Here is a 144179-nt window from a genome sequence, read left to right as displayed (position 1 = left end):
GCAACTGGAAAGCCTTGCTTGGTATGAAAGAAGCTAAATGGCAAATTTTAACAGACGCTACACGATTTCCAGGAATCAGTGACTATATTAGTATCAAGTCTTTTTTGATTTTGGCTTGAAGGAAGTTGAACGGTATTAAATATGTTTATTGTATTTTACTTTACTTTATTTAATTAACAACTAATTCATATCTAGCATCCATTTTTGGACGGTATTAATCAATTATTATTAATTGGTATAATAACTATGATTATTATTATTATTATCATTATTATCATCATTAATTATTATTTATTTTAATTATAATACAGTTACCAACAGTGTGATTGTAACAAGATTGTTTTTATTTGGTTTTTTATTTGTTCACTTGGTATTAATTGAACATTTAATTGTTTCCTTGGGGAGCTTCTGTCTTTAAATGTATGTTATTATTTATTGGCGCCAAAAAAAGGTTTTTAAATGGTTTGTTAACATGGTTTGGGGTTCTGAGGAAGTCTGGTTTATCAGATGAAAGCGCTTAACCCTGGTGTGTGACTTTGTCATTGGAACTTTTTGCCTATTTTCATTAAATCTTTACATCCCTGGACAAGCCGTGGATTCTTTGGATTGACTGTGTGCTGATTGGATTTGTGGTTAGTCTACACTACTTTGATTTTAGTCTGAGACAAATCACACACTATCTGTCTTGGAATGCATGTTGTCTGTGATGGAATGTCTGGTTGGAGTTGAGCATCAGCCTTGAGGACATAGGTCAGCAACTACATTTGCTGAAACTCTGTATTGCCATGCACAATCACCCTCCTGTAGTGACAGCACATTAAGTGCTCCAGAGGCTGGTGTGCTATCAAAACCAAGACATGGCAGGCCATGGCCTTGTGATCCTGGGTATTCTCCTGCAGCACATGTTCCCAGCAGACAGCAGTCACCTTCAGGTAGTAGCCCAGCATCTGACCTTGGGCATGGAGGTGCCAGTTCAACTCCTGGCAGAGCCATTTCTTATGTTTGGGGGCAGAGATGATGAACTGTCAGCTCTACCATACACGGTTCAAGGCTGTCCAACATACAGACATGTAGGGCTAGCACTGACTTTAGCTGTGTTCAAGCAGACACTCACATACCATTGTCACATTCAGGTCACCTACTGACACACATGCCACATGTACATTGTCCATCTTGCCTGCTTCCGCTCCTGACTCACACACACACTTGCCAACCTATTGGGTCAACCTAGGCCTCCTGCACCCCCACACAACACCCTGTGCAAGTGGTGATACCTATGCCACATCCCTGTCATCCTTCTCATGGATGCAGGGAAATAAAGCTATGTGTCTGAAGCACAGGGTGACTATCTACATTAATATGTATTTGTTACATCCATTGTTGCTTTTGACATGCTACTTGTAATGGTCAGTTACAGATATTATACACTGCCATTTAGAATGAGTACACTATAAGAATCTTTGTACGTTATGTTGGATGCTGTTATAATGGCTGTGTAGTCACACAATGAAAGGTGTCTCATGGAAATGTTTACATTTGACTTTCAGGATTATGTAGAAGACACCAATGGGTACACATCTACAATCAACCCATCAACGTCAGAGCACAGGACTGAATGTCAGCACAGAAGAAAAATGTCTTCAGAAAGGTAAAACAGTATAGGTTCATAGGTTCATATGTGTTTAATAGGCTAACAAACATAAGGGCTTTAAGCCTACCCATGCATCCCTAAGGTCTAACAAATTGTGATACCCTTGATAAGTGTAAGCAGAGTTTTGGGAGCTGAAATATCTACAAGCCAGTGTGTGGGTGATGAACCATGTACAGTTTCCCTGTGTCCATTAGATACATTGGTTCTAAACTAGGTATGACTGTCCTGTTCCCCATCCAATTGTGTAACTTGCACTTGATTTGTACTACGGTGGGACTATGCCTCACATGGATGGGGAGGGGTTACATACCTATCTATCAACATAGGACACAAAAGGATTGATTTAGTTATTGAAGAATACTACTTGGACCAGAGGATTACTAAGGACATTTTCGAATTTTTAAAGGTTGAATATCCTGTCCTGGCTACTATCTTTGGTATACCTAAAGTCCACAAAAGTGTTTCCCAGCCTCCTTTTAGACCTATTGTTTCTGGTAGTCGTTCCAAGTCTTACCCAATAGGAGTCATTATAGACAGATGGACTAAACCATTATACATAAAGGTCCCACACCTCATTAAGGACTCTTGGGCCTTTCTTGGTAAATTGACTTCAGACTTGTGGAGAAAAGGGTTAACGTTTATTACGACTGACGTAATTGACCTTTTTTCCTGTATACCGAGGGACACAGGTCGTGAATTTTTTAGCAATAGTCTTAGACAATACTCTGACTTCAATTGGGACCGAATTTCTCTTATTGTCGACATGATGGCCCTTGTATTGGATTACAACTTCATTCAATTCGAAGGGGAATACTTCAAACAAAAGACAGGCGTTGCGATGGGGGCCTCTTGTGCCCCCATCTTTGCCAATTTGGTCATGCTTGAGTGGGAAACAAAATTTTTTTTTTCTAGTCAATTTTTTTCTCATGTGGTGTACTACAACCGATATTTGGATGACATTTTCATTTTATGGAATGGCCCTATTAACACGATCCCCCTTTTTATTGACTACATAAACCAAACTACAGATTTTTTGAAATTTACATACCACTTTGATACAAATGGTATTTCCTATTTGGATCTTTTTATCAGTCACTCAGACAATGGGTTTATGTCCCGTATTTTTAGGAAAGAAACATTTTTTAATGACTACTTGGAATACAGTAGTAACCACCCTAGACATTTTTAAAAATGTTTTCAAGGGACAATGTATCAGGGCAGCCCGGATGTCCTCCCATAGAGACACCATGTGTAAGGAACTTGATTTCATCAAATCTATGCTCCTTGACAGAGGGTACCCCATCTCATTATTGGACGATGTTGTATCTTTTGTTAAAGGTGAATGGGGCCATAGATACCCCCCAGTTTTGGGTGTGGGTTCCCCTAGGATGAATATGGACGATTCCAGCACTATGAACAAGCAGAGAGTGTGTATTTTGACTTATTCACCACACATCCAACACATTAAGAACATTATTTGTGAGTATTGGAAGTTTTTTAATGTAGATCATGATTTAGAAGTCACTCTGGGTAAGACACCCACATTTGTGTTTAAGACTGGACCCAACCTCAAGAGTTTACTTGAGACGGGGAACAACACTAAACGCAAATATGGGGCGACAAGGAAATGTGGACATTGTAGGCAGTGTGATGCCGTTAGAGAAGATGATGTTATTAGGTTGGCAGATTTTAAGAAGACACATGTTAGGTTCAAGGCAGGGAATTGTAACACTACTAAAGTAGTTTACATTGCTACATGTTTGGCCTGCCCAGCACACTACATAGGGAAAACTGAGAGGCTTTTTAAAAAATGCATCTACGAACATCTTTATAAGATTAAAAAGAAAGATTCTAAGAATGCGCTTTACAGGCACATTTCTTCGTACTGTGAAACACACAGGTTCAAATTTGCTATTATTGACTCCGTAGAGTGTTCTCCTTTTGGGAGCAACTGGAAAGCCTTGCTTGGTATGAAAGAAGCTGAATGGCAAATTTTAACAGACGCTACACGACTTCCAGGAATCAATGACTATATTAGTATCAAGCCTTTTTTGATTTTGGCTTGAAGGAAGTTGAACGGTATTAAATATGTTTATTGTATTTTACTTTACTTTATTTAATTAACAACTAATTCATATCTAGCATCCATTTTTGGACGGTATTAATCAATTATTATTAATTGGTATAATAACTATTATTATTATCATTATTATCATCATTAATTATTATATATTTTCATTATAATACAGTTACCAACAGTGTGATTGTAACAAGATTGTTTTTATTTGTTTTTTTATTTGTTCACTTGGTATTAATTGAACATTTGTTTGTTTCCTTGGGGAGCTTGTTTCTTTAAATGTATGTTATTATTTTTTGGTGCCAAAATAGGTTTTTAAATGGTTTTGTTAACATGGTTCGGGGTTCTGAGGAAGTCTGGTTTATCAGATGAAAGCGCTTAACCCTGGTGTGTGAGTTTGTCGTTGGAACTTTTTGCCTATTTTCATTAAATCTTTACATCCCTGGACAAGCCATGGATTCTTTGGGTTGACTGTGTGCTGATTGGATTTGTGGTTGTTCTGCACTATTTTGATTTTAAGTTGTCGGACATTATGGACAGCCAACCCTGTAACCCATTGGCTTCATCGCGCAGGGATGAGATCTTTCACATTCGGGCTGAGATGTTGTCACTAAAGGACGAGGTATCTCGTCTCATTGGTATTGTTGAACGTGCTTTCGTTTCACCCAAAGGGTTTGTGCATGACGGCAACGTTGTTGTCACTTCAAAAATCTTGGGGAAGTCTCATGGTTTTATAGTTTCCAGTCATAACGTGATGGTTAACACATTAGCAGACACAAGTTCCAAAATTTACATTCCCAATGGTCAACAACAGAACGGGCGTAATGTTCCTACCCCTTGTCTTTACGTTTCTGAGGGTAATAGATCCAAGGACGAAGGTGGTAACAGTTCTTTTCATCACGCCAAATCCAACAAAGAGGATTTTACTTTTGATTTTAGTATGTTCCACCTTCGAGATGAGGTGGAACGTCTTGGTGCTCGACCTAGAAGTCCTATGGCTACTAAATGTTACTCAGGTACGTCTACTTTTCAAAACGCCAATAACAATGTTGTTCCACATGTTATTTCTGACCTAGGGGATTTATCCCACAATCTTGTTAAGAAACCTTCTGAGAATATTGGTTCTCTTGCAAATAATCGTTTTGATGGTAACAAGAAGACTAGGATTGACTGCTTAGTGAATTTTTTAGCCGATGATTTTGAATTTGGTAACAACAACAACCAACTTGACACTAACCAAGAGAGACAATCCAGTACCCTACTCAAAGGAAATATAAGAGACATTATTTTTGACATGGGGAGGAAGTTAATGACAATTAAAAGTATTAAGATAGATAATGCATATTTGACTAGATGTTTGACTTTAAAAATTGTTCCCAAAGGGTTGCGATTTTTCAAACTACCCTTGGGAGTTGAATATAGCGATTCTGTCAAGAGTCTTTTTAACAAAATGTTTGATGGGTTTGGTTTTGACTACATGAACCTGTTGGTCAAAATTAACAACGAAAAACTGGCTGTTTTAATCAAAGAAGTTGAGAATATGAACAATGACATTACTAGTAATGTTTCTTTTGGACAGTGGAGTGAGTTATATAATAGACAATTTATTTCAGCTGAGCAGAAAGCTAATAGCATTTTTTCCAGGAAATGTAGAAAAATATCGAGGGACGTAGATGTTTATCGAAACAACAGAGTGTATGTTTGGCCCTCAGACAGAAGAGAAAAGGGGGGGGAGGAAAGTGTCTCAAGGAGACAGGCAAACTGACTATGAGTCTAATTTTCAGGGAGGGAGGATTTTTCCTGCCCCCAAAAAACAAGAACAAACGTACAACAGGAGATGGTAACTAAGGACCCAGCTGATCAGGATTTATTCACAGGGGAGGTAGACCGTCCTCCAGGTCATTTGTTTGGTGGGACTTTAATCACATCCCCTTTAGAATTAGATGATTCAGGGGTTCAAAAAGTAGTTGACATTTCACACCAAGAAAGGGTCGACCACACCCACCATTATGGAAACAGTCCCGAAAAGGATACAATTATTTTTTCTCACCGTGGGTTTAATATTTACAACTACACAGATATATACATCACTGATGAAATGTTTCACTTATTTACTAAAGGGACTAAATTCATTCCCACGGTGCGTTTCAATTTAGTGGATGTCATCAAAGACGTTAAGTTGTTCTGTAGGCGGTTGAATTTAGCCCTGCAGTTTCAACAGACCACAGAGGACCAACACACTACCCCCAGTACTAAAATCATCAAAAGGAGCACTTTTATTCCAGTTTCCCACCCACAGGTGTCTCACTTTGAAAAAATGGTTTGTCAGGATATTTACAGTTTTAACAAAACTGTTAAAGGTAAGAACATGGAACGTTTTAATAATAACAATAAAAACAAAAATGCCGACAATTTAACTATCGACGAACGCAAATGTTTAGATTTTTTCATGTACAATAGAGACATTTGGGTAATGAAGCCCGACAAAGGGGGTGGGATAGTGTTGTTCAAAAGTGTCAACTACATCAATGCTATGACCAATATTATTCTACAATCCGGTAATTACGAATCGATATCTTTGAATGAAATCAACATAGGACACAAAAGGATTGATTTAGCTATTGAAGAATACTACTTGGACCAGAGGATTACTAAGGACATTTTTGAATTTTTAAAGGTTGAATATCCTGTCCTGGCTACTATCTTTAGTATACCTAAAGTCCACAAAAGTGTTTCTCAGCCTCCTTTTAGACCTATTGTTTCTGGTAGTCGTTCCAAGACTTACCCAATAGGGGTCATTATAGACAGATGGACTAAACCATTATACGTAAAGGTCCCACACCTCATTAAGGGCTCTTGGTCCTTTCTTGGTAAATTGACTTCAGACTTGTGGAGAAAAGGGTTAACGTTTATTACGATTGACGTAGTTGACGTTTTTTCCTGTATACCGAGGGATACAGGTCTTGAATTTTTTAGTAACAGTCTTAGACAATACTCTGACTTCAATTGGGACCGAATTTGTCTTATTGTCAACATGATGGCCCTTGTATTGGATTACAACTTCATTCAATTCGAAGGGGAATACTTCAAACAAAAGACAGGTGTAGTGATGGGTGCCTCTTGTGCCCCCATCTTCGCCAATTTGGTCATGCTTGAGTGGGAAACAAAATTTTTGTTTTCTAGTCAATTTTTTTCTCATGTGGTGTGCTACAACCGATATTCGTATGACATTTTCATTTTATGGAATCGCCCTATTAACACGATCCCCCTTTTTATTGACTACATAAACCAAACTACAGATTTTTTGAAATTTACATACCACTTTGATACAAATGGTATTTCCTATTTGGATCTTTTTTTTTTTTTTTTCCATAATAAATTTTTATTGAAATATATTTTCCAAAAACATTACAAAAATACAATAAACATCACACACATAATACACTATAACTACTACAAACCATTTATACAATATCTACATGAAATGCTTCCTATATTTAATATATTCCTAAAATCAGTATCATGCTAATATAATATTGAAGACCTTTTCCCATATTTTCGGGTTATTAATATTTTTGTTAGTTTGTTTCAGAAGTAATTTATGTGCTAGTATATGTTTTATAGCCACAAGCTTAAAATTATTCCATGATATCTTATGTGGTTCTAGCCAATTTGTGGCTATATAGAGTTTCATCAGCAAAAAAATATTCATACAAATAATAGTTTGCGATCTGGAAAGCTCTCTTGGAGGAATGTGTAGAATCATAAATTCCCATGACAGTGTAGAACTTTGATAACCCATATTTTGCAGTTGTACTTTAAGAGAGTTCCAAAGTTTATATACGCATTTACAACTCCAGAACATATGAAGAAGATCGCTGTTTGATCTGCACAGTATGGACAAATTGGAGAATTCCTAGGGTTAAATTTATGTAATCTAAGATGTGTGTAATATGCATTGTTCCAAATCATCAATTGCATGTACATCAGTTTTTGAAAAGAAACTGATTTCCTAGTTATATCAATTGCTTTTAATATCTGATTGTCTGTTACTGTTACTTTGTTTACCCAATACTCTGAAAGCAAAATTTTGTCCTGAAATTTCAAATCCTTAATTAATTTGTATGCAGTTGCTATAAATTTAGTGTCTTGCTGGATAGCTTGCCACAAATCCGGCTGCAGGTTTAAAGTTCCTAAAATAGCTCAAGGCAAGTTCTTTAACTTGTCTCATTATAACAATGTAACTTCTAGGTAGATTCATTTCCTGTCTAATTTGTAAAGCCGATAAGTCAAGTTTATTAAAAACATCAAATAGAGTCAGATTAACTATTAATGGGAATTTGCTGAGATCGATCAGCTGATTATTTAGTTTAAAATTAGGATTCCTGTGGAAAGGTTGAAGAACCATCATATATTGCAATAAATCTACGGACTCAAATAAAGTTTGCAAAGATAAGACACAGGTTATTATGTGGTCCATGACCCCATATTTTATCAGACTAATTTTGTCCATAAAGGGTAATGCTTTAGGATTTATTTTCCTATCCAAAATATGCTTATGGTTCAAGACCACCCAAGTTGGTATCCATTTTGTATTTGTTACATCATAATTAGCAATTCTTAAAATTTGATTAGCGTTTACAATCAAATAATATGCTTCAAAGTTTGGTAGATCAAGTCCCCCTCTTGTTTTAGGGGTCATTAATTTCTCATAAGATATTCTAGTTCTTTTTGGGTTCCAGATAAATTTAGCTAGATCTTTATGCATTTGTTTAAAAACTGTTTTTGAAATTGATAATTGGGCAGACCTAAATATGTATAACATTTGTGGTAGTATATTCATTTTCACTATTGATACGTTTGCTAATACCGGTAGTTTTAAATTCTTCCATCTGTCACAATCAGCTATTATGTGTTCCCGTACTCGTTTAACATTATTGTTATAAAAGTCCTTATTATCCGTAGAGAAGTTGATACCCCAATATATAATATTTTCTTTACATGTTAACTTCCCCATCAGGGCCATTAATGAAAAAGGCTTTGGGGTTCTTAACGGGAAGATATTTGTTTTCTGTAAGTTAATTTTATAATTAGAAACTACCGAAAATTCATTTATGAGCTTTAATATCTTTTCACTGTCTGAAATTGGGGTTGTACAATAAATAATAAGATCATCGGCGAATGCTGACATTAATATTTTATTCCTATAAATTATTGGTGCATTATGATACAAATTTTGCTTGATATATAAAAATAGGGGTTCTAGATATAGGTTAAACAATAAGGGGGACATGGGACAACCCTACCATTTTTAATCTGTATTCTGTTAGAATAAGTCCTATTGATGTATAGCGTAGTGTATGGATTACTATATAATATTTGTAGTATTTGAATGAATTCTTGGGGCAAGTTAAAATAGGGTAACACATCAAACAAAAACTTTATGTCTACTCTATCAAATGCTTTCTGGGCATCTATTATAAGAGCATAGATATTAAAGTTGTTTTGTTTAGCATACGTCATCATATTATGCAGTGTAAGTGTGTTATCGCTAGTTTGTCTAGTTGCCATAAATCCAGCTTGTTCCTTAGAAATTAGATATATCAAAACCTTTAGTCTCGATGCTATAATTGATGTTAAAATTTTCATATCCACATTCATTAGTGCTATTGGTCTGTAATTATCTGGGTTAAGGGGATCTGAATTGGTTTTATGTATGAAAATTGTTTTTGACGCATTGAGGTGGGGGTCACTAATTTTATTTTTAGTTATATAATTAAATACATGAGACAATTCTTTTCCCAAACTATCAGCAAACTCTTTGTAAAATTCAGCTGTAATACCATCAAGCCCTGGCTACTTATGTGCTTTCATATGTTGAATTGTATATACTATTTCTTTTTTAGAAATAGGTTTAATCAGGTCACTTTGCAGGCTCTCTTCTAATTCTGGAAAGTTAATTTTTTGCAGAAAACTTTTATTCTGGTTATGTAGAGACCTATCAGTTTGCCCCTCATACACCTTAGTATAGATTTTCCCAAAAACATCAACAATATCCTCAGTTTTAGAATATATTGTGTCGTTATACTGTATTTCCAAAATATATCCAGTTGTTTTTGATTGATTTATAATCCTTGCCAGTACTTTTGATGGTATTTGAACATTATTAGCATATTTCACTAAACACCTATGTTCTTGAAGTGTTAATTTATTATTATGAAGCAAAAAGAGATCCCTTTGAAGCTTCAACATTTCCTCCTCAGTTTGAGCGTTAAAATTCTGAATCAGCTCATTATCAAGTTGTTTTATTCTTATTTCTAGTTTTTGAATATCACTATTATGAATTTTCTTATAATATGAGGCTTTTGTATAAGAAATCCTCTAATTTGAGCTTTAGCTGTCGCCCATTCAATGTCAGGAGTATGTTTTTGGAGCTTCAAGCTATCTGTAAATTATTTCAAATATTTTATAATTCCGTCTGCTATCTCTTTTTTACTTAAAAGATTTGGGTTGAGTGACCAGTTATAACCCCTATGCCTTCTTGTGTCTTTTAAATCTTTAGAAAATTTTAACGAAATTTTTGAGTGATCTGATAGATGACGAGTATGTATAACCACCACTGGTTCTAAATTCATTAGTGCTTTAGATATCAAAAAGTAATCTATTCTAGCCCACATTTTGTGGCATGGTGAATAGAAGGTGTATTTATTTGCATTATTAATATCTTGTGAATAAGAAAAGGGGTCAAATAATTGAAAATCTTCCTTAAAATCATTTAATGCTATCCCGGCCTGCTTATTAAATGCTCTTTGTGGACAAGACCTATCCAACTTTGGATTTTGATAGGTATTCCAGTCCCCACCCACAACAAAATAATAACCATCATATTGTGTTAATATTGGATATAATGATGCTATGAAACTGTGTTGATCATTACATGGGGCATATATATTCAAAAGTAGGATAGGTTTATCAAATGCATTATCCGATAAAATCACATAACACCATCACCCATTTGGATCTACTTTGGAGTCTAAAATCCTATCTTTGTATTGGGTTTTGATAATTATAGCCACTCCGCACTGTTTGTCTTACCTTCTGATGTCACTAGCTCTCTAATCCAGTTCTTTTTCTAATATCATTCCATTGTTCATTCATCAAATGTGTTTCCTGTAGAAATACAAACAGTGCTTTGTCCTGTAATAATATGTGTAGCAACAGCTTTCTCTTCTTCAAGTTCTGGAGCCCTTTAACATTCCATGAGTTCAACTCCCACATTCGCAGGTCTTGGTATCAAATAACAATATAAGAGGGGAATTATCAAATTGACATGTATTGAATGTACACTATATCTAATCTGGAAGCATTTCCTACATCCCGTCCCTAACCAGTGCTTACCCACTTTACCCCTGGACCAGGATTTATATAGGTCTTGTATAAGAGAAAATATAAACAAGGTTAAACACACCAACACATTGAAAAACTTCAGGTAATAACATTTAAAACATTTCCTAAACTTACAACCTATATATTCTAGCATATCTACATCAAAGTCTAAACTACACATTCCCTACCGCTACTTAACTACAGCTTTGGTTTAACTATTAGTTAAACAAATCTCATTTCTAAGGTTATTACTGTGTAAAGGAAAGTTTTAGTAGATTGGGTACTTATTTTATCCTACCTTAAGTATCTGTTTTGTTGCAATCATTATGTACATAAACTTTTTACAGAAGAGAGGAGAGAGAGAGAAAAAAATGCATCCTACATTTTAAATCTGTACCCTACACAGTGCCTGCCACTCACTGCATATAGTAAAAAAAAACGATTTTGGTTCACACCTATAAAAGAAGAAAAAAATAGTAAAAGTACATGTTATTATGTGCTTTAAGTACATACTGTAATGTTATTTCGTTATAAAAAGAACATTAACATATTATTTTCAGTTCTCTTTGTCTTCTCAAGCCAGGAAACCATCAGAAATACTCACGACGGGGACCTCTTTCACAGCAGGACCACAGGAAGTGTTACATCCAAATCGACACTCTCAGTTGAAATCCAGGCATTTCCTGTTTACCACACAATGGAAATAGACCTTGGAGGTCATAAAAGTCTGGAAACCAGACAGCAGACCCTCAGATTAGCATAAACAAACAGTTGTATTGCTTTTTCAGAGGCCTGAACAGTTTAGTGAAGAAACAAAGGATTAGAAAAGCCTTGAGGTAAAATACATGCTGGATCTGACTACAGGAACATGCCAGTCTCAATGGAAGTTCTTTTCAGCCCTCTGATGCAGGTAGAACTTTAAAAGCTTTCAGAAACACTTCTTTTGCCTGATTTTTATTGGAAACAGAATATTTAGTGCTATCCACCATAAATGTAAGCATATTGGGGTATTTCATCTGGAATTTAATTTGTTTATCAATCAGAAATTTACAGTAAGCAGATAAAGACTGTCTAGCCTGCCTTACTTGTAATGGTAAATCTTGCGCCAGAAATATTTTAACATTTTTCCACATAACATAGCCAACATTTTTTTTTGCAGTAAACAGTATTTTGCTAACATCTTGAAAGTTCAATATCTTAACATATACAGGTCTAGGCATAGTAAAAGCTTGTACCTCTCTCAGCGCTCTGTGTGCCCTTTCTATTACAATCTGTTTCACCCCATCAGCATCATTTAACAGGATTTCAAATATTTGTGTTATGGCTGGTATTAGCTCTGCATACTGGATGTTTTCAGGGATTCCTCTTATAATAATATTATTTCTTCTAGACCTTGCTTCTAAATCAATAAGTTTATTTTGCAAGGCTTGTATATCCACATCACATACCTTTGATTTTTTCTCCAGCATGTCAATTTTGTCCTCTATTTCAGAAATTCTGGTCTCAGTTTTGTTCACTCTCTGAAGCAATTGATTGCATAAAACTCCAAATGTTTGTATTTGTGAAGTCAAGTCCTTTAGAGCTTCCTGTATAGGTAGTAAAGCGTGTTTGATATCCTCCATGTTTAGTGGCTTTTCAGTCCTGGATCTAGTTTCTGGTTTCTGTTGTTCCTGCTGTCTAGTAATCCTTTGTTTTTTTGCAGTTCCATCCTTTACTGGCGACTGTAGTTCTGACAACTTTGTCTTAGTAGTAGTTGTTTCCATGGTTCTTCCTTGTTGCAAGATTTTTCTTTCCCCAAGCAGAAAGGCAGAATAAAGAAAGCACATGGTCCTTTGTTTGTTTCTCTCTTCAGAGCAAAGTAATCACTTGTAATCCTGATGGATAAATACGTTTTTTCCCACTTTTTTAACTGATTTTAGATTAGGTAAGTATAAATGCAACTTTTTATCATCAATTTGATGTTTAAACCTCCTGATACCCACTCAGATCAGAGATTTTCCTCGGGTTAATTGAAGAGCTGCAGTTTAGCAGTGTTTACAGCATGGCAGCCATCTTTGAATAATTTCCTATTTGGATCTTTTTATCAGTCACTCAGACAATGGGTTTATGTCCCGTATTTTTAGGAAAGAAACATTTTCTAATGACTACTTGGAATACAGTAGTAACCACCCTAGACATATTTTTAAAAATTTTTTCAAGGGACAATGTATCAGGGCAGCCCGGATGTCCTCCCATAGAGACACCATGTGTAAGGAACTTGATTTCATCAAATCTATGTTCCTTGACAGAGGGTACCCCATCTCATTATTGGACGATGTTGTATCTTTTGTTAAAGGTGAATGGGGCCATAGATACCCCCCAGTTTTGGGTGTGGGTTCCCATAGGATGAATATGGACGATTCCAGCGCTATGAACAAACAGAAAGTGTGTATTTTGACTTATTCACCACACATCCAACACATTAAGAACATTATTTGTGAGCATTGGAAGTTTTTTAATGTAGATCATGATTTAGAAGTCACTCTGGGTAAGACACCCACGTTTGTGTTTAAGACTGGACCCAACCTCAAGAGTTTACTTGAGATGGGGAACAACACTAAATGCAAATATGGGGCAACAAGGAAATGTGGACGTTGTAGGCAGTGTGATGCCTTTAGAGAAGATGATGTTATTAGGTTGGCAGATTTTAAGAAGACACATGTGAGGTGCAAGGCAGGGAATTGTAACACTACTAAAGTAGTTTACATTGCTACATGTTTGGCCTGCCCAGCACACTACATAGGGAAAACTGAGAGGCTTTTTAAAAAACACATCTACGAACATCTATATAAGATTAAAAAGAAAGATTCTAAGAATGCGCTTTACAGGCATATTTCTTCGTACGGTGAAACACACAGGTTCAAATTTGCTATTATTGACACTGTAGCGTGTTCTCCTTTTGGGGGCAACTGGAAAGCCTTGCTTGGTATGAAAGAAGCTAAATGGCAAATTTTAACAGACGCTACACGATTTCCAGGAATCAGTGACTATATTAGTATCAAGCCTTTTTTGATTTTGGCTTGAAGGAAGTTGAACGGTATTAAATATGTTTATTGTATTTTACTTTACTTTATTTAATTAACAAATAATTCATATCTAGCATCCATTTTTGGACTGTATTAATCAATTATTATTAATTGGTATAATAACTATTATTATTATCATTATTATCATCATTAATTATTATATATTTTAATTATAATACAGTTACCAACAGTGTGATTGTAACAAGATTGTTTTTATTTGGTTTTTTATTTGTTCACTTGGTATTAATTGAACATTTGTTTGTTTCCTTGGGGAGCTTGTGTCTTTAAATGTATGTTATTATTTTTTGGCGCCAAAAAAGGTTTTTAAATGGTTTTGTTAACATGGTTCGGGGTTCTGAGGAAGTCTGGTTTATCAGATGAAAGCGCTTAACCCTGGTGTGTGACTTTGTCATTGGAACTTTTTGCCTATTTTCATTAAATCTTTACATCCCTGGACAAGCCATGGATTCTTTGGGTTGACTGTGTGCTGATTGGATTTGTGGTTCATCTACACTACTTTGATTTTAGTCTGAGACAAATCACACACTATCTGTCTTGGAATGCATGTTGTCTGTGATGGAATGTCTGGTTGGAGTTGAGCATCAGCCTTGTGGACATAGGTCAGCAACTACATTTGCTGAAACTCTGTATTGCCATGCACAATCACCCTCCTGTAGTGACAGTACATTAAGTACTCCAGAGGCTGGTGTGCTATCAAAACCAAGACATGGCAGGCCATGGCCTTGTGATCTTGGGTATTCTCCTGCAGCACATGTTCCCAGCAGACAGCAGTCACCTTCAGGTAGTAGCCCAGCATCTGACCTTGGGCATGGAGGTGCCAGTTCAACTCCTGGCAGAGCCAGTTCTCATGTTTGGGGGCAGAGATGATGAACTGTCAGCTCTACCATACACGGTTCAAGGCTGTCCAACATACAGACATGTAGGGCTAGCACTGACCTTAGCTGTGTTCAAGCAGACACTCACATACCATTGTCACATTCAGGTCACCTACTGACACACATGCCACATGTACATTGTCCATCTTGCCTGCTTCCGCTCCTGACTCACACACACATTTGCCAACCTATTGGGTCAACCTAGGCCTCCTGCACCCCCACACAACACCCTGTGCAAGTGGTGATACCTATGCCACATCCCTGTCATCCTTCTCATGGATGCAGGGAAATAAAACTATGTGTCTGATGCACAGGGTGACTATCTACATTAATATGTATTTGTTACATCCATTGTTGCTTTTGACATGCTACTTGTAATGGTCAGTTACAGATATTATACACTGCCATTTAGAATGAGTATACTATAAGAATCTTTGTACGTTATGTTGGATGCTGTTATAATGGCTGTGTAGTCACACAATGAAAGGTGTCTCATGGAAATGTTTACATTTGACTTTCAGGATTATGTAGGAGACACCAATGGGTACACATCTACAATCAACCCATCAACGTCAGAGCACAGGACTGAATGTCAGCACCGAAGAAAAACGTCTTCAGAAAGGTAAAACAGTATAGGTTCATAAGTTCATATGTGTTTAATAGGCTAACAAACACAAGGGCTTCTTTAAGCCTACCCATGCATCCCTAAGTTCTAACAAGTTGTGATACCCTTGATAAGTGTAAGCAGAGTTTTGGGAGCTGAAATATCTACAAGCCAGTGTGTGGGTGATGAACCATGTACAGTTTCCCTGTGTCCATTAGAGACATTGGTCCTAAACCAGGTATGACTGTCCTGTTCCCCATCCAATTGTGTAACTTGCACTTGATTTGTACTACGGTGGGACTATGCCTCACATGGATGGGGAGGGGTTACATACCTATCTCTCTAGCATGTCCTCATTATACCACAGGCAAGGTGAAGGTGTAGGTCTGTAGAGCAGGTAATTCTCATGCTAGTTCTTTTGTGGATATGCAAGAGGTACACAGTAGGATCTGACACCACCCTGTATGGAAGGCATATATCTCCCCTCCAAAGCATGCAGGAGATGGAATATACAGATAGGGCCCTGACACAGTCTGCATATGACATGTTACATGCACATTGTAGTGGTTATGTGTGGAACCTCTGTGGATGTAACAGTAGTCAGAGAGGCCTGATTAGTTACATACCAAAGGTGGCATTGCACTCAATGATAGGTCTGTTGAATGCTGACTACACTGGAACAATGACTTCCTTGGATTTACATGTCATACTTTTGTTTATAGGTTGCGCAACATAGAATGATTTCCCAAATATTACAGACGTGACAGTCAAAGGCTAGATCACTATCTATGTGTCCATAAGTCCCTGACTACTGGGGCAGCTGTTGGAGGTGTGCTGTCAACACAATAGTTACCAGGGGTGGATGACTTCCTAAAGAATAGTATTGCACATTTCTTGGCATTTAGTGTTAGTCCATGGCTCTGACAACAACTGTATGTCTGTCAGCCCCTCCTGGATAACATTTGTGTCAGTGTGGGATTCAATGACAGCTCCTAATTTACTATCAACATTAAATTTAGTCAGCCAGAGACCGCTGACAGTGGCCATGACTGCAGAGAACTAAACACCTAAGGAATGATTTGTGAGGGAGTCCACTGATGAGTGGCCTCACTGTACATGTGGACTCCCCAGTGATAACTTCCTGGATCCTGTTTGTTAGCTACTTGGCTATCCACTGGCTGACATACTAGTTTGCACGTAACCTCTTGAGTTTGTCAATAATGACTGATGCGCTTATAGTGTCAAATGCCTTGTCAGGCCATGGTAGGTGGTGTGAATCATTTGTTCCCTTATCCATTGCTTTGGTTACGTTCTTTGATAGGTCCACCAAGTAGGGTAGGCATGATCTTCCCTTGACAAAACCAAACTGGTTTTGGTCCAGTGTCTGTAGCTGTAGTACATCACTATTGATCATTACCATGATAAGTCTTTTCATGGCTTTACATATCACACTACTTAGACTTCTGGGTCTGTAGTCTCCAGGGTCTATAGATGGCCCACCTTTGTGCAGAAGGATGACTGTTGCTGTCCTCAATTCATGAAGCATGATAACTGTTTTGTGGCTACAGTGAAATACTATTTCCAGAAGCCCTAAAAGGTCATGTGTCATGCTATATATAAGGCATGCTGGGATATTGTGTGGGCCCATTGATGCAGTGTACTTGGTCTTAGAGAGAGTATTAAGGATGGTGATAGTAGGGGTACTTATACTTGATGGTATTTCCTGAGGGAAGGTTGAAGGGGAGAGAGGGGTAATGCTGAGGCCCAATTTATGAGCCAGGAGGTTTGCTATATCATCTGCCTCATTATAGGTGGTTCAATTTACAATAACATATGTAAACAATTGTGTCTTACATTTGCAATTGTGAACATAACTAAAGTATGCTTTGTGGTTGTCCTTGGCCTGGGAGACCCAACTTACATTAAATCTGGCTATGGTAGACTTCATTTCTCCTCTGATGTATTTATAGGTTCATAGGTTCATAGGTAGGTAATAGGCTATCGGCCCAAGGGCCTACATAAGTCTAGCCAGCAAGGTTCCATGGCTTATGCCACCCAAGAAAGTTATTTTCTTGTGCCACTGTTGAGCAGAGACAAAGAAGTGATCCCCAGGGTGTATTTCCTATTTCCCATCCACTCATCAAGATTTTTCATGAAGAGTGCTAATGAAGAACTTTGCTTGACATAGATGGGTAGCTTGTTCCAGAGTATAGGAAGTCTCTAGGACAGGAATCTATTCCAGTGTGTCCTGTTTATTGTGGTGACAAGGTTTAGGTCCCTAGATTGTGTAGCTCGGAGGGATTGGGATTTCTTTAGGTGTAGCATGTCCAACAGCTCTGGGTTTGACATAGCTTTATATGTTAGGCAGAGATCACCTCAGAGTAGCTGATATGCTACAGAGTAAAGCTGGAGTTTTTTGAGGCGGTCAGTGTAAGGCATTTGTTTGAGGCCAGTAATCCTCTTTATGAGGTGCTTCTTTGGCCTTTCCAGCTGCTGCAGATGTCTTGTGAAGTACATTCCAAAATGGGTGTTGTACTCTATAATGGGTCTAATGAGTGTCGAGTAGAGGGGAACAATGACCTCTATTTTTCCTGGATGAGAACCCTTTTATGATGAGGTGTGTCACGTAGAAGGACTTCCTAACTACTGTGGCGATGTGACTATCAAAGAAGAGACTACTGTCTACCTGGGTCCCAAGGTCTCTTATCATGCATTTGGTGTTAAGTAGATTGCTGCCTATGTGGTAGTTCATGGGTACAGAGTTTATACCAAAGGGGATGACACTACACTTTTTGGCATTGAGCTTGAGGCCATGGCTCTGACACCAGGCATCTGTTTCAGTGAGGCTCTTCTGTAGAATGTCCACATCATTTGGGAACTTGACTATGGCTCCTAGTTTGCAGTCATCTGCGAACTTCGTTAGCCAGAGGCCTTCTGTGTTAGCCTGTACTTCAGAGAAGTAGATACCAAACAGGAGAGTGCTTTTATCCTGCTGTGTGGTGCACCCCTATGTTTTGCCAAGAGTTACTTCCTTCTGTTATATAGCCTATTGACTCTTTCTGTGATTCCATCAGGGTGACTTGATTTTGAGATAGGTCTGCACTTCTCCCTGGTGGGTACAGCTGCCTCTATGCAGTTAGTAACATGCTTGTACAGGGTTTCTCAGAGCACATATGCAGAGGCCACAGTGTTCTCAGTGTTTATAGGGATTTGAGATTTGGACAGTGTATCACTTAATAGCTGGAGGTCAGCCTTACACTACTTCCTGAATATTCCATGTGTAGATGGTGGCCCATGTTTTATTTCTACTTCAAAAGAGAGCATTGTGTTTAGACCTTTCCATGGAAAACATTATTGTATGGGGTGTGCATGACTCTGCTATATTGCTGAGGCACACCAGACGGCAAGACAATTATTGAACTCAATCATTTGTTTGTATTGAGGCATCATCCTAGGTGAAGGTAAAATGCAGCTGAAGGCCAAAGGCATACCTGCCTGACACACATAGTCTAAGAGCTCAGTCATGTCTCTGCATACAGTCCAGAGAAGTACATTTCAAGTGGTACACACCAACAGGAACTATGACATAGCCATAACAATACCTGTTGTTGAGAGCATGTGTGACATGCTGTATCCTGGCACTTCACAGACAGCTCACCATGACCTTTCCCTTATCTAGCTTCGTGAGAGGGACATCAATGTGTCTCATGATGTAATCACCTATGACTAATATGTTTGATTTTGTGTTTTACCTTAAGGGTTTGACCAGTGAGGCAGTGGTGCATGAGCTATTATGTGTAGAATTATATGTAGCCTCCTTGTGTTTCTGTTTGTGAGGTATCTGCTGTTTAAGTATGTTTCTGGTAAGGACCTCTGTACATGTAGGTATGTGTGATGTGAGTTTGGGTGGAGTAAAAGGTGAGGTGTGCATGTTGTCAACCCACTTATTGTCATGTGTACTGACTAGTGTGTGAGTGAGAGCATGGATTCAGGGTTTTTAATATAGTCACATCTCTCACACATTGTGTTTGTGTGGTGTAGGACTAGACGGTTGGGGATGCTGTCCTCATCTCATCAACAGTCAGTGAGACTACCATTAGCAATAGGTTATTACTTGTGTATACGTCACAACAGACCATGGTTAGGCAGTGGCCTGATACTTAATTGTAAGATGTTATTACCTTTATGGTGTCATTCTAAGGTAAAACAGTAGCTGACAGTGTGGCATAACATGGTAGATTGAATAAGCTGCTTTGCCAGGCATGTGACACTTGCAAGAACCATAATCCTGCTATTAAGTAGGGTCACAATAGCATACTTATAAATGTGACAATTACAACTCCAGCAAAGTAAGGGCCATGTTACTACACCCTTGGGGTTCACAACCTCAAACGCACTCTCTGAAGGCACTCTTTGCAGTGAAGATGTTATGTCTGTGCATGCACAGAAAATGTGTTCAACCTTGCAGTCATTACTCTGTCCTTGCAAGTCTACAATGCCTGTCAAACAACCAGACAGCAAATGGATGTTGTATGAAATGATGTGGGAGCACAGTTTTGTGTTCTAGGAACATAAATGTACAGTATGGCATACCTAGGACATGTGGGAGGGACATAAACATTGCCTGAAGGCGGCCTCTGCAGTTAGCCTCTCATCCAGGTCATACAGATCACCGCCATTACACTGTTGAAGGGCAGGCTGCATGAATTCACCTTGGACATCTATATCATCGAACATCTAACATTACATTGTGATGCAACAGCTGTGCTTCTAATCACTATCAGGTCAGTCGCCTAGTCAAATTCTATGAGCCTTGGAAATGAAGGCATAAGACATGAAAAAGTCACATGATTGGTTTGGTTGCTAATCAAAGAATCTACCTGGAAAAGGCTACAACATGCCTACAGAACCTTACATCATCTGGGACAAGTGTGTGGATAAACAAGTAGGCAGTAGCCTATTTCTTATCTTGAGCTTGGTGCTAACATTTTGCCTCTGTTGAGATGAAAAGAATAGGAGCTTTGTATCCCAGAAGAGTGAGGCCATGGTGAGACCAGTAGTAGTAGTAGCCAGGCAGCAGCAATTCAGGTGACTCCCCTCTTTTCAGCATTCTTCACAAGGTAACTGTTTGTTTTCAGTAAGGACTGCTTGATTAGTGTCTAACTTCAGAATAACTGCATGAATACTCCATCCTTAACTTTACAGTATACATTTTAGTTTTCTATCCAGTGTTTGGCAATGCTCTGTACAGACTCAGACACCTTGGCTGACATTTTTCTTGGAAACCATGATGGAGTTAACTGCAATATTGAGTTGCACATGGGACAACCAGCATGCAGTGACAACCACTGTCCCCATAGTTGCAGAACAGATACTCATGGCATTGAGTGATATTCTCAATACAACTGTTTAATCAATTAAAAAGGATCTGTTGCCATGGATATGAGGTTTCCCACTGTAACCTTTACCACCTTGGTGGATATGAGCATCCTGAGGCAATGTAAAAGTTGGCTCATGTTTGCCAACAACCACTTCATTCTCAAACAAACTGATATGGTATGTGAGAGGTGCAAATACACAATGTCACTGGAGGCAAAGCTATCACATAATAGTAGTCCTAATGTCAGTAAGGTAGTCAGTGGTATACACGGTGCACCCATCACACAAAATTCAAAGCAGACATAAGCCAAGGCACTGACATGCAACCTTCATAAATCACAAAGACCTCATAGAGAAAGTCCAGATAACAAATACCTTCAGCAGCTCCATATGCACTCTGTAAAAACAACACACACATCAACTCCATGGCATACAGCTACATCTCATGGAGGACCAACCTAAAAGCCCATAAGGCAAGACAACACACAATCCAAATTCTAGTCATTGCAAACTTCATTATGAGATGCACTGATATCCCTCTCACCAAACTGAGTAAGGAGAAAGGCACGGTCACTTGCTTATCAGGGTCTGTGATCCACCACATTATGTACGCACTCATGTCATTAGACCGCAAGTAACAAAACCTCAACATGTCAGAGATACAAGTATATTAACAGCTTGGAATACATGCCCTCTTGCACACCAGCCAGTACATAATGAGTAGGTCATCACCATGCACAACTCACCTCTCACTTCACCCAAACCCACATCACACATACCTGCATATGTGGAGATCCTCACCAGAATCATACATGAACACCACAGACCTCCCAAACACAAATATAAGCATTCTACACATACTACGTCCACTGCAGAATGCAACACACATAATAGTTCTTGCTCCAGTCTCTCACTTGTCAAGCCCTTAAGGCAAAACAGTAAAACAAACATATTAGTCATATGGAATTCCATTGTGAGACACATGGATGTCCCTCTCACCAGGCTGGATAAGGAGGAGGTCATGGTCAGCTATGTGTTGGGTGACATAATCCACCATATCATACATGCATTCACATATCAAAAAGCAGGTATCATTGTGACTCTGTCATAGTCCATGTTGGTGTGAATGACTTGAGATGCACATCTCTGGACTATATGTAGAGATACATGACTTAACTGTTGGACTATGTGTCTCAGGCAGATATGCCCCTAGCCTTAAGCTGCATTTCACCTTCGCCTAGGATGATGCCTCAATACAAATGCAAAATGATTGACCTCAATAATTACCTCAGTTTCTGCTGTCATTCTAAGGTGATACAGTATCTGTCAGCCTGGGATGACATATTCAGCAGACCCCGACACTTCAGCAGGCATGGTCTTCATTTGTCACCTGTGGAATTTAGGCTACTGGTCAAGGCTCTTGCCACCACCTTTGTGACTTTTTAGGCAGTATCTCAAGGAAAAAATCCCAGATGAGAAAACTCCATATTACAGCAACCTCAAGCTTATGCTGCTAATTGCTACATATTTTAACTTGAAACTACACTCACTGGAAACAGTCCTCACCTTGCAAGACTTACACATTTGTACAGTCATAGTGACCTGGTTCATGGCTGTGGGGACCACACCAACAATATAGGACTCCATCTCCTTCCACATGTTCAGACCACAAACTGAAGGTGTGAAAATTTAAGGAAGCAGTGTTTCCATAGTCATTGCAGATGAATACACATCAAAATTGGTTACACAATAGGATTCCCTGGGGATAGTTCAAGTTACAGTTAACTCTTGGTAGGACACCAAGTCATTGCCATCTACATGACCCCCTCTGAGAATCAAGACAACCAGTCTGCCTATTTGGATCTACTTGAGCTTATCAATATATATCCAAACACCTTGGCTTTGAGTGAATTTAAATAGCCACCCATTGACTGGGTAAATTAGTTGTGGTATAACCCACTTGCCCAAAGATTACTAAACTTCCTTCACTCCACTGCACTCAGCCTGCTAGTTGTCACCCCCAAAAGGGGTCCCAACATCTTGGATCTGGTGCTTACCAACATGGATTGCCACTCTAGCTCCCCCGTTGTGAGGACTTCCCTAGTGAGATCTGACCATAAGTCGGTCACATGTGAACTAAATATCATATGCCCCCCCACCCAACCATCAAATAAACTAAAACACTTATCCAAATCACATAATTACTTCTTACAAGATCGTACCAATAGCTGTACTGCACCCCTCCCATATGGATCTGACAACTATGGTCAGGTCTGCACCAGTGTGTGTCATACAAACACCTGTTTAACTGCATTGACTAGGCTGTACCTGATAGGACTAAAACAAGCTCTGCAAGGGAGAGCAAACCTGCCTGGCAGACAATTGCCATTAACAGGCTTTAAAATAAGAGGAACAAATAGCTGTCTAACACTAAGAGAGAGTGTGTTCTAAACTGGAAACACACCCTACTCAGCTTAAAAAGGCCAATAAGAGTTCTTGTGAAGTCCTCACTAGCAAACTATTCAAATTAGCTTCCTCCTCAAAGGACAACTAAAAGGTGTTTAGTTACATCTGTCACATAAAAAGACAGGGCCAGATCTGTGCTGAAATGGTAGTTAATTATAACACATATAATGAGCCTGTGAACATAGCTCATCTGTCAGTTGACAGGTTCTGGGAATACCTCACCCACCTGTCCCCACCACAAATACTCCATGACATACATACCACCTGTCCCCTACCTTGTACATATAAAGAGCAAGTATTACATGCCCTTTCTAAGGCCAAATACACAGCATCTATGGGACCTGATAACATGCCAGGTTGTGTCCTACATGGCCTCCAACAGGAATTAGCAACACCATTGGGTACTCCTTTCAAACATAGTGTAAGCAGTGGCTTTGTCACAGATGAATGGAAACTGACCCCCATTATTCTCTTGCACAAAGGTGGTGGTTCCACTCTGGGAAATATAGACCTCTTAGCCTGACTAGCCTTATCTGCAAGGCCATGGAGTTAATCATCATGGACCTTATCAACAAGGATATAGGTAAGCTTTAAACAGTTGCCCCTATACTGTTTTGATTTGTCAAAGGAAATAATGGCTGTAAAACATTGTGGACTTCTTCGAGAAAGTCACCAAGGACATGGATGAGTGGAAATCTGTGCATACAGCCTACCCAGATGTAGCCAAGGTGTTTGACATTATCCCCACCCAAGCATCATTGACAATCTTACCCAGCTAAGTATCAACTCTTATATAATTTCATGGGTTGCTAACTGGTTCACTGATAGAGCCCATAGAGTAAAATTAGTGGAATCCACCTCCAACACCACACCTGTAACCAGTGTTGTTCCGCAAGGATCTGTCCTGACACCTCTACTGTTTGGAATGGAGTTCTCCAGAGTACAGGCTAAAATTAAAGGTCTGTGGCTGACAAAGTTTGCTGATGACTGCAAACTGGAAGCAGTCATATAATCTCCATATGATGACAGCATCCTACAAGAGGGTCTTACACACACACAAATGATTGATTCCAAACCCATAACCTTAACCTCAATGCAGCAAAACTGTATTAACATCCCTCAAAGTAAGTAAGATGTTCCTGCTATCTCACATATCAATTAAAAAAACCCTACATATGCACTCACTGGTGAAAGACCAGGTCACACAGGTTAACGGTAAAAATGGCATTCTGTATTGCTCATCTCAAGACCATTGCACCCAGAAGAATAAAAGTAGTTATAACCTCTCTGTCCTCTCTCCTCATCAGGCCAGTAATGGAATACAATGTCCCTTTTGGTCTGCTCCTTTGCAGAAACCTGCATCAATTGGAGAGACCACAAAGGTTACTCACAAGGATAATTCAAGGTTTTCAGTATCTGTCCTATGTGGATCACCTGGACTCACTGCCACTTTATTCTGTTTAATGCAAATTACTCAGAGGAGATCTATGCCTTGCATATAAGGCAATCTGTGACCAGGCTTTATTGGAAATGCTGCATATCTGCACATCAAACGGTACACAGGTTACTCACTCTATACATCTTAACCTGGTATGTGGCAGTAATACAACATGCTGGAGGGCCAGATTTGACTCCCAGAGGTTACCACTCCTTTGGAATTGACTCTTACTTCATGTCAAACAGAGTACTACATTGGTCCTCTTAAAAAGCAATCTGGACATTTGGATGTGTAACCGTACATCCACTACAGGGGTTCCACCTGTGTCTCTCTTGGACAGATGCAATTGTTGCTGATCCTGGAAATAAGGGTATAACTTGATTAGGCTTATATGACCCTATGGCTATTAGCCTAATAAGTTCCTATAATCCCATGATGTGACCCAGTCATAGTCCATGTAGGGGTACATGACGTGTGACAACATACCTCCCTAGACTATACTTACAGTTAGTATTTGAGCTCTCAGAAGATGTCTGTGCAGTCCTTAACATATGACTTTAAGTCTCAGAGAGCACAACAGCAGTGCAAGGTTAGTATGCCTTCCACACAGTTAGACCAGCTACTTCACAGGCAGGGACTAAAGGTGGAGGTGTCTCTATGTACATCAAAACTAAAGATACCTCAAGGCTGGTCAAACAGGACTGCGCACTTGAGCTGCATGTGGTTCAAATCACAATAGCCAAAATCTAATGCTACATCCATGCAAGCTGTAGGTCCCCCAGTGGCCCAGGAAACCAATATCATGTATTTAAACTTATTGGAAACACTAGCCATTGAACACAATACCATATGCATGTGTGACTTGCAGTATCCCACTATTAATTGAGAATCCTATATGACACTGAACATACAGGCACAGAGATTCCTGGAATTTGTAAACAGCAACTCCCTTGACCAGATAGCCAGCACACCAACCAGGGGAGCAACCATACTAAGTGTGTGCCCTCTGTCAACATTGTTTAAAACAAAAGGCAGAAACTGTTGTCCAAGGGTAAAAAGGTACAAATTCCCAATTGGAAAAACTCCCTCCTTAGCCTCAACAAGCAAATTAGGTCACTAGTGAAAACGTCCAAAGCCAATTATGAATCGAAACTAGCCTCTGAAACAAAGGCTAACCACAAAGCCTTTTTTAGTTTTGTCAGAAACCTCCAAGGAAAAGCCCAGGTTTGTTCTGAATTAGTTCTTAATGGTACCACTTACACTGATCCTGTTGACTTAGCCAACCTGATAGCAGATAGATTCAGTGCAATCTTCACCCCCTTGTACCCCCTCAAGGCCCATTCAACATCCCTGATACCTGCCCCGCACCTAACATCTCCATAAAGCATGTGTCAAAGGCCCTATCCAAGGCAAAGAACACAGCTTCAATGGCACCTAATAGTATCCCAGGCTGTATTCTGCAACATCTCCATCAAGAACTAGCCTCGCCATTGACCACCCTAATCAACCATAGCCTACGTACAGGCTTCATTCCAGCAGAGTGGAGAACTGCCATTATCATCCCTTTGCACAAATGTGGTGCCACTACTGACTCTGGTAACTATTGCCCCATTAGCTTGACAAGTCTGATCTGTAAAGCCATGGAGCATATTATTATGGACCTCATAAACAAGGACATAGGCAATCTCCAAGCACTTGACCCCCACCCAGTTCAGCTTCATCAAGAGCAGATCTTACCTGTTGAACCTGGTTGACTTTTTTGAGACTGTCACCAAGGCACTGGATGAGGGAAAGTCAGTACACACAGCTTACCTTGACTTGGTCAAAGCCTTTGACACAATCCCCTACTCAGCATCATTGAAAAGCTAACAGAACTTGGTGTACATCCCTATCTCATCAGGTGGCTGGCCAACTGGCTCATTTATAGGACCCACAAGGTCAAAATAGGTGCCACTACCTCCAATAGCAGACCTGTCACTAGTTGTGTCCCCCAGGGATCTGTCCTGGGACCCCTATTGTTTGGCATCTTCTTCTCAGAGGTCAAAGCAAAGACAAAAGGCCTGTGGCTGACCACGTTTGCAGATGACTGTAAGTTGGGTGCTGTCATTGACTCCCCAAATGATGTTAATATACTTCAAGAGGGTCTCGCAGCAACAAATGACTGGTGCCAAATTTATGGCCTTAAGTTAAATGCAAAAATAAATGTATTATCATACCATTCAGAAAAAACACGACCCCTACTGATTACCATATTAGCGGCAACCCCCTAAGCACACAACCTGTGGTGACAGACCTGGTTACACAAGTTGACAACAATCTCACATTTGACCATCATGTAGTGGTAGTGGTCAGAAAAAGCCTTTTACTTGGTTCATTTCATAAGTAATGGATTGCATCCAGAAGAAAGGAGATTATTACTCCTCCCTCATTAGGCCAATAATTGAGTACAATGCCTCGTTTGGTATGTACCTCTCCAAACACCTGCACCAACTGGAAGGCCACAGACATACCTCACAAAGAGAATCCATGGCCTCCAACACCTGCACTATGTGGAGAGGCTCAAATAACTATCACTCTACTCTGTATCATACAGATTGTTCAGAGGTCACCTGTGTCTCACCTACAAGGCAATCTCAGACTCTTCTCTACTAGAGATGCTCCATATCCGTAAGTCTAACTCCTCACGTAGTACCTGATCGAAAGGGTTAAATCTAATATGTGACATTATCAAAACCTACTGGAGAGGCAGGTTTGTCTCCCAGAGGCTGCCCCGTCTCTGGAATAGATTCTCCACACACGTCAAGTAAACTGCATTGATGACCCTCTTCAAGTGAAACCTTGATGAGTGGATAGGCAACAATAAATTTGTCCCAGGGGTTCCACATGTGTCCTTCATTGACAGGGGTGACAGGTGCTGATTGTGGTTTCTTTTCTGGGGATAAACTCTTGGCTAGGCTTGTAAGGGATCCATAGCCATTAGGCTTGTAATCTCACGTGATCGTATGATCTCTGGAGGCACTTCAGGAGCTGCTGACTGCTTGTAGGAGACCTGTTCAAGTCATTGACAACTACAGGAACCCCTCCATGAATCAGAACACCCACACTGCTTATTTGGATCTATTTGAGTCTATCAAAATACATCAAAACACCATGGTTATGGGTTACTATAACTGCCCACCAACTGGGTAGATTACTTGTGCTCAAACTCACTTGCCCAAAGGTTACTCAGCTTTGTTAACTCAAATGCCCTGGATCAGCTGGTTGACACCCCCACAAGGGGAGCCAACATAATGGATCAGTTGATCCAGTATGGGGGACCAATGTAGCACCACCACTGTAAGGTCTTCCCTGGTGAGATCTGACCACAAATTGGTCTTATTCAAAGTAAGTATCACACTTGACACCCCCCATAGCAGCAAATAAAGTAAAAGACTTTACAAAATCAGTATAAATAGCTTCGCTGCACCTCTCCCCTTCAGATGTAATTGGCAACTACGCTATACAAACACCTGTACAACTGCATTGAGTCATCTGTACCTGATAGGAGCAAAACAAGCTCCTAATGGAAGAGCAAACCTGCCTGATGGACAGCTGCCATTAATAGACTTTACAATAACAGGAAAACATTGCTGTCTAACAGTATGAAGGAGGGAGTCTCCTCAACTGGAAAAACTCCCTCTGTGGCTTAAACAAGCAAATTGGAGTTGTTGTGAAGTCCAACTACAAGGCATTCTATAGTTACATCTGTAACCTAAAAGGAAAGACCTACATTTATGTTGAATTGGTAGTGAATGATACCACATATACTGAGCCTGTAGACATAGCTAACCTGTTGGTTGACAGGTTCTGTGAAAACTTCACTCCCCTATACCCACCACACGTACCCCATGATATCCCTACATCCTGTCCCCTACCTTCTATCTCTAAAGAGCAAGTCTTAAATGGCCTCTCTAAGGACAAACACACAGCATCTATAGGATATGATAACATCCCAGGGTGCATGTGACATGGGCTCCAACATGGAGTAGTAACACCATTGTAAACACTTTGCAATCATAGTGTAACCACCAGCTTCATCCTAGCTGACTGGAAAGTAGCAACCACTATTCCCTTGCACAGAGGTGGTGCATCCACTGACCCTGGAAACTATAGACCTATTAGCCTGACTACCCATACCTGCAAGGCCATGGGGAAAATGAACATGGACCTTATCAACAAAGATATAGGCAATCTCCAGTTGGCTCTACAGAGCTTGGATTTGTCAAAGGGAGATCATACCTGTTAAAACTGGTGGACATGTTTTAGACAGTTCCCAAGGACCTGGATGAGTGAACACTTGTGCATACAGCCTACCTGGACGTAGCCAAGGAGTTTGACACTATCCCCCACTTGGCCATAATTGACAAACTCACCCTACTAGGCATCAACGTTTATATCATTAGAGGGGTCATTAACTGTCTCAGTGATAGAAGTCATATAGTCAAAACAGAGGAATCCACCTCCAATAGCAGAGCCGTAACTAGTGGTGTTCCACAGGGTTTAGTCATGCGTCCTGTACTGTTTGGAATCCATTTCTCCAAAGTACAAGCACAAAGTAAATGTCTGTGGCTGACAAGGCTTGCTGACACCTGCAAACTGGGGGCGGTCTTAGACTCCCAAATTATGTCCACATCCTACATGAGGGTCTTACATGAACAAATAATTGTTGACAAAGTCATGGCCTTAATATCAATGCAAATATATGTATTGTCATTTCTTTTGGTAAATGTGATTTTCCTGCTAAGTACCACATCAGTAGCAACACCTAATGCACATACTCAGGTGTGGGAGACCTGGGCACACAGGTTGACAGCTAATTTACAGTAACTTAGATCACCATGTCTCCACAGTAGTAAGAAAGACAGTCTATTCTTCTCTTGTCATAAGTTAGGGCATTGTCCCCAGAAAAAAAGAAGACATTATAACCTCCATGTATTCTTTCCTCATCAGACCAATATTTCAGTGCAAAGGCCATTTTGGTATGTACATATCCAAACACCCATGGCAATTGAAGAGACCACAAAGGTTCCTCACAAGGTAAATTCAGGTCTTTAGCATCTGTCCATGAGGATCTTCTGAAATCACTGTCACTTTAGTGTGTCATACAAACTACTCAGAGGTGATCCCTACCTTGCATACAAGGCAATCTCTGCCCCTGCTTTATTTCTAATGCTGCTTATCCATAAGCCAAATGGTACACAGGTTACTCACTTTAAAAACCTTAACCTGGTATGTGACATTAATAAAACCTGTTGGATGGTGAGATTTGTCTACAAGAGTTTAACATACCTTTGGAAAAGACTCCCACTTCATGTCAAACAGAGCACCTCATTGCCCCTCTTTAGCTGCAATCTTTGCAATTGGATAGGTGACCGTAATTTCATCCCAGGGGTTCCACCTGTGTCACTCTTGGACAGGGGCAATAGATGCTGATCATATAAATAAGGGTACAAAATTGGCTAGGATTGTAAGGGCACTAGGGTCATTAGCCTAGTAAATTCCAATGATCCTATGATCACATATGGTGATGTAAAATGCTCTAACATCCACACAACCCAACTTGACTGCAGTGAGAATAGTACCACTACCTATTTATGTTTACAGAACACTACACACACACACACACACACACACACACACACACACACACAGACACACAAACACACACACACACACACACACACACACACACACACACACACACACACACACACACACACACACACACACATATCACATTGTGTGGAGTGAAATTAGAAGCCTTACCTATCTAGTCTTGCACACTACACATCACAGTACTAAACATGCTCCATAGCTTATATCTGGCATTAACATGTCTTTAAGTACTTTTATGGTAGATGACATCAGCAAGCCTTATGGAGGACAACAATTTGGAAGCCTGCATCACCTGCTAGACCCAGTACAGTGCAAAACCCTGCCGGTTTATAAGTCCATGTGGGAGTCATATCTGTTTTTTAGGAAGCTGCACATACACACAAGAACACACCAAGTGGGCTAGAGTGGATTAGAACTACTAACTACATAGTCTTGCACACTTTAGATCAAAGTACTTAAGGCACATGCCACAGCTTAAGTTTGATATTAACATGGCTTTAGGTACTGTTATGATAGATGACATCAGCAGGCCTTGTAAAGACAAGTGTTTGGGGGCCTGTATCAACTGCAAGGGCCAAAAAGTGCAGAACCATTGCAGCTTGTAAGTCAGTGGGAGATTAACACTTGTTCTATAAGGTGATACACATACACACATTAACACACCAAGTGGGGGGGGTGGAGTGAGGTTAGAACCCTTACCTATCTAGTTTTACACACTACAGATCGCAGTATTTAACACATACATCATGGCTTAAGTCTGACATTAAAATTGCTTTAGGTAGTGTTATGGTAGATGACATCAGCAGGCTTTGTAGAGGACAAGAGTCTGGGGGCCTGTATCAACTGCAAGTGCCAAAAAGTGCAGAACCATGGCAGTTTATAAGTCAGTGAAGGATTTATACATGCTCTGTAGTGAGATGCACATACACACACAAACACACCAAGTTGGGTGGAGTTAGATTAAAATCTGTACCTATCTAATCTTACATACCACATATCACAGTATTTAGTGCACATGCCATGGCTCAAGTCTGCTTTGTAAATGACTGCAGGTGAAGTAATCCTACAGATTATATACAAGCCTCTGTGGTGAACAGCTTGTGAGGCCTACAGAGTCACAATGCTTCCTACTGTCATCTGCAGCTAGTAGCCTATCAGTCAGAAAACTGTTTTGTTGCCTATCTATGTGACAACAGTACCCATATTGGGCATATGTGTCTGTTTGCATTTGGATGGGCTAGCCTGTAGCAAACTAAATTAGCCCTGCCAATGAATATGCACACAACATAATACATTAAACAACTTGTTCAGTTGATGTATGTATGGTGAAATCCAGCAGACATAGGAGGCTGTAGTGAATGTGGGTGCCGTTGCTGCCATAGATACAAACATATGGCTTCAAAATATATGTACGTATGCATATACTATATTATACCATACATTTGTAAGGTTTCAACATGCTGTCTCTGGGAGACATGGTTTGAATCAACACTGTGCAGATGTCTGCAGGAAGTGTACAGGTTTGACTCATACTTATGTGTGTTTTGCTGTCAAATATGATATCATTTACACATGATGTTAGATAACACTGCCAGAACTCTAAACTTCAGATATCCCAATAGTCCTCCAATTGCAACATGTTAGTCTAAGCACTTCCACATTTTTGTAAGTGCATTTATTATCCGATGTTTAGCCCTTCATTTTGGTCCTTTCTCCAATGCAAAATTGAGTGAGGAGCAATGGATTTGCACTCAGCTTAGTTAAGTGCAGGGGCATGCGCAGTGGTGGCTTTTTTGGATTGTTTGCATGTTGCTGCATTAACGTGCAAATGCGAGGCATATTGCTTACATCACAGACTTAATGTTCCATAAAATGACTCCAGCCCACACCTAGCTGTACTCCAGGCTGGGATTATGATATGATTAGTAAAAATCAAAACTGGATCTACCTATATACACTGAGGTCCATAAATGAATCTACAGTTTCAATCACTGTATGTTAATATTCACTTTTCTATTTATGTCTTCCAAATTTCACATGCTTAATTTTCGATGTATTTCTCAGCGTAGTATACTCCTGTGCCCAAATGGGCACTTTATTCAAGTTATTTTGCAGACATGCCCCATCTGTAACACATGTGATCAGTATACCCAATGTCAAGTCATCTGCATACAGACTGTAGAACAACTCAGATGAAAAAGATAGGTGGAAAGACAAATCTAAAGAAGTCTGGCCTAGGACAGAGCTTTGTAGGACACCCTGACTGTAACCAAAAATTTTACTTGTGCAATTGCTGTATGATACTTGCCATGTCCTATATTTAAGTCATGCAGCTATCCATCTTATCAAGAGTGCATCAGTACCTAGTTGCTCTAATTTATTGATCAGTGTTTTGTGTGTGGCCCTGACAAATCTTTCTAAGTTACATGACAGCACAATTTTTCATTTATAGCTGCTATTATATTGTTATAGTGCATCATGTTACAGGTGGTACTAGATCTATTTTAAACATATGCATGCTGATTTATGGTTTCATGCCCCAACCTTTGCAACTCTGATAATAACTTATACAATATTATCTAAGATTTTTTAATTAGGTGGCACAGATGCAAATGTGTAATTAATATATGAGATAGATTAATACTAGCATAACACACACACAGTCCGTAAAAAAAAAAAAATAGTTACTACTACTTCACATGCAAAATATTCTGGACATCTCAGGATGATTAGAGCCCTGAACACCATCACACAAGCTACCTGCCTTAGTCCTTTGAACTACAGAAGGTGCTTAACAGGCAGGGTCATTCAGCACACCATCACCTGCATAAATAAGTACTTTGCGATTCTCAATTAAGTAACACATAAAATGTAAGTTCAAATTGTACATTACTATCCTGATGCTGTGTGACATACTAACTGTGTGAAATGCTTACTGCTGTCTTGAAGGTTGGGGGACAAAAGCCCATGTTCTGACAGGGCACACACTAGTCTGACTATCATTGAACCTCACTTTCTATTATATCCCTTGAATGATGTACTGGTAATCGTTTGCAGTAGGACTGCATGAATATTCCATGCAGGAGGTCTTCCAAATACAAATGGTGACATGTTAGTGGAATGGGTGTCTGTAGTCCCATGTAGATATAATTTCTGTCCAAATACCCAGCATAGCTCCCTGCATAAAATACTCGGTCCATAGCTACAATGGCATAACAAAATAATCCACTCTACTACTGTGTAGGTTATGGACTTACTTTGCAAGTACAGCAGTTGACACAACTGTAGTTCAGGGCTGACTCTATCTGATACAATTAGTACACAGCCAATACATGGATAGGTACAGGATGAGTGGGTTGCCTGGCATCAGTTTTAATTGCTGTATGTGAGTAGGAGTAAAGTGTTAGTCCCTAGGTCCCTAGGTTGCCAGTGAATGTGCTATTTGTCTCTTAGCCAAAGCCAGGGCATACTGAGCATGCCTATGCTTGCCTACATGGACATCAACAGGGAGTTCCTCCTCTGAGTTCTCCTGTGACTGTGGCTGTGGTGACCTCGGCACTGATGGGGGCAGTGTATCCCTTCCTTTTGCTGATCCTGGTGCTCCTGTACCCCACCAAAACACCTAAGCACCTGATATCCCACTCTAGAACCCTATCACTATCAACCTTTTTTAATATTCTCTTCAACTCTTGTCTGTTACCTTCCTGTTTCTCTCTCCCACCTACTTCATACTTCTAACTCATTCTTTTTTCTCTTATTTTGTACCTGTATGTCTATCCTCCTTTGCTTCTAGCCCCACACAACTATTTACCTATACTCTAGCTCATAACCCACATACTTCTGCATCCTTCTTTCCTGCTCACAACTGACTTCCGTTTACTTTGCCATATCTACTATCACATCATCACACTTTACCTCTTCTACTATCACTTTCTTCCACATATTGACCTCCCACATTACATTCATCCAATGTACTATCTTTTCTCTCTAGCAGACTAAGACATTTGTTTGTAGTTAATGTGCTTATAGTTAATGTGCATTATCTCTATTACACATATGCTTTTTACACTTGCTTTGTAAGCAAATTTTCTATGTATTAACATTGTTCTATTTGTATTTAATTGTCTCTTGTATGTAATATTGTGATGCTTTGCAATATTATGGAGCTTTTCTCCCCGGGCTTCCACAGAAAATGAGCTCTTCATAGGCCCAGTGGACTTTCCCGGTCAACAAATGCAATAAATAAATAAATAAATCTGTTTCTGCAGGATCAGATTGTGTGGCATAGCACATACTGTGAATAGCTGTGCACTTGTGGCTGGAGTATACTGCAGGGCTTCACCAGATATATCGAGGGACTGGAACTGTGACTTCAGAGGCCCAAACACACACTCTGTGATGTTTCTAGTTTGTAGGTACTGTTATGATAGATGACATCAGCAGGCCTTGTAAAGACAAGTGTTTGGGGGCCTGTATCAACTGTAAGGGCCAAAAAGTGCAGAACCATTGCAGCTTGTAAGTTAGTGGGAGATTAACACTTGTTCTATAAGGTGATACACATACACACATTAACAGACCAATGTGTCTCATTATAGCATTCTTCTGTGGGTATATGTGCATTTCGATGGTTGCCATCATCCACCATTCCAGGGTGTAGCCAGCATCCACCAGTAAATGACCATGTGGGATGTAACCCTTAGCAAACTTCCGGTTCAGCTGTGATGTGTGCCAGATATAGGAGTCATGGTAACTGCCAGAGTTGCCAGTACACACATTCATGATAATCCCCTGGGCATTGCACATGACTTGGCAGTTGATGGAGTGGTACCCCTTGTGGTTAACATAGATTCTACCCTGCTCACCAGATGGTGCCTTGATGTGTGCAGGAGTGCAATCCATGACACCCAGTACTTCTGGGTAGTGTGCTACATTGTAGAAGTGTTGCATATTGCTGGCCGTCAGTTCAGGGCCAAGTGAAAAGATATGTGGGAACATAGCATCCAGAAATTTGTGGAGTATCCTGGATGCAGATGTCTGTGTCACCCCCATCATGTCCCCAGCTGGTCTTTGAGAAGTACCTGTAGTTATTATCCTAAGGGCTACACATACCTCAGTTTCCACTGGGATGGGTTATGCTATGTTAGCTCTGACTTTCAGTTGAGGGCAGCAGAGCTCACTGAGTTCTTGTAGTATGTCCCTGTCCACCCTGTAGTGCTCTATAATCTCCAGCTCATGTAGCTCCTGGAAGGTTAACAAGGGCCTGAACACTCTTCTCCTTCTCAGTCTAGGCCTATTGTCAGCAGCATCAGCAGCACTGACTTCAGAATCTAGCACATACAGATGTAGAATAGCTGAAGCAGCCCCTAGCATTATTTCAGTTAAAATTTCCAAGTCTGTACTCCAATGGTTCAAAGTATTCAGTGAAAATCAGAATGTAGGGTGTATGCAAACATTCTACGGTTCTGCTATAGGGCCACCATGTGGGATTGGGTACTTATGATGCAGTTCACCTGCCTAGGATTTAATTGACATGATTTAAAGACCCTATTTTATTGTGCGACATAGCTTATACAAAAGTATATATTATTAATTGACTATATATGTTTTTAATTGATAAGATACCTACATCATCACTGTCACGTGGATATTCTGCTTGCATGAACATGCTAAGCTATGCAGCACTCCTCACAAACACATGTGCTGAGCACTAAAAAATCCTAAAAGTAACAGGACACACTCTCTGATGTCATCCACATCCATTGGGAATATCAACATCATGTAGGAGCCTTCATGAAGTGAATAGGCAGACATGGTTGCTCCATTTACCAGTTCAACAGATCCACTTTATTTGCTTACATAATCATGCTGACAGCCTGGAAACTACATGGTTCATAGTCATGTGAGCTGGGTAACAGCATGACTGCACCATTGTATGGAACCAATGCAAGGTCCTATAGTACATTTGTATAAAGTACATTATAAATGTTATTTTACTATTTTTTTTCTATTAAGCATGTTTGCGCAATGTGGTGCATAGAGAAAACATGCATCATTTATTTAAAAAAATACTATTAATTTTACGTAATCCCTTCCTCTGTCTCACACACCCACAATGTACATTTTCCACATATATCTTTGTGATCGTACATATTCAGGAGAGTTATGTCCATATTTGTGGACTTTTACATCCCCTTCTGTCCAAGTAGACACCTGCATGTGGAAAACTTCTGCATACACTATGAACACAGACACAAGGTCTACAGGGATGCCTTTCGCTTGTTGGATCACTCCTCCTGGCTAATTTGCATATGCAGAAATTTGCATTGGACAGAAGTTTCTCTGTTTGTCTGTGCTTGGGCACTGCTAAGCAATATTTACTGGATTTAAAAATGTTCGCGCTCATGTATGCATTGTGCTGTAATGTGTACATGAAAAAAAAATCTTGTAGGCTTTACTTAAATCCCCCCATAGTCTTTCTACTCTAATAGTTCTTTCATAACTTCTTTGCCATAAGGTGATAAAAGCATCTTCCAAAATGACAGCTCGAAAACCACTGACTGTGTAATCCATAGCATGCTTAAAATGCATTATTGGCATCCTGATTTCTAATGGCATACATCAACATCATCGGTCCCCTTTTTTGCTATTTTCTACATGGGGTCAGGGTATCATGTTAACTGTCACCAACTCTCTTGATTCAATGCCTGCCACATTCCTGCCTTCTTTGACACTCATGCCTGACTGTCGCAGATCTTCTTTCACACAATCCATCTACCTCTTTGCTGGATGTCCTCATTTCCTCTTAACTTCTTCCTGTCTGTCCCAAATCTTCTTCACCAGATTGCCTTCTGCTTTTCTGCACATGCCTACACCACAGTAATCTGTTCTCTTTAATCTTTTCTGCAATTGTAGCTACTTATGCTTGTGCTCTTATGTCCTCATTTCTTTGTCCCACAGAGTGCATCCTACCACATACATATACATACATATAAACATGCTAGTAAATTCTCTTAGATATATAGATGATCTACCTCTGTATAATGCATTACACAGTACACAGCAGGAAACATAAATCATACTTCTGGCTTTGCAAGTGAATATTTTAGTTATTCTGTATAATTTCTGCATAATTTCCCTTAACAATATGAGTTTCCCACCAATAAATATTGACAATGATTATAGTTGCCACAAATTTTAATTTCCCCCTTACTTATTACATCTCTCTTACCATCTTCTAATATGTCTTTAAAGGGTCTGCATCTTTTAAACACAAACCAAGGACTCACCCCCAGGATTTTTGCTGTACCAGGAAAACACCAATTGTTATTTATAACATTTTTATGTCAATGTATCAAGCCTGGCTAACTCGAATGTGTAAAAATCTGTTAACCAGTTTACTGTGTAATTTAATTTAATCCTGACTTGTGCTCAGGACTAACTTTAACCTGTGGAACTTGTTTAACTTGCTTACTTATGTAATCTCTGTAAATAATCTGTTTGTAATATGTAATGCTGGTATTATGTAATGCTGTATCTGCTTACCCTTGGAGCTTTTCTCCCCGGGCCTCCGCTGAAAATGGACATGCATCCAGTCGGACTATCCCGGTCAACAAATGTAAAATAAAATAAATAAATAAAATAACATTTTTAATATTTTCTGAGTCAATGGAGTTGACTAACTTCATGGATGAATATTTGTCTTCTGCAGAATCACTATGACTGCCAGTGGACCATTCATTATCTAAAATGCAGGGTTTATATTTGTCCTTTTTCCTATCAAAAACCTCTGTATGTTCAGTATATATAAGGTTCTTCTGTATTAATCTCCTGATCCTTAAAACTGACCTTTTACTATATTTCTCTTTACCCAAAGGGCTCTGCATACTGCTGTAGGATAGGTACCCATTATTGAATACAATTTCTCCATTTTTCGATAAAATAAATTTATAGTCCAAATGCTTATCAACCTGATTTAACACTGTAAAAAACTTATGAAGGTCTTTTTGACCCAGTCCAAACTATACAAATATAATCAATAAAGCAGTTATAAAATGTAATACCTGGCCTATAAGAACAATTAAAAATATTCTCTTATTCTCATACTGTCATGTATGAATAGGCATAATTGGGAGATGTAGCAACCCCCATAGGCTTTTGCCTAAAGATCTTACCTTTAATAGTCATAAAATTATATCACAGCATCTCACAGCACCACATCTAACACTTCTATTAGCAGAAGCAGATTCAACATGTGTAATTCACACTTCCTATACAGGTAATGAGATATCATTTTCAACCCCCTATCTTTAGGAATTATGGAAAATAATGACTTCACACCAACAGTTATCAAGAAGTCCAAGTTTATCACATTTTCACCTTTTGCATAAAGTCAAAGAAAACTTTGTTGCAGAAGTCAGTTTGCAGGACTGCTATATAAATGAACTTCTCAACATGTGACAACTATTGCTTCAGTCTTAGCCTCTTTACTTGAGACTATGTGCCTTAAGGGGAGTTGCAAATATCTTTATGCACCACTGAGAGCCCAAAAATACAGACAAAATGGTGATTTTTTTATGGTAAGATAAGCCCTCATGATTTCATCAATGAGACACTCGAGAACCCAATCTTTGACAAAGGTATTGATTTATTTAAATGTTCTCTTGACATTATACATGCTCACCTTGCCATAGACATCTTTATTGTTTGACATACTGATAATTTTGGCTAATTGTTCTTCCTTGGACAGATTATATTATTTATTGTTGGGAGGTGAAGAAAAAAGTTGTCTAATCTCTCTTTAAACATTCAAGAAAGCTTATAGCACTGGAACTAATGAGGGGCTGAAAACACTTAGTATTTTTAAAGACATGACTACTCCATCAGATGTGGTCTTACTTACCTTGCTGATGCCACCACAGTTTCAAATTCATTTTGTGGATGTGGTGCCTCAAAAACTCAACAGGTTTACCAGCTTGATTGTCTGTGATGGTACAAATGAGAAGCCCTCACACAAAAAAACTTGAGCACATGCTGAGAGAATGTGACTCCATAAATCTGTAATCCTGAAAGGCACCAGTGGATCAACAGCTAATGAGTGTTCCCCTGATCAACAAACACCTACCAAAGTGCTGGCCATTATCTTCTGCATTTGTAAGAAGGAGTATGGTAGTAGGCTAGAATGGTTATGGAAACATTTTAGTGGTGAATGGTAAATGAAGAGTGTGGGTTAAAGACTTACAAATCTTTCGCCATTTTGTGTGAAAATGGTTGGTGATATAAGTATTTATGACAATGATCTGGAAGTTTGCTTAAAAGCTCTTTACCTTCATTGAATGTTTTAAAATAAAAGAGAGGGAAGTTGAGCAGTAGGTCTAATGATGTGGAAGGGTGTGCAGCATTAAAGGGAAGTTGGGTGGACTCTGGTAGATTAGACACGTTAGATCTGATGGCTCTGAGAAGGTCTCTTGGCTATGTGTTCAGACTCCCAGGTAGAAATAGACATGCTAAAAGACAAAGGTGTGAGAGACAAAACAGAAGTTCAAGGTATTATGAAGAGGTGTCAGGAGTATATATAAAAACATATAAGAAGAAGATCCACATCACTGATACATGCAATGGTATATTCTCTGATCTAGGTGTTCTAGGCAGTTAAGTTAAAATGACTGTAGAAAGCTTTGTTAATAAAAAGGCTGCATGAAATAGTGGAATTCCAGCTGAGTTGCTTAAAACACTGCAAAATGATTCTGATACAGCTCTGTTTGGAATTTACTAGCAAATTTGGAAAACAAGATAGTGATCACTGCATTAGAAAAGGTCACGTTATATTCCAATCCCAAAAATGGCGATTCTAAAGAATGTTCAAATTATAAAGTGATTGCACTTGCTTCTTATGCTAGCAAAGTAATGTTCAAAATACTGCAAACTATATTCTCGCAATATATGAACTGAAAATTGAAAGATGCACAAGATGACTTAGGAAGGGCGACATACACTAGAGCTCAGATTGTCAACATCTGCTGGATAATGTAGAAAGCAAAAGAGTACCAAAAAGTAGCTATTTCTGCTTTGTTGACTACTCTAAAGCTTTTGACAATGTGGAGAATAATAAACTTTGGCAAGTGCTCAGAGAAACAGGAATATCAGGGTCACCTTATTTGCCTCCTCAGAAATTTGTATACAGAACAAGAAAAAACAGTTAGAACTGCATATGGAACAACTGACCTGGCTCAGGACTGAGAAAGGAGTAAGTTAAAACTGTATATTGGCATTCCGGTTATTCAGTTTATATGCTTAATATATCATGCAAAATTCAAGATATATGTTCAATATGTCATGCAAATTATGCAATAGTATTGTTTTAAAAAGAAAGTTCTGAACTTTGAAACAATACCATTACATAATCCTTACTCTATTATTTTTCCTCAGTTCTGCATTGATGCAGCTCAGTGGAGACAGCTTTGTGAAGTTCTGGACTCATGCATGCCCATGAACATGGATTTATAATTGTAATGCATAGTGTGAAAGTATTCTATGCTATTGTGAATATTATGGCTAAACTTTGTGCCCATCAACCATTTTTGGATATATGAGGTGATAGAAACACAAATCAAATATCTTTGTTATCATTTTAATAAAACCACCTTTATGTATATCAAAAACAGAAAATCACAGATGCATTCGCAATCCAGTCTTACTCAATAATAATACAACAATAGTATACATAGTCATTTTTAACTGGTACAACATAATCTTGTGTAAACTAAACATCATCCTATACCAAGACCTCAGAAATGTTTATCTTCTTGTCAGTGTTGTTTAATGCACTCTCTTCTAATCTAATATCAGTTTATTACATCATCAAACTCTTTAGTACCCTTCTCTTATAGGTTCATAGGTAGGTATTAGGCTATCAGCCCAAGGGTCTAAGTAAGCCTAGCCAACAAGGTTCCCTGGCTTACACCACCCAAGAAAGTTATTTTCCTGTGCCACTGTCAAGGAGAGACACAGAAGTGATCCCAGGGGTGTATTTCCTGTTTCCCATCCACTCATCAAGATTTTTCTTGAAGTGCTAATGAGGATCTTTGCTTGACATAGATGGGTAGCTTGTTCCAGAGTACAGGAAGTCTCTAGGACATGAATATATCCTTCCAGCATGTCCTGTTTATTGTGGTGACAAGGTTTAGGTCCCTAGAGCGTGTAGCTCAGAGGGCTTGGGATTTCTTTAGGTGTAGCATGTCCAACACCTCTGGGTTTAACATAGCTTTATATGTTAGGCAGAGATCTCCTTGGAGTAGGCAATATGCTACAGAGTAAAGCTGAAGTCTTTTGAGACGGTCAGTGTAGGGCATCTATTTGAGGCCAGTAATCCTCTTTGCGAGGCATGTCTGTGGCCATTCCAGCTGCTGCAGATGTCTTGTGAGGTACATTTCAAAAGGGGCATTGTACTCTATAATGGGTCTAATGAGTGCCGAGTAGAGGGGAACAATGACCTCTTTTTTCCTGGATGAGAACCCTTTTGTGATGAGGTGTGCCACATAGAAGGATTTCCTGACTACTGTGGTGATGTGATTATCAACGGAGAGACTACTGTCCACCTGGGTCCCAAGGTCTCTCATCACACATTCGGCATTAAGTAGACTGCCGTTTATGTGGTAGTTCATGGGTACAGAGTTTTTACCAAAGGGGATAACAATGCACTTTTTGGCATTGAGCTTGAAGCCATGCTTCTGACACCAGGCATCTGTCTCAGTCAGGCCCTTTTGGAGGATGTCCACATCATTTGGGGACTTGACTATGGCTTCTAGTTTGCAGTCATCTGTGAACTTCATTAGCCAGAGGCCTACTGTGTTAGCCTGTACTTCAGAGAAGTAGATACCAAACAGGAGAGGTCCCAGGACTGAACCCTGTGGTACTCCACTTGTCACTGGTTTGAAGTCAGACTTGGAGTCTGCAACTTTTACAGTGTGGGTTCTGTCAGTGAGCCAGTTGGCAACCCATCTTGTCATGTAGGGATTTATACCTAATTTAGTGAGTTTAGCTATAATTCCAGAATGGGGGGGGGGGCAGTGTTGAAAGCCTTGGCAAGCTCAAGATAGGCTGTGTGAACCACCTTACCCTTGTCTATGGCTTTGGTGACTTCCTCAAAGAAGTCAATCAGGGTCAGAAGGCATCATCTGCCTTTCACAAACCCAAACTGAGTGGGGTCCAGAGTTTGGAGGTTACCAATGTCTTTGTTTATGAGTTCTCTGATGATACATTCCATGGCCTTGCAGACCAGGCCCGTCAGGCTAATAGGGCGATAGATCCCAGGATCAGTGGTGGCTCTCCCTTTGTGAAGTTGGATAACTGTTGCTGTGGCTCATTCAGTGGGCACAAAGCCAACGTGAGACTATGATTGAACATGGTACTTAGGTTGGGAGCCAGTTCGTTCTGAAGTCCACGTAAAACACAGCCTGGGATGTTGTCCATTCCCATAGATGCTGTGTTTTTGGTTTTAGAAAGTGCAGCTTTTACCTGAATAGATGTAATTACAGGGACTCTGCATTCTTCCTGTATAGATATGGGCCCTTTAGGGGGTGAGAGGGGGGTAAAGTTAGCACTGAACCTATCTGCCAGGATGTTTGCAATATCAGTTGGTTTTGTAATTTTCATGTCTTTGTGCTGCAACTCAGAGCAGATCTGAGTGTTGCCATTGAGATTCTTGACATAGCTATAGAATGCTTTGTGGTTGTCCTTAGAATCAGTGGTGATTTTCTTTTCATAGCTAGCTTTGGAGGATCTTATAAGGGATCTCAGCCTTTTACTGAGGCTGACCAGGGAGATCCTCCACTCATGGGAGTCTCTTTTGCAACAGTTTCTTCCTCCTGTTGTAAAGTTTGTTTATGGCATGGGACCACCAGATTGGCTTCCTTTTTTTGGAGGATAGTGTCTTGGCTCTGTTTGGGATAGCATGATCCCTGCATTTGTGTAAGTACTTATAAAGTGCATTTGTGTAGGATTCAGCAGTCGTAACTATATTGTCCATCTGAATGGGTGTCATGAAGTTCGCCACTTCTGTCTTAAGAAGGATGAAATGGCTTTGGAGACATTTTTTACTGTGGTTTCCTTAATGGTGGGTAGGAGCAGGATGCTGATATCTAGGGTGATTAGTTTATGGTCAGATCTGACCAACGAGGAGTTGACTTCAGGTGTGGAACACCTGTCACTCATGTTGATAACGAATTTTCAAAAATAATATTGTTATATTTTCTATCTTTGACAGTTTTCTTTTATTAGTTTTCATTGTTTCTGTTTTCCATTTATATTTTTATAATGCAATAAAAAACTACTACAAAAATTGTATGTATTCTTTAATGGTTTTAGAATATATTGTCAGCAAATGAAACCTTTTAGTAGGGATACTCAGTGGAGGTAAAAAAATAATTCAGTATAAGCCTAAAAAAGCAACATTTTTTGCATACATGTGTAGCCTAATGCATTTTCATATTCTATATAACTGTTCTGTTTCAGCCTCTATTTAAATATCCATGTGACCATGGTAATCAAGGTGAACTTTTACCATAATTAACTTTGCATTAAAATTACTTTTCTTCATCTAAAAGAGAGTTTTTGATCAATTTCTGTTAACGGTCTCTTTCCTGTCAAGCATATAAAAATTGTCAAATATCACCTAGATGTAAATCACCAAGATCATCATAGTTTTCAAATAATTGTCAATGACCTATGCATTTGTAATTGAGGTTTGTCTATAATCTATAATCTTTGCAACTCTGTTTAAAAGACCTAATTTAGCTTTCCAAAAAATGAGTAGGTTTTAATTGATTTCTTTCCTCAGTGATTTATGAAATGGCTGATTGGCTAAACTTGCACAAATTAAAAGTAAAAATTTATGTACGTAACCGCTACTTTTACTATAAGCCAGAATATGACCCTACAGAAGAAGAAACACTCTAAAATGAATAATTACAGTATTCACCACATCAATTGGAAAGGAAACCACTCATCCCATTTTCTTACACAAAAATCCTCACTGGAAAACAACTACTTAATCATCAAATATGCACTTAATTAACACGTTTGGGTCCCCCATTGTTTATTTATTTGTCTTTGTTGACTAGGAAGAATCAGCTTAGATAAAATCCATTTTCAGTGGAGGCACAGGGAAAAAAGCTCCACATTTAAGTTACACATGATGTACATTTATAATTGCAGGGTAATGCATCTATAAATGAGCTTATTTACATGATTTTTGAATATGTTTGAAATGTTTTTTGCATAAACATGGCATTTTAATGCAAAAAGCAAGAGAGAAATTAATATAAATTGGCTAATTATTAAACAGAGAAATAACATACATTAACAATTAATGCATTCATAGCATGACAGCTATAAAATATCAAACAGGAGTGTTTTTGAGTTTAGTAATAATTTACAGACAGACAAGTAGAATGTACCCTAATAATTAGGACAGATAAATGTGAAGTCATGGAAATAAGTGGGAAGATAAATGGACAGAGGAAGAATTGTAGTTAGTGACAGAGTGTGAGAGAGGGAGGAAATGTAAGCGTTTAGGAAGTAAGTGCAGTGTGAGGAGGAGCAATAAGGTACAAAAACATTGGGAAGCAAAGTAGCTGTAAGAGTTGGAGAAAAGTAATCTCAGTAAAGCTAGTCAGGCGGGCAACAAGAACAGAGCCGTCTTTGGCATAGGTGCTTTTTAAGCAAAGTTTTAAAGTATTTACATTTTCTCTCAGTTTTAGCTGTGTGGGGATTTCCTTCCAGAGTTTTAACACATAAGGACAGTAGACAGACTCTCAAGCAGTGTTGAATGTCATTGATACATAGTAGAAGTTTATCACTAAAGCAAAGATCTCTAGTGTGTGACTAGTACAGTACAGTGTTGAGCGTTCTGTTTATCTGTCTACCTTCAAATTCCAAACACAGTTAACAATCCTGGAAATCATTGTATTCCAACAAAGTAACATTTCAGTTTTACTGTATCAATGCTAAGCTAATGAGTCTGCAGATGAAAAAAAGAAAAGATCCAAACGGCCACTCAACTTTATTTACTTATAAAAATCTGGTACCTTGGCCTTTTGCTTTCACAGGATCTGACATCATAAATAACACATACCCATATATATGGGCATGTAAGCAATTTGAATACACTTTGCATTTTTAAACACTTTGAGAAACAGGTCTTTTTCTTTTTTATTGCACATACTTTATGTGGTGTTATTTAACCCATTTCTTCCTACAAGAGTGCAGTTGTTATCCATTCTTTACAGTAAACTAGTCTCATGAAATGTACTGTGGAATGTCTACTGGCCCCTATTCTTTCTCCCTGATATGCCTTAACAAGTACCTTGGGAAAATAAAGAAAAGTCCCATGTCTTTCCCTCTACAGAACCTTTTTATCAATGTTGTCTGTAGCACAGAAGACCACTGATCCCTCTCCTGCATTTCATAAGAACACGAACACCCTTTGTAAGTTCCTAGGTCAATGTAGTGGAATTTTTACTAGAGATCACAGAGAAACTATCTTCATGACCTTTTAAATCCAGTACAGGACTCAGAAAGTAGAGCATTTCACTGCCTTGTCAACAGACAAGGAATCTACATCTCTGGATAATTTTGAGAATAGAATCTTTTCATCTGTCATGCCAGGTTTAGATCCCTTAACTATTTATCTTACCAGTTCAGTTTCATGTCCTCCATGTTGGAGAAATCACTGGAAAAGCTTTTGTCCATCCCTGAATGTAAGCTCAAAGAACATCTGTTGAATAACATCTGAATATCTTCTAGAGTGGGCTACAACAGAGTGCTTTGAGAGACTGATTGTTTTAATATTATGGCATTGACAGTGGCTGAGACATGTGCCTATATGAGATGGCCTAGTTGTGGTTGTCCTCTATTAGAGTGGCATTTCATGCTGGAATCAACATTTAAGAAGAAAATCCTTATAGCAGCCTTCATAGCACATGGTAGATAGCCGTTGAAAATGAAGGTGGATTTCACTACTGCTAAGACATTTTATGGCCACATCTTCTACTCTTCTACTTCTTTTAACCTAACAAAATCTCAAGAAAAGGAGCCCTCCCTTAAGGAATGAGGATTACCCCTAAGCATTACTTAGTCTTGCATTCCTTTCAAGTGCCAGGTATCTCACCCAAGATAATGATTATGTTGTCCCAGCAGTTTGCAGTCCTGATATTAATTTATGACTTCCTATGTAGGTGGTTTCTCAACTCTTCCCAAGCTTGACATGCTTTCACAAAGGATCAGTGGGTGCATATATAGTCCCAGTATGTTTTTAGCACTGTTTTCACAACCCTCAAGTATGGCTTTTGTCAGAGAACAAGTCTGTTTTCAACAGAGCTGTTAGTACTTGCCCAGACTTGATTCAACAATGAGGAGACTGTTTCTTCTTTGAAATGAGGCTTGCAGATCTGCTTCAACAACTTTAGCTCTGAATGGGACAGAAGGAGTCTGTCCATTCCTAGACCATGGTAATGTAAACAAGAAGAGCTCTGTGCTTTGCTGGAACCTGTATAGGGCATCATGCCACTACTGTTGAAGGTTTCCTGGAGGTGTCACTAGTCTTTACAGAGTCCATCTGGAATGGGTTCCACAAAGAGATGTTTCCTTCTATTAACTCTGGATGGATTACACTTTGTGTAAAGATTAAAGGGAAGAAACTACAGGTTTCCATTTTTTAGGTGAAAAGGTTCCTCATAGCATCCCTAGAGTGAGTATTCCCATGTTTTCAGTCTCTAGGAGTGAAGATAAGCTGAGAGAGTGCATTTTCTCTTGTTCCATCTCAGAAGATTGCCATTATCAAAACAGAATTGTCATTCCAGCATTCATTGTTTTTTTGTTCATGGAGAGGGCTCAGATGTTTATATACTTGATAACCAGGTTGAAGGCCCAAGGTGACACTTTCGTGCACTTTCTGTATTTAAAGATGGCCATAGTCTTTACAGTGTCATCTGTATGCCTGAGGACATGGGTGTTTCAGTGACTGTGGAGGAGTCACTGTTTGCAAGGACTCCTACCCTAACACCAGATCCTAGAATGTGGACAATACCCACCAAGATAGAAACAGCCATCTCTGCTCTGTAACTGTATCCATCACAATGCATAACAAAAGATACATTACTGATGGTTGAGGAGCTTATCTTGGTTGATCCAAAGTTTTAAGATGATCTCCCTATTAGAGAGGGATCTAAATCAACCAGATGGAGCAACTCTTCTAGCCATCTCTGTTTGGAGTAAAAACTGCTTCCATCACTGCTCTGGGCTGATAACAAATCAGTCATTTTGTTCCTAAGAAAGTAAAAGAGCATAAAGTCATACCATTTTTCCAGAGAGGTGATGATTATGTGGAAATTGGCTGTAGACAATGGCATCCACAACATTTCACATTCTGTGTGATGTTAACATACTGATGGTCACCATGGACCAGTCCTCGGATCCTCTGTTGAAACTGTGAACTCAGGAAACATGTATAATGCAGGTATTCCAGACATAAGTGCACATGAGAAATCAGCTGGTTTGCCATCTGTGAGGAAAAGATATTTCCTCACTTCTGCTCCATGTGGCATAGCAAGAGAATACTTGCATTACACATACACTGTATCTTGTGACATTTCTCCAAATTTCACATCTAATCACAAAGTTCAGAGAAGAAACACCAAAGATGATCCCTGTCTCCTCTTTGTGGCCAATAATGGTATGGTTTCTGACTTTCATTTCCTCTGCATTACAACATATCCCTCAGTGTCTAGTCTTAGAGGCCTCCAGTGATTGGGCTATCAAATGGCTCCACCTTTGGTCTGCTTTTTACTGTATACCCACTGATCACACGGGATCTCCTGGTGGGGGGTCAGAGGTGAGCTGCCACTAAGCCTTCCACCTTACAGAAGTACACTGTCAAGTAAAGAAGATTCTCATGTTTGGTGGTACAATAGCTTGTGCTGTCCCAGTTCTTAATGTGTCACAAGCAACTGCAAAATATAAGTCTTAGTTACTCCATACTCTAGGTGCATGCAGCAAGTATTTCAGGCCACCATGGTTTTATGGAAGGTAGGACCATGGTCCATCACTGATCAGTAAAATATGTCTTTATAATGTGGTTATAAATATTTGATCACCTTTTAATAACCCTTCTCCCCTTGCTGGGAGTTAAAATTCATGATTGACAGACTGTCTCTGAAGTTCATCTCTTAGAAAATGTCTTCCTTGATGAATATCACCTCTATTCACAAGATCTCAAATCTTTATATCCTTATATGTAGAGAACCGTATCTGATCTTCACAATAGGTATTCCTTATGATCATTCCACATTTCATCCTGCAAATGTTCTAAAAAGTATCATTAATCAGTCTACTCAGCTCCTTGTTTTCTTGACAGGGTCAGAAAACAGGACAGAAAACACTTTGCACCATGAGCAGGCACTAATAGTCGAGGTTTTGCCTACAAAGATTGAACAGCTGTTCATCTATTTTTCTGGAGAAGAAAAGCTGACAGTTATGAAATAAACCCTTCTCAAATAGAATACCAACTTCACTATCTGAAGCTAATGTTCAGCAAAAGGCTTAGAAGAAAATTCTGTTGTCAAAGGCCACTCAGTCATGCAGACCCTTCTAAGTTTGTTTCAAGAGTATCTCTGCTGCAGGCATTTGTGTTCTGGCCACTTGGTCATTAGTTCCCACCATTTTTGCTTGGTCTATTCCTGCAGGTGTTGACTCTCCTTCAGTACCTTTGCTTGGTCTCTTCCTGCAGATATTGAATCTCCTTCAGTACCTTTGCTTGGTCTCTTACTGCAGGTATTGAATCTCCTTCAGTACCTTTGCTTGGTCTCTTCCTGCAGGTATTGAATCTCCTTCAGTACCTTTCCTTGGTCTATTCCTGCAGGTATTGAATCTCCTTCAGTACCTTTGCTTGGTCTCTTCCTGCAGGTATTGAATCTCCTTCAGTACCTTTGCTTGGTCTCTTCCTGCAGGTATTGAATCTCCTTCAGTACCTTTGCTTGGTCTCTTCCTGCAGGTATTGAATCTCCTTCAGTACCTTTCCTTGGTCTATTCCTGCAGGTATTGAATCTCCTTCAGTACCTTTGCTTGGTCTCTTCCTGTAGGTATTGAATCTCCTTCAGTACCTTCGCTTGGTCTATTCCTACAGCTATTGAGTCTCCTTCAGTTCCTTTACTTGGTCTATTCCTGCAGGTATTGAATCTTCTTCAATACCTTTGCTTGGTCTCTTCCTGCAGGTATTGAATCTTCTTCAGTACCTTTGCTTGGTCTCTTCCTGCAGGTACTGAATCTCCTTCAGTACCTTTGCTTGTTCTCTTCCTGCAGGTATTGAATCTCCTTCAGTACCTTTGCTTGGTCTCTTCCTGCAGGTATTGAATCTCCTTCAGTACCTTTGCTTGGTCTCTTCCTGCAGGCATTGAATCTCCTTCAGTACCTTTGCTTGGTCTCTTCCTGCAGGTATTGATTCTCCTTCAGTACCTTTGCTTGGTCTCTTCCTGCAGGTATTGAATCTCCTTCAGTACCTTTGCTTGGTCTCTTCCTGCAGGTATTGAATCTCCTTCAGTACCTTTGCTTTGTCTCTTCCTGCAGGTATTGAATCTCCTTCAGTACCTTTGCTTGGTCTCTTCCTGCAGATATTGAATCTCCTTCAGTACCTTTGCTTAGTCTCTTCCTGCAGGTATTGCATCTCCTTCAGTACTTTGATTTTCTTTTTATATATAGAATAAGTACCTTGTTACTTCAGGATTAAGACTTCTCAGATTTTTCCTCTTAATGGCCACCTGGCTCACTGAGTTTTTTTAGTGAGATTCAACCCAATTGTAGAGCCATAAAGGGGGTCACCAGTGATAGATGCAACAGATAAATAATTAAGGTATAAGATATGGCATGAATTAATATGTCAAAGGTTAAGGCAGGTTGGCCAGAAATATCTTCCCTCTGTGTTTCATCTTCTCCAACGTCTAGCAGCTGCTGCTGTTGGAGTCGCTGAAAGCCAAGAAAGTATATATTTATATACTATAGTTAACAGTGTTGGTGCCAGAGTGTCACTGTTCTTTCCTGACATGCAGGAGGTTTGCCTGATCAAAGACGAAAGGTGAGCTAGAAGGCTCAGTGGTAAGGTACATCCTTGCAGGGTGTGGAATTATGTCACAGCATAGGAACTATGTCCATGAGTTTGGGACTGCCAGAAAAAGCACATGTTGAACTAGACTAGAATTAAGAATAATTCCATCTGTAGAGTTGGCAAAGTGATTCCCCACCTTAATCATCTGATTCTGGTACATAGTTTCAAAGCAACTATTTGAGTACATACAACCAGTTATATGACATGCATATGTCTTTACTTGTCAAACTCTGTGATGATTTGGTTGCATAACTACATCAGGTTGGATTATGTAGACTTCTGCTATGTTAATCCATGATGTTAACAACTGAAAACAGATTCAAATCAGGAATTTGATAAGAATGACCTGTAAAAATAATCTCCTTTTAAGTAATATGCTCTTAAACACATATTCTCATATAGAAAAAGGTAGTATAAATGTGTCCATCACTGATAGGTAGTACGTTTACACTTTCAGATTTTTTTTAATTCTGGTCTGCTTAATCATTTGAACATATATTTTAATTTGGTAGCAGAGACTATCCACTAAGGACAGTAAAAAATGGATGCCTCTGAAAATGTATCAGTTTGAAGCACTCTTTTTCACAGAAAATGTGAGGTAACATTCAGGTTGGCTGATAGTTTTGAAGTCTGCAGTGGAGTGAAATAATTGTGTATGTAATGTGGTATTCTGCCTTCTTTTCACCTCAAAGTTACAAAAATCCGACTCCTTTCAAGAAATTTGCTTGACATTATTGTACTAAAATAAAAGTTGAAATGCCAATCTGAATTGCTGAGTACAGAAACAAGCACACTATTGCTTCATACATGGTAGCATTTAATTTCTATGGAACCTGCCTTCCTAATATAATAATTTATTAATGCTTTGCTGTAAAACACCTACAACAACTTTTCTTCAGGTGTCTCTGCATATAATTTTAATCGGGGTTTGGGCACTGGTAATTTAAGTATTCTTTATCTGTAGAAAACATTTACCACAGGATTCAGTAAGATCTTTGTTGCTTGTTCTAATTGCCCAATACTGGTTTGTCAAATAGCTTAATGACAAGAAGATATGATTCATAGGCAAGTATAGCTGCAATAAGAAACACCATATTATTTTGTTACTATGTTTCTGAATATAACACAAATGCTGTCGAACCAGAACACTGTAGTGTACTCCTTAGCAGTAAGTAGTCCATGCATAATGTTAACCAAGGCCTTCGACCTGCATGCATGCACACCTGCACACACCTGCACACACCTGCACACACACACACACACACACACACACACACACACACACACACACACACACACACACATGAATGGGTGTGACCATGTTTTGACAGCAGTGACATTTTTGTCCTTGAGCAAAATTTTACCTGGTTAAGTGATTCAGGAACTGTGGACATTCGTTCGGGAGAGCATAAGACTAATTATCATTAAACACTCCCTTGGAGGACTGCATTAGCAGGTGGCTTTGTCTATCAGTGTGCACTCCAGGCTGGCTTCCACATGAGGGGAAAACTTCAGTGGTGTAGCTGTTGCAGCTGTTTATAAACTGGAAAAGCTTTGAAGTATGCAGAAACCTTCTGAGATAAATCTTTCAAATTGTACTAAATATTTCTGAATACCAGGGTGTCACTCAGCATTGTGGCTGAAAATTGAGCTACCTGCTTTACACCTCAGCATTAATACTTGGCGTACTTTCACTCATATGCCATTTAAATTGTTAGCCACAATGTCTGACTGAGGTTATTTGTTATTACAAAGTTCTCTCATCAATATAAAACTAACTACACTGTAATATTTTACACGTGGTTTGTCTTGCTAATTTTGCAAATATTTTCCAAGATATTTTACAAATAACTGGAAAGCCATCTGTCTATCTTAAATGTAATAACTAATTATTAGCTTTGAAAATCAGGTCATTTGTTTGTTACCTTGGCTCCTTCCTTAATAATGAACTTGATTATCAGTTGGGCTATATGTGATCTGTATTGACTGTGAAAGATTGTGTGATTCATTTGATATATTTTTGCTACTGCCAAATGGCTGCAGTTGTTCATAGGTTCATAGGTTCATAGGTAGGTACTAGGCTATTGGCCCTAGGGCCTATATAAGCCTAGCCAAACGGTACCCTGGCTTTTGCCACCCAAGTAAATTATTTTCCTGTGACCCTGTCAAGCAGAGCCACAGAAGTGATCCCCGGGGTGAATTTCCTATCTCCCATCCAATCATCAAAATTTTTCTTGAAGAGTGCTAATGAGGAGCTTTGCTTGATATAGATAGGTAGTTTGCTCCAGAGTATGGGAAGCCTCTGGGACAGGAATCTATCCCTCCAACATGTACTGTTTATTGTGGTGACAAGGTTTTGGTCCCTAGAGCGTGTAGCTCAGAGGGATTGGGATTTTTTTAAGTGGAGCATGTCCAACAGCTCTGGGTTTGACATAGCTTTGTATGTTAGGCAGAGATCGCCTCTGAGTAGGTGATATGAGACAGAGTAAAGCTGGAGTTATTTGAGACTGTCTGCGTAGGGCATCTGTTTGAGGCTGGTAATCCTCTTTGCAAGGTAATTCTGCAGCCTTTCCAGTTGTTGTAGATGTCTTGTGAGGTACATACTAAAAGGGGCATAGTACTCTATGTTGTTGTTTTCGGCTTTTCCCGGTTAGGGGTCACCACAGCGGAACTCTAGTCTGCTAATGATTGGCAGTAGATTTTTATGGTGCTGAGTTGCCAGCCCAACACCCAACCCTGAGCGAAGGCACGCCCATTCACGCATGTCTTTCAGAGACCACTTGACCGCGGGGATTGCATGCAGACTCCACACAGAAGGCACAATGGGTCTAATGAGTGATGAGTAGAGGGGAACAATAACCTCTTTTTTCCTGGATGAGAAACCTTTTGTGATGAGGTGTGCCATGTAGAAGGATTTCCTGACTACTATGGCAATGTGATTATCAAAGGAGAGACTACAGTCAACCTGTGTCCCAAGGTCTCTTATCAAACTTTGAGTGTTAAGTAGACTATCGCCTATGTGGTAGTTCATGGGTGCAGAGTTTTTACCAAAAGGGATGACAATACACTTTTTGGCATTGAGCTTGAGGCCCTTTGACACCAGGCATCTGTCTCAGTGAGGCCCTTTTGTAGGATGTCCACATCGTTAGGAGTTTTGATTATGGCTCCTAGTTTGCAGTCATCTGTGAACTTTGTTAGCCAAAGACCTTCTGTGTTAGCCTGTACTTCAGAGAAGTAGATACCAAACAGTAGAGGACCCAGGACTGAACCCTGTGGTACTCCACTTGTCCCTGGTCTGAAGTTGGATTTAGAGTCTGCTACTTTCACAGTGTGGGTTCTGTCAGTGAGCCAGTTGGCAACCCATCTTGTGACATAGGGATTTATACCTAGTTTAGTGAGTTAATCTATAATTCCAGAGTGGGGGACGGTGTTGAAAGCCTTGGTGAGATCTAGATAGGCTGTGTGAACCACCTTACCCTCATCTACGGCTTTGGTGACCACTTCAAAGAAGTCTATCAGGTTTAGAAGACATGATCTGCCTTTTACAAACCCGAACTGGGTAGGGTCCTGAGTTTGGAGATTACCAATGTCATTGTTTATAAGTTCTATGATGATATATTCGATAGCCTTGTAGACCACAGTCCAGGCTTGTCAGGATGATGGGATGGTAGTTACCAGGGTCTGTGGTGGCTCCACCTTTGTGGAGTGGGATGACCGTTGCTGTGCACCATTCAGTGGGCACAAAGCCTGAGGTGAAGCTATGATTGAACATGGTACTTAGGTGGGGTACCAGTTCGTTCTGTAGTTCATGTAGAACGTAGCCTGGGATGTTGTCAGGTCCCATGGATGCTGTGTTCTTTGCTTTGGAGAGTGTGTTTTTTACCTGTGCAGCCATGATTACAGGAACTTTGCATTCTTCCGGCATAGAGATGGGCCCTTTAGGGGGTGAGAGAGGGGTAAAGTTAGCACTGAACCTATCTGCCAAGATGTTGGTAATATCAGTTGGTTCTGTATATTTAGTGCCATTGTGCTGTAACTCAGAGCAGATCTGAGTGTTGCCACTGAGATTCTTGACATAGCTATGGAATGCTTTGTGGTTGTCTTTAGAATCAGTAGCAATTTTGTTTTTGTAACTAGCTTTGGAGAATTTTATGAAGGATCTCAGCTTCTTACTGAGGTGACCACAGACTTTCTCCAATTATGGGATTTTACTCTTTTTTGCAAAAGTTTCTTTCTTCTGTTGTAGAGTTTGTTTATGGCAGGGGACCACCAGCTTGGCTTCCTTTTTTTGGAGGATAGCATTTTGGTTCTCTTAGGGATTGCACGATCCATGCACTCATGTAAGTGCTTTTAAAGTGCATTTGTATAGGATTCAGTCTTACCTCTATTGTCCATCAGCATGGGTGTCATGAAGTTTGCCACTTCTGTCTTAAGAAGCTTGAAGTTGGCTTTGGAGAAAATTTTTATGGTGGTTTCCCTAATGGGGAAGTGGGGGTGGGATGTGGATGTCTAGGGTGATTAGCTTGTGGTTGGATCTGACCAACGAGGAACTGACCTCTGGTGTGGAACACCGGTTGCCCGTGTTGGTAATGACCAGGTCTAGGATATTGCTGCCTCTGGTGGGAGTGTGGATAAGTTGATCCATGGCGTTGGAATTTATGAATTCCAGAAAATGTTGAGCACAAGAGTTGTTACATAAGTAGTTTATCCAGTTAATGGTGGGGTAGTTGAAATTGCCCATTATTAGGGTGTTAGGTTGTACCCTACTATTTTCCAGTGTATCAAGAAATGAGAAGTGGGAATCCTGGGGCATGGTGGGGGATCTGTAGCAAGCTACAATTTGGATTGCGGTCTTGCCCGGAGTTAGTTGCACTTGGATAATTTCAGATGCATTATGCTGAGCAACTAGCCTTGAGGTGTGGATATCCTTAATGAATATGGACACACCTCCGCCTTTAGTGTTTCAGTCCAGGTTAGGTGGCCAAAAGGTGTGGTATGAATTACAGTCTGGTAATGCAGGGGTGCTCTCTGGAGCCTTGAACCAGGTCTCTGTCACTGCACAGATGTCGATGTTCTCCATTTTAAGAAGTGCCTCGAGTGAGTGCATTTTGAGGTTTAGACTTCTAGCATTAAGTAGCATTACCCTCAGATTTTGCTTGCTTGTATCTGTAACAGCGGTGAACTTGTCATTTGAACCTTGCCTAAAAAAGGCACTATAGGGGTGGCAAGAGCCTTATCCAGTATCTGAAATCCCAAGGGCAACAGGTGCAGGCCATCTCTGGCAAAGCATTGTGGTTTGTCGATCATGTCATCCCAGGCAGACAGATACAGGATCCACTTAGAATGACACCAGAAGCTCAGCCAATTGTTGAAGTCAAGCATTTTGTCCTTGTACTGCGGTATCATTCTGGGTGATGGCAGGATGCTATTCAGGGCTAGGGTCATACCTGGCTGGGCTACAAGATCGGACAGCTCCTCCGTGTCTCTTTTCATGTAGTCCAGGGAGGTACGTCTCAGGTCATTCACACCAACATTGACAATGACAGAGTCATATTTGTGCTCGTTGCGGAGTGACCTGAGTGCGTGCATTATGTTGCAGATCCTGGCACCTGACAGGCAGCTGACAGTAACTTTCTCTTTGTTTAACCTGGTGAGTGGAACATCAGTGTACCTGACTATAGAGTCACCTATGACTAGTCTGTTGGGTACGTTGTTATGCCTTATGGTCTGTGGTTGAGTGGCACACTGCATTTGTGGGCTATGTGTCATTTGGGTTGTGTTGGGGTGGTGGAGGTTACTTGCGTTTCTGCTTTGGAGGTCCCTGTTGCTTGAGTAGATTTTTAATGAGAGCCTCCGCGAATGTAGGTGTGTGTTTTGTGTTTCTATGTGTGCGTTTTGGTGGTGTAGGTTTTGAGGGACTATGTGATGAGTGTGGTGTGGTACAAGTGTTTACCTTCTCCTCTTGACTGTCTAGTCCAGTCTTGAGCGAAGAGAGCTTTGCTTCCAGTTTGGCTATATAAGTGCATCTCTCACAGGTTGTAGTGTTGGGTGGTAGGAGGAGAGGGTTGTCTGTGTACATGAGGCAATTGCTGTATTGCCCCAAGATGCCTAGATTCATCAGGTAGACAAGAAAAAACACTGGGAGCTGACCCTTAGACATGCCTCGATAGGTGCTTATTTATTAAGTACTAAAAACTGTTTTCCTCTAGACGAGTGAGGAAAGTTGAGTGCTGTAGTAATTTGTAGCTTATTTAGTGCCTACAATAAGGTCTGAACAAGTGCTGAGCTCAAAGAAACAGATTTGAGTGCTGAAACTAAAAAACTGGCTATTTCTAATAAACAAAATTAAGCTAGAAGGCTTCCCTCCAACACAGAAAGGCTTGGGGGATCAGAAGCTTACAAACAGTCCTGGATACAGCAAATCTGTATCTGGACTAGATGACTTACAGGAAAGGCAGGAAACAAGCTTAGAATTTTTTTTTTTTTGTAAAGTGGAAAGTGGAAAGGAGGAGCAGAAACTAAGTGGGTTAGCCTTCTCAAATGTTCTCCCTGGATTAGGTAGAATGAAGTAATGACATTAGACTGGGAGGAGTGCCCCAGATCAGATTTAGAGTAGGGGCGGGCAACTGCAAAGCCACCAAGTATAAAAACAGGATACTAACAGGTCGGGAAGGTGAGAAACAACAAACAAACCCAACCAGACGCTTAACAATTGTAGCAAATTTCTAGTTAATACCTCACACACAGTGAAACTAGCTAGAAATGTATATGCAGGCAATAAAAGTGCTATAAATAACTTGTACAAATAAGCAAGAAAACAGGATACTTAATGTTATATATCACAGATCAGCTTCCTTCTCCGAGTAGCTCAGTGTGAAATGGCAGAAACACTCACAAGTTAACTTCTTAAGTAACAAAGTTGAAGCCTGAAACAACTTTAAAAAAAAGCTTGAAAGAACCAATGAGGTGCTTACACCTAGTAGCAGTAGTTCAGGCAACCCCAATCAGCCAATGACCATAAACAATTCACTCTCACTGAAATGCTATACTGGCTTTGGCTAAACTATGATGGCCTGCAACATGTGCTCAGATACACAGCCTCTACTAACAAACAACTAAGCCCAAAACACAAGCCTGAATATGGACAATGCTACACTACTCACACTACTTAGGTAGAAAAAAAACTGCAGAAATGAGAATGTTTTTAACTGAAAACAAGTTATATGATACACTCCTTAGCAGGAAATCAGAACAAACAAACCTAACCAGATGCTTAACAATTGTAGAAAATTTCTAGTTAATACCTCACACACAGTGAAACTAGTTGTGCATGGACATGGTCATTAAACCAGTTCACTTCCATGGTTAGCAAATAAACAAATGAAATTATAATTTATGATTCAAAAGTGCCTCTTACAGGGTTGGACTGATCTTTCATGTATATTGTATAATCTCTAAGTTATTAGTATTTGAAAAATGAAATAATGCATACAAATTTAGTGCGACATTATGGACTTAGAAGTCAATATCATTAAGTTAGGAATTTGGCATCACTTCTATATTAATACCTTACCACTGCAATCAGAAGAACTTGCATTGCCGGCAAACTTTTTCTTAAAAACATGTCTGAATCCTTTTTGACACGTACAGTAGTAACTTCCAATTGTATTGTTGCAGATAGCATAATCACCACAGATTCTTGTATTTGCTTGGCACTCATCTAGATCTGCATTTCAAGGAATAAAACGTAATTGTTAAAGCAGCAAGAAAACCCAAAGGCAGTGAGTGTATTCCAGCAGCAGACCCAAAGAATTCCAAACAAAACCACATCTAGTAACAGGCAGAAAGGCAAGGCTCAGCAATTCTAAAGGCAAAGAAAAATAGATAAATGTATTATTCTGCATTTTTGTGTTTTTACTTGCTGCTTTCTTATGTGCTGTTTTTAAGATGCTGTTGCTTTAAAAGTAAATGCCTTGTGGATCAATTAGGATTCAGCATCGTTATGTTAATTGATACCAAAATTTTGTATAAAAGAAGTTCATTTGCTTTACTTTTTTGTCTGATGAAGTGGTGGTGAACACTGCAAAAGTGCTAACTTTTAATAAAATGTTTGGATTTTACAACTGCTGAGCCTTGCCTTTCTGCCTGTTACTAAATGTGCTTGTAATAAAATATAATGTTTAACATACTACAAGTAAGCAAAGAAGTTGAGAAATATGGTTCGGTATCCAGTACATTATTTCAGCTACATATTATCAAATAAATTTACAAAAGTAATGCTGGATTTACAATAGGCATGTTGCTTGGCTTGTCCAATAATAATGAGCTTTTGCTGTATATTTAAGCTGAAACGGGATTGCCAATTTTGGGACTGCAGTCCACAGCCAGAAAGACGATTCCAGAAAAGACAGTTTCATCTTGAGAGCTTTGTCGTTTCTGTAAAAAGGGGAACTTTAATGAATGTCAGAAGAATAATATCCCTCTCATTAAAATGAGAATTCAATATTTAACAGCACCTGTCTTCAGAATGGGTCGGAATGAGTCAAAGTATGCTACTTATGTAACATTCTGACAGTTGCTTGAAAGCACTGACGCTGTCCAGTGTGCTTCATTAGTGTCCAGATGTTGTCACAAAATCCTAGGAGGTGACTCTATGAGAATGACTTCAGCAAAAGAACAAGCAGTGAGCATCCTTCCTTTCTTCAGTGTGTGTGTGTGTGTGTGTGTGTGTGTGTGTGTGTGTGTGTGTGTGTGTGTGTGTGTGTCTGTGTGTGTACATCTTGAAATGGGTCAGTGTTGCATCTTACTTATGTCCAATGAGTAACATGATAGGCTTTCAGTCTGTATAATTATGGTCAGTTATTGCACAGTCTATATGATCCAGTCTACCTATTTGTTTAAGTTTCTGCAGCCATCTTAGAGAATTTAACAGAGTTATTTATGTTGGATGTCTGATCTTCCCTTAGTGTCAATTCTTGCTACACTACAGCTTTTCCTGGAGGAACACCATGGGAATTCTTTGACTGATACTGATAACACAGGGAGTCTTCTGGTATGGTACTGAACTGAGAAGCCATGGAGTTGTGCTCTCTCATTGAAGCATACAATATACTTGTTACAAGCTGTTCATTTATATAATAAAAAGGAGTCCAGCAGCCAAAAATTGACTATAAAAGGGTGACTTTAATTCATCAGCAATCCAGTACATGGCAGAATCTGATTTCACTGAACTGAAAAAGTGCCAGACTGAGGTAATGCAATGGAGAAAATATTCAAAATGTACACTGAAATAATACAAACAAATGACTTATGGGAAAATGCAAGAAACAATGACAAAAAATGGAAGTTGTAGTGATTATTCACTCCAGTCATTCAGGTGACAGTTTGGGTCTGCATAAATCAGAGACCAGGCAATCCATGAGACTGACAGAATTGGAAGCTGTATAAGAAGTGGTTGGGGAGAAATGACTAGAAATTCAAAATAGGGATAGAACAGACAACCTCCATTTTATTAATGTTTCTAATGCTATAGATGGCAGAGACTGTCTTAGTTTTATTACCCAGCAGCTGAGTTTATGGACTGACATTCCAAGAAAAAATATTACTAGACAGAACCCTCAGTATTTTTATACCTCTCAGGTTAGTTCAACGATTTCCCAGTTCCACTGAGATAAAGGTTCAAAACTTCCAGCTAAAGGAACCACTATTAAATTTGTTGTTGACAAAAGAGAAATCTTTAATGATCTTTAAAAAATATCTCTGTAGATCATAATTATTATTCATGGACTACGATGACAAGAAGTAAATTTGTACAGCATTTATGGCTTTGCAAAAGATTATGCTCATGATTTCAACTACTTTATATTGCAATATTACTTTTTCCTTGAGGCATCACCTCAGCTACCAAGAGGTCCACTGAGCAAGCAGGAAACACTCAATACTCTGTTTCATACAGACTCCTCAGACGTGACCTCTGTCTTTCATACAAGGTGATCTTGGACCCCGCCTTAATGGGACTCCTGCATATTTGCAAGTCAAGCACCACTTGAGTAACCCGCACACACAGCCTCAGTCTGGTCTGTGACATCAACAGGACTTGCTGGCGGGACATATTTGTGTCCCAGAGACTCCTCCATCTATGGAATAAACTCCCTCTCCACATCAAGCAGAGTACTTCTTTACCCCTTTTTAAACGCAATCTGGATAACTGAATGGGAAATAGAAAATACATTCCTGGGAATCTACCCATGTCCCTGCTGAACAGGGGCATTGGGTGCTCATTTGTCTATGCATGGGCTAAACTCTTTCTACGCTTATAAGGGTCTTAGGGCCAATAACCTTGTAACTTCCTATGATCCTCTGATAAGATAGCAGGTAGTCCTGCAGGAGGTGGCCAGTAAAATCGAACTTTTCACCAAAAGACTTAAAAATTGTCAGAAGGTCACTTGAGACTTTGATGCAATAATCAGTAATCTAACAAAGGAACAATCCTAGATATTGTGTCTCAGAAATTCACTTAGTTTTATACTGGGGGAGTTTCAAGGGAGTGGTCTTAGACAATAATCATATTACTTTTCATTTTTACTTCAACAGCATTAGCATTTTCTCTGCCCTTTATATTTTTATTTTTTATTAACTTCAAACAGTTATTTGGCCCTAGCTTTATTAGTAATTAAACTTATTATGACTTTATTTCTATGTTATGAGGATCATGTTATGACCATTCCTTCACTAATGACTACCATTTTGACCATAAGTATTTAGACAGCAAAAGTAGGCATGCATTAAAATGTTAAAAAGTAATGTGGAATAAAGCTTGTTTTGGACTAGTTGAATAAGGAATCTCTTTTCCTGACTGACTAGTGCTATCTTCAGCAAACATATTGTAGGCAGTTACATGAAAACAGTCTGTCCCAGTGATTTTCATGGAAAGCTGGTGTTTTATGCATTTCAGAGGGGCGTATCTACATCATGTGTTTATTTATATTATAAACTTAAATATGTATTTTATACATAAGACGTGTGGCTCATGACCTTGTGTAGAAATGGCAGCAGTTGAAATGGCTTCACTTTAAAACTTATCTGTTGATTTTTTTTTTATTTCTAGCATGACATTTTAGTAGGATATGGTTGTTATCAGGGAAATGTTTGTTAGAATGCAATCTTGGGGAGAGGGGAGAACAGTTATTATACCCATAATTTTGCAATACTAAACAGATGCCAATCAAATGCATTAAATTGCAGTCTTCAAGAAGAAGATAGCATTTCAAATTTACTTGTGTTTACTATGTACATAGTTCTTGTTACCTGCATTATTTAATCAAATTTTTATGTATATAGCTTGAATAGTAAGTTTATAGCCTTCATATGTTTTTTTTTTTTAATTCTGTGCAGTCACAGTTTTAAATTCTGGAAATGAACTGTTAACAAATTAGGTAGGATGAAATAATTACAGAAGTGAAAACTATCACTACTAGAAAAACATTTACTGGTATCTTATGGCATTGACATTGATGACACGGAATGCAAATCAGTTAAAAATGACCAAATTACTAGCCTACACAAAACAATTTAACATTCATATTGTTACATTCCAAGAAACACACTTAGAAATCTGAACATAAGCTAACAAAGAGGGGATTTTCCAATGACTACTATGCTGACTGTGTAGGATCCTGATGCAGAAGATAATAACCAAAATTGCAAAAGAATCGCCTATAGCCATAGAGGAACCATTAATTCATGACCACTGTAGGTTTGATACTGGTTAGGAACAGAATCACCTTGATCAATATCTGTGTACCTCTCAGGATAAAAAAAGAGTATACTCATAAAAAAGAGTATAAAAGAGAATACTTTAAGTGAAATTACACAATTGCATTAAAGAATTTTGCTTGCTGAAATAGACTGAACTCTAGTAACAAACAGGAGGCATGGGAGCAGGGGCACTAGCAGAATGACAGAAAAATAGATGACAATAGGATACCTGAGCAAGAGCACTAACACTATGACAAAAAATAGATGACAATAGGAGACATGGGAGCAGGGGCACTAACAGAATGACAGAAAAACAGATGACAATAGGAGACATGGGATCATGGGCACTAGCAGAATGACAGAAAAAAACAGATGACAATAGGAGGCATGGGATCAGGGACACTAGCAGAATGACAATAGATTGATGACAATAGGAGGCATGAGAGCAGGGCCACTAGCAGAATGACAACAAATTGATGACAATATAAGGCATGGGAGCAGGGGCATTAACAGAATGATAGAAAAATAGATGACAATAGGAGGTATGAGAGCAGGGGCACTAACGCTATGACCAAAATAGATGACAATAGGTGACATGGTAGCAGGGGCACTAGCAAAATGACAGAAAAATAGATGACAATAGGAGGTATGAGAGCAGGGGCACTAACACTATGACAAAAAATAGATGACAATAGCTGACATGGTAGCAGGGGCACTAGCAGAATGACAACAAATGATGACAATAGGAGGCATGGGAGCAGGGGCACTAACAGAATGACAACAAATTGATGACAATAGGAGGCATGGGAGCAGGGGCACTAGCAGAATGACAGAAACATAGATGTAAGTAGGAGGCATGGGATCAGGGACACTAGTAGAATGACAAAAGAATAGCAGGAAATATATGGTCTTGCTGATATAGCAGAAAGATAGAAACCCTTGGTAGACTTTGTCAATTGGCTTAGATTAGAAACAATGTATATAATCTAGGAACACAAATATTTAGTCAAGGTTGTTCAGACCCATCCATGAACACTATTACATTATTCAGCACTAAGTCTACAATTCAGTCCTATCCAGTCAACACAAATACTCATTCACTGGTGATTCCCATCACTCTGGCTAAAGCACAACATGAATGAGAGATAAGGCATTGACTGAATACTCCCTTAGATAACCTATCAAACCATGATAAGGATCTAGCAGAAAGCACTGGATGAAATTAAAGCTGCTCTAAAGAAAAGGAAACGGTTTACATAGAGAGAACCAGACAGAGGAATAAAGAGGAACAAAAGGATCAGACTATTGAGAATTACAGAATTGCAGTTTATAGGCAAAGATTTAACAGGAGCAGAAACTGAAAATTTAACAGAAATAAAGCTAGTGTTGAGTAAACATTTTTTAATTCCCTCTAAGTCTTGCAGACATCTAGTTCAGAAACAAAGGCAGCAGAAGGTAGAGATCGGCACAACAAAACTAAAGGACTCTAAGACTGGTAGTCCAAGTTTCGATCCAGAGTCATTGCTTCATATTTTCACAGATATCTGTAAGGACTTCCATGCAACACAAAAGAAGGAGGGAATTCAGTCTAGAGTACTGGACTGTTTTTATACCATTTGCAAACATCACAGGTCAATAAATATGATAGTAAACAAGTGGTAAAACACTTTAGTACAGAATAACTAGAGGAGCAATTAAAAGCTCAAATAGCAGGGAAAAAAATCAAGGATTGATGGGTTACCAATGGAATTATTGAGGAAAAGCAAATCAAAATCATACAAATATTGTGTAAGTTATTTAATAGAAAATTTAAGAAAAGAAAAATTCCAGAATTTTGAGAAAAGAAAACTATGGTTTTGATAATATTAATATAAGGTAAAGACATGCTTAAGCCTGGATGAGATCACTTTAGCTCTGTGGTAAACCACAACTAAAAAGTCTTTGCTTCCATTCTTCCAAAGAGGTTGGCTAAATTTATACTAAAAGTAATTAATTCAGATGATGTGGGTTAAACTGTGGTAGATAGATTGTTGACAGCATAATGAAAACCCATGTGATACACTAAGAAGAAAACATTAGGGGCAGACCCCGATTAATAACCAGTCTTGATGAAGAAAAGGCTTCTGAGTGAGTCTAGTGGGACTACCAAGGGATTATACTGAAAATAATGGAATTTTCAAGGGATTTTATCTCATTATTACAATATATATACAAGGATTTCACAGTGGTAATTAAAATTAATTGTATGTTATCATAAGAATGTACAACAAAAAAGGGGCACTAGATAGGGATGACCACTTTCCACTTTACTGTTTCTAATTTATTAAGAACCACTTGTTCCAATCTATAAGGCAAGGAGTATTCATAGTGGGGATTGATTCATAACCAGGAAAATAAAGTTAATTTGCAGATTAACTGATTATTTATTGGAGTAACCCAAGTCAGGCAAGCTTACATGGACTAAAACTTGCTTGTTCTTGTTAAAACGCGTGCACACCAGCGCAAACGCGCTTACAACTTAATTTATTTAATATGTTGAGAACGCTTACAGAATTATTGGGTTACAAAGTAAATGAAGGTAAGACAAAAGCTATAAGTGTAAATTTCTCTCCAACATTTGAATTAGTGAAAATGTTTGGGTCTATATCATATGAGCGAATCTCAGATTGTGAACCCTCATAATATCGAATGTACCGGACCTCGAAGTGCTTTTTCTGAGATCGCGGTACAGTGAAGAATGGGATATTTGCCCTTTCCTCACTGTAGTGCGATCTCGGAGTTGGAATATATATTTGGGAGGGGTGTGGGGGTGCAGCCCCCAACAATAGGAAGTTCAAGGTCTGGTACATTTGATATTATGAGCGTTTGTAATTTGTGCAATTCACTCATATGATATAAACCCAAACTTTTCCAGTATTTGTGGTGTTAATATAAAATTAAACACTTAGGGGTTTGGGTTATAAAAGAATGCTTTTGACTCCCAAAATACATATGAGACTAGATGAAAAATAAAATATTTACTCTTTTCTGTAAAACGGTGATGATCTGTTTGGTTCTGGACCAGAAAATTCAGGTTATCAAGATGTTTATAGTTCCTCTAGTATTATATGTAGGGCAAAAGTTAGTTTATGACCCAGATATTGCTTTTTGAAAATCACTACAAAGAGAAATGTATATAGGAGGGGAATGGTCAGAGAGTAAATAAGCAGAAACTGACTTTGCCTGAGGAACAGGGTGGGCTACCATTGCCACATTTGCAAAAGTATCACAATGTAACTTAATTAAGACTGTTCCATTTTCCTATTTGGAAGGATATGATGTTTGCACATGGTGGCCATAATGCAATTGTCTAAATGTTTAGTTGCAGGGGTTGAACCCAGATAACACTAAATAATATGCTTTAATGACTGCAATAGTATTAATTTAAATAATATTGCAATATTGTGCTTTGTTGCTGTGGTACTTTTGCTTAGATATGATAACATCTAATATAATATTGCAGTGCTGCCTGTTACTGATACTAGGTATATAAAATGCAAATTAACTTATTATCTCAGCTACTGATTGCATGTTTTGATCAATGCTGTTGTTGCATTTTTGCTTGTTACTGATTACAGTAGTATTACAACATTTAAAACTACTGCTCTGGAGTATAGCACTAGAGAGTACAAGTTTACCTCTGTTGAATATGTTTATTAACAGCAAACTGAAAGACTGAAAAACTAAAAAAAAAACTTAACCAAAAGTTAAACCAAAACAGAAGTGGACCCAGCATGCGGCATGTATTTTTATTTTTAAGCACTTTGTACAACAGTATGCCATGAACTTCATCAGAAAAACACCACAGGCTGGATTCACGAAGGCTTGCACAGAGTCTAAGAGTAGAGTAAGACTCCATGCAGCCAACATGTCCGCCAAGCGATCCAGGGACAGCCAGTAGGGGCGTGCAACAGAGCTCTCAAAATGAGCCCTACATGGACAGGGCTTGGATATACAAATTACCTCAATTGCAGGTGAAAGCTATACAAATGAGGTAAATTTGCAATCCAGGAAACCCGAACTTGTCCGAGTAGGAGTAGTGTTATTTGGAGAAATGTAATCAGTTGACAACTGAGTACGGTTCTGCAAATAGCAAAACAGAGCCGTGACAGCTCCAAAAAAAGGATGCATTGACATGAGGAAGCATGCCAATGGCCAAAAATTTGGCCATTGGCAATGTTCAGTGATGGAAAATAAAAATAAAATAACCTTTTTTTATCTTGATCTCCGGGGTTTAAGCGCAGCGCCGTGCAAACGCTCTGCACCTTAAAAAACAGAAAATCAATTATTAAGATCCAAAAATGTGGATGTTATTGCTAATATGAATTTACAATGCAAGGGAATGGCAGGCTGAAGACAACATGGCCACTGAGTAGAGGTTGCTAAGGGGGGAAGCTCAGTCTAAGAGATGTAACCAAGCATTAGTAGGCAATCCTATGCAAATGAGGGTTAGGATAGTGAATTGCAAGTTTATATAGCAAATGAGCACAGTCAGTGGAGTGTAGGAGTAGGAAAAGGGGAGTAACAGAGTAGATGATAGGTGACATCATGAGGGGGCATGTATGAAAGAAGTGAAGCTCATTGGAGCAGAGTGGCATATGTCAGTTGTCATTTACACATCATTGAAAGAGGTGTGTCAACAGATAGGCTAGGTAAAGGCAAGAAATCGAAGGTGTATGCCATGGATAACACTAAAGTTTCTTGCTGAGCATGTATGCGTGCGGGTGCACACCTGTGAACCCAAGTAAGACTGTGTGCATGCGTGTAAGTGTGTGTGTGCATGTTTAAGCCGGAGTAAGCATGTATAAGGATGTTGAAATAGTTGTAAGCGCGTTTGCGCTGGTGTGCACGCGTTTTAACAAGAACAAGCAAGTTTTAGTCCATGTAAGCATGTGTGCGTGTGTGTGAGTTGCTATGCGCGTGTTTGCGCTTGTGTGCATGGCGCTGCCCCCCACCCCAAGGAAACAGAAAGGAAAAAGGAAGCACAACAAATAGTAGGAAGTTACCAGGGAGTACTAGCAGAGCTAGCAGGTGAAAACAATCAGAATCAGGCAATTACACAGGCAATCACTAGCCCAGCCCAGCACTTAAAACTCTGCAAACAACAGTCCATTATGTTTCTCTCAAGAGACACTGCAACACTGCAGTAAGCTAATAGAACTGAAAACTGAAAAAGCTTTACTGAGACAAAGAAATGTTAGGGGCTGCCATTGCTGTTATAAGGTGACATATGCAACATGCTGAGGGTGGTGACAATGCAAATGCTGCTGGACAACCCACAGTGAGGAGACGGAGAAGAGTGTACAGGCCCAGGGTAACCTACCAGGGGCTACATGAGCTGGAGATAGTGGAGTGCTATAGAGTAGACAGAGACCTCTTGCAGCAAATTGTTGAGCTTTGCAGGCCACGCCTCATGCACAGAATCAACAGAGGGGAACCCATCCCAGTGGAAACCAAGGTATGTGTTGGCCTAAGAATATTAGCAACGGGTACCTTGCAGAGACCAACTGGTGATATGATGGGGATATCACAGGCATCAGCATCCAGGGTACTGCACCAGTTCCTGGATGCCATGTCAGCACATGTCGGTAATCATGTATATTTCCCCAATTCCCGTGAGCAAGCAATATGCATCTCTTCCAGCAAATAGCAGAATAACCTGAGGTAGTGGGTGCAATAGACTGCATGCACATACACATCAAAGCACCAGCCCGTGAGTGGGGTAGGGTCTACTTCAACCACAAGGGCTTCCCCTCCATCAACTGCCAGTTTGTGTGTGATGCCCAGGGCATAATACTGAATGTCTGTGCTGGCTGCCCTGGAAGCTACCATGATTCCCATATCTGGCATCTGACGCAGCTGTACCAGACATTTGCCAATGGGGACATCCCATATGGTCACCTAGTGGGGGATGCTGGCTATGCACTGGAGCCGTGACTGATGACACCCATCAGAAACGCACACACACACACCTGAACAGGAACGCCATAATGAGGCACATGCACAAACACTAAATGTAATTGATCATGTGTTTGGCCTGCTCAAGTCACGGTTCCAGTGCCTGGACATATCTGGTGGAGCCTTGCAGTACTCACCAACTACATGTACCCAAATTGTCATGGTATGTGCTATGCTACATAATATGATCCTGCGAAAACAGCTGCAGCAGGACCAGCATAGGCTCGGGCCAAACAGCCCCCCACCATTGCCAAGGCCATCACAGGCAGAGCGTGACTCGGAGGATGAACAACCTGAGCCTGCCCCAGTAGGCAGAAGGAGGTGTGCCCAGTATGCTTTGACCTTGGCAAAGAGGCAACGCATAGCACATACACTGGCTCAGTAGGAACTCTGGAAATTATACCTCTCTCTGACTCACACACATAGTAAAAGAGATGCCTAACTTGACACTACATGTTTTCAAACGTGTAGGGAGTGTAGTATATGCATCCGACATAGGCAGCCCTGCAGCACCACCTGAGGCATGATTGCCATGTGTTAAGCAATATAAAGCAGTGCTAAACAGCATTTACCACCATGTAGTATATGTAAACAAAATCGCACACACCAACTAGCACAACTGTGGTCAATGTTGAGTAATATTGGGCAACGTCCAGCAATGTTGGTTAATATTGAGCAATGTCGGACAAGCTTGGTCTAAGTAGGGCATAGCTGAACAAAAGCCAACATGCTCATATTTGCTCTACTGGCCCTTAAGCAGTCTGGTCTGCTCAGTATGAAAATATAAAGCAGTGATGGGCCTCGAACCCAGGATACTGTGCACTATAATCATAGTACTGAACCACTAAACCATGACAGCATTGCTGTGGTCAGCCTGTATGAAGAAATGTTGATACGTCTATGCAGAGTATCTCATGGAAACCCTGCAGGCACAGCATACTCCCTGTTGAGTTATGACACAAAGGTGAGTTCTGCAGTAAGAATAGAACCTGACTTTCAACACACACAGTATAAATGTTAATATTGGTCATGTTCACACACATCAACAAATGTAGAGGACCTCAGACAGCAACATACTGAAAGGTCACACTGGGCATGCTCACACACTTGAATAAATGAGACAAATGTCAGGCAACAAAACACTGAAAGTCCGAACTGGGCATGCTCACACACTTAGGCCATGTCTGAGTACAGCAGTGGGCCACACATATCCGGCAGTTGCATGTGTTAACCCAGGAACCTCTCACTATTCAGCAATCCACCCTGTGCACACAGTTATATGACAACAGACACATATATAATATAGTGGAACCCTGTCATAATCAAATATGTTCTGCAGATACCTAAGTTGTTCATAGAAAGTGGGAAAGCAAAGACGATAAAAACCTGCAATCAGTATCATCAATAAACATTGTACATCCCAAACATTATCAGAGGTTGATACTAGGGTATCTGCCCTAGGGCATGTACAAGCCTAGCCAGAGTGTGTTTGGCTTTTGCAGCACTGTCAGATTAGTACACTGTGCCTGTGAATAGTAGGTCACACAAGATAGCCCATTTACGTTTAGTCTATTGTGCCTCTGTCTAGCAGGGACACAGAAGATATCCCAGGGGTAAACATATGATCACCCATCCATTTGTCAAGATGTCTCCTGTAGGTGGTCAGTGGATGGCTCTGCCTATGCAAAACCGGGATTACATTCCAGAGTGAGTGGAGCCTCTGGGGATAAGAATCTGTCCCTCCAGCATGTCCTATTAACATCTGTGCTGAGGTTTATGTCCCTGGAATGTGTAGCTCCAAGGGATTCGGATATCCTCAGGTGGAGCATGTCCATTAATTCTGGGCTGGACATTTCCTTAAACAACAGGCACACATCACATCCAAGTAGGTGGTAAGCGACTGAGTAGAGCTGGAGTTCCTGTATCCGAATTGTGCAGGGCATCTGTGTGAGTCCCTAGATCTGCTTGTTGAGGAACTTTTGTGGCCATTACAATTGCTGCAGGTGTCAGGTAAGGTACATCCCAAATGGGGCATTGTAACCATGATGAGTATAGGGGCACAATGTCCTCACTTGATCTAGATGTGAAACCATATGGGATAAGGTGGGCTATATAGAAGGTCTGTCTAACCACTTTGGCAATGTGATTGTCAAAGGCGAGAGTATGAGCAAGTCGTGTCCCCAAACCCCTAACAACTCCTACTGTACGTAATGGATTACCACCTATGTGGTAATGTGTGGTCATGTTGTTATTCCCAAAGGGGATGACTATGCATCTAATGGCATTTAGCTATAGGCCATGGCTCTGGCACCAGTCATCCATCTCTGTGAGACCCTGTTTGAGTATGCATGTGCCAGCTGGAGAGTTGATTATGGCACCCAGTTTGCAGTCATCTGCGAACATGGTTAGCCATATTCCTCCTGTGTTAGCCTGTACATCAGAGAAATATATACTGAACAAGAGAGGTCCCAGCACTGAGCCTTGTGGGATGCCACGTGTAACTGGTATATAGTCAGACATGGCACCTGCAATACTGACCATGTGGGTGCTATCCCTGATCCAGTTAACAATCCATCCTGTGAGATATGTGTCGATAGTGACGCTGGTGAGCCTATGTATAATGGCCGAGTCGGGTATTGTGTTGAAGGGTTTTGCAAGGTCCAGGTAGGCTGCATGGACAACCTTCCCTGCGTCTATGGACCTGGTAACTGTTTAAAGAATACAAACAGGTTCAAGAGGCAAAATCTGCCCACAACAAAGCAGAAATGTGTAGGACCCAGTGTCTGTAGGTTCCCGATGTCTGTATATGAGTTCCATGACAATACGCTTTGCAGAACAGGCTAATTAGGCTTATAAGGCAATATTGTCTGGGGTCCGTTGTGGCACCACCTCTGTGAAGCAGGACCACTGTCGCTGTACACCATTCCTTGGGTACATATCCTGTAGTAACTCTGATATTGAACAGTGACTTAATGTGAGGGTTACGTTCGTCATGAAGCTTGTGTAAGATGCAGGCCAGGACACCGTCTGGTCCCATTGATGCTGTGTTGTCTGCTTTCGGGAGGGCAGCCCACACCTGTTCATTTGTGATGTCAGGGAGGTTACACTCTGTTGTGATGGACAATTGCTTCTTAGGGGGGATGGGGGGGGAGACATCTGCACTGAACCTGTTTGCCAGGATGTTGGCAATGTCTGTGGGTTCAGGGTATGTTTAGTCAGTATGCAGTAACTCACAATATATCAGTGAGTGTCCACCCAGGTTCCTGACATAACTAAAGAAGGCCTTGTGATTGTCCTAAGTGTCTGGTGCAATTGTCTGTTAGAAGCGGGCCTAAGATGAATACATAAGTGATCGTAGCTTTCTGCTAGTACAGATCACAGATGCCTTCCCTGTCTGGGATTGTATCATGTAGTAGCCTCCTCCTTTCATTGTATAGCTTATTAATGGCCGGGATCCACCAGACAGGTCCCCTGCCATTGGAGGAGTGAGTCTTGTTGTTATTTGGGATAGCATGATCCATGCAGTCCACTAGATGTCCATAGAATGCATTTGTAAAGGATTCAGTGGTCTGAACCGTATTTACCACTGTCCCAGGGTCCTTGAATGATGCCACTTTCGTTTGGAGAAGTGTGACATTTGCTTTTGAGAAGTTCACCAAGATTACCTACGATGGGTATGGGGACAGGATATGGATGTCCAGTGAAATAAATGTATGGTCTGACCTTACCAATGAGGGGTATACCTCTGGTGTGGAACACAGAGTCCCCATGTTGGTGATGATCAGGTCCAATATGTTTTCCCCTCTTGTGGGTGTGGTGACCGTTCGTGCCATAGCATTTGAGTTTACAAATAGTAGCAACTGTTGGGTGAGGGTGTCGGGGCTTGAGTAGCATCCCCAGTCAATATTTGGGTATTTGAAGTCACCCAATATAATGGTGTTTGGGGAGACCATCATATTCTCCAGTGTTCCCAGGAAAGCTGAGTGTGGTTCCTGAGTTTGGGAGGGTGGTCTGTAGTAGGCTACAAAATTTAAGTCAGTTTTGCACACTGTTAGTTGCACATGTATGGTCTGCGATGCTTCGTGCAGTGCTACTAACCCGGAGGTGTGTGTATCTGTGATGTATATGGATACTCCCCCTATTTGTGTTGGCCGTTCTGAGTCTTGTGGTCAGAAAGCATGGTATGAAGTATAACCTGGTACTGCTGATGTGCATTTTGGAGCCTGATCCAGGTGTTTGTTACTGCACAGATATCGATATTCTCCATACTGAGTCCTGAGTGGGCGCATTTTGAGGGTAACACATCTGGTGTTGAGCAGCATTACCCTTAGTTTCTTCTACCCTGTAATGTCTATGGAGGTGGGTTTGTCTTTTGAGCCTCGCTTAAAAAAGGCACTATGGGGGTGGCAAAAGCCTTAGCCAGTATTCGAAAGTCCAAGGGTGACAGCTGAAAGCTGTCCATAGCGAAGCTACGTGGCATGTCGAGCATGTCACCCCAGGCTGACAGACACTGGATCCCCTTTGAATGACACCAATATGTTTGCCAACTGTTAAAAGTGATCATTTTGTCTGTATACTGTGACATCATTCTTGGTAAGTGTAAGATGCTACACAAGGTCAGGGTCATGCTTGCCTGGGCTACATGATCAGAGAGTTCCTCTATGTATCATGTCATGTGGTCCAGGGAGGAACATCTGAGGTTATTCGCACCAGCATGGACAATGATGGAGCCATTTCTGTACTTGCTTTGGATTGACCAGAGTGCATGTGTTATGTGGTGGATCCTGGCACCTGACAGACAGCTCAAAGTGACCATCCCCTTCTTTGGCCTGGTGAGTGGGACGTCAGTGTGTCTGACAATAAGTGTCACCTATTACAAGTGTATTAGGTATGTTGTTCAGCCCTAAGGGCAGTGACTGTGTGGCAAACTGACCTTGTGATATGTGGGTATTGTAGTGGGGTAGCAGTTGGTTGTGTGTCTGCTTTGGAGGTCTCTGCTGCTTAGGCAGAGTTTATTTAGAGCCTCTGAGTATGTTTATATGAGATAATGTAGTTTGATTGCTATCGCTATAGGTCTATGTGAGACTGGATTTGTGGTGTGTGTGGTTACCTTCACCACCTGATAGACTGTGCCAGTCATGGGTCGAGAGAGCTCAGCCTCCTGTATGTCTATATAGTTGCATCTCTCACATATATCTGAGTTTGTTGGGAGGTGGAGAGGGTTGTCGTTGTACATAAGGCAGTTGTGCCATTGTGTCAAAATTCCAATATTCACCAGCTGGACTGGAGAGTACACACGAAACCGACCCCTGAACATGCCAGGATATTATGATGACATACTCTGTTGACTGATCACAAAGGATCAGTAGGGTGTTAAGTGTGTAAAAAAGTATAACAGGGGTTTAGTGCTCAGGTTTTTCTGTGTTTTGTAAAGAGTAGCTGTGAAGGAGTCCAGACTGAAACATGACACCTCCTTCAGCTATGTCATAAATAGCAATGTATACTCATATATGTCCTGAGCCAGGGCCAACTGTACCTGACTGATAATGCCGACATCCTGTCAGGCAGGCCCATATATAGATACCAACCTCCCACTGACAAAAGGCCCCATCATCATACCAGGAGATATCACAAGTAGAATGGGTAAACAGCTCTCCCAAAGCCAAAAGCATGGCAGCAGTTGGATTACATTGCTTCCCTATATGTATCATGAGTGAACTACAGAACAAACAGACCCTGCACCTGTCCCCATGTTTGTGATGATCAGGTCCAGTATATTATCTCCCCTTGTGGGAGAGGTAACCAGATGTTCCATCGCATTTAAGTTTATGAATTCCAGGAACCTTTGGGCTAGGGTGTTAGGGCTTGAATAATGCACCCAGTCTATGCTTGGGTAGTTGAAGTCTCCCAATATGATGGTATTCGGTGAGACATTTATATCCTACAGTGTCTTCAGGAAGGCTGAATGGGGTTTCTGAGTTTGAGAGGGTGGTCTGTAGCATGCTACAAATTGTAGAGCAGTTTTGCCTATGGTTAGTTGCACATGGATGGTCTCTGATGCTTCATGCGTTGCCACTAACCTGGAGGTGTGGGTGTCTTTGATGAATATGGACACTCCCCCTCCCTTTGTGGTTCGACCCAAGTTTTGGGGCCAAAATGCATGATACGAGGTATAACCTGGTAGAGCAGGGGTGCTCTTGGGAGCCTTGAACCAGGTTTCAGTTACTGCACAGACATCGATGCTCTCCATACTGAGGAGGGCTTCGAGAGCCTGCATCTTGAGATTTAGACTTCTGGCGTTGAGCAGCATTACCCTTAGTTTTTTTTCCATTTTTGTTTTCTAAGGAGGTGGGTTTGTCTTTTGAGCCTTGCCTAAAAAAGGCACTATGGGGGCGGCAAGAGCCTTAGCCAATATCCAGAAGCCCAGGGGTGACAGGTGCAAGCTATCCCTTGCGAAGCAGCGTGGCTTGTCCAGCATGTCATCCCAAGCAGACAGACATTGGATCCCCCTAGAATGACACCAGTAATTGAGCCAATTATTAAAGCTGATCATCTTTTCTTTGTATTTTGGCATCATTCTTGGTGAGGGCAAGATGCTGCTCAGGGTCAGGGTCATACCGGCCTGGGCTACATAATCAGAGAGCTCCTCTGTGTCTCTTTTCATGTAGTCCAGGGAGGTACATCTCAGGTCATTCACGCCGGCATGGACAATGACTGAGTCATATTTGTACTTGCTTTGGAGTGACCTGAGTGCATGTGTTATGTGGCGAATCCTAGCACCCGACAGACAGCTCACCGTTACCCTCTCCTTGTTCAGCCTGGTAAGTGGAACGTCAGTGTGTCTGACTATAGAGTCACCTATTACTAGTGTATCAGGCATGGTGTTTGGCCTTAAGGGCTGTGATTGTTTGGCACACTGACTTTGTGAAATATGTGTTGCATGTGCTGTGTTTTGAGGTGGTGGTTTCTTGGATGTCTGCTTTGGGAGCCTCTGTTGTTTTGGTAAGTTCTTTATTAGAGCCTCCAAGTATGTCTTTGTGTGTTTATGTGTTTGTTTTGCAGTTGTGGTAGGTCTATGTGAGACTGGGTTAGTTGTGTGTGTGGTTACCTTCTCCTCCTGCCTGGTCTTGCCAGTCCTGAGTTGAGAGAGCTCAGCCTCCAGTTTAGCTATATAGTTGCATCTCTCACATGTATTTGTGTTTGTTGGGAGGAGGAGAGGGCTGTCTGTGTACATGAGGCAATTGTAACATTGCCTCAAGATTCCCAGATTAACCAGCTGAACTGGAGAGGATGCCAGTAATCTACCACTCGACATGCTAGAATAGTATAAGGATGTGCTGTGAAACTGTGGCAGAGAGGACTTTAAGGGAAGTGGGTATTCACGGGGATTGTAGGTGGATGTAGTGCTTACTTTAGTTTAAGAGTGCTTTACTTTCGAAGAAAGGTTTTAGGAGCAAGTGCTGGGCTTATAATGTAAAGAATAGACTGATTTTATTGCAAGTAGAGCTTTTTTAAGGGAAAAACTGAAGACCAGACTTGGTGGAGCCAGAAATAGTTTTCTACTGTATAATTTTAGTTCACTAAGTATATTGGTAAAATTAGTTTGTTTTAACAAGAATGTTAAATGCTCATTTTAAAAAAAATAACAAGATGGTGCCACAAATGGCAGCCTCACTTCAGTGCTCTGTTATATTTTGTTTGTTTTTGTTTATTTGTCCTGTCATTTGTTATTCCACTGTAATCAGGCATACCAGCAAAGAATTGTTAAATATTCGGCAGTTTACCTCATGCGATTTGACACCAGATTTTTCACAATGAAGAACTTTTCTGGATATCCTAGCTGGTGGAGCACCAGCTGTCAGCCGCAGATGTAAACACAGGTACCATAAAAGAGGGAAATGCTCTGGTGAACATGTAAGGCTGAGAAAGTGGGATTTTCAAACGGAGCTCCCAAGTTTACATCTGGTGAACCACCTCTCTTTAGATAATAAAATGGATGAACTGTTATTCCTCAATAGTACTTATGATGACCATGCCTAGACCAGCAATCAAGGAGCCTCAATCCTCACTACTAACACCAGGGAAGTCATCTCCTAGAAGAGAAGAAAGGATAACTAATACACACAGTAAAGTACAATTTCCCTTAAGTGCACACAGAGATTACAATCAGTCTGGAGCTGGTTGCTCCTTTGCTCACCAGGTCCCCAATAAGACTCCCCACTGGCAAAGTTTTAGGGTCCAGGTCTCAGCTTAGTTGGCAAGCTAGAACCTCCAGTACCCTCTCTATCCAACCAGTGCTTCGTGTCACTGCCAACTAGCTGACACAACACACACACACTTTGAGATAAGTATTTATACAACTTCACAGACACTCCTGGGAAAGGCTGACACAGATTCTCCAGATGTGCCCCTTTACCCAGACTATATGGTAGTAATTACTGCCACCATCCAACTAATAATATCAGCTACTAAAAGTCCCTTAAAAGGGTGTCCAATTACTACTGTGCAATATTATAATCCAATGGTAGTATGACTAACAGTCAAGGATTACTTTAGAGTGGCCTATTACAATAACCTCTATAAATATGCAATGTTCTCTAGAGCTTATCTCTACACAAACCTGGCACACGTAGAAGGTTTTAAAAATATTTAATAATAAATAATTAAAACACAAGACAAAACTACTACACCACAGACATATCTAAGAGTTCAGAGATCAGACAGAAACTTAAAATAATACAGTAGAACAGGTCTGATTTCAAAGAAAAATACCTAATTAATCTTTACTAACTTTAACTATTCCTACAAGAAATCACAGTGCTAGAAACTTACATGTGAGCTTAGGCAGAGTGCTGAGTTAGATATCCAAGATCAAAATGCTTTCAGTCTCTTGTGAGAAATAGTATTTAAACATTACTAACAAACATGTCTTCAAGGCCCTCCCAAATTACATAATTTGTGACACTTAGGTTTTCCTAGTATTCATATTGCATCATCTTAACACCTGGTCTGAGTTCTCAGGCCACAAACTGCATTATTTAGCAATCTAACACCTGCTCAGAAACTTACAACAATACAAGGCATTTCACATATATATTCTAGTATAAACCAGAACAATAAAGCACATTCCACATCTAAATTCTGGTCATAAACTTTAGCCTTAAAACAATGAGTATGAAACCTTCATCCAGACACACTGGAGCCGGTTTCTAACATAAAAGGGTCACAACATGCTTCACTGGGCCAGTAGAGTGCAATGGCGTCACATATTTTGCAGTTTCACACTTCACAGTGTTCTTTTGCAGTCAAGAAAACATGCCTGTATTTTACATTTATTTACAAATGCCAGAATTATATATCAAATTCTATTTGACTAGGCTGGCAGCCTTTGCCCATCTCTCCCCAATCGTCACAGTACTTGCAAGGATTTTTCATTTTCTTCTGCTCTGTGTTTTACAGAAACCTGGGTAAATGAATCCATTCTGGATTCTGCATTACTCCTGCCCGACTTTCAACTTTATAGAGTGGACCATGCATCATAGACATCAGGGAAAAGTTAAGGAGGTGGAATCTGCTTTTATATCAATAAAGACTGATGTACTGATGTCACGGTGTTAAGTAAAATGTGTTGCCCCTGACTTAGAAACATTCTTTATTAACTACAGGCCTTTTATTCACTGCAGTAGTTTTCCTTATTTATTTTGACTATTGTATACATTCCACCACCAGCCTGTGTAAACGCAGCACTTCAAAAACTGGATGATCAGATAACAAGCACGGAGCAAAATTATCTGAATTACCTTTTGATTATTCTAGGGGATTTTAATAAGGCAAATCTCAGCCACTAACTTCCTAAATTTATACAGCATATAAAGTGTCCTACCAGAGACAGTAATACACTGGATCATTGCTATACAGTGTTAAAACATGCCCCCTGTGCAGCTTGGGGTCCCTCTGATCACTGTTTGATTCATTTGCTTCCAACTTATAGGATCAATTTAAAATCTGCTAAAGCTGTTAGTAAGAAATGGATTAGCGAGCAAAGCTAAAGCTGCAAGCCTACTTTGATTGCATGGACTGGGGTGTCTTTGATGATACTGCTGCTAACTTACATGAACTGGCAGACACAGTGACATCTTATGTTCACTTTTTGTGAAGATATGTGTAAATCCACCATGACCTGGTTAAAATTTAACAACAGCAAACCATGGTTTACTGCAAAACTCAAACAGCTTCATCAAGCCGAGGATGCTGCCTATAGAAGTAGGGATAGAATACTGTTTAGACAGGCAGGGAACACATTGACAAAACAAATCAGACTGGCTAAAACAACTACTCTGAAAAGCTGAAAAATCAGTTTTTTGCTAATGACTCTGCATCACTGTGGAAAGGGCTATAAAACATTACAAATTACAGGAAAGCATTGACCTATATTGCAGTAAATCACCAGCTGACTGAGGATTTGAATGCTTTTTACTGCAGCATTGATAAGCCTCAGAACACAAATGATACTGTCTCCAGCCCTCTCAGTGTACAAACCTATATGACTTCCTCCCCCACTCATTTTCCCACTCAACTTTCATTAAATATCTCTGAGGAGGATGTGTGTCAGCTTCTTAAAGGACAGCATATTAAGAGAGAAACAGGTACAGATGGGGTTTCACCCTCCTGTTTAAAAATCTGTGCTGTTCAACTGGCACTTGTTTTTACTCTAATTTTCAGCAAGTCACCAGCACAATTATTCCAGTCCCTAAAAAATCCAGTATAACAGGATTGAATTTTTATAGGCCTGTGGCTCTCACATCTGTGGTTATGATGACATTTTGACAGACTGGTTTTAGTTCACCTGAAGAACATCAATCCTCTTCAGTTTGCTTAACAAGAGGACCGATCAGTGGATGAGGCAGTTAATATGGGTCTGAACTATATCCTGCAACATCTTGAGAACTCAGGGACCTATACAGGGATTTTGTCTGCTCATAGGTTCATAGGTGTGTACTAGGCTAATAGCCCTGGAGCCTTTACAAGCCTAGCCCATAGGGTTACCCTGGCATTGTGCCACCCAACCTTAGTTCCCAGACCCTCTATCAAGTAAAGCCACTGGAGTGATCTCTGGGGTGAAGTTTCTATTTCCCATCCACTCATCAAGATTTCTCTTGATGAAGGCCAGTGAGGTGCTCTGCTTGATATGTATGGGAAGTCTATTACATAGCATGGGCAGTCTCTGGGTTATGAACCTGTCCCTCCAGCGTGTTCTGTTGATTTTGGTAATGAGGTTGAGGTCTCTGGATCATGTGGTGCGGAGGGACTGGGATTTCTTCAGATGTAGTATTTCTGACAGAGTTGAGTCAGACATGGCTTTGTATGTCAAGCAGAAATCGCCTCTAAGTAGGTGATACGAGACAGAGACTATTTGGAGTTTTTTTAGTCTGCCCATATAGGACAAATGTTTAAGGCCTAGGATCCTCTTTGTGAGGTACATTTGCGGCCTCTCCAGTTGTTGCAGATGTTTAGTGAGGTATACGCCAAATGGGGCATTGTACTCAATGATTGGCCTAATGAGGGAAGAGTAAAGGGAGACAATGACCTCTTTCTTCCTGGATGCAAAACCCTTAGTAATGAGATGTGCCTCATAGAAGGACTTTCTGACCACAGTGGCAATGTGGTGGTCAAAAGAGTGGTTGCTGCCAACCTGTGTTCTCAGATCTCTTATAATGCCTTCTGTGTTCAGTGGACTACCATCAATGTGGTAATTCATGGGAACCGGGTTTTTCCCAAAGGGGATGATGACACATTTTTTGGCATTGAGTTTAAGGCCATGGTTCTGACACCAGTCGTTGGTCTCAGTGAGGCCTTTCTGTAGGATGTCAACATCACTTGGGGAGTTAATAGTAGCTCCCAACTTGCAATCGTCTGTGAACTTTGTCAGCCAGAGTCCCTTCGTGTTGGCCTGGACTTCAGAGAAGTAGATACCAAACAGAAGAGGACCCAGGACTGAACCCTGTGGGATTCCACTCATGACTAGTCAGCAGTCTGTCTTGGAGTCAGCTACTTTCACACTGTGGGTTCTTCCTGTGGGCCAGCTTACAGCCCATCTAGTGATATAGGGGTTGATGCCTAGCTTAGTGAGTTTTTCTATGATTCCTGAGTGGGGAATGGTATCAAAGGCCTTGGCCAGATCAAGGCAGGCTGAATGAATCACCTTGCCTTCATCCACAGCTCTGGTGACTGACTCAAAGAGGTTGACCAAGTTGAGCAGGAATGTTCTACCCTTCACAAAACCAACCTGTGTGGAATCCAGAGTTTGGAGATGCCCTATATCCTTGTTTATTAGGTCCATGATGATGCATTCCATAGCTTTGCATATCAGACTCGTCAAGCTAATGGGGCAATAGTTCCCAGGGTTTGTAGTCACTCCTCCTTTGTGGAGAGGGATGACTGTAGCAGTGCACTATTCAGTAGGGACAAAGCCTGAGGTGAGGCTGTGATTGAACAGGGCACACAGGTGAGGTGCCAGTTCACTCTGTAGTTCATGTAGGACACAGCCAGGGATATTGTCAGGTCCCATAGAAGCTGTATTCTTGGCCTTAGACAGTGCTGCAGTAATAGTGGGTGCCTAACAATCTACTGGTATTGTGACTGGTCCCTTAGGAGGGAGAGAGGGGTAAAGTTGGCAATATCTGTTGGCTCAGTATAGGTGGTACCATTGTGCAATAGCTCAGAACAAATCTGGATATTGCCATGGAGATTCTTTACATAACTATAGAAGGCCTTGTAGTTGTCTTTACTATCTGGTGCAATTCTGTTTTCATAGCTAGCTTTAGAGGATTTGATGAGGGATTTCAACTTTTTATTGAAGCTGATAAGGGAGTTTTTCCAGTCTTGGGACTTCACCTTATTCCGCATCAGTTTCCTTCTTCTGTTGTAGAGTTTGCTCATGGACTTCAGCTCTGCATTCAGTATAATAATTCTGAAACTCCTCAACTTTAAACTCAGACAGCCTGGCATCTCTGCCTCCACCTGTCAATGGATCTCCAATTTCCTGACCAATAGGAAACAGCATGTGGAACTGGGGAAATTTACATCTAGCTATTGCATGATCAACATTGGTGCTCCCCATGGATGTGTAGTGTCCCCACTGCTCTTCTCCCTTTACACAAATGACTGCTCCTCTAAGGATCCCTCTGACAAACGTATTAAATATGCAGATGACACAACCATCATTGGGCTCATCAGGTATGGTAATGAGTCAGCATACAGATGGGAGGTTGAGTGGCTAGCCCTGTTGTGTAGTCAGAACAATCTGGAGCTAAACACTCTTAATGGTGATGATGACAGTGGACTTTAGGAGAGGTCCCACAATATTATCTCCTTTCTACATACTTAATACTGCTATGTCGGTAATGGAAACCTTTGCATATATGGAATCCATAATCTCCCAAGATTTGAAATGGGAGTCCAATGTTGGGTCCATCATAAAAAGGCATAACAGTGGATGTATTTCCTGAAACTGCTGAGGAAATTGAACCTCCCACAGGAAATGCTGATTCAGTTTTACACAACAGTTATTGAGTCTGTTCTCAGTTCATCCATAACAGTGCTGTTTTGATCAGTTACTAAACATGACAAAAACAGGCTACAACAAACAGTCAGGTCTGCTGAAAATATTATTGGTGCTAATCTGTCCTCCAACAGGACCTTTATTATTCCAGAGTCATGAAACAGGCAGGGAAAATTATCACAGACCCCTCACATCCAGACCATTAGCTTTTTGAACTTTTTTACATTGACAAGGCATTATAGATTAATATACACCAAAACAAGCAGATATAAGAGCAGTTTTTTCCCACAGGCTATTAAGCTCATAAATGTTAATTCATCTTAATTTAGGCTGGGTATCCCTCCCCTCAGGTCCTTCAGGGACTTGCAATTTTGTTTACATATTGTTAATATTTTTTTCAGCATTTATTTCAACATCCCTTGCACTCAGTTGTACTCTGCACTTTGCATACATATGTATATGCATATTTTTTGTTTTTTTCTTTATCTCTTGTGTGTGATTAATAGGTATGTGTATGTCGATTATGTAACTTATACTTGGAGAGTCATCAAAACCAGAGCCAAATTCCTTGTATGCGTACATACTTGACCAATAAATGTGATTCTGGTTCTGATTTTGCTGATACAAACAAAACACCTTTGCAAAGTAGCTCAGCATATGCCTCATTTTTATCATAAGAACTAAAATTATATACTCTAAAATCACCAAATTCATTAGATGTAATGTTGCACAGTTTATTGTTACTAATGCAGTCATATCCTTGACCATAGTTTAAAAAGTCTCCTCATTCTTGTTTGGTACAGTTGGTTCTATCTCTTTGGTGTCGCACTCACCTGAGGGGATATAAGGGTGTTGTTGCTCCTGCTTTTGGCCAATAATTGTTCCTCTTATTTTTCAATCAGTTCAAGCATCAAAGAGGGGGCTAAATCAAAAGGAAATGATTCATGCAATTATCACCTTCCATCTGGGTATTGTTAAGTAACTGTCCATTCAAACCGTTGGTCAAATCTAAATCAAACCTATTCTGTGAGTTTGGAAGGTGCAGGATATGCCTTTTCTTTAATATAATCCACATAATCTCATTCAAATTTCTTCATTTTTCTCTCCTTGATGTAATCACATTCCTGATCAAATTTCTTAAAAATATTTAAGTGTTGTTTTTTTATATTCACTATACAATAAATCTTGTATGACTGACTTAGCCATTGCTGAAATTTTGGCACTGAGCAGGTCCATGTGATTTTGGTTATGTTTAATAGGAAGTTCCATTAAATCACACCCATGTTGATTGAACGATTGTAATAAGTTATGGTATAAAGCAGAATGCTATTGCAGTCCAGTGGGGACTTCCAGGACTGAAGACTCTTTGGCATTCATTTCACTTTGATAGACGCAACCAAATAAGTGTTTTCCAGTTGTAATGTTATAAGTTTTAACAATTTGTTCTTGAGCTCAGATAGTTGTTTGTTAAGGGTACTGGAAAGGTGAAATTCATTTGTTTCGGAAACCATTCATTAAGGTTTTGAATGTGGAGCAAAATCCACTTCTGTTGGTTTATGGTTCCATGATGAATCAGGGCCGCCCCTCTCCATTACAGATATTAATTGTGGCCATTGCCCTTGTGGTATATCCTCATTATCTCAAGCATTGTGATTATAGGACAACCCAGTATTTATACTTTGCACATTCCTGTCAATAGGAGGACAAAAACACTTGAAAACAAAAATACATACCATATGCTGGGACAGCTTCTTTCTTGGTTTAACTTTTGGTTATGTTTATTAGCTGGCCAAATGCTATATTGATACTACACTGAAACTATTTCCTTTACAGGTACTGAACTTTGAACTACTAATTTAGATTATATGTAGCTGTTACATTTACTGTACCCAGATCCATTGGATTAGACAACCAGTTGTTCATTGTTTTTACTAGTTTGGTAGAGACCACAGTAGTCTACTGGGTAAAGCTCTATGACTTAACATTTTTACTTGTTTCTCATTACCTTATTGATGCTGTGTACCTCTAAAACTTTTGAATTGTTTCTCTTGACCATATTACCAGAATCACAATTCATATTATTGTGACCCTTACCCATAACCCATTACAAGCTAGCTGGTGGGGTACATAGGACATCTGGAAAAAGAAGTTTTGACTGTATGTATGGTTCCAATTTATCCAAAATCCATTGAATAACCATTCCCTAATTTCCCTACGAGAAAATAAATCCCACAGTCTAATAACATATTTACATATCCTAACGCTATGCACAACATAGAGAATAACTCAGTTTCTCCTATTAAATGATAGGTTGAGAGGGTGGCTTAATGGTTAAGGTGTTTGCCTTGTAAACACAAAGTGCAGGGTTTGAGTCTCACAAGGGATAATTGGCTAGGCTTAAAATGGCTCGCAAGGGCAGTTAGCTTAGTACTAAACTGTGAACTGTAAACCTGTGATAAGTTTGGATGAAATGTTAGTATACTACAGTGTAATAAATCAAGTTAATAGCTAAAAATAAAACAGAAGTGAGAAAGTGGCATAAAGGCATTTGTGACTCATTGAAAAAGAAACAGAATCTTATAAGAACAGTCAAGCTGTGCCAATTTTGCATTTCTGAGAGTTGCATTTAATTTAGAACATATTTCAAATTTTACAGCCAAAAACAATGACAACCATTTGCTAAACAAAACCAAATATTCCCACAATGAAAGAAAATAAGACTTATCAAGAGCAGTAAGTTTCTCTTCCTTTGAAATGCATATTTATTGAAAATCCATCTAGCAACCCATTAAGCTAAAATATATGCTCTGGGAGTCATAGTTAAATAGAATATAGTGAGGCACTAATTAGAAGCTTTGTGAAGGGTGCAAGAATTCAAAATACAAATATTTAATACATTTGCTAAAATCCTGGGACAGCCCACTGGACACAAGTACCCCTTTTCAGAAGCAGCCCGGAAGAACTACCAGGTGAAGTAACTGGGTCACAATCACATAGAAGAAAAATTAAAGCTGAGGAAAAAACTTTGTACTGCAGGAAAAAAATTCTTTTTGGCTTGGAGGGTGTGGAGGAACTCCACTGAAAGGATATTTTTGGTGCAAATTTTACTCCTCTTGAACCTTTAACACCTATGACTCTGACAACTTGTCAAAGCGGCAAGTACAGATCCAGTTGTGGCACATTTTTGAGAGATTCGGGGTAGGGGAGATAGGAAGAAGAAAACTGGTATAGTCATTCTGGAAAGGTAGACTGTCCCTTACAAGTGAAAATTCTTGTTTTGATTGAGCCCCTCCTGCCCTCTCTTACTGATTCCCTGTTTGACTTGAGATGGTGGAACTTGTTTATTCTTATTCTTAGACATGAAAGAGGATCCAGGAGATTTTTAAATTTTTATATACATATTTGTTTACTAGTGTAGTGCACTTAGCGATACAAATTTCAGGCTCAGCTTGGGTGAAACACAAAACATTTCAAAAACAAAATATACAAAAATGTAAGCTATAGCAGAGTAGTTCAGACTAGTCACTTAGACAAAGTGTATATATTAATTCTAGTGAACAAGCAGAGTGTTATGGACAGTTAAGTGGCGTGTAATATGCAATATATATATTCGTTTCTAAAAATGGATGAAGGGCAGCCACAGTGGTGCAGCGGTTAGCATTGTTGCCTCACAGCATGAGGTTCTCCGGTTCAATCCTTGACTGGGATGCCTTCTGTGCAGAGTCTGCATGTCCTCCCTGTGGTCACATGGATTTTGTCCTGGTGATAAGGTTTCCTCCCCCATCCCAAAGACATGCTTTAGGTGGATTGGACACTCTAAACTGGCCCTAGGTGTGAGTACGTGTGTGTGCCTTCTGTGGAAGGTTGGGTGCCGGGCTGGCAACTCAACACCATAAAAACTCCACTGCCAATCATGAGCAGACAGGTGATCCGCTGTGGTGACCCCCTAACCGGGAAAGAAGAAGTTTCTAAAATGGATGAACCTTCTGTAAATCTGAGGGAGGAGTCCAGACATTGAAAGGAGATAGGGATAGTAGGTTCATAGGTTCATAGCTATTTACTAGCCTAACAACCACAAGGGCCTTTTTAAGCCTAGTCATGCATTCGAAATGTCTGACAAGTTTTGATACCCTTGATAAGTGTAAGCATGGGCCTGGGAGATGAACCATTTACAGGTTACTTGTTTGCATCAGAGACATAGGTGCCAAACCAGGAATGAATTTCTGGTTTCCCATCCAATTGTCCAAGTTGCACTTGAATTGGGTTAGGGAGGAACTCTGCTTCACAAGGATGGGGATCCTGTTCCATAGACATGGTAGTCTCTGGAATACATACCTATCTATCCAGCAGGTCCTATTTATATCATAGGCAAGGTTTAATTCTTTGGAATGGGTAATTCTGCTGCTGTTTGTTTTGTGGATATGCAGGAGGACCATCAGAGTGGGGTCTGACAATGCCATGTATGCCAGGCATAGATATCCCCTCAAAAGCCTGTAGAAGACAGACTACAGGGATAGGGCCTTGAGGCAGTCTGCATAGGACATTTTACTTATGCCCTGTATTCTTATAGTGAGGAACCTTTGTGGACATTCCAGTTGTTGGGTGTGCCTGGTTAGGTACATACCAAAGGGGGCATTGTACTCAATGATAGGTCTGATGAATGCCGAATACAGTGGAACAATGACTTTCTTGGACTTAAATGCCATACATTTATTTCTAAGTTGCGCAACATAGAATGATTTCTGTAGACACATGATGGTCAAAGGCTAGATTACTATGCGTGCCCCTAAGTCCCTAACTACTGGGATGACTCTAAGTGGTGTGTTGTCAATATGATAGTTACCAGGGATGGATGACTTCCCAAAGGATGCTATTATGCATTTCTTGGCATATAGTTTTAGTCCATGGCTCTGACACCAGTTGTTTGTCTGTGTTATCCCCTCCTGGAGAACATTTGTGTCAGTGTGAGATTCAATGACAGCTGCTAAATTGCGGTCATCTGCAGATTTAGTCAGCTAGAGACAACTGACATTGGCCTTGACTTATGAGAAGTAAATGACAAAAAGGAGCGGATTTTGAGTCTTTTAAACAACCCTGGACAACTATTTCAAAGAAAAATCAAGTTTTATGTTATTTTCTTTGATTTCTTCCTATCAGAAGTTTTATTGACTGTTGTAACAGAATGAGGCATTCAAAAGTGAACTCTCGAGACAGCTTGGTGAAAAAGGAACTAGATTCTATAATGGGCAGTATTTCTGTTAATTCTGAGAAACTTGAGATCAAAATGGACGATATAAAAGAAGATTCCAAGAAACAAACAGAAATGTTGAAACAGATCATAAAACAACAATTTGTTCATATCCCAGCAATAGAAGACACATTAAATGACCTGGATAGCAGAATGGCAGAGAGGGAGAATCACACAGAATTCATCTTAAAACAAAATACTTTGCTTACGGAAAAACTAGAGGACCTAGAAAGTAGACCTAAATGAAATAATATTAGGATATATGGAATGCCAGAAAAGAAAGGAGACAATATGTTACCATTTTTAACTAACTTGGCACCTAAAATTCTAAATCTACCAGACGTTGTCTCTTTTGGTATTGAGAGAGCCCATAGATCTATTAGGTGATATGTCCTTTATTAAAGCAAGAGTTGAATTCTGAATTTGGAGCAAGTAGTTGATGTCTTTTAAGTAGGTGGGGAGAGCTTGTAAAGAGTAGGTGCCTGAGAGGAGAATGCATGTGTAGTGCTGTGGAGTTTGGTTTCAGTGACAGTTGATGTAGCTTACGAGTATTGACTCAGGTTATATGACAAGGGTTTTTTTTTTCTTGAAGTCTAGCTGCAAGGGAGAGTTGTAAGTGGGATCATGTAATAAATTAGAAACTCCTTAAATTATTTTCCCCTCTGAAGACCTGAGTAGCAAATGAGCTCAATAAAATCTCTTTACCCATGATGTATAATGTTTGCAACTACAATTAAGTCAACATGTTGCTTTCATTTATTTAAATGCATGATTGTGTATGTCATACGCAATAATTTAATAATGATATTTCTTTTTTAAATTAAAAAATAAATAAAATCTCTTTACCCAAAGCCAAGTTGAAACTTTCAGACTTTACATCATCCAAAAAGTGTTGGTAACTTATGCAATATACCTCTTCAAAACAGAAGCAGAAGCCCAAAATAAAGCGTCTTCACAACCATACTTATTGCTTAAAGCATGTTTAGATAAATCAAACCAGTTGGAAATAATGAAGTTGAGATATGCCCTACTTTTGGGGGGAAGAGTGATAGATTTCTCAAACTGTTTGTACAAAAAGGCAGAAGCTTCCACAAAAAATCTATACATCGAAGCTGAAGAAGAAAATTTTCTCTTAGCAAATCCATCTCAAATCTTCCCCTCTGTGTCTGGGGAGGTAAGGGTTGCATGATCGCAAAGGCTGTTACCCGCTGGCTTAGGTGTCAAGGTAACTGCACTGCCAGACCTAGAAGACAAGTGTCGATTATTGGTTTGAAAAACCTTGTAAGGCCTTCTTATTTATAAGGAACTGAAATGTGAATACAAGATGTTACAAGTAACCATATCTACCACTTCCAAGGCTTGCCCTAGAGGAGGAATAAGCATAGAATGAGACAACATATCATAATAGCACCTCAATTCAAGGAAAGCATCTATTTGTTCCCCTAAAAACAACTCATTCATCCTGGCAATAATCAGAGAAACAGAATATTTCTCTAAAGGAGGATGTGAAGACCTAGTTTCTATATTAACATAGTTTTGAGCATAGAATCTGCATAAACAGAATCTGTATCTCTGTCTGTGTCTGAATCATTTTACATATCTTCCTTAGGAACATTTTGACTGACATGATTTACAGGTAATGTATGCAGTGTACTAGGATTGACTGTTTGTAGTAAATTTTTGGCTAAGGTAAAAATATTATCTTGTTTTATACATAGCATGTCTTGTGATAATGTTTAACTTTTTGTTTTTGTCTTTACCAGTGTCTGTAATGACAGACTTGGTAAAAAAAAGAGCTTCCCATCAAGAGGTCTCTTCTCCTGGACACATTTTACAGCAGTCCCTGGAAAATCTCCACGGTTAAGTAAAGACGGTTCTCCAATGCCCAGCTCAGACATTCGAAGTGGATGTGGCTGACCCCAAGTTTGCAGTGGCTGAAATGACTACTCCAAAGGTTGCCAGAAAGTATATGAGTGGTCTGAGTAAAAACTGCTGGCCAATACAGAGTCACACACCAACAGCTGAGTCAAAGGATGAGCCTGTAAGTCAGTAAGGGCTTTCTGGTAAGTTGTTCTTTTTCTTCTAGGAAACACAAAATTCGGACCAGCAGGAGTGGGGTTTCCCATCCCCAATAAAACACTTCCCCACAGAAAACTTTTCAGAAAACACAAAATGGTTTACTCCTGCACATTTCATCTTGACTTAAGCTCCCACATTTGTTGATGCTAAAAATAGCGATCACTTACATGAGGCATAAGAGGCAAAAATTAAAGTGGGACAGTTCCTCTCTGATAATTTGTATATGAACAGAGAAACCAGGCAGAGGTGTTCTCTTTTCCCTTTGTTATTTGCATTATATTTAGAGCCATTGGAAAAGAAAATAAGGGACTCAGAAATTCAAGGATATAATTGGTATGGCAATCAAGAAAAGCTGACTTTATATAAAGATGATATTATTTTGTACCTGATAAAACCAGAAAAGGGCATCTCAGGGTTGTGGAACATTTTGAGATAGTTTCAGATCTATTCAGGATATGAAATTAATGAAGACAAAATAAAGGCTATAGCTGTAACCACACATGAATTGGTTCAGCAATAACCATATTTATGGGGGACATGATAAAATGAAGTACTTAGGAGTATGGGTTAAAAAAAAAAGATTATGTTATGGCAGCTAAGGATATGTGGGAAGAGAATAAACACAAGATAATCCAAAACCTGAGAAACTGGAAGCTCTTTTGTATGTATGTGGATAGCAAGATAGAAGCAGTGAAAATGTTTTTAGCCCATTTAGTTTTATATACAGACATATTTTTATCAACCAGAAGAGAAGTTGTGTATAGTAATTAATAAGGCATGAAGGATTTTATCTGGGAGTAAAGAAGGCAAGGGTCAAGTGGAATAAGTTGATCCTACCAAAATAAAAGGTGGTTTAGGATTACCTGATTTGAAGGGATATTATAGAGCGATACAGGTAAGGTTCATATACATAAAACATGCAGAAAGCTATAATTCAAAGTGGAAGGAGGTGATGATGAAGCAGGATGAATATTCAAGAAATAAGCAGACAATGGAATTTTGGATGCAGATCCTTAAGAAGAAGAATATACATACAGAATATTATATTTATAAAGTAGCAGAAAGTATTCTAACTTTTAAGCCAACACGAGAATGGCAAGAGGAGATTCTGCCAATAGGGCTGACTACAATTAGGAGTACAGAAAAAAGGAAAGAGGGGGGCTGCAATTTAGTGGTGGAACCTGGCAAAAGCAAGGTATTGGGGAGAAAATAATTAGAAAGAGAGAAAGGTAATAGAGTGGGCAAAAGCCAAGAATATATTTCTATCACAGGCTAGTGACTGCCTTCCCTATAAGGAATTGATATTATGGTACAGACAAAGAGAAAGGGATAGGGGACTCTTAAGTGGAAGACCTGCTCTGGTAGAGGTTTTAGTTGAATCTAGAACAGAAGCTGCTGTTTAAAATGGAATAATTAATGGGACATATCAAATATTGCACAATAACTATAGGAATCAATGAGAGGAGGTCATAAAAGATTGGGAAGAGAGAGTGGATAAGCAATTTACAAGGAAATGATATGAAGACATATGTGACTCCAAAATATGCAACAAAATCTAGAAGATTCCATTTTTTTTTCCATGGAATGGTTTATATAGGTATTTTTATACTCCAAGCAGACTCTAAAGAGTTTTTCCTCAGGCAGCTGGCAAATGGAGGTGTGATGGGAAGGAAAGAGGTAGCTGGGAACATATGTTTTAGGAGTATAATGAGTTGGCAGAATTTAAAATTTCCCTACAGAGCACTCTGTCATAAATATTGGTTAAGCAAATGGGTGTAAGTAAGGAAATGATTTTGAGCTGGGATAGAGGATCTATATTGTTTATACATAGTAAGGCCTTTTCACGTTTAATTCTGGTGGCTGCCAAAAAAGCAATTACTAGAAGATGGAAACCAAAGTATAAACCAACTGTATATGAAATACTGAATTTTGTAAAATAGATAAAAAATACTGGAACTGGGATCTTTAGAAAAGGGTAGGAACAAATTACATAGAAGAAAATGGATATGATAGGAAAAACACATGCAGGATAATGTTTTAGAGAAGAGGTGAGGTTTAAGAGAAGGCAGGAAATGAGCAACTGTAATGCTGGATTGTTGATAATTGTATAAATATGAAAATTAACATTGTTTGTTTTCTTTTATATACACATATGTTTGCTTATGTCTTGTGATAATTCAATAAAGGTGTTAAAAAATAGCAGTCCCTTGTAGGAAACTTCTGCCATTTAGGAAATACTATGTTTCTTAAAGGACCAGAATTGTAAAGTAAAATAAAAATAAAAAACACTTCTTTTAACATGCACACACACACACACACACACACACACACACACACACACACACACACACACACACACACACACACACACACACACACACACAGCCAAACACACACATACATATCTATCTAGATGTGTGTGTGTGTGTGTGTGTGTGTGTGTGTGTGTGTGTGTGTGTGTGTGTGTTTGTGTGTATGATTGCTTGTATGAGCAAATGCTTTTTTGGTCCATAAAGAAGAGTGAATGCTCATTCTTCTATTCTATTCTATTTTATTCTATATTCTATTCTATTCTCAAACATTCTGCTCTATGGAGTTTTTGACAATAGACTTTTCAATGAGGTTGTGGTGCAGCAGGGTAAGGGAATTTGATCTTAACCTGCTGTCATGTGATCTCAGAGTTGGTATAAAGAATTAGCAGATGTTATGGGCGGTACAGGGGTTCTTTTCCACCAATAATTTTTACACTCTATTTATGAGCGAAGGCAGTTTGATGAGACACTCATATATATATCTTTCTATATCTATCCATATTCACTTTTATAGACTCAACAAGCATTTCTATTTCATGGCTTACTCAACAACATGCCTATTCTCTCAGTCACACTTATTTTTCCATGTAATGATTTTTAGAATCCATAGGCTTTAGAAAGATTCTTTTTGTCCATGCAACTTGGCTGACGTAAGCTGGACAACCAGCAGTACTGAAGGGAATCTGTGATTCAGAAACATTATAAAGCTGCACAGAAACATCTCATTAGCAGCAAATTATCATGTTTCTGAATTAAACACTAAACTGACAGACTTGACCATTCAAGTGTTCACCTTATCAGTCTACACATCACAGTAACACAGAAACCCCCTACTCATGTATGTGCACACACAGAAACACATATATGCATATAAACACCCATAAACAAAATCCCACACAATCACACACATTCAAGGAGACACTTGTCTATGCACTCACATACATGCTTCAATGGGTGTACATACACACACACACACACACACACACACACACACACACACACACACACACACACACACACACACACAGCATCAGCATCCACTAACTTTTATATTGCAACCATCCACACACACACACACACACGCACACACACACACACACACACACACACACACACACACACACACACACACACACACAAACACACAAAGATCCATTTCAGCTATGCCCATGCTCTTACAGCAAAGCATACAGTATGTATAATAGTTAAACCATTTTGGAATGATGTCAACTCTTTCCTGCAAGCACTATTTAAAGATAATTTCAGTTTAAATAATTCATTAATTTTGTTTAATACCCCAATTCCTACATGCATTAAGAGAACTGACTACTCTCTTCTTTGGACTCTTCTAATAATTACAAGGAAAGTGATCACAAAGAACAGGGAAAGGGTTTCTACTCTATCAGTGAAAGAATTCATGACTATTGCAACCAAAACTTGTCAGCTGGATATATTATCAATTAAAGAAAGAAACACTAGAATGACTTCCTCTTTAAATTCATGGATGAAGCTCAAGGATTTGTTAAATAAAAGGACATTAAATCCGTCATGAAGTATACATTTTTTAAGTATTTGAATTAGTTATCATCTTTATATGTAGACACCTTATACATAGTTGATCATTTTTTTTACTTTTTTTAGTGTTTGAGAGATTTTATGTATTAATGTAATTTCTGTATATATTATTGTGATACTTTCTGTTATTTGCTTGAAAAACATAATAAAAATATTTAGAAAAAAAAAGAAAAGCACATACATGTCCATTAACAAACACACACACATATACACACACACACACACACACACACACACACACACACACACACACACACACACACACACACACACACACATACAGACACATACACAAACTTTCATATACATACATGTGTAAACACACGCACACACAAACATATGGTTCCACCAGACCTGAAATGTGAATCCTCCAACAGGAATGAATGTGTGAAGGCTGTCAAAAGATGGGGTAGAATGAACTCAGCAGAATAATTCTCTGAATCTCTCTGCTGAGTTAGTCTAGAGCCACAGAGATTTATAGGGACAGAACATGGCTTATTGGCATTAGTCACTCTCCTGGACCATCACTTTAACAAGTAGCTTCCCCAGCAACACCACTATCTATGTTTCAGCTAACACAAGAGGAAAACTGTGGTAGGAGAGTGGTCTCTGAATCAGAAAGACTTACAATGATGTAGAAACATTCTGGATTAAGGCATCCAGCTTGTGAGAAGTCTTTCTGAATCCCAGAGAATATCTTTTTTCTATCACAGATTCTATAGAATGTATTACTAGCAGGAAAACACATCATGATATTTGAATTTCAACCCATGTTCTTTTCTCTGGACCTCAGCGCTACCTTCCTTAATTCTCACATATCTCTTTCTCTTCAATATTCATTGTATTTACAATATACTCTGCCTTTATTTTTCATTTTGACTTTTTATATGAGCCACATTTTTCATTCGGGCATATATTAACTCGGTTATTTTTTTAGTATTTCACTTTTATTTTCACTTGAACAAATATACACATTCTGATGACAAAATCTCAAGTGAATATATAACAAATAAAATGAAAAAGGACACATTTTGAAATTTCAACAATATAAAATGAATAAAACAATTTTTTCATATTAAAAATGGCTTTACAAGACAAGAAAAAAAATAACATGTTTAAAACACTGGCTGTACACAATGCCAGCAAGAAAAAGTGCATAATAATACCATCAAGAAAGTGTTTAAATCCCATAGAGCTTAAGTAATAATACAGAAAGTTTGTTATGTATAAAATGTACCATAACAGTAGATGCTCAAGTACATTACTGCTGCAGTACTCTAAGGTATATGAGACATATACTACCAGGATCCATCCAGCTTTAGGGCACATTTGCATCCCATCCACTGCACAGCTTGAGAAGAGCAGGATAAAATCATTGGCTTTGGCACCATAACGTTAGAGCTTTTTTGCCTCAGAACAGGAAAGCTAGAGGTATGACAGAGATGTGCTAGGATAAAAGGAAAGCACATAAATCCATTCCTGGTAAGAACCAAAAAAAAAAAAAACAAAAGAAGGAGGGTGGACAGAATATGTGGTTACTGCAAAAAGTGTTCTGTTTGAACATTTACTGTTATGGTAAGTTTACTTACACAATTATACTATGCTCATCATTAAATCATTGTTACAGTAGCCTACGCTATATGGGATGAATAACATTACTTAAAAAACAAGGAAGAATCCCCCGTATAACAGTACAAGAAAAGCCTATTCTTGATCTAGAAACGGACTCTAATTTGTAGTTCTTGGTAAAGGTGTGTACAGGTGATTAAGTTGCAGCCTCTAGTATATTTCTTGAGTTTACCCCCTTCCAGAAAGCTACAGAAGTAGTGAGGCCCCTGGAGGAGTAGGCCTTGACTTTACCTGGAAGTGCCTTGTTATTGTGACAATAACAAAAAGCAATAGCATGAGAGAACCATTTAGAAATGGTCTTCTTGTCCCTTTTTCTTACCCACATACGAAATAAACAGCTGATCTGCAATACTGGAATGTTTTTGTCCTGTGAATGCCGTATATGAGTTGCCTGTGCATATTCACAGTTCTTACTCCCTATTTTTAGGTTCTGGATTAAGATATTGAGAACAATGGAGTGGCTTAATGTAAACCCTGAGAAAACCTTAGGCATAAAGGAAAGCTTTGTTCTCAAAAATTGTCATATCTTTGAGTAAAAGGAAATAGGGATGACTCACCATAAGAGCTAGTAACTCTAGTAATCTGCAGAAGTCAGAGCAATGTCCAGTGTTTTCAAGATACAAAGTTCAAAATAGCCTCGTCAGTAGGTTCAAAAGGGAACAAAGCATGTTTTTCCATATCAAGTTAAAATTCCAAGAAGGAGCAAGCTGCTCTCTGGGTGGACAGATATGTAAATCATCTCTCAAAAACTGGATCAATTGAGGTGGGGGTAAAAAGGGGAGGAGTATCTAAGGGCAGAGAAACTGAGGTGGGCCAGAAATTAAATTTGATAAAAGAGTACGAAATGCCAGAAGATTATAACTCATACAACTACTGCAGAACCAGGGATTCTGAACATCAAAAAGGTCCTGACTCTTGATAGGCACCAACTAGAAAATCGTTTCCATCTACCCATATATTATTTTCTAGTAGTAGTTTCCTTGCCTCCTTTAATAGCTATTGCACAAACAGGCATGTCCAAGGGTCAGCTTCTGGTGATTTCTCCTATCCACCTGGTGAATCTGGGCATACTGGGACAATGCAGCAACTGCCTCATGTATACAGACATCCCTCTCCTCCTACCAGCTAACACTACAACCTGTGAGAGATGCACTTACATAGCCAAACTGGAAGCAAAGCTCTCTCCAACCAAGATTGTGCTAGACAGTCAAGAGGAGTAGGTTAACACCTGCACTACACATCAAGCAACACATAGCCCTTCAAAACCCACACCATTAACATCCACACATAGCAACACTAAACCCACATATGTAGAGGCCCTTAACATTAACCTGCCCAAGCAACAAGGACCTCCAAAGTTGAAATGCAAACAAACACCAGTCACAACCAAAGTGACACATAGCTCACAACACCAGTGTGCCATCCAACAACAGCCCCTAAGGCAAGGCAATGTACCCAACACTTTAGTCATAGGTGACTCTATAGTCAGGAGGTGACTCTATAGTCAGGCACACTGATGTCCCACTCACCAGGCTGAGCAAGGAAAAAATTACAGTCAGCTGCCTGTCGGGTGCCAGGATCTGCCACATAATGCATGCACTCAAGTCACTCCCCAACAAGTTCAAATATGACTCCGTCATTGTCCATGCTGGATTGAATGACTTCAGACGTACCTCCCTGAACTACATGAAAACAGACATGGAAGAGCTTTTGGATCATGTGGCCCAGGCAGGTATGACCTTAGCCCTGAGTAGCATCCTGCCTTTGCCCAGAATGATACCAGAGTATAAGGAGAAAATTATTGACTTCAACAATCGGCTAAGCTTCTGGTGTCATTCAAAGGGGATCCAGTATCTGTCTGCCTGGGACAACATAATCAACAAACCATGATGCTTTGCCAAATATGGTCTGCACCTGTCACCCCTGGGATTCAAGTTACTAGCTAAAGTCCTTGCCACTCCTATAATGCCTTTTTTAGGCAAGGTTCAAATGACAAAACCACCACTGTAACAGATACAAACTTGCAAAATCTGAAGGTAACGCTACTCAATGCTAGAAGTCTAAACCTCAAAATGCACTCTCTCGAAGCACTCCTAAAAATGGAGAACATTGATATCTGTGCAGTAACTGAGATCTGGTTCAAGACACCAGAGAGCACCCCTGCAATACCAGGCTACAACTTTTACCACACTTTTCTGCCACCAAACCAAGACTGAACCACTAAAGCTGGAGGAGTGTCCATATTCACCAAGGATATTCACACCTCCAGGCTAGTCGCCCAACACAATGCATCTAAAATTCTCCTGGTGCAACTAACACTAGGTAAGACTCCAATCCAAACTGTAGCTTGCTACAGATCCCCCACCATGCCCCAAGATTCTCACTACACCTTTCTAAACATACTAAAAAATATTAAGATACAACCAAACACCTGAATACTGGGTGATTTCAACTACCCTGCCATTAACTGGGAAAACTACTCAGGTACCAACACCTTTTTCCAGCGGTTCTTGGAATTCATAAATTCCAACACCCTGGATCAACTAATCCATTGTCCCACCAGGGGCTCCAATATCCTAGACCTGGTCATTACCAACATGGGAGATAGATGCTCCACACCAGTGGTCACCCTCTCATTGGTCAGGTATGACCATAAGCAAATCACCTTTGACATCCACATCCCACCCCCACCCCCCAGTAAGGAAACCTCCATAAAAAAACTTCTCCAAAGCCAACTTCATGCTACTTAAGTCAGAAGTGACAAACTTCATGTCACCCATGCAGATGGGAGCTGAAAGTTCGGCTGCTGAATACTACACTAGGGCACTGTATGAGCAAATCCACTTGTGCATGAATTGTGCCATCCCAAATAGAACCAAGATGCTCTCCTCCAAAAAAAAGGAAGCCAATCTGGTGGTCCCCTGCCATAAACAAACTATACAACAGAAGGAAGAAACTGTTCCAGAAAAGAAGAAAATCCCAGGATGCAAAAAACTCCTTTACCAACCTCAGTAAGAAGCTGAAATCCCTCATAAAATCCTCCAAAGCTAGTTACGAAAATAAAATTGCCAAAGATTCCAAAGACAATCCCAAGGCATTCTATAGTTATATCAAGAATCTAAATGGCAATGCTCAGATCTGCTCTGAGCTACAACAGAATGGCATTAAATATACTGATCCCAAGGATATTGCCAATATCCTGGCAAATCAATTTAGTGCCAACTTCACCCCCCTTTCACCCCCTAAAGGGGCCATCTCAATACCAAAAGATTGCCAAATTCTGGTAATTATGGCCACACAGGTAGAAACTCCAAAGCTAAGAATACAGCATCCATGGGACCAGATGACATCCTGGGCTGTGTACTACATGAATTACAAAATTAATCGACACCTCACATAAATGTCATGTTTAATCATAGCCTCACCTCAGGCTTCATGTCCACTGACTGGCACACAGCTACAGTTATCCCACTCCACAAGGGGGGATCCACCTTGGGTCCCAGGAACTACTGTCCCATCAGTCTGATAAGCCTGATCTGCAAGGGCATGGAACGCATTATCATAGAACTTATAAACAAAGACGTTGGCAACCTTCAAACACTGGACCCCACCCAATTTGGGTTTGTAAAGAGCCGATCTTGTCTCCTGAACCTGATTGACTTCTTTGAAGCAGTCTCCAGAGCTGTGGACGAGGGTAAGGTGGTCCACACAGCCTATCTGGATTTCACCAAGGCCTTCGACACCATCTCCCTCTCTGGAATCATAGATAAACTTACTAAGCTGGGCATAAATCCCTTCATCACTCGATGGGTTGCTAACTGGCTTACTGACTGGACCCAGACTGTAAAAGTAGCCGACTCCAAATCCAGCTCCAGACAAGTGACAAGTGGAGTACCTCAGGGTTCAGTCCTGGGACCGCTTTTGTTTGGCATTTACTTCTCTGAAATACAGGCCAACAATAAGGGACTCTGGCTAACAAAGTTTGCAGATGACTGCAAACTAGGAGCCATTATCGAATCCCCAAATGATGTGGAAATTCTACAAAAGGGCCTTACAGAAACAGATGCTTGGTGCCAGAGCCATGGGCTCAAGCTTAATGCCAAGAAATGTGTAGTTATCCACTTTGGGAAAAAACATGTACCCATGAATTACCACATAGGTGGCACTACACTAAACAATAAAAGTGTGATGAGAGACTTAGGGACGCAGGTGGACAGTGGTCTCTCCTTCGATAACCACATCACCATAACAGTCAGGAAATCCTTCTATGTGGTGCACCTCATCACTAAGGCCTTTTCATCCAGAAAAAAGGAGGTCATTGTCCCACTGTACTCATCCCTCATTAGACCCATTATAGAGTACAACGCCCTGTTTGGTATGTACCTCACAAGACATCTACAACAGCTGGAAAGGCCACAGAAATACATCACTAAACGAATCACAGGCCTAAAGCAGATGCCCTATGCTGACCATCTAAAAAAACTCCAGCTATACTCTGTGGCATATCATCTACTCAAAGGTGATCTCTGCTTAACATAGATTCATAGGTTCATAGGCAGGTACTAGGCTATCGGCCCAGGGGCCTATACAAGCCCAGCCAAAAAGGTACCCTGGCTTTTGCCACCCAAGAAAATTATTTTCCTGTGCCACTGTTGAGCAGAGCGACAGAGGTGATAACCGGGGTGAATTTCCTATTTCCCATCCAATCATCAAGATTTTTTTTGAAGAGTGCTAATGAGGAGCTTTGTTTGATATAGATAGGTAGATTATTCCAGAGTATGGGAAGTCTCTGGGACAGGAATCTATCCCTCCGGCATGTTCTGTTTATTGCGGTGACAAGGTTTAGGTCCCTAGAACGTGTAGCTAGGAGGGATTGGGATTTCTTTAAGTGGAGCATGTCCAACAGCTCTGGGTTTGACATAGCTTTGTATGTTAGGCAGAGATCACCTCTGAGTAGGCGATATGCGACGGAGTAAAGCTGGAGTTTTTTCAGACAGTCTGCGTAGGGCATCTGTTTGAGGCTGGTAATCCTCTTTGTGAGGTATTTCTGTGGCATTTCCAGTTGTTGTAGATGTCTTGTGAGGTACATACCAAAAGGGACGTTGTACTCTATAATGGGTCTAATGAGTGATGAGTATAGGGGAACAATAACCTCTTTTTTTCTGGCTGAGAAACCTTTTGTGATGAGGTGTGCCACGTAGAAGGATTTCCTGACTACAGTGGCGATGTGATTATCAAAGGAGAGACTACTGTCCACCTGTGTCCCAAGGTCTCTTATCACACTTTCAGTGTTAAGTATACTACCACCTATGTTGTAGTTCATGGGTACAGAGTTTTTACCAAAGGGATAACAATGCACTTTTTAGCATTGAGCTTGAGGCCATGCAAGGCCATGTCAAACCCTGAGCTGTTGGACATGCTCCACTTAAAGAAATCCCAATCCCCTCAGAGCCACATGCTCCAGGCATCTAAACCTTGTCATCACAATCAACAAAACATGCTGGAGGGATAGGTTCCTAACCCAGAGACTCCCCATACTCTGGAATATACTGCCCATACATGTCAAGCAGAGCACCTCCTTGGCCGACTTCAAAAGGAATCTTGACAACTGGATGGGAGATAGGAAATTCACCCTGGGGATCATGTCAGTTGCCTGCTAGACAGGGGTCCAGGGAAGTAAATATTGTGGGAATAAATATCCTGGGGAATTGTTTGGCTAGGCTTGTATAGGCCCTAGGGCCGATAGCCTAGTACCAACCTATGAACCTATGAACATCCTCAGTAAAAAAGTTGCATAAGGGGTACTAAAATTCTATCATCCAGGCAGTCAATTAAATAAGAAAAACAAAAGTCCAAGGCACTCAAAATGTGAAGAGATAAACTCGAAAACGAGTGCCCAGAGCCAAGACAAGAAACCCAGTTGCAGCTCCACTCAGTTTATTGACAAAAATCTCAATACACCATTAATGCTTTTCTATTCCACATGCAAAATCGCATTTTCATCCTGATAACATAGGACTTCATCAGATGAATGCTTCCTACCCAATTGATGCTTAAATAATTTAATTAAAACCTAAAAACCAATAAAAACACACTCATCAATTTAAATTTAACGAACCACATAACTGATAAATTCATTAATATTCATATATACTAATGAGTTTTGTTAATCATTGATATTTTATAAAAACTAGTTACAGCTCATTCTGATATGATATTTTACTTATATTCATAAAACTGTTGTTAAAATTATTTACTAAACCATTATTATTTTGCATTAATGTTTATAACCAGCAGTAATAGGTAAAAATAATTATCCAACACCCTCTAGTGTACAAAGTTGTTACTACATCAAATTTTGTTAGCTCTGAGTTTTAGTAGTGATATTATGGAAAGAAAATCATTCATGCCTGGTTTCCTTCCTGCTTCTAAACTGACTTGCCACCACAACTCCCTACTTTCTAAAACATCCTCCCATGGACCCCCTCTAACATCTAATTTAATTTGTATTAAAACAAAAAATTGGAAACTATATTCATTACAATTCTTGGTGTGCTTGTAGAGTGCATTAGTTTCCTTTGCTTTTGCCACATCATGCATATGCTCATAAATTCGCTTTTTCAAGCCCCTCTCAGTCTTTCCTACATAAAAAGACTGACATTTCTGACAGATTACCAGGTAAACCACTCTATTGGAATTACAATTACAAAAGTCTTTACTTTTTATTGTTCTTTTTCTACTTTCCACATACACTTCACTTGTTAATAATGTGAGGGCATTGCTGGCACCTACCACATTTGAAAGTCCCCAACCTTCTATTGCTCACTGTGTTATTCTCCTTTCTTGTTCTCTCCACCATATTTTTTATACTTTGAGCATTTTTGTATATTACAATGACAAGCAGTGAACTAGAGTTTGGGAATGAGTGTAACATCTTAGAAAAAATGTTTACTGAAAGGGGTTATCCTAAGGAATTTGTAAGGAATATTAGAAGTGAGGTTGAAGAGGGTAGATCAGGTAGATTTAAGCCTATAATAGGAACAGGGCATAGCCCTGGTATGAATGAAGTGAGTAAGGAAGGTATTAATAATGAAGAGGGGTTTCAAAAAAGTTTAGTGGTAGAATTCAACTCCACAAATTATAAGATGAAGGAAATATTGTCCAGGGAATGGGGCAAATTTTCAGCACTTACCGACATGGAGGAAGTCTTAAAAATTAGACCAAAGGTAATATACAAAAATGCTCAAAGTATAAAAAATATGGTGGAGAGAACAAGAAAGGAGAATAACATAGTGAGCAATAGAAGGTTGGGGACTTTCAAATGTGGTAGGTGCCAGCAATGCCCTCACATTATTAACAAAGGTGAAGTGTATGTGGAAAGTAGAAAAAGAACAATAAAAAGTAAAGACTTTTATAATTGTAATTCCAATAGAGTGGTTTACCTGGTAATCTGTCAGAAATGTCAGTCTTTTTATGTAGGAAAGACTGAGAGGGGCTTGAAAAAGCGAATTTATGAGCATATGTATGATGTGGCAAAAGCAAAGGAAACTAATGCACTCTACAAGCACACCAAGAATTGTAATGAATATAGTTTCCAATTTTTTGTTTTAGAACAAATTAAATTAGATGTTACAGGGGGTCCATGGGAGGATGTTTTAGAAAGTAGGGAGTTGTGGTGGCAAGTCAGTTTAGAAGCAGGAAGGAAACCAGGCATGAATGATTTTCTTTCCATAATATCACCACTAAAACTCAGCTAACAAAATTTGATGTAGTAACAACTTTGTACACTAGAGGGTGTTGGATAATTATTTTTACCTATTACTGCTGGTTATAAACATTAATGCAAAATAATAATGGTTTAGTAAATAATTTTAACAACAGTTTTATGAATATAAGTAAAATATCATATCAGAATGAGCTGTAACTAGTTTTTATAAAATATCAATGATTAACAAAACTCATTAGTATATATGAATATTAATGAATTTATCAGTTATGTGGTTCGTTAAATTTAAATTGATGAGTGTGTTTTTATTGGTTTTTAGGTTTTAATTAAATTATTTAAGCATCAATTGGGTAGGAAGCATTCATCTGATGAAGTCCTATGTTATCAGGACAAAAACATGATTTTGCATGTGGAATAGAAAAGCGTTAATGGTGTATTGAGATTTTTGTCAATAAACTGAGTGGAGCTGCAACTGGGTTTCTTGTCTTGGCTCTGGGCAGTCAATTAAATAAGTTGATGGTTGGGTTGTCTCAACAACTCCTGTCCCTTCTGAGTGAGTTCATTCTTTGAGGAAGATTGCAGTAATTTCCCTTCCCATTTTCAAAATAAGGCAGAATCACTGTTCCCTGGACCAAAAGAGAGTCACCACAATTATAGTTGAGAAGGCATTCTGTATGTTTAGAAGAACCCTGGTTATCAGAGGAAAGGATGGAAAAATGTGGGGTCATTCACGATCATGGGAATAAAAAATACATCTAACTGTTGTGGCTGGAGGGAAACATCCCTGCTTAATGAGTTCCCAATAGATGGATCAATTCAGGGGAAACTGCCATGTGTATCCTCTATTTGAAGGGGTCTGTCCTGTTTTGCTCAGCTTGCATGCAATAATATAATGCTCTGACTGTATATATGTATCCTAAAGAAACAGAAGGTATTGATTCACTATATCCCAGGCTACCATAACTATTCTGCAAGGGGAGAGTTGGACCTGACCCCCCCCTTCGCTAATAATGTGCCACATCATTGAGATATTCTCTGCTATTACTAGCAGAGGGCCTGGCGTGAAAAGATGGATCAGAAATCAGAGAGAATTTATAAGAGCCACCCATTGCTATATATACATGTACTTTTATTTCATCTTGCTAAATCCACAGGCCCTGGGCATTTATCTCATAAGACACAGCTCCACAAATAAAGCGTAATACAAAGTACAGTTGCAGAAGTCCTACGTACTTGTAACAGTAAATGTTTGAAATCTCATACTGCCTCAGTGGTGTATGGGTTTTGTGCCTGCAAAAACACAAACTGGCACCTTTACAGAGCTCAGAATTCCCTCTCCTAACACCCTGTGATAGGGTGTCAGCTAAGCCCCTCCCATCCGGGAAAGCCTAAGCCCTGTCACAGGAAGTCATTTGTTTAGGCTTTTAGTGCTAAGTAGGAAGAACCAAGAAGGACCAGAAGCAAGAATTGCCTAAAACCAACCAACCTTAACCTTATTTGTAAAATAACTGTAGTCACCTAGGCATGAGTTGTGTACCCTTTATTTCTAAAATGACTGGATAAACCTAGCCATGTGTTGTGTACTCTTTATTTGTAAAATGACTGGATAAACCTAGCCAAGTGGTGTGTACCCTTTATTTCTAGAATAACTGGAGACAACTAGGCATGTGGTGCATATGCCTTATTTGTAGAACGAGTGGAGAAACCTAGGCATGTGGTCCATACCCTTTATTTGTAGAATAGATAGATGTGCCAAGGTATGTGATGCATACCCCTTATTTGTAGAATGAGTGGAGTCACCTAGGCATGAGGTGTGCACCCTTTATTTGTAGAGTAACTGGATATACCTAGGCATATGTGCATGCCCAATATTTGTAGAATAACTGGATACTTCTAGGCATGGGGTGTGCACCCCTTAAATGTAGAATGACTGGATATGCCTCAGCAAGTTACTAACTGACAAATTTTATAATAAGCACAGGTAAAGCAGGTGCAGTAAGCTCTGCTTCTTTTGCTTCTTGCCTTCAGCTGAAACATCTGTTATAACATACGTACTACATACTCTTCTTATGTATCTCACTTCTTTCTATTCTTCACATTTTCTGACATTCCTTTCCAGCTTTTTCTTCTAGAACTTCAGCATGTGGTACCTACCCCTTATTGTAGAATGAGTGTATCCACCTAGGCATGTGGTGCATAAACTTTTTATGTAGAATGACTGGATGCACCTAGGCAGGTAGTGCATATCCTTTATTTGTAGAATAACCTGATGCTCCTAGGAATGTGATGAGTCCCCTTTATTTGTTGAATGACTGTGTATACTTAGACATGTGTGCAACCTTTATTTGTAGAATGACTGGAGATATCTAGGCCTGTAGTGCATACCCCTTATTTGTAGAATGATTGGAGATACCCAGGCATGTAGTGCATACCCCTTATTTGTAGAATGACTGGAGATACCCAAGCATGTAGTGCATACCCCTTATTTGTAGAATGACTGGAGATACCTAAGCTTGTAGTGCATATCCCTTATTTGTAGACTAACTGGAGATTCCTAGACTTGTAGTGCATACCCCTTATTTGTAGAATGACTGGAGATACCTAGTCATGTAATGCATACCCCTTATTTGTAGAATGACTGGAGATACCTAGTCATGTAGTGAGTGCTGGTAAACTCCCCTACCAGAGACCACAACATATTGGACCTGGTCATCACCAACATGGGCGACAGGTGTTCCGTACTGGAGGTCAACCCATCACTGGTTAGATCAGACCATAGACTAATCACTCTGGATGTCCACACCCCACCACCACCCCCAACCAAGAAAACTACAGTGAAAGACTTTTCTAAAGCAAACTTCACCTTACTTAAGGCAGAGGTGGTAAGTTTCACAGCCCCCACGCTAAAGGATAACACTGCCCAAGATGCAGAATCCATTACAATTGCACTCTATGAGCACCTACAAGGATGCATGGATCGTGCCATCCCTAGCAAGACCAAGACTCACTCCCCTAAGAGAAGGAAACCAGTCTGGTGGGCCCCTGTCATAAACAGGTTATACAACAGAAGGAGGAAACTAGTTCTGAAAAAAAGCAAATCCCAAGAAAGAAAGACATCCCTGATCAGTATCAGTAAGAAACTAAGATCCCTCATAAAATCATCCAAGGCTAACTTCGAAAGAAAAATAGCCAAGGATTTGAAAGATAACCACAAAGCCTTCTTTAGCTATGCCAAGAATCTAAGTGGCAACTCACAGATATGCTCTCAACTAGTGTAAAATAGCACAAAATATACTGAACCTACTGATATTGCCAACATCCTGGCAGATAGATTCAGTGCAAACTTCACCTCCCTTTCACCTTCAAAAGGGCCCACAACAATACTGGAAGAGTGTAGTATCCTGGAACTCACAGAAGCACATGTGAAAACAGCCCTTTCAAAAGCCAAAAACACAGCATCAATGGGGCCAGATGGTGTCCCAGGCTGCGTCTTGCATGAACTACTGAAAAAACTAACCCCCCGCCTAAACACGCTGTTCAACCGTAGCCTCTCAACAGGCTATGTGCCCATAGAATGGCGCACAGCAATGGTTATTCCGCTCCACAAAGGATGGCCACAATTGACCCTGGTAACTATTGCTCCATAAGCCTGACTAGCCTGGTCTGCAAGGCTATGGAGTGCATCATCATGGAACTCATTAACAAAGACATTGGAAACCTCCAAACATTTTACCCTACCTGGTTCGGCTTTGTTAAGGGCAGATCATGCCCACTAAACCTGGTTGACTTCTTCGAGACAGTCACCAATGCCATAGATGAGGGAAAGGTGGTTCACACAGCCTACCTTGATCTCGCCAAGGTGTTCAACACCTCACTCAGGTATTATAGAAAAACTCACCAGCCTGAATATAAACCCCTACGTCACAAGATGGGTTTCCAACTGGCTTACAGACAGAACTCACACGGTAAGAATAGCGGGCTCCAGGTCCGACTCTAAACCAGTCACAAGTGGTGTCCCACAAGGATCGGTTCTGGGACCCCTGCTGTTCGGCATATATTTCTCAGAAGTACAGGCAAACACAGGAGGACTATGGCTAACCAAGTACGCCGATGACTGCAAACTGGGAGCCATAATTGACTCTCCTGCTGACATGGACATCCTTCAAAAAAGCCTTACTGAGATAGACACCGGTGTCAAAGTCATGGCCTCAAGCTAAATGCCAAAAAATGCATAGTCATCCCGTTTGGGAAAAACAAACCCCCCACAAATTACCACATAGGCGGCAGCCCCGTTAATACAGAAGAGGTAATAAGAGATCTGGGGACCCAGGTAGATAGTAATCTCTCCTTTGACAATCATATTGCCAAAGTAGTTAGGAAATCCTTCTATGCGGCCCTTCTAATTACTAAGGGGTTCACATCTAGAAATAAAGAGGTTATAGTGCCCCTCTACTCATCACTCATCAGACCCATCATAGAGTACAATGCCCCATTTGGGATGTACCTCAAAAGACACTTCCAACAGCTGGAAAGACCACAAAAGCACCTCACCAAGAGGATTACTGGCCTCTCAGTGGCATATCGCTTACTCAGAGGTGATCTCTGCCTGACTTACAAAGCCATGTCAAACTCAGAACTGATGGACATGCTCCACCTAAAGAAATCCAAGTCACTGCGAGACATGCTCTCTAGTGAGCTAAACCTCACCACAACAATAAATAGAACATGCTTGAGGGATAGATTCCTGTCACAGAGACTCCCCATGCTTCGGAACAAAATTCCTAACTACATTAGGCAGAGCCCCTCACTAACACTCTTCAAGAGAAGCTTTGACGAGTGGATAGGTAACAGAAAATACATCCTTGGGATCACTTCATTGGCTCTGCTTGACAGAGGCTCAGTTAATTAATCAATGGGGGCGGCGAAAGCCAACACACTCTGGCTAGGCTTAAAAATGCCCTTGGGCAGATAGCCTAGTACCAACCTATGAACCTCTGAAACTATACCTCTTATTTGTAGAATGACTGGAGATACCTAGGCTTGTAGTGCATACCCCTTATTTGTAGAATGACTGGAGATACCTAGTCATGTAGTCCATACCCCTTATTTGTAGAATGACAGGAGATACCTAGGCTTGTAGTGCATACCCCTTATTTGTAGAATGACTGGAGATACCTAGGCCTGTAGTGCATACCCCTTATTTGTAGAATGACTGGAGATACCTAAGCCTGTAGTGCATATCCCTTATTTGTAGAATGGCTGGAGATACCTAGGCCTGTAGTGCATATCCCTTATTTGTAGAATAGCTGGAAATACCTAGGCCCGTAGTGCATATCCCTTATTTGTAGAATGACTGGAGATACCTAGGTTTGTAGTGCATACCCCTTATTTGTAGAATGACTGGAGATACCTAGTCATGTAGTGCATACCCCTTATTTGTAGAATGACTGGAGATACCTAAGCCTGTAGTGCATACCCCTTATTTGTAGAATGGCTGGAGATACCTAGGCCTGTAGTGCATATCCCTTATTTGTAGAATGGCTGGAGATACCTAGGCCTGTAGTGCATACCCCTTATTTGTAGAATGATTGGAGATACCTAGGCTTGTAGTGCATACCGCTTATTGCAGAATGACTGGAGATACCTAGTCATGTAGTGCATACCCCTTATTTGTAGAATGACTGGAGATACCTAAGCCTGTAGTGCATACCCCTTATTTGTAGAATGGCTGGAGATACCTAGGCCTGTAGTGCATATCCCTTATTTGTAGAATGACTGGAGATACCTAGTCATGTAGTGCATACCACTTATTTGTAGAATAACGTTGGACACCTAGGCATGTAGTACATTTCCTTTATTTGTAGAATAACTGGATGCACCTAGGAATGCGATGAGTAGCCTTTATTTGTTGAATGACTAGGTACACCTAGACGTGTGTGCACCTTTTATTTGTAGAATGACTGGAAACACCTAGGCATGTGGTGCATACCCATAATTTTAGTATGACTGGAGATACCTAGGCATGTGGTGCATACCCATAATTATTTAGTATGACTGGAGATAACTAGTTATGTGGTTCATACTACTTACTTGTAGAATGACTGGGCTCAACTAGCAGCATGGTAATAGCGGTACTATACATCACTCCATGTTTACCTCACAGATGCAAGCTACAGGGTTTGATTCTCACCTTTGAAGGAGAAATTGACTGAGCTAAAATGGCCCTCCAGGGCAATTAGCCTAGTACTTACGTATGAACATACAAATTTCTCCTGTTGCACTGTGGTTATTACTCTGTACTCTAGATTGTACAACTAGATAGAATGGTGGTTTGTATGCAGCATTGATTAAATAATATGGGTGTGTGTCTGTACTGTCATGTAGAACTGGCTTCAACAAAAGATCCATTGTGTGTACTTCCACATAGGAAACATCTTTACACTGGAAGATAGTCCCTCAAAAATTTCTCTCATTTTCAGGTAAAACATATTTTGTGCAACACAATGATAACATAATCCTTTTAAAAGTGCCCTATCTCAGTATTATAATTGGACATTCCCTGTGATGCTTGCTGTTAATACTGTGTTTTCTATATTGTTTAACTAGATTGTTAGGTGGTTCAAATCTAACACTGTTGAATTTGTGCATGCATGTTGCTCTAATGTCAAGTAGGTATGGCTTCAACAAGAAATTTGATGTGCACACTTTCAGTCAAAAAAACATTTTCACTGATAGAGGACTCCACCATCAAATGTATCCACTGTTATCACAAATATCTTCTCTGCAACACAGTGACAAAGTCATCTTTTCAAAAATGCTCTATCTTAGTATTTTAATGAGACTTCTCATGTGGCACTTGTTATTGATACTGCATTCTCTAGATTGTGTAACTAGATAGATAGGTGGTTCAAATCCAACAGTGTTCATCTAGTGTGTGTGTCTACTGTCAATTTAGTATGGCTTTAACAAAAGATCTGATGTACACACTTCCACTCAAGAGAAACACATTGGGAGGAAGTGCATCTTCAGTTTATTACACTCTTATCAGAAACATTTGTTCTGCTATACAGTGATGAGGTCATCCTTTCAAATGAGCTCTGTTTCATACATCAAACCTTCTCCTGTGGTGACTTGTGCTTGATACTATCTACTCTAGATTGTTTAACAAGATACGTAGGTGGTTTGAATGCAGCACTGCTTAAATTATATGAGTGTGTGTCTATACTGTCATGTTGAGTTGTCTCTGTGAAAAGATCCAGTGTATACACTTCTACTTAGGAGACATATTTACACTGGGAGAGGGCTCCACATAAATCTTTTATTTTTAGGCAAAATACTCTTATCATAAACATTTGTTGTGCAACACAATGATAAGGTGTTCCTTTCAGAATTGCATTGCCTCAGTGCTGTAATCAGGCTTCTCCCATGGCACTTGTTGTTGACACTGTGTTCTCCAGATTATGTAACTAAATAGGTAGGTGGTTTGAATCCATTAATGAGCGACAGCTGTGATAATGTGCGTCTCTCTCATGTGAGGTCGAAATGGCTTCACCTACTGATATGATATGTAACTTTAAGATGATAGATGGCTCTCCACCACTTTCAGTCCCTTTTACTACACACATCACCATATGAAAACAATGATTTTGTCTTCCATTTAAATGTACACTGTCACAACTGTAAACAAACAGCTCTTGTGTGGTCCTTGTGATTTGTGGAATGATTTCTAGCTCGTGGACTTAGTGAGGTAGTCAGTTCAAACCCAGTTATTACTCCATAGTATCAGTATGTGTGAATGTACATGTAGACAATGTGTAGATATATAGCTGGAGGGGTCTCTTTCACTAATGTATGTCCATTTTAGCACTAACAACTGCATTTTTAAACACTGATGAGGGCATTTTTTGAAATGGCTTTATACTGGCACAGTAGTAACCTTCTACTTTGGCATGAGGAAATGATACAGTTTTCTGCAGCTCGTTGCCTTAGTAAACCATAAGTTTGAATCAGGTATAATGTAGGGATTGTGCATGATTGTGCTTCTACAGTTACAGGGATGAGTGCATTATGCAACAAATGTGTTTGGGTATAACTGCTGTCATACAACATTTTATGACTAAGAGACAGATCATACAGCTCTTTGATTCAATTTAAAGGCACACATATGCCCTGCAGTAATAAGATGATGGAATGCCTTCAAAGAAACACTATCTCACATTTGTAGCAAGACTGGTCCTGTGGTATGCACAGTGTAGATAATGCCATGTAGCTTCTATGGTCACATAGGTATGTGTTTAAAACTCACAATGGCTGAATAGTATCAGTATGTGTCAGGGTACTATATGAATTACATCCACCATAGTTTTATCTTGTACAATAACAGAAGGACAGGGTGGCTCCATTCCTTCTAACTCAAACAACAGCTCAGTAATGATGTCATGCCTTCAGACATGTTCTTCGTCATATTTATGGTGAGGCTTTAAATATGGTGTATGGGGTTTAAGCACAGGTCTGTAGATTGCGGACCTAGGTGGCTGTTCAAATCGAGCAAAGACCAGTATAACATGAATGTATTGATGTGGCACATACAACATTACATCAATTTATTTCTATCACCATTTATTTTAAAAAAGACCTTTGGACACATTGGGTATGTCATGCTAGTTCAATATGTATTTTGTGATTTGTGTTGTTAGGGTGCCCCTGTGATGCATGCAGTTAATACTGACTTGTATAGCATATCTACCCATGCAGGCAGTGGCTCAAATCTGGAAATGTATGTGTGCAAAACAATGTGAATAGGCAAGAGTAGCTTAGCAAAGCAGCAGTGATACTGGACAGTTCATACTTGGGTGAACAGTAACATTACTACACTCTTTTGATTCTTCTGAATAGTATGCATCGGTTGCATTAACATCAAAAGTTTTCCTTACTTTACAACTTGAAGTGTGTTTTTTTGGGACAACTGCCATTTCTATCTGGTGTGATAGACACTGTTACTACACAGCTCTGTAGAGGTGCATCATGATGTTCATGGGTTTGAGTCTGGTAAGGTCTGTCTATCAGACAATTGTGACAGACAGGAGTGGCTTAACCAAAGAATATATATATGCCAGAGTAAGAGGGTCACTTTTTAAATCTCATATTCCATGTTTTGGGAGCCTTTCCTATTACAATAGGATAGTAAAGTTGATCCCTTCAAATCTTTTCTCCATGTCATATTAGATATGTTCCCTTCTGTGGTGTCAGTGACTGATTCAGCTCTCTCTGAAATCTGACTTTGGCATGTGTTCAAGTCCGGTATGATGTAAATGATGAGTAGGTCAGTTATTGCTCACAGGTGCCATTTATTTCCACAGAAATAATTATCAGTATTGCATAACTTCATGCAAACATTTACTTGTACATTAATATGTGATGCCCATGCCCTGGCCCAGCAATCAAGGATCCTCAATCCTCACCACTAACACCAGAGACGGAGTCTCATATAGGGGAAAGGATAACAAATACACACAGTAAAGTGCAATTTCCCTTAAGAGCACAAAGAGATCACAGTCAGTCTGGGGCTAATTGCTCCCTTGCTCTCCAGGTCCCAAATAAGACTCCCCACTGACACAGCTATAGGGTCCAGATCTCAGCCTAGCTGGCAAGCTAACCTCCAGTACCCTCTCTGTCCAACCAGTGCTTCATTTCCCTGCCCAAGTAGCTGACACACACACACACACACACACACACACACACACACACACACACACACACACACACACACACACACTTTCAGATAAATATTTATACAACTTCACAGACACTCATGGGAAAGGCTGACACAGATTCTCCAGCTGTGCCCCTATGCCCAGACTATATGGTAGTTATTCCTGCCACCACTAGCTAATAATTATCAGCTACCCAAAGGCCCTTAAAAGGGTTCCAATTATTACTGTGCAATGTTATTATCCAATAGTAAGTGTGACTAAATAGTCTTAAGGCTTATTAGAGTGGCTTTGTACAATAAACTCTATAAATACGCAATGTACTCTAGAGCTTAACGTATATCTACATAAACCAGCCACAGTTGAAAAGGGTTTAAAAATATTTAATAATAAATACTAAAAATACAAGACAATACTACTACACCACAGTGTTACTTAAGAGTTCAGAGATCACACAGAAACTTAAAATAATTTAGTAGTACAGTTCTGACATAACAGAAAAACACTTAGTCTAATCTTTATAATTCCTGACTATGTCTAGGAGAAAACACAGTTCTAACATACTACTTACATAGAGCATAAGGCAGGGCTGAGTTAGATAGTCCAAGATCAAAATGCTTACAGTGTCTCTCTGAGCAATAGTTTTTAAAATCACTAACAAACATTTCTGCTGGGCCTTCCCACATTACATCATTCTCATTTAGTTCCCGTTACATAATTTCTTTGACACTTAGCCTGGAGTTCCCAGGCCAACAGGCTACATTATTTAACAATCTAACACCTGCTCAGGAAGCTACAACAATAAAAGACATTTCGCATGTACACTCTAGTAATTATTCCTTAAGTTAAAACAGACTGACTCTGAGCTCTACAGATCAAAGGATAGATTTGAAATAATTTTAACTTCAAAAGAAAGATTTGAAATGCTTGACTTAGTTTGCCTTACAGCAGATGGCAATGTTGCTACAATCGTGAAGTTCAACATTTTATTATTTTCTTCCATTAAGAAACAGCCTGAATTTTACATTTATATTTACAAATGCCAGTATTATGTATCAAATTCTATTTGACTAGCTTGGCAGCCTTTACCCTTCCCTACCAGTCTTCACAAGCACACTAGGGCTTTACAGGAGAAGATGCTTTATTCATCCTTTCTTAATGTGTGCCATGTTGCAAGATCTTCACAAAGTGTGAATGGGCCTGTGTTATAATACGTTCTTCTGGTTTTGTGTTGAGTATTTGCTCTTATAGTAGTGTTTGCTGTACTTCCCTATGAGCATGCCCAGGATAATAATGTATTAGATGCACACTATTCATCAAAAAACATATTAATTCATCAATGTCCTGAGATAGCTCTTGTCATGTATTGTTCGTTTTCAAAAATATATGTTCGATCAGCTGATTTTAATGATGGAATTTTTTAGTGTATATTAATGGATATTAAAGAGGTTTAATTTGTCGGATGAAGTTTCTCAAGGTAGAAACGAAAGTGCTTACTACTACTACTGCTGTATTTTTAGCTGTTTAATAAAGTGCATTCTTTTTTTAACTTGGTATTTCATATACAGACTTATTTATTTTGTTACCAGCTTGACCTGAAGCCCATTTTAACTTTTAGGTTGTGGAGTTTGTTGCTGTGTCTTTTTCAAAAAGAAATAGACTTGGTCTCTGAAATGCCGGCTTTGCCAGTGTCCACACAATGCAGTTAATAATCTATGCATGGAGAATGACGTTTGTCACAGGCCAGTGTACAGTTCATGTTTGAAGATGTAATTTGTCACTTAGAAATAATTAATGTTTTCACCTGGGTGTGATGTAAGTTACTTTATATTGTCATTGAGGCTTTACTTATATTTTTAACAATGCTCACTTTGGGGCTAAATATCATCTTCCAGCATCAATCATGTAGACTTAAATGAAAAGTACCACACGTTCAGTGTATATATTACAAAGGCAGAGTACTGCCATACACCTGCCACATGTGAGTTATTTTCAATATAATCCTGTAAGTACCAGAATTTACTATGCATGCCTCAGAAAATGTATAATGGAAGCATTTATTTCATGTTATCGATAGATGAAAATAGCGAATGCTATTTCATTGGCCCCAAAACATCTAAACATGAAATTATCGAACATTCAGAGCAGCAAACTTTTTTCCATGGAAAAAATTTGCTGCTCTGAAACACATACACACAACACAAGCACATCAAATAAACAGCAACCACACACATACACTTAAATTCCTACATCTAACCCTACACTAAATTAAACATACACTACTATCTACCCACTTACCTTAACCCAAACCCTAACCCTAAGGTCCGTCGCTATCACACACTCACCTAACCCGCGCCCTAACCCTAACTTACTTACACCGCCCCTAACCCTAAATTCTGTCACTATCGCATGTACGCCTAACCAGCGCCCTAACCCTAACTCACTTAACCCGCCCCTAACCCTAACGTACAAACAATCGCACACTTACCTGAACCCGACACGTAACTTTCCACCACAGCACTAAGAATAGCGAAGCCACAGAAACGGCCAACCAAATTCTTTCCCAAGGAAAGAATTCACTGTTCTGCAGCTTTGTAATTCTTAGCGTTCGCTGAACAGTGTTCGATATCAGAACATTCAAAGTTTTAATACTTCGATGTTCTGATATAGACCGTAATGGAAACCATGCCTTCAGGTAGGTTTTATAACTGTATAAAATAATGTATACTTTACATTAATATATAACACATGCTTGACTAATAACATTTTACCCATATAATACCCTTTCTATTGTGACAAGTGACAAAAATGACAATAAAAAGTCCTTTCTGATGTGCACAAGGCAACAGCTGTAGAGTTTTTTTACTGTTTTCTATGACAGCTGGCGACTACAGCATGCTGTTGGTTAAAACAGATAACGTTCTGGATATACATTTGATATGCAGTAACTGCAGAATATGCAGTATTCCTTAATGTATCAATTTCCTTGTTTACTTTTATCTCAACTCAGCACATTCAGTACATTTTACATGTATTGCATGTGTTCCTCTCACATCTTTTGACTGCATTTCCTTTTTATGTGCATGTGTTCCTAAGTGGATGGGATTACTTAAAGAGATACAAATATATATTTAATTGATGTTGTTCTTATACTAATCTAATTATATCGAACTACACTCTCCTCATTAAACTTTCCCTTTTTATTGCATCATTCATGTTGCTTTTGCCGTGCTTTGTGCTGTCTGCATGTGCTCAGTTACTGAAGATGTGTGTAGATGTAACTAACCTCTTATTTATATTCTTCAATTGAACCTCCATGCATCTGCTCATGGCCACTAGCAGGTGTTCTGGCAATGAACAGGTGTTACTGAACATGTAGCCTTGTTAAGCAGCTTGCATATTTAATTAGCACCACTTCTTGTCACACTAATATGAATGGAGCATGTAGGCTTAGTGTGAAGTGTACACACAGGTTAATGAATCTACAAGAAAGTCTTTTTTTCACATAGGTGTTCATTGATTTAGAATATCTGACATGTCTCCCCCTCTGTTTTACCTATGATTTGAGTTGGGGTCATATGGTAATTTTATATCCTACCAGACCATGGCACTTGTGTACTGGAGCAGAATGGAGCAGAGAGCAGTCACTGCTGCTCACAATGGTTTGGCTTATTAGGTTATGGTGCTTGCCCTTCCCCTTGCAATGTTAAGCACTCTTATATCCCTGACAAAGGCTGGCACAAGAAGGGACTGGGGGGGCTGGAGGGGATATAACAGTGCTTCTCTATCACCATTGAAATCCTCCTCCCACCAAGATAGGCATACCTCTCTTCCCTTGCTTATGCCATAAAGAGTCTGACCTACTAATCTAACTCTATCTATCTATCTATCTATCTATCTATCTATCTATCTATCTATCTATCTATCTGTCTGTCTATCTATCTATCTATCTATCTATCTATCTATCTATCATCTATCTATCTATCTATCTATCTACCTTTCTATCTATCTGTCTGTCTATCTATCTATCTATCTATCTATCTATCTATCTATCTATCTGTCTGTCTGTCTGTCTATCTATCTATCTATCTATCTATTTAAAACTATATCTCTCTATATCTCTCTGTCTCTCTCTCTCTCTCTCTCTCTCTCTCTCTATATATATATATATATATATATATATATTTGTATTTTATATATGTTCAGTGGTATGAATTCAAACTCAGACCCTTAAAAGTAGTTTTATAATTTCCTAATTCAACTAAATAATTATTCCTAGTGTCTTTCAACTAGACAATTATTTGTAGTTTCTAAGTGCTTCAATTTTGAAATACCAACACTAGCTCCATAGCTTTCTGGATGAATACATGCATGTACTGCAATTAAGTCTTCCTAAATAATATATATTTCATGGAAAATAAAGATAATGCTTTCAAATGTCTCCTGAGTTTATACCCCTCAATCCTCTTATTTGTCAAGTGAAAAACATTTGTAACCTTTCAAGTATTTCAGTCAGTACTATATTATAAATGCATACAGATCCACCATATTCAGTCACAGATCTTATATATTGTTATAAGAAAAAAAGTGGTTCCAAGTCACCAAGGAATATAAAAAATTCTTTATTCCAACAACAGATAGTAAGCGCTTTCGTCTACCAGTGTAGACTTATAGTGTGTCTTATATATTATTATCTTATAAACATAGTCTTATATAATGTTCTTACTTTCAGCTAGCATCTTCTAGTTGTGTTTGTTAAATGAGACTCAAAATGTAATCCCATGTCAAAGTGTATTCCTAAAGCATTAATGTCATTCACCTTCTCAATGATGCAGCTATTCATTGCATAAGAATAATATAGATTATTCTTCACAAAATGGATAGCACATGCATTTTTCAAGTTTGCCTCCATATTATTAATAGAGAGCCATACAAATAGCTCATCCAAATATCTCTGTAGTCTGCTCTGGTCTTCCAAACTAGTAATGACTGAATGACTTTGGAATCATCAGCATATTTACATATCCATATCCCATTATGAATGGGAAAAGATGCTATAAATATCCCAAACAAAACAGGCCCCAAAATAGATCCTTGAGGAACATGAGAGTAAATTGTTTCCATTTGTGGCAGAGTGCTTTTAATTCTCCAGCTACAAGTTACTTGATACACACAGTTCATTACCCAACTTATAACATATTGATTCATGTTATGCTTTAACTCTATAGAAATTATTTGATGATGAGGAATGATATCAAAATTCTTCACCATATCCAAATAAACATCAACTGCTAACCTCTCACTGAATGCCCCCCACAATGGTTGACAGAAAGACAGCAGACTAGTGTGACATGGCATGCCTGAGTGAATCCATGTTGAATGATATCCTTATTAAAACCTATAGCCTATAACATATATTTACAAATGACTTTCTAAAACCATTTCCCAATTAACACAGCAAACTAATTGGTCTAAAATTATTAATTTCAGACAAATCCCCACTCTTTGGAAATTGAACTACAATGCCTCTTTCCATAAATTTGAGGCATACCCTGTTACTAACAGCCTTTGAAATAAATATAATAGACTTGGAGTAATTGAACCTATTATTGCTTACAAGATGTTATCCATTCCAAAGACAGATCTTTTATTGATCTTAAAGAATGCTTCACTACTATTAAAAATAAACTAAGGTAGAGATCATTATTAATAAAAAATGATCTTCAAATGAATAATCAGCCTGTGATATTACTACAGTATCTAAAAGATCTTAGCCACAGCCGCTAAATCAGTTATTACATTGTCATTCTGCATTTTATTATAAAGCAAGTGATTTTCCTTGTATTAATTCAAATGTTAATAAAAAGTTTCTTATTATCAAATGACTGACTAGTAAGTTTCCTCTCATACTCCTGTCTAACCTGCTCAAATGCCTCCTACCACTAATACTGAGCTCTTTGTATATTTCCTTATTACATTCATTATGATGACGTCTTGATGTCCTCTTGAAATATCAGCTTTTTTTATTAGCTTTTTCTCGTTCCCTATTCCACCATTGAGATTTATATTTTATTGACCTTAATGGAACTAATGGAATATATTTTTCAATAAATTGATTCAAAAATACATAAAATATTTCCTAACCAGAACCAGTATCGGCAAAACAAAAATAGCCCTCCTCATTCCATTTATTTATTTCTTCATTTACATTTTGAAAGTCTATTCTGTAAAATGCCCTTCTATTTTTTAACCTCTTTTGGGAATGAAAGGAAGTTGGTGAATATTTTCATTCAATACTATTATGATTTGATCTAAGCTATTCAAGTTCAATCATACATTCTAATGCATTCTTATCCAAACTGCCCGGGATGGGCAAACTGATAGTGGCTGCTCTCTCCCATCCTCTCTGTCCAACTCTGTCATGCACCTCACATACTAATGAAACTTTAGTTACCTGGGCCATAGTCAAGGTTTCATGCCTCTGCATCACTGGAGTGCTTGCTACCTGTGTGTTCCTTTAGAAGAAAAACATCAGAAGTGATTTGGCCCTCTACAGATTCATAGGTTCATAGACTAGTACTAGGTTAACTGCCCTTATGCGTCATTTCAAGCCTAGCCAATGATCCCAAGTGAGAATCAAACCCTGCACCTTTTGGCTGCAAGGTAAACATCTTAACCATTATACCAACCTCCCACCCAGATTGTTGACAGTCAAGTTTCTCTGTCCACTTCATTGGTTAGGATTGCCTGATCTGCCTCTACCTCACAAGTGACACTTATAGGAGTTACATTTTATGGAATATTACTGACATACTTGAGCCAAAAATGTTTTTTATAATTAAACATATTATAAAGTTAAATGAATAAGAACAATAAACTGAAATATAAATAAATAAATAGCATTTAGGTAAATTAGAATAAAACAGATGAATAAAACATACAAATAGTAACTTTTTCACTTCTCTAAAAGATGTCTTGGAGTAATACATGTTCTCTTTCTAGGACTGACATATATAATCCTGAGCTGATTATAACCTCATAAACATACCTCAAAATGATTCAGCCAATTCTATGATGGTAGAGAGTTCCAAAGGATGACAGACAAGCATGTAAAACAGGAGGCATTCTAGAAATGTTAGCAGGCACTTCTTGGAAGTACATAGCTGGTGTACAAAAGAATAAGTTGACAGTAGGTCAGCAAAAGTATGTTAACAGCAGGTCCTTGTGATAGGCAGGACCTAGATCATGAGGAACCAGATAAAAGGCACTTAAAACATTGAAGACTGATGTTGCTGCAATGGGAAGTCATTGTAACTCATATAAGTCTGGGATAAACAGCTCAAAGCATGATGCTGCATTGTATAGTTTGGCTGTCAAGGTTTGGATCTACTTTACAGGACCAAAGTATGTGACCATTAAAGAAAGTGCGTTATATTAATCAAGAAAAGAGAATGCTAGAACATGAACAATTACATTATGATCACTTCAAGAGATAAGATACTCAGTCCAAGAGATTTGTTAGGATTTATTTCCAAATGGCTAGGTTTGATATTAAAAGGAAAACTGTAGGATCAAACATTCATGGCAGGTGGGCATAAATAAAAAGCAGAACTCTCACCTAGGCAAGCCATTATTGTTATAGTATGCAAATTAATTATGATATATGGGTTTTATCTTTGTTTCTGAGTTGTGTCATGCAGTTCTGTGCTGCCTGGCAAATGCATGACTGGTGCAGCCTTTGTCAGACTGTTAATAAAGGATGAACTCTCATTACCACAGATGTCACAAAGTCCTAGGTGGATCATTTTACTCATTCTGTTCTTACAGATCCTCATTCTCCACTAAGTTCTTCCCTGCAATTATTGGAGGTGTAGGAAAGATACATTTCAGAACTAAGGAATTCTTGTCAAGATAATATCAGTACTGTCTGAAGACACCTAGAATAAGGCAAATCTTTCCTCCTCATTTTTAGGTTCTTGAAATAAAACAGGGAGATAGAAATCTTGGCTCAAAGCAAACTTGGATAACACTTTAGGTAAAAAGGAATTATTTGTTCTCAAGAAAACCCTATCTTTGTGAAAACTGAGCTAAGGATGACACTTCATAAGAGTTTGCAAGTCAGATGCTTGTGTTGCAGAAGTCAAAGAAATAAATAAAACTGTTTTCTATGTTAAGATCTTCTAATCAGCATAATGAGCTGGTTTGATAAAGTAAGAGTTATTTTTAATGAACCTTAAGAGGAGTAAGAAAGGCCAGAAGATAATAGCTCACACAAATGTTGCAGAACCAGAGAAATACTAGTTTTGTAAAGGTCCCAGTTCTTGTCTTGGTACCAACGAGAAAATATTTCCATCTGCTCCTCAGAAAATAGATGGCTAAAGGGTATTGCAATTCTATCATCCAATCAGTTAACTGAAGTTATTTTGAGATGGGATGTATCAAACACCCTCTGTTCTGTGTGAGTAGGTCAAAACTGTGAGGAAGCTTGTGGTAATTGCTACTGGCCATTATCAGGAGAAGGACAATTACTGTTGCCTGGGTCAGAAGGGGATCACAATGAACTTTGAAGAGCTGTTTTGAATCTTCAGAATGACCCTTGATATCAGTAAAAAGTAAAGAAAAGCATACAGGATCATTCTTGTCCAACAAAACAAGAAATCATCTGTTTTCTAAGCCATCTTGCATTGAGTCCTGGAGTAGAATTTTGGCAGTTGATTGTTGTGAATGGACACATATCGATCTGAGATGTTACCCACAGCTGGAAGATTCCCTTGTTCAGTTTCTATTCATTAGGATCCATCATGGTCTGGCTCAGCTTGTAATAGGTTTTGAGGGGATAACATTTTGAACTTTCCCAAACTGGTTTAGAAAGGAAAGATTTAAGACTGGTCTCCAAACTGTTTCTTTCTTTCTTTGATATTAGAAACTTTCCTGAATAAAAACTTTCACCTTTCCAAGTGGGGGGGGGGGGGGGGCAGCTTCTAACACCCTCTGAGTGATGAAAGAAGTTTGATCTGGTGAATGAGGAGGAATTCCCTGAAAAAGAAGGAAAGATTCCTAATGCTATCTTGTATTCCTGATAAATTACTCTCAGAACCCATTTCTCTGAGACTAGTTGTTGCCAAAGAGAGAAACGAAGGCCCAGATTTTTGGGAAGAATTAGAGGGTTTCCAGTGTGGGAAGGGGTAGTTGTTTAGAAGGTTATTCTGACTTAGTAGGCCATTCTTGTTTCTAAGGGGCTCCTTCTTTCATTTTGGAGCTCCCTTGCTATTAGTTTTAAAAATGTCTGTTACTAACAGCTTACTTTGTCTGCTTATTTTGATTTTTGTAAAATATTGCAGAGGTAGCTGCAAAACCCTTGAGAAAATTGGAGAAGGATCGCTGAAAAATCTGAGAAACTCTGAATCAGCTTCCTTCTCTCAACACACTTCTTAAGGACCTCTACAACAGACAGTCCAAATATAGTCTCTGTGTCAAAGGAAGAATTTAAAATGTCAGCTTTTACATCCTCAGGAGGGTTCTGTGTACTCAAACCAAACATTTTCATAACCGTGCCGGTAGTAGTAGCTCTGAAAGAGGCATCAGCTGAATCATAAACACACATCAAAGAGTGTTTAGTTACTTGAGACACAGAAAAAATACAGTTATATAAAGATGAGGGAAAAGAAGCAGAGTCAGGCAAAAGGTTTTAACATGTGGGCTTGGTAATTAAGAATTCTAAAAATAAGTGTTGCAGAAGAATATACCTCCTTCCAAAATCATTTAGAAGCCTTTCCCATCCTTGTTAAAGGAAAGGGGGTGGGATTAGCTTTTAGCAGATGATTATAAACAGCTGAAATTACTAAGAATATCCCTTCTGAGTCTGATCTGGGATTAGAAAGTAAAAACTGGTTATCAGGCACCCCATTGCTGGAAGAACAGGAGGGACTGGTGTAAGTCCAGGAAATTCCAGTTGTAATAAATCATAATAATTCTTTAATGATAATGGAAAACCATCATATTCCCCCTGAAACAACTAATTCATTCTTGATATGGTTTAACAATAAAAACAAAATCCTTCCAATGGAGTGTCAGAATAGAAACTCTCCTCAGAATCAAAATATGGTACCTGAGAAGACAAAACAGAACTTTTCCCCTCACAACCATTTTCCTGTTCAATGTCCTGAACATACTGAAACAGTGAAGAATTACTTTCCGTCTTATCAATAACATGAGAACCAGCATGGTCAAGAGACTGAACTAAGCTCTGAGTTAAGCCCAGTAAATCAGTCCTGTCGAAAGTAACTGAGACAAGTGAAGATGAATGTCTATCCTTTTGCTTTTTTTTTTACAAGAATTTCTAAAGATGCAGACCTACTCTTGACAGGAAAAACCTCCCAAAGGACAGATATCCCAGTCTGGTTAGGCAGAGAAGAATTCTCTGCTCCTGCTTTCAAGATCAACAAGGGTGTCTCTCTCTTGCCCACCAGCAGACGATGTATCTAGCCCTTGATTCATTGTGGCTGTAGTGACTACACCAGAGGGCGCCAGGAAAAAAGATGAATGGTCTATGGAACCAGATCTGGCCACAGCAGAATCACCCATCTGTGGCTGAGGCAATTTAATAGCCTGTTGAAGTGGAAAAGGCTGCTTGGAAATTATTTTCATTGTGTGGATGCAAGAAGGAAGAACCAATGAACCAGTAGGTGGCTCCATAAGGAAGATGAAAAAGATGCCTGAATCCCAGGGAAGGCAGCAGTAGTCGGTGAAACAGGTAAGTATTAAAAGTTGATTTTCTCCATCAAACAACACAGTGAAAACCACTTTAAACACTTACCCTCTGCCATCAAAAGTAATTTAACAAAATTTTAAGTCAAGAAAGATTAGTTTTAACTTTGTTTTAACAGTTATTTATTTTCTCAAATGTAAATGCTAAGGCCCCTAGTAAAAAGTGACTAAAAGTCATGTAACAGTCTATAAAACAGCCTTTCCTAATTTAAATGTAATACCTTTACAAAAAATCTTAATTTTCTGACAGAAAAATATAAGATGAGAAAGTCCTTTTTTCCCCCTGAAGTAAATTTATCTGCCTAACAATGAAGAAATGTTAGCCGACCATCAATCCTCAAGAGTTTAAAGATGAGCACTCTTCGATGGCAGGAAGAGCTTGATAACCAAACCATTCTTTTTCTTCAGCTCTGCTAGATCTGGTTAATGGCTTAGGAGAAAGGAAGATGACGTTATGCTTTGGGAGCTATCCAGGTGATATATCCTAAATAGGAAATAGCCTGTAGAGCGAATACGACTCCAGCAGTGTTTGAATGATGAACATTGATAGTTATCAGAAAATGGTATCAGATGACATGTCCAGCATACAGCAATCAGTGCCGGACAAGCAGTATAATTGTGCATTTAACAATCCATTTCTGTATCACAGTCTGGAGCTGATATATCGTAGTGACACCCTAAGGTAACAATCCAGTCTTTGCTTATGGTCTGCTCACATTAAGGTAAACTGGAGATGTTGATATTTACCCATCCATCCACAACCTCTTTTTCTCATTTTTCACATAGGATCAGGGTGTCACTTCAAGAGTGGCAATTATCTAGAGCCAAGGTATACACTGTCAGGTGGTTAGCACTGCTGCTGTTGTTCTTCACACCACACACTCACCTATGGCCAATTTAGAGTGTCCAGTCCACAAAATACATGTCTTTGGAATGTGGGAGAAAACTGCAACACCCGGAGGAAACCTACACAAACACAGGGAGGAAATGTAGACCTCCACACAGAAGACACCCCACCTGAGAATCAAACCAGGGAGCCTCTTGCTGTGAGACAACAATGCTACCCACTGCACCACTAGATTCATGTCGATTGATTGACACCTCTTTCATAGAATGCCACTCAGTCAAGAGAAAAAAAAACTACCTTTGGCAAACCACAGTAGTAATATTTTTCAAGGGGCCTTCCAAGAGAAGGGTACTCCTCACACCTTCTAAAATAAATATAGTTACCCTGAGCTTGCACAACACTGGAGAAAAAAGAAAACTCTACTGTCAGTGAAAGTTGTTTTGCCCACATTTCTTTGACTACTGAACACTTACTGAAAGACCTGTCGAAGATGGTCTTGACACATGAATTCATGAGACACTTTGTATAGTAAGTATGTAAGTACTGAACACTGTAGGAAGTATGCATTGAATACCACTGCCATAAAACATTACAGCTGCATACTGTATGTACTGCACTGCACATGCATACCTCTCTAGATTCAAACTTCTGCCAAGAGGCCAGTTTCCTGTCTGATAATATCAGTGTCAGCAGAGGAGTTAAATGTAACACATTCTTTAGTACACAAACAAATATATCAACATGATATAACTTGTTGATATTATAGATAAGCATCCAAAACATGCTGCTAATACTTACCTGGATGAGTATAGGGAAAAGATGCTCCGTACTCCACCATCATAGATGGTTTCAACTTGGTATTTCTACTATGGCAAAAGTAGAACTCCCCTTCTAGTGTGAAAAGTGGGAACTGAATAGGTTAGGCATTAGTCTCATTTTCATCTATGACCAGAGCTCTGTACCTTTCCTATTGTGGTCACACATCTTCTTTAGATGCTTTTGGAAATCTTGTACTGACTGGTGTCTCCTCACTGTACTGATACAAGATGGACCCATATGATCTGCTGTCTATCTGCTTGGTCAGTGTTTTTTTTCTATATGGCAGATAGACACTTACATTTTCTAGACTGCACATTTCACATTTTTTTTCATTGCTTTATTTGTTTCTTGAGTTATACTTAAATACACAGAGAATTTCTGGGTCATACTCCTCAACTGTCCAGATTTTCTCAGAATGTGCAGATTTTTCCATCATATTTTTGGTCTGTTCCTTGTAACATTTGTAGTTTTCTGGCAAATTATTGAAGTTTTTAAGTCACTAAATAATAATAAATATTGACAGATATTTGAGTTTCAAACTTGATATACCTCAGAAAATATATAATTCTAAACCTGTTATTCTAGCAACTTTCTGAGTTTATAGGTTACAATTAATTGCCTGTCAGGTGCCAGGTTTTGCCAGATCATGCAAGCATTTACTCCTAAGTACCATTATGACTCAGTCATAGCCCATGTGGGTGTGAATGACCTGAGACTTACTTCCTTGGACTATATGATGAGAAACATGATTGAGCTATCAGAATATGTGTCACAGGCAGGTATGAACCTAGCACTGAGCAGCATTCTACAGTTTCCAAGGATGATGCCATAATACTAGCAGAAAATGATTGACTTTAACAATTGGCTTAGCTACTGATGTCATTCCAAAGGGGTCCAATACTTGTCAGCCTGGGAGTACATGGCTGATAGGCTACATGGCTTTGCCAAAGATGGCTTTTGGATATTGGCTAAAACATTTTCCACCCCTATAGTGCCTTTTTTAGGCATTGCCAAACAGACAAACCTTCCAACATAACAAAAGCTACTCAGGTAAAGCCAAAGATGTTACTGATCAATGCTAGGGGTCTCAACAAGAATCTGCACTCTCTGGAAGCTCTCTTCACCCTGCAGAATGCTGACTTCTGTGCAGTTACTGAAACATGGTTCAAAACCATGGAAAGCACTTTGGCAGTACATGGCTGTAATGCCTTTCATACATTCTGACCACCCACTGAGCATGAAAGAGCAAAAGGAGGAGGTGTATCTATCCACATAAAGGATAAGCATACCTCAAGGCTGGTCAAGCAATATGACATACTTGAGCTACTCCATGTCCAACTAACAATGGGAAAAATCCATTACCATATTCTTGCTAGATACAGGTCCTCCAGCTTGAACCAGGAAACCCATACATCATACCAGAAGTTACTAAAATCACTCATCATCAAGCCCAGTACCATACTCATGGGTGATTTTAACTACCCCTCCATTAATTTGGAGGCATACATGACCACTAATATGCAGACCCAAAGATTTCTTGATTTTGTAAATTCAAATACCTTGGAGCAGCGAGTCTGCACTCTCACTCAGGGAACAAATATCCTAGAGCTAATACTCATAAATACAGGAGAGTGCTGCACCCCCTAGTATGATGTTCTCACCGGTAAGATCTGATCCCAAAGCAGTCTCCTGTGAAATAAAGGTAAAACCAGTCCCCCACCTAACCCCAAAAACTTTAAGAACTTTAAGAACTTCTATAAGGTAAATTGTCCTCTATTACGGGATGGCATAGCTAGTTTCCAAGCACCCCCAAGTCCAGAAAACACAGAAACCTATGTAGAGGCATAAACAAATGCCCTGTATGACCATATAAACAACTGCATATAAATGGCAGTATCAGACCGAAATAAGCCTAGGTCAAACCATAAAAACAAGCCAACCTGGTGGACCTCTGGTATTAATAATTTGCACAACAAAAGAAAGAAAATCTGGTCGAGAAGTAAGAGGGAATGTGCACAGCAGAGTTATAAGTCCCTCATTAGTCTAAACAAGTAATTTAGGGAGCTAGTCAAGTTTATGAAAGCAGACTTTGAAGAAAAAATAACCTCCAAATCTAATGATAACCATAAGGCATTTTTCAGTTATGTTCACAATCTTAAGGGCAACACCTAACAATGTGCAGAATTAGTTGTAGATGGTATCACCTATACTCAGCAGGAAGATATAGCAAATCTGCTGGCCAACAAATTCAGCTCAAATTTTACCTCCCCATCACCTCCAGTTCTCCACCAATTAATACCTTCCACCACTCCACAGCCAATATTCACCAAAGAACAGTTTCCCACGGCGCTCTCTAAAGCTAAAAACATGATTTTAATGGGGCCTGACAATATACCAGCTTCCCTCCTAAACAGTGTAAATCAGGACTTATCAGCGCTTTAGAATCTGTTTAACCACAGCCTCTGGACTGGCTTTGTCCCAGTAGTGTGGAGGACAGCAGCAGTCATCCCTCTGCATAAACAGGGAACACCTACTGACACAGGAAATTACAGACCCATACATTTGACTAGTCTTATATGTAAGCCCATGGAAAGAATAATTATTGACCTGATAAATAATGACATAGGAGATCTCCAAACATTGATCCCAACCCAATTTGAGTTTTTCAGGAACGAATCATGTGTACTGTATCTGGTGGATTTCTTTGAGGAAAGTCACTAAGCCAGGGATGAGGGTAAAACAGTACATAACACCTAACTTGACCTGGCCAAGGCATTTGACACAATTCCACACTCAGGTATTATAGATAAACTCACAAAACTGGGCATAAATCTTTATGTTACCAGAGAGATAGCAAGTAACCTGATGGCCAGGATGTATGTGGTTAAAGTATGTGAATCCATATCCATTAAGAGGACAGTTAATACTGGTGTATCACAGGTCTCAATACTGGGGCCACTCCTGTTCAGAATATGCTTCTCAGAAGTCAAGGCTAACGTGGAAGGCCTCTGGATGACAATGTTTGCCAATGACCACAAGCTGCAGGTAATCACTGAATTCCTCAACAATATCGATATCCCTCAGGAGTGCCTAGATCAGACAAATGATTGGTGTCAGAACCATGGCCTAAACCTAAATACAAAAAAATGCATTCCTTTGGGAAATCAAATACCCCTGCAAATTACAACATCAATAGCAGACCCCTTTAAGTGTGCCCAGAGGTGAGAGATCTAGGTACACAGATAGATAGTAACCTGAACTTTGACTTCCATGTGTCCACAGCGATGAGGAAATCATTTTATGTGGCACAACTTATAAGTAAAAGTATGACATCCAGCCAAGGAAATTAGCATTCCATTGTACTCATCCCTCATTACACCAGTAATTGAGTACAATGTGCCATTTGGCATGACCTTGACTAGGCACTTACAGCAGCTGCAGTGACCTCAGAGGTTTCTCACACAGAAAATACAGGGTGTAAACAACACAAACTATGCAGATAGACTAAAAGTCCTATCTCTTTACTCTGTCTTTCACCCATTGTTAAAGGATGACCCACACCTGACCTACAAGGCACTCAGAAATCCAGCCTCAGTGGGGCTGCTGCACATCCACAAGTCAAACAGCACAAACATCATCCTATTTAGGGATCTAAATTCAGTCAGCGACTGATGCAAAACATGCTGGAGAGACAGATAATGTGTCTCAGAGATTGCTCCTTCTTTTGAACACGCTTCCTGTTCACATTAAGCACAGCCCTTCTCTGGCTCTTTTCAAATGAAAATTAGACCAGTTGATGGGGAATCACAAATTCACACCTGAGGTAGTGCCTATGTAAGATACTCAATGCACAGGCACAAATCCATGCCATCATCTTTCCCTTAGGGGCCATATATTGGGTACAATTGGGTTATATTGACTACTGGTAAGGGCCCTTAAGCTATTAGCCTAGTAATCTCATATGAGCATATGACCCTATGAACGATTCAGAGAGGAATCCTCAGTGCTCCATCACTGCATTTGCAAGGTATGCCCCTTGTTAGAAGCTCTCCATGTATTGCCCTTATGAAAGCAGACATTAAATGAATGCTGTTACACTGAATTACACAGTTTAATCAGTGTCATACATTACATACTATCATTCTCAGCACAAATCATGTTTTAGAGTCTTATCACCTTCTATTAGCACAAGGACTTGAAAGCTATACACAAATGTCATCCAAACCTTTCAACATAGCATAAATAAACAGAGTGGTATCTGTACCCTGACCTAACATCTCCCAGACACTGATGCACTTTGCATTTGTCCTACCAATGCTGCCTGTCACATTCTGCATCATGTGGTTTCTGTGCTGCACATGCATACTATGAGGTACATGCAGTATTGTCTCCAACATCGCAAATAGTGCGTATTGCAGAAAATGCCAGCTTTGTGTACAATACTGTCTTCAAAGTTGTCAGTCACATATTCATAGGGGTTACAAGGTAAACTCAATTACTGAACATAAAAGAGAACAAAGCTTTACTGCTTTCTACTTAAAAAAATAATATTATCCATAAGCGCAATGCAAATACAAATGGACTTTCACTGCAGCTTCATCGGGTAGATTAAAAACATGCAAAAACACTCTCATTATAAAGAATAGTCACATGTTAGCTTATATCATCAGTTTGAACACTTCAGTGGGTCAACCACTTATCTTTTTATACAGATTTTAAAGAGATATTGACATTTAAACTTAACAATTTGTATGCCTCTAGTTCAAGGATGCATTTAAACTCTGTTTTTCAGTATATTTCATAATATCACCACCTCTAGGGTTTGGATATATAATATCCAAAGCGTGAAAATGAAATGTATGCTAATTTCCTAGCTTTTTTTTGCATGGTACACTAGGGGAATAGTCTCTTTTCCTTTGTTTATATCTGTTATGTCTTCATTGATCCACTCGCCATAAACTACATGTTTCTTATTATAATCTGCATAATGTCTAAAATAATATACATGTCCTGTTTTCAAAGGGACATCAATTGAAGCTTTATTTATATACATTCACATAGAACAAGCTCTAGATGGAAATGTACCATGTCTCAAAACAATCTTTGATCTACAATTATTATAAACAATCTTCTCTTTAGATTTTTATTGTTTTTAAAAGTGAAATTTAGAGACGATTCTAAAATATTATTTAATTTCATACCAGTATTTAATTTTCCCTAGTTTCTTCTAGTTATATCACAGAAAGATTTTGTGTCCTTAATAAAAATTAAAGAGAAGGAAACGTTATTGTATTTCATACTCTTTATTATGTGGCTTGATATGCTGATCCATATTTTAAAAAGAGCCTAAATCTTGTCTAAGCTGTTAGATTTCCATATTTTCCTTTAATAATTAATTTTTATTTTACCTTTGAGTATTGTCAAGGTAGTGAAACAGATTAGGTTTTGCTCCATGCCTATTTGGAAAGTAATACCAACTTTTTGGAAAATATTAAGATAGAACCAAACACCCTAATACTGGGTGATTTTAACTACCCTGCCATTAACTGGGAAAACTACTCATGTCCCAACACCTTTGCACGGCGGTTCTTGGAATTCATAAATTCCAATGCCCTGGATCAACTCATCCATAGTCCCACCAGGGGCTCCAATATCTTAGACCTGGTCATAACCAACATGGGAAATCAATGCTCCATACCTATGGTCACCCCCTCGTTAGTCAGATCTGACCATAAGCTAATCATCCTTAACATCCACTTCCCACCCCCACCCCCCAGTAAAGAAACCACCATAAAAAACTTCTCCAAAGCCAACTTCATGCTACTCAAGTCAGAAGTGACAAACTTCATGACACCCATGCAGACGGGAACTGAAAGTTCAACTGCTGAATGCTACACTAAGGCACTGTACGAGCACATCCACTCATGCATGAATCGTGCCATCCCAAATAGAACCAAAATGCTCTCATCCAAAAAAAGGAAGCCAATCTGGTGGTCCCCTGCCATAAACAAACTTTACAACAAAAGGAAGAAACTTTTGCAGAAAAGAGGAAAATCCCAGGATGCAAAAAAAACTCCCTTACTAGCCTCAGTAAGAAACTGAGATGCCTCATAAAATCCTCGAAAGCTAGTTACAAAAATAAAATTGCCAAAGATTCCAAAAACAACCACAAAGCATTCTATAATTATGCCAAGAATCTAAATGGCAATGCTCAGATCTGCTCTGAGCTAAAACAGAATGGCATTAAATATACTGATCCAAAGGATATTGCCAATATCCTGGCAGATCGATTCAGTGCCAACTTCACCCCCCTCTCACCCCCTAAATGGACCATCTCAATACCGGAAGATTGCCAAATTCCAGTAATAACAGCCACACAGGTACAAAATGCACTCTCTAAAGCCAAGAATACAGCATCCATGGGACCAGATGACATCCCGGGCTGTGTACTACATGAACTACAATATGAACTGGCACCTCACCTAAGTGTCATGTTTAATCATAGCGTCACCTCAGGTTTCATGCCCACTGAGTGGTGCAGAGTTACAGTTATCCCAATCCACAAGGGGGGATCCACCTTGGATCCCAGAAACTACTGTCCCATCAGTCTGACAAGCCTTATCTGCAAGGCCATGGAGCGTATTATCATGGAACTTATAAACAAAGACATTGGCAACCTTCAAAAACTGGACCCCACCCAGTTTGGGTTTGTGAAGGGCCGATCTTGTCTCCTGAACCTGATTGACTTCTTTGAATCAGTCTCCAGAGCCATGGACAAGGGTAAGGTGGTCCACACAGCCTATCTAGACCTTGCCAAGGCCTTTGACACCATCCCCCACTCTGGAATCATAGATAAACTTACTAAGTTGGGCATTAATCCCTATGTCACCCAATGGGTTGCTAAATGGCTTACTGACAGAACCCACACTGTAAAAGTAGCTGACTCCAAATCCAGCTCCAGACAAGTGACAAGTGGAGTATCTCAGGGTTCAGTCCTGGGGCAGCTCTTGTTTGGCATCTACTTCTCTGAAGTACAGGTCAACACTAAGGGACTCTGGCTAACAAAGTTTGCAGATGACTGCAAACTGGGAGCCATTATTGAATCCCCAAATGATGTGGATACGCTACAAAAGGGCCTTACAGAAACAGATGCTTGGTGCCAGAGCCATGGGCTCAAGCTCAATGCCAAGAAATGTATTGTTATCCCCTTTGGGAAAAAACATGTATCCATGAATTACCATATAGGTGGCAGTACACTAAACACAGAAAGTGTGATAAGAGACTTAGGGACACAGGTGGACAGTGGTCTCACCTTCGATTACCACATCGCCACAACAGTCAGGAAATCCTTCTATGTGGCACACCTTATCACGAAGGGCTTTTCATCCAGAAAAAAGGAGGTCATTGTCCCACTGTACTCATCCCTCATTAGACCCATTATAGAATACAACGCCCCATTTGGTATGTACCTCTCAAGACATCTGCAACAACTGGAAAGGCCTCAGAAATAGCTCACTAAAAGAATCACAGGCCTAAAGCAGATGCCCTACACTGACCGCCTTAAAAAACTCCAGCTATACTCTGTCACATATCATCTACTCAGAGGCGATCTCTGCTTAACATACAAGGCCATGTCAAACCCAGAGCTGTTGGACATGCTACACTTAAAGAAATCCCAATCCCTCAGAGCTACACGCTCCAGGGATCTAAACCTTGTCATCACAATAAACAAAACATGCTGGAGGGATAGGTTCCTGACCCAGAGAATACCCAGACTCTGGAATAGATTGCCCATACATGTCAAGCAGAGTGCCTCTTTGGACCTCTTCAAGAGGAACCTTGACGATTGGATGGGAGAAAGGAAATTCACCCCAGGGATCACGTCAGTCGCCCTGCTAGACAGGGGTGCAGGAAAGTAAATAATGTGGGAGGAAATAGCCAGGGAATTGTTATGGTTAGGCTTGTATAGGCCCTAGGGCTGATAGCCTAGTACCAACCTATGAACCTATGAATTGAGGTTGTCTAATATTAGCATAGAGTTTTTTTGGATGCTAGCATAAATAAAATTGAAAATGAATTGCATGCCTCTATTTTTGTTAAAAGTTCTAAATGTATTTTTTATTTACCAGTAAGCATCCATCCTATATTTTTAAGAATATTGTGAAGGGGCAATTTCCTAGAACTTCTCAGTTGGCATCTAATGATTTGATGAAAATTTGCACGATAAAGAACACATTAAAATTAATTACTAAAGGCAAAAATGGAATATCTACATGCCCATGTAACTACAGACCCACAAGTCCGATTTGTCTCGTATGCAAAGCCATGGAAAGAATCATCATGGAAATGGTAACAATAACATAGGAGATCTACAGACAATGGATCCAACCCAGCATGATTTTGTCAGGGGTAGATTTTGCCTACACAAACTGGTGGAGAAAGTCACTAAAGCACACAGTAGTTTAGACAGGCATTTTAGACAAACTCATTAAATTAAGCATAAACCCATATATCACCCGATCGATAGTAAGTTGACTCACAGATAGTATCTAAGAAATTAGGATAGGGAAAGCTACCTCCACAAGGAGGCTTGTTACTAATAATATCCATCAAAGCTTGGTACCAGGGCCTCTCCTTTTTGGCATGTACTTCATTGAAGTCAAGGCTATCATCAAGGGCCTCTAGATGGCCAAGTCTGCAGACAGCTTTAAACTAGACACAGATAAGAAATTCCCCCAAATCACAAATATCTTTCAAGACAGACTGGTTCCAGAAAGATGGTCTCAAGCTCAGGGCAAAGAAATGCATAATAGTATGCTTTGGAAAGATGTCAACCCCTGAAATTTACCTCACTGATAATTCAACCCAAGAGTAGACACTGTAGTTCAAGATTTTGGGTATGCATGCAGACAGTAACCTAGTCTATGACCATCAAGTATCTACAGTGGCAAGAAAATAATTTTATGCTGCAAAACTTATAAACAAGTGTGTGGTATCTAGGTCCAAGGATATAATTCTTCTGCTGTATCAGGCCCTCATCAGACCAATCATTGAATACAATGCACCCTTTGGTATGAGTCTGACCAGGCATTTGGAACAAATGGAGCATCCACTATGGTTCCTCAGAAAGAATACAGTGCTTAAACAACATGTCCTACTCAGATCACCTCAACCCTATCCCTGTACTCAGTGTCATACATGTTGCTGCAAGCAATCTATGCCTGCCTACAAAGCATCATCTAATCCTGCTGTTATGGACTTGTTGCACATCCACAAAACAAACAACATTAGAAATACCCACAAAATAAACAACATTACAAATATCCAATTTAGGGATTTAAACCTCATATCCAGTATACAGAGGACATGTTGGAGAAACACGTATAAGTCACAGAAAATACCTCTCCCTCTGGAACAGGTTTTCCATCCATGTGAGGAAGAGTTCTTCTGTAGCTAAATCTAAATGTAACTTGGACCAGTAGATGGAAGAGTTTGAAATTTACCTGTGGTCTGGCACCTATGAGTCTGATGGACAGAGGTAGCCTGTAAATGCTTCACCACCCATAGTCCAAGTCTATTACCGTGGGGTACGATATCGCCAGACACATTGGGGAAAGCATGGCTAGGCTTAAAAGGCCACTAGGGCCTTTAGCCTAGTAATCATCTATAAACCTATGAACCATGGGATGCTTCTAATGAGGCATGCATATTCACAAAGCCTATGACTCAACTAAAGCCTGTACAAATCAACATTAAGGCACGGAATTCTATAATACAACAGTGCATAGCAAACTACAACGTTATCTGCTGAAATGTATGTGTAGGCCTTGCTGTGTTGTGCAGATGTGACCATGTGACTTATTATGGGATTCACAGAGGCGGGCAGCTACACAGCTGCTGAATGCAATTATGCCAAACACTTTATTTTCACTTGTACGTAAGTTTGAGCTCCACACACATCATGCCAGCTGTAGAACAGATGCCAACTATATATATATATATATATATATATATATATATATTTATACATATCTTATTTTAGCACTATTTTAGCACTGCACAGACTGGAAAAGCTCACCCAGACTCTGCCACAACTTGCTGTGAGGGAAAAGTTAGTTTGTTTGTGTTTTTTTTTTAGTTTGTATTGCTTTATTGCCTTCTTCTATTTTGTATATTGTGATTTTTTTTACACTGTGTTTTATTACACCTATTCTGCTTTTAATTGCATATTTAAACTAGAAAAGAGACCACAGCTGTGTCTCTTGTGAGTCACATAAAAATTAAGCCCCCCCCCCAGTATTGCTGTTGTGTTTTTAAACTCAACTGTCTTTCTAGTTGCCTGCCCTTTATGTTGATTTGACCACACATCTCCTTTCCTCTTTTTCATTTGCTATTGTGACTAAGCACAACATTATCATTTCATGAAATCACTCCTCTTCAACTATTTATATTTATTGGCCATCACACTGTATTCCACAGAACCAGAATGCAAAGTGCCAATCTATCTTGCTCTTTTAAAATTAGTGGCTCTCCACTTATATAGCTAAAGCTTGTTACCCCCACTTTAATATATATATACCTGCTTAGTGCACACTGCAGCTCTCAGGATATTAACCCATTTTTTTCTTTTTACCTTTAAAATCTGCAACATCTACTCCAAGACCACCAATTATCAGATGGCCCCCATTTTGCCTCTCAGTAGTCATTTTGGGATTAGTGCTTCTGTTTTGCTCCCGGTGAGAGAAGGAGCTCAGGGACATTATTTCCTGGAGACTGATGATCACCAGAAAGCCTAATAACTGCTTCATAGGTGCCAGCTTGGAATTTGTCCTTACATATCGCTGCTGGTGACAGAAGGAGCAGAGTGCATTGATTCCTGACTGTTTCTGTTTGGGCAGTGGGCATCTGTTCTTGATGTTCCTTATTGCTCTGGTTATTATTCAAAGCATCTACTAGGAAAAGCTACAACAAACCTACAGACCTTTGCATCATCTGCGACAAGACTGTGGATCATGAAACAGGCTCTGGCCTGCTTCTTATCTTGGGATTGGTGCTAATGTTTTGTTTCTAGTGTGAGAAGAAGAAAATGAGCATTGTATGCCAGCAGAGTAAAGCTGAGGGTGAGACCAACACTAGTAGTAACCATGCAGTAGCCATTCCTGCCACTCCCCTCTTTTAATCATTCTCAACAAGCTAATTCTTTCTTTTCAGTAAGTACTGTTTGAATTGTTTGTAACTTCAGAATAGCTGCTTAAATAATTCATCTATAAATCATCAGGGTCCACTTATTAGTTTCCCCTCAAGTGTTTGACAGTGCCTTGTATAGATACAGACACCTTGAGTGACACTTTTCCTGTAAAAGCATGACTGAAGTTTTACCAACACCTAGTTGCACAAAAGACAGCTAGTTTGCAATGGCAAGCAGTGCCCCCAGAGTTGCAAACTGGATACACCTAGCATTGCTTTATATTCTCACTCCAACTGTCTGATTAATAAAAAAAGGGTCTGTTTCCATGGATATGAACTTTCTCACCATCTCTATTACCAGCTTGGTGGATATGGGCATCCTGAGGCAATGTAAAAACTGCCTTATGTTTACTGACATTCAGTTAATTCTCAAACAAGCTGATATGGTATGTGAGAGATGTATTTACACAATGTCACTGGAGGCAAAGTTCTAACATAAAAGTACTCCTGTCAATAAGGTCATCAGTAGTATACATGCTGCACCCATCACACACAATTCAAAGCAGACACATAGACCCACATATGCTGAGGCACTTAAATGTAACATTCTAAACCCCAAAGATATTCTAAATGAAGTACACATAACAAATACCCTCAGCAGCCCTGAATGAACTCTTTCAAAACAACACCCACATCAGTACATACAGCCACATCTCATAGAGCCTCTAATAAGCCCATAAGGCAAGCCACCACACAATCCCACATTTTAGTCATTGGAGATTACTTTGTGAGACACACTGATGTCCCTCTCACCAGGTTGAGTAAGGAGAAAGTCATGGTCAGTTGCTTAACAGGGGCCAGGATCCACCACATTACACATGTCATTGGACCACAAGTACCAGTATGACTCAATCATAGCCCATGTGGTTGTAAATGTCCTGAGACATACCTCCCTAGTTTATATGAAGACAGATATCATAGAGCTCTTGGAATATGTATTCCAGGCTGGTATGAGCCTAGCAATGAGCAGTATTTTTCCTTATCCAAGGTTGATGCCACAAAACAAACAAAAGATGACAGACTTTAATAATTGGCTTAGTATCTGGTATCATTCTTAAGGGGTGCAATATTTATCAACATGGAAGGATATGGACAACAGACCACACTGCTTTGCCAGGGATGGTCTGCACTTCTCCCCTCTAGGCCTTTGAATATTAGCTAAAACATCTGCCCATACTACCTTTTTTAGGTCATGCCAAACTGAAAGTACTTCTGACATAGCAAATCAAAACCAAGAAAATCTAAAGGTATTACTGCTCAGTGCTAGGAGTCTAATCAAATAACTCCACTCCCCAGAAGCTGTCTTCAGTCTTGAGAATGCTGATGTCTGTGTGGTCATTGAGACATGGTTTAAAGCCATGAAGAACACATTAGTAGTGCAAGGTTATAATGCCTTCCACACATTTAGACTAGGTACTACACAGAGAGGGACTAAAGGTGGAGGTGTCTCAATTTACATCAGAAGTAAATATACCTTAAGACTGGTCAGTCCAGACAATACACTTGAGATATTTCACATTCAAATCACCATAGGCAAAATCCAATACCACTTCCTTGCAAGCTATAGTCCCCCTCTGTGACGCAGGAAACCAGTACCATGTATATACACTTATTGGAAATATTCACCATTCAACCCAATATGATATTCCTGGGTGGCTTTAATTACCCCATTATGACACCAAATTTACAGGCATAGAGATTCCTGGATTTTGTAAACACAAACTTCCTGGACCAGATTGTCAATACTCCAACCAAGTGTGCAACCATACTGGATCAGGTCCTCACTAATATGGGAGAGTGCTGCATACCCCCTAGTATAATGTCTGCTCTGGTAAGGTGGTCAGACTACAAAATGGTTTCCTTTGATGTAAAAATAAAACCTGGAACCCTAGCTAACTGTGGAAGACTCAGGAACTACTCTAAGGCTAACTTCCTGATATTAAGTATTGAAAAGCCCCATAAACCCTGAGAACACTGCTTCCTACACAGAACCGTTCACAGAAACCCTGTACAAGAATGTTAATAGCTGCATAGAAGCAGCTTTACCCACCACATAGAAGTACAGAGCTAACTTGAAAAACAAGGCATGCTGGTGGCATCACAATATCAACAGGGTGTAAAACAGATGGAAAAAAAATCATGGCAAAAATTAGGAGTTGCGGCACCCATCAGGATAAAACCCCTCTCATCAAATAAAACAAGCAACTCAGAGGATAAAGAAATTCTACCAAAGCCAAATGTGCGGTGAATTTTGCCTGCCAGGCCAAGGACAACCATAAGGCATTATTTAGCTATGTCAGAGCTCATTGTAAATGTAGCCATCTAAACTGAGCCAGAAGGTATAGCAAACCTACTAGCAGACAAATTCAGCTCCAAATTTACCCCTCTCTCCCCTTCAACCTTCCCTCAGGAAAATAACATCAAATATAACTCCCCCTGCTATCACTAGGGTGCAGATACTTAATGCTTTCTCTAAAGCCAAGAACACTGTATCAATGGACCCAGACAATATTTCCAGATGTCTTCTAAATAGCATGAAATGTGACCTACCAGGCAATCTGGAATTGATATTTAATGGTAGCCTCCAAAAAGGCTTTGTGCTTCATGAATGGAGAAGACCAACAGTCATCCATCTGCACAATGGTGCGCCCTTTATAAACCATGAAAACTACAGATCCATATGTCTCACTAGTGTCATATGTAAAACCAGTGAAAAAAATTATCATGGGAGTGATCAATAAAAAAATTAATAAACCTGCAGACACTGGACTCAACCCAATTTGGTTTCGTCAAGGGCAAATCATACCTACTCAACCTGGTGGGCTTCTTTGACAAGGTCACCAAGGCAATGGATGAAGGCAAAATGGTTCCCACCTTGACCCGGCCAAGGCATCTGACACAATAACCCACTCAGGCATTGTTGACAAAACTCAAGAGGCTAGGTACAAACCCTTACATCAGCCAGTGGATAGCCAACAGGCTCACATACAGGACTGAGGAAATTAGAAATGTGGAGTCCACCTCTACAAAGGAGACCAGTCACAAGTGGAGTCCCAAAGGGATCGGTCCTGGGACTGGTCCTTTTTGGCATTTACTTCTCTGAAGTCAAGGCCAATGTCAATGATCTGTGGTTGACTAAATCTGCAGATTATTGCAAATTAGGAGTTGTCAGTGAATCGCCCATGGATAAAAATGTTCTCCAAGAAGGGCTGACACAGACAAACAACTGGTGTCAGAGCCATGGACTAAAACTAAATGCCAAGCTATGCATAATAGTATCCTTCAGGATGGCATCTATCCCTGGTAACCATCATATTAACAACACACCTCTAAGAGATGACCCAGTAGGCAGGGACTTGGGAACACACACAGACAGTAATCTAGCCTTTGACCATCATGTGTCTACAGTAATGAGGAAATCATTCAATGTTGCACAACTTATAAACAAAGGTATTGCATCTAAGTCCAAGGATGTCATTGTTCCACTGTATTTTGCATTCATCAGACCAATCATTGAATGCAATGCCCCTTTTGACATGTACCTAACCAAGCATATCCAGCAATTGGAATGTCCACAGAGGTTCCTCACTAAAAGAATACAGGGTGTAAGTAACATGTCCTCTGCATACTGCCTCAAGGCCCTATCCTTGTATTCTGTCTCCCACAGGTCATTGAGGGGAAATCGATGCCTGGCATACAAGACATTATCAGACCTCACTCTGATGGACCTCCTGCATATCTGCAAAACAAACAGCACCAGAATTACCCATTCTAAAGAATTAAGCCTTGCCTATGATCTAAACAGGACCTGCTAGTTAGACAGGTATGTATCCCAGAGACTACCACTGTCTGTGGAACAGGTTCCCTATGCATTTAAAGCAGAGTTCCTTCCTAACCCAATTCAACTGTAACCTGAACAATTGGGTGGTGAACAGGAAATTCAGTCCTGGTTTCACATCTCTGTCTCTAATGGACAGAAGCAGCCTGTAAATGATTCATCTCCCAGGCCCCTGCTTGTAAAAGTTTCATCTCCCAAGCTCCTACTTATATTTATCAAGGGTGCCAGAAGTTGTCAGAGATTTGAGATGAGTGGCTAGGCTTAAAAAGGCCCTTGTGACCATTAGCCTAGTAAACACCTATGAATCTATGATCAATTCTATGTGACACGCTACAATATATATACATACAATGATGGGGTGATACGTGTAATTTCACAGCACAGGATGGTAGTTTGGGCAAGTTGGGGATACTGTAAATAGTTATGGAATGTTCTAAAGACAAGAGTCTTGAAATTAGTGTGAATGTGCAGATCTTAATAAATGCACTTGTAAAAAGGTGAATACCAGTTTTGTGATCTCATAAATGTAATATTGAAAACGAATGGGAAACAAAAGTAAGACATGAGTGAATACAGTAACAAAGGAAGAAGTGTCAATTTCTTTAATTAATTTAGATATTAAAATTCTAGCAGCAGTATTGGTGAATAGATTAAAAAAGTATACTAACAAATATAATATCCTCAGGTCAGTCAGGGTTATGCAACACATACAGGTGAGGGACAATACTCTAACACTGGACATGATGATTTTGTTGTCAAAGCAGTATGAGTGTCCAATATGTACATTAGCTATTGACACCTGCAAAGCCTTTGACAGATTAAGCCATCACTTTTTATTTTCAGTAATGTAGTATTTTGATATACCCCAAAGTTACATTCAAAAAATGAAGATTATATGCAAAAATGTCCAAACAATATTAAACATAAACAAAATAAACTCAATGCCAATAGTAATCAAAAATGGAAACAGGCAAAGATGCCCATTACCCCCCTACCTTTTTAACTTATATATAGAAACCCTTTTCTTACTTATAACACAAAACACATATCATTGCATCCCAGAATTATTGAATACTAAAGTGGCATTAACAGCCTTTACAGATTATTAAAATATATGCTACACACTTCCAAAATAGTGACTTAAGCAAGATATTAAACTCTATAAAGATATTTTCGGAAATATCCAATTATAAAATTAATCCAACAAATTCTTCAATTTTCCATGTAAACTCAGTAGACCATATAGTTTGCTACTTTCCAAGATCAGAAATATAAATAAGCTAGTCCCTAAAATACCTGGGGATCTCTTTTCAACAGGATCAAATGCTTTTTATCCAAAATAATTTACTAAAGCCAATGTCAAATATTGAGAATGATATTGCAAAATGGGAAAAGATAAAACGTGCTTTCCTATCAAAAATAGCAATCATTAAAAAGAATATTCTTCTAAGAATACTATTCCTTTTCAATGCATCAAATGTAATAGTGCATAATAGTTTCTTTAAAAAACTAAATACTATTTTAGCTAAGTTCATTTGACATCCCAAATTGGTCAGAATAAGCTACCGGAAATTGATATATCCAAAAGAAAATGGAGGACTGGGACTATCAGATCTAAATTTGTACTATTATATAATTTGCTCAAACAGTATTATTTAGATCTCAGACTATGACCTCCCCCCAAAAAAACTGGACCCCGCTATGGATTATATTATGGTATGAATATGTAACAATTTGTAAATTTAATCCTAAGGCCCTCCCTTTTCTTAATAAAGAAGGTTTCAATAATGTTGTTGTTGTCTTTTGGCTTTTCCCGGTTAGAGGTCACCATAGTGGAACTCCAGTCCGCTAATGATTGGCAGTAGATTTTGATGAACGCCGAGGTACCAGCTCGACGTTCAGCCTTTGGCACTACCATTTACGCATGTCTTTCGAATGCCCACCCAACCACGAGGAGGACATGCAGACTCCACACAGAAGGCACTCCCTGCACTCCAGCCATGAATCGAATGGGAGAACCTCTTGCTGTGAGGCAACAACACTACCACTGCACCACCGCAGATAATATTAAAATACATAACCTGTTAAAACATAAAATAATAAGACTTCACAAAATAATGGAATCACTAAACCTACTGCATGCATTGAATGTTTTACAACCATTACACTTAAATCCAAATCTTAGATTAAACAAAATAATAATAAACTTAAGCAGCTACCCCCTCATTAAAGAGGCAAATATTTGGGATATCTTGAGATGCAAAAATCAACCTATTAAAAAATATGTAAAAACCCTAAACCTCCCCAAAGGATATACCATAATCCTAAGACAAGTTAGAGAGCTATGCACTCCATTTATGGAAAGAGCTGACACAAATGAAAGGAATATGAATTTATGGAGAAATATATGGAACTTTCTAAGTTCCAAGAAAAAAAAATGTTATCAAATGCATCTAAAGTAGTTGTATCCCTAAAATGTCATTTTTCTATTTTATTTTCAAAATACTGCACAAAACAAAATCCAAAAATTAATGACAAACAAAAGGCCCAATCTTTTAAAACATCACTGAGGGCCAGATTCAGGAAGGCTTACACGGAGTTCAAGAGTAGTGTAAGCCTCCGTGTAAGCCTCCCGATTCAGGTACAGCCCAAACCTCCGTGTAAGAGACAGCTAACACGTCTCTTACACGGACTGGGCGTGGAAATGCTCAATACCTCATTTGCAGCTCCAAGATATGCAAATGAGGTATTTGAGCGATCCACGAAGCAGAAACCAGTCCGTGTAACGGACGTGTTAACTAGAAATGTACTCAGCTGACAACTGAGTACATTTCTGCAAAATCAAAACGGAGCTATGTCAGCTCAAATAAAGGGTGCATATGTCATTAAGCATGCCAATGGCCAAATATGTGGCCATTGGCATGAAAAGTGTTGCAAAATAAGTTATTTAACTTTTTTTTTCCCACGGATTTTTGTGTTTAACTGCAGCACACCAGCAAACGGGTGCACTACCTAAAACTGAAAACCGAAGCTTATAAGGGATTTATGTATTACATGGAATGTCAATGGAGGGACTTGCAGACTAAAACAATATGGCCTCCGTTTAGTGGTTGTCAAGGGAAGCTCCGTGTAAGATATGTAACTAAGCATTACTAGGCAATCCTATGTAAATGAGGGTTACAATACTGAATCACACTGCCACATAGGTAATGAGCACTTTCTGAGTAGTGTAAGAGTTAGAGAAGGGGGAGGAACAGAGTAAGAGGTAGGTGACATCACGGAGGGGAAGGATAGAAAGAAATGTCCCAGACTGGAGGGCAATGTAAGGTAACAGATGACAGACAGACATCAGGGGGGAGGTGTGTCCCAACAGAACACTAGGAAAGTCAAGAAATTGAGGGTATACGCTATCCCTACACTCCAAGTTTCTTGATATACGTGTATGCGCGCGCGTGTAAGGCAGGTTCAACATGTGGGAGCGTGTTGCAAACTGTTTACAACGGTTTGCGCGGGTGTGCACGTGTGTAAGGCAGTGTGCGCGCGTTTTAGCATGAATCAGCCTAGCTAACACCGTGTAAGGATGTGTGCGCGTGTAACACTGTGTAGGGATGTGTGCGCGCGTTTAAGTGACTGTGAGCGTGTTTAAGCTGGTGTGCACATTGCTCCCCTCAGGAAACAGAGAGGAAACAGGAAACAACCAAAATACAGGGAAACTGCCAGGGAATACTGCTGGAGTTAATTGGTGGAAACAATTACAAGCAGGCAATTACACAGGCAGACTAGAAGCCCAGCCCAGCACTTAAAACACAACAAAGAGCAGTGAAGGCTGTTTCTCACAAGAGATACTGCCAGAAGCTAAGCTATCAGAATTGAAAACTGAAATAAAGCTGAACTCAGAGCAGAAATGCTAGGGGCTGCCATGGCTATTATAATCAGGCATAGGCAAATTGCTGAGGGTGGTGACAATGCAGATGCTGACAGACAACCCAGAGTGAGGAGAAGGAGAAGAGTATACAGGCCCAGGGTCACCTACTATGGGTTACATGAGCTGGAGATAGTAGAGCGCTATAGAGTGGACAGAGAGCTCCTGCAGCAGATTGTTGAGCTGTGCAGGCCACACCTCACACACAGATCCAACAGAGGGGAACCCATCCCAGTGGAAACCAAGGTATGTGTTGGCCTAAGAATACTAGCAACAGGTACCTTCCAGAGACCAACTGGTGATATGATGGGGATATTACAGGCATCAGCCTCCAGGGTACTGCACCAGTTCCTGGATGCCATGTCACCACATGTCA

Source organism: Protopterus annectens, chromosome 9.part0 (genome assembly GCF_019279795.1).
Source record: "Protopterus annectens isolate FY-2018-M chromosome 9.part0, PAN1.0, whole genome shotgun sequence".
NCBI classification, from domain to species: domain Eukaryota; kingdom Metazoa; phylum Chordata; order Ceratodontiformes; family Protopteridae; genus Protopterus; species Protopterus annectens.
The sequence above is the reverse complement of the archived record's forward strand: the minus strand, read 5'-3'. Positions refer to the sequence as shown.